The sequence below is a fragment of the Lissotriton vulgaris genome, chromosome 6, assembly GCF_964263255.1.
Source record: "Lissotriton vulgaris chromosome 6, aLisVul1.2, whole genome shotgun sequence".
NCBI lineage: Eukaryota > Metazoa > Chordata > Amphibia > Caudata > Salamandridae > Lissotriton > Lissotriton vulgaris.
This window is the reverse complement of record NC_141694.1, coordinates 1,716,222,872-1,716,367,050: the sequence shown is the minus strand read 5'-3', so window position 1 is coordinate 1,716,367,050 and position 144,179 is coordinate 1,716,222,872. Positions and strand designations below refer to the sequence as shown.

At 47.2% G+C, this 144,179-nt stretch overlaps 1 protein-coding gene across 1 annotated transcript; it reads right to left on the bottom strand.

Moving 5' to 3' along the window:
• Positions 1-47,755: 47,755 nt before the first annotated feature.
• On the bottom strand, positions 47,756-111,952 carry C6H1orf115 (chromosome 6 C1orf115 homolog). The gene is made up of 2 exons (XM_086927929.1): positions 111,519-111,952; positions 47,756-58,102 (listed from the first exon to the last, which is right to left on the bottom strand). Exons 1-2 carry the CDS (start codon positions 111,864-111,866, stop codon positions 57,983-57,985), a joined length of 468 nt encoding a protein of 155 aa, XP_086784055.1. The 5' UTR covers positions 111,867-111,952; the 3' UTR covers positions 47,756-57,982.
• Between the last annotated feature and the right edge of the window lie 32,227 nt (positions 111,953-144,179).

Genomic DNA, 144,179 nt, shown 5'->3' with positions numbered 1-144,179 from the left:
TTTTCGTCATTTTATATAGCGCAAACTTGACTTGAAGGTATCCAAGCGCTTTACATGAGCACCAGTTAGTTACACATGGACACGTAGGCACGAGGAGATTAAGTGATTTGCCCAGTGATTTGCAGTAACCATCTAATTTGAAATTTTGTGTATACTTGTGGTCCTGAGCTGGCATGGTTGGAGGGAGAGAAGAGGAGAAAACTCTTAAGATGGACATTGTTATTGTCATCCAATATCTGAGTGTCTTTGTGAGATGTAAATGAACTGTCAGAATGTATAGATATTTGGACCCTGCACTGAGCGAACTATAATATAGTCCTCCAAGTTGTCCAGTAATGTGTGACAGATCTCTTCAGTTTCTCTTTGCCTGTTCATTTGGTGATGTTCAGTTTTTGCTGTACAGTGCTGGTGATGGGCAACCCTGCTGGCAGTTATATCTTATGTGAGTTTAAGAGGTATGAGTTATGATTTGTTGCCGGCTGCTGCATATTATGGTTTTAGTATTATTGTGGGCCACAACTGTTATATATTGAAGTACAGAGGGGCATATTATCAAGGGGGTTTATCTCCGCTTTTTTGGCTTCAAAAGCCAAGAAAGCGGAGATAAAATTATCTCCCTATTACCTAGCTGTCGCTAACACCAGTTAGCGACAGCTAGTAGGAGATAGCGACCATCTTGGGCCCCGCTTTGCATGTCAGTGATATTTATCACTAATGACATGCAAAGTGGGCGTGCCAAGATGTTCGCGACTGGAAACAGTCGCTAACATCGCTATCTCCTATTACCAACTTTTGGAGATATTCGCGCTTAGCACGAATAACTCCAAAAGCTAACACCAGCCCCTGAGCAGTTCTTAGCCATGTTATCCAATGGTAGGTGGATAACATGGCTAAGAGCATTAGCTCGGTAATGCATGAATATCGCTGACTTTTCAGCGATATTCATGCATTTCGGCCGATTTTTATCGCTTAGGAGATAAACCTTGATAATAGCAAGGTTCCTAAGCGATAAAAATCGCCGCAGCTCGGCGATAAAAATATCGCCGCTAAACCAGCATAGCGATAATTATTGCTAGTTGTTGGTAATATGCCCCAGAATTATAGAATGCCATGGTGAGCCATAATTATTACAAAGAACAGTGGTCCCTATAACAAATATTTTGTAAGCAATGATCATACACTTAATAGATTGTATGTCTTCTGTCCATCCGGACAGGAATTTATTTTTTGATCAAAAGAGTAGTTTTTGGTTGTTAAAAATGTCAAGCGGGCACAGCCGTGACCTTCAACATATACAGGACAATAACAAAAGGAACAAAATGGAAAAAGCACAAAATATGTCTGTACACTTGTGTTTCAGTAGGACAGACGTTAAATGTTAAACCGCACCATTGCAATTATCCATGTTACATACACATTTTGCATATGGGGTTATGTGTCGACGTTTCGATGCCTTTCTTAGAATGTGGGCATCATCATCAGGACATTGGATGACATTATTGTTGTCTTAATCATTGAAAACGTAAAAATTGGCATGTATATGTTGAAGGTCACGGCTGTGCCCGCTTGACATTTTTAACAACCAAAAACTACTCTTTTGATCAAAAAATAAATTCCTGTCCGGATGGACAGAAGACATACAATCTATTAAGTGTATGATCATTGCTTACAAAATATTTGTTATAGGGACCACTGTTCTTTGTAATAATTAATGCCCAAGGTCCCTATGCTATACCTTAAGGGTTCCCTCGTTTGTTTGAAACATGGTGAGCCATAAGTCAGCTCTTTATTTCCTATCTGCAAATGGAATCAGTTTGCAGGTTGAATTGTGTGCAATTTGTCAGTTATAAGCTGAGGATTGCACTTGAGGTTGCACCTGTTTACTGGGCTTAGTTGCCAGGATGTGGGTGGTGCAGTTTTCTAGGAAATACCCACGTTTTCAACTGTCTTCTGAAGTATATATGCTCCCAATTTTTTCTAATACTGACTAGTAATGAGTTCCAGAGCTTGTTGGTTTGTTCTGAGAACGCAGTGCCTCCTACAGATTTTTTTTGGGTAAGGTGGTACGATACGTGGTGGAAGCCTGGAGCACAGTGTTCTGTCTGGTTTGTACTGCTTGAATTTAACTTGCAAGGATTGTGGCCCTTTTCCTTGGGAAGCTCTGTGGACCATGCAGAGTGCCCTGGACATTGCCTGAACATTACCCATCTAGCTATAGGTAGCAAATTGAGTGATTACAAGACTGGAGTCATGCATGGTGTTTGAAGGCAAAGAAGCCATGAACAAACATTCAGTCATTACGTGTGTTTCACGTGTGTACACAACCAATATGACCAATTTCAGTATGTGTGGTTTGTGTCGCCTTGCGTGCGCAAGAGTATTTTTAAATACGAACCTTGCAGATTATGATTTTGTAGGTATTATTTTCATTTGTCTCTGTGTTTCTTGATTTCCTTCCTTCCACATGTAACTTATTTTTGTACTATTCTGGCTTGCCCTAAATTTTCCAGCCTTGGAAAAGTCCAAGTCTCTCGGCTGCTACTGGGCGAAACACATGTTGGCTGAATTTGTGATATGCAACTGAAACATTAGCTATCAAGTTCTGAAACTTTCAATTAACAACTTATTCTGAAGGATCGGCAGCAGGTTCACAGCTCTGGCTGAATTTGTGATATACAATAGAAACAATTCTGCTTACCTAATGTATGAAACTTACAAACGTACAACTTGTAATGAAGAGCCTGTTACAAGTTCATGCTCTTTGAAATGATTTTATGTAATAAATATCAGGAAATACACCTGATTACTTGCTAATTTGGAAATACCCTTTCTACTTTGAGTGTGGTATAAGCATCTTCCCATCAGGGATCAAGGATAGGTCTGAATCCATGGTTACTCCTAGATTCTAATGCCTCAATGTTGTCAAAGAGGCTTCAAGGCCTTCTAGGCCGTCGGGTGATAGGCTGGTAGTTTTGTCATTGCCACGTGTCATAATCTCTGTCTTTGTGGTATTGAGCTTCGTATATTCATCATCCATGTGTTTATGGCAAGAAGGCAGTCACCAAGCTTTAAATTGTGGAGGTCTTCATGGCTATCCATTTTGAAAATGATTTGGGTGTCATCTGCATAGGTGAGGTTATGATTTAATCAGATTTGGTAAGGGGGTTATGTAGTGTTAAGTGTTAAAAGGTTGTGATTGTTACTGAAGCCAGCACTTGCTGCCTGGTTGGCAATTCAGGAGAATCCAGGAGGTCAATTAAGAATATTGGATTGCAGCTGTGTTCTCCTAGACCTGTACTTCTGGTATACTAAGTAGAAGCAATATAAAGGTACTGAATAACATGTTCAGCTTTTATAAACCCCTGGAATCTTCTTGAGGACAAAGGTATACATTTTAAAACACGAACCACTTATATAGCTTTTATAGCTAGCTGAACAATTCAATCCCAGCCAGGAAAGAGACTTGCTAAAAAACCTGACAGCTCATGGAAAGAGGCATGGATTACAAGGAATTGAACTTTAGTAGGACATTCCGGAACACCACAAGCCATGGAAATAGTCAAATAATTAAAAGTGAAACTCGTGTTTTACTAGAACTACGCAAAGTTTATTTTTCATCAAAAATGTTAATATATGCAAAATTGTCAAATGTATTTCCAAATATAATGAGTGTACTGAAATGGAAGCAGACATGAAATCTTTGCCCCATGTACCATTAGGGTAGGTTTTTATTCATCCAATATACAGCAATGCGTTTGAAGAACAATCAAACACTTGTGCAGAAAATGTACAAACAGCGGTTTCATTCATAGCATCATACGGTATTACAGACCAAAACGTAATACTGTCTGCTTCATAATTCTGGCGATTTTCACAGAGCGAAGCAAAAACAAAGGAGGTCCTTTCAGTCATAATTAAACACTATAGTAACAATGGCGAGGCTATAACACTTAGAATCATGTTATTTTTCATGGAAATCTATAATCCATTCACGACTTTTCATGATTACATTTCACATTTACAAATGTTCCATATCACCCACGATCCTTCCCCACCATTCGAAAAATCAAAGGTTTTCTGGCATCACAGTTTGCTCTGATGCAGGAAAATGTCCACCAAATGAGGTTTCTACTTCTCGGATATGTTTTTGAGAGCAGAAGTGTTATACTTTAGAGTTTCAATAGGGTATTATAAAGGAGGCCTATTTTCATTGAATGACTGGATACAATTAAAAAAAAATTTTTTTACTACGTTGCAAATCAGGGCAAATGTACATACATCAAGATTCATTATTGGCTGCGTCCGTATCAAAACTATAAAGCAGCAATACATGTTGTCACTTCCACATGTCATAAAAACAAACCCATACACATAACCCCTATCACCCACCACCCATATTATGGCAGCCCTATTACGGGGAGACATCCTCTGCGACAATTTTTGGCGGATCACAGATGTATCCCCTAAACTTGTTCCATGCCCGCCATACTTTTCCCCACTTTCGAGGACATCCGCGATGAATAAAAACTGCCTTTTCCACCCCAATCGCCTCATCCATATCTCTACACCATTTTTGGTGCGTAGGCAGTGCGTCCGACCCCCACAACATAGCAATTTTACGTTTCGCCATCATCATATCTAGCATAGCCCAATCTTGTTCTTGGTGGTTGAGGTCATTCGGCTCCAATACATTTAGCAGACATCGCCTCGGCTCGGTAGGATCGAAATTTCTATTGCCTGGGAAATAGTGTGCATTATTTTGACCCAATATGCCACAATGCGTGGACATTCCCAGATGGTGTGATAAAACGTGCCCTCCCCCGCAGCTGCGCAGGCAGTATTTGTGCGATGCCGTTCCTAATACATAGAGCGTTGTCCTAGTGTAATACATGCGGTGGAGCACTTTGAGTTGGACCAGCCGGAGCCTAGATGGTATCGCCGTCTCACAGGATGAGAACAGAGCTTCCTGCCATTCCCACTCATCAAAGTCGCTCACTTCCCGGGACCAGGTCTGTCTCAGCTTGGACGTTGGGTCTGGCAAGTTGTTGACGAGTTTACGGTACGTCAAGGACGTCGCCCTGTTCGTCATGTGTCTGTCAGAAGTCTATCTTCCAATGGGGTGGCCTCTTGTAGGGAAGTGCCCGGTGGTATGACTGTCTGGAGTGCATGTCGGATTTGGAAATATCTAAATTTCTCCTTCTGCGCCATGCCATACTGTGTTTGTAAATGTACAAAATCGACCATCGACCCCTTTTTCCAAAGATCACCCACTACAGAAAGACCAATATTGTCCCAATTTTGGAACCCTTTACTCCTGCGGAGGCAGGCCAGCTGTTGTGAGTCACACAGTGGTGTCATTTGTGTGATAGTCCCTGCACATTGTAATCGGGCATGCACTTGGTACCTGTTGGACCTAGATTACCCAAGCCTACATATGGTAGCTTGGCACAGTAGTGGTCTACAGCTAACTCAAGGCGTTGGCTAAGTACTTACAAGTCTCACCCACAATAACACAGTGATGAACCACTAAAATAAAGACACAACACCTCTGTTTGGAAAAATACCGTTACCTTTTATAAAAATAATATGGCTCTTTGGATTTTAAATCATACAGGTTACAACATCAATTTCTTTTAGGAGTAAACATTACACTTTCACTAGGGAAATGACTTTTCCCTCTTCCAGCTGTGGAAAAAGAGCAGTAAATCATATACTATTGTCAAGGATTCAGTAATACATAAAGATAACTCTTTGGATAATTAAGTGAATCTCCTAAGTTTCACACTATGCAGGGTTACTTTACATTAATGCACAATGACACCAATACTTCAATAATAAAACCTGCCAATACACTGGTTATGCTATCACATTCAGGGTTATGCTCTCTAATCCCTTATCTTCTATGGCACAGAATGAATTCCAAGGGAATTAGAATGGTCAAGGCACCTTATTTGTTTATAGACCTGTTAAGGTATCTGTTAACTTTTACCCCTTAGTGCCCAGCACTTCCCTTTTCACACCCCCTCTCTCCTTACTGTCTTGGTGGCAGATATGCCACAGTCCACAGGCCTTCAGATGACACCTGCCTCTTGGGCTCCCCCGACCAGCTGCTTTCCTGTGCTGGCGTGGGGAAAACCTTGCCGACTTCCTCAGCCCAAGCGCGCTTCCACCTGTCAGCGCTGGGCTAGGGGGCCTCGTTTTAGGCTCAGCGCGGTGATTTCCTGCTTCTGTGTGTCGCTAGGGGTTGAATGGGCGGTCTTCTGCTCAAGCGCTAGTTCCTCTCGTTAGCGCTCTTGAGTGGGGGATTACCGCCGCCGACGCGGCGCTCAGGGGAATCTTCCGGCGCCACCTCAGGCAACCCGATGGACGCGCTGATCTCTGGAGCATGCGCGTCACTCCTCGACGGCTCCGCCTCTCGAGACGCGCTGCTCCTCGGCGCCTGCGTGTTCCTCGCCGGACCTCGCCTCACAAGGAACGCTGCACCCCTGGGCCTGCTCGACCCTAGGCCCCTCCTGCTTTAAGTAGCGGTCGCGCTACTACCTTGCGCGGAAGCGTTTCCTGGCTCCCACCGACGCGCCCGGTGCCCCCGGGGTCCCGCAGACAGTTCACACAGCGCCGCTCCTCACACGCTGTCACTTCCCTCACTTGGCTCCAGGGAAGGTATCCTCCTGATCGGGCACTCGCTCCTCCGGATGCTACAGGCTCCACAGTTCCCCAACCACACCAAGGCGCTTCAAGGGGTCCACAACTGATTCGACACCCTGGTAGGTGCAGCGCTGGGCAGGGGATATGGGAATAAGTTTCAGAAGGAAGGACCTGTCAGTTTTTACGGGAATGCTGATTAAGAAGGGTCTTCCTTCTCATGTAGCTCGATGTCGTTATCAATAGTTGTTGTCTTGGGAGAGGGATTGGTCAAAGGCTGAAGGGGGAACAATCCTCTGAAGTAACTGTCAGCCTCAGTGACAAACTAGCTGCTCTCAGTGTGTCCACCTCCTCTCACCACTGCCTCACTCCTCTACTCTGGGGTCAGCACCAAATGGCTGCTGGTCACTGGCCTTATATAGGGTGGGCTGAGACCTGCAGAAGTCTCTAGTTAATTCCAGAAAGTTCCCTAATGTTATCCTATGGACCTGTCCTCCAGCAGTGTCCGTTATGGCAGTTGGTGGACACCATTTTAGGTCTCTGGAGATCCCTAAGGTTTCAAGGGGGTGACTAGGCCTCACAAGTGATGAGGGAAAAATGGCGTCATCGCCAAGGAACACCTAGCCCCCTGACAGCATTAAAAAACTCCTGATGGACACATGTAAAAATAAAAAATAGAAACTCTGGGAGGCTAAGGGGGACAAAAATAAATCATGGTGGTTAGAGTCTTCCCAGAAGCAGACAGGTCTAACACGCGTCCCCCCCAGCTGAAAGTGGGGAGAACTACCCAACCCCTTGGGAGTCCTCATCACTAAGGCGGAAATACCTGGATAGGCCGTCTGCGTTGGCATGGTCCGCCCCAGGTCGGTGTTCCACCCTGAAGTCCATTCCCTGTAGGGAGATGGACCACCTTAGCAACTTTGGATTCTCCCCCTTCATTTGCATCAGCCAACGAAGGGGGCGATGGTCAGTCTGAACTAGGAAGTGAGAACCAAACAGGTATGGTCGCAGCTTCTTCAGAGCCCAAACCACCGCAAAGGCTTCTCTCTCAATTGTACTCCACCTCCTTTCCCTGGGGAGTAGTCTCCTGGACTAGAAGACCACGGGTTGATCCAAGCCCTCATCATTTAGCTGCGATAACACTGCCCCAATGCCATGTTCTGACGCATCTGTTTGGACAATGAATTCTCTAGCAAAATCAGGGGCCTTGAGAATGGGAGCGGAACACAATGCTTGTTTCAAGGTCATGAAGGCTCGCTGGCAAGCCTCCGTCCAGACTACCCGTCGGGGTTGCTTCTTGAAAGTAAGCTCAGTGAGGGGGGCCACGATAGTGCCATACCCCTTCACGAAGCGACGGTAGTATCCAGTGAGGCCCAGGAAGGCTCGGACCTCTGTTTGAGTCTTGGGGGGCTCCCAGGCGATGATAGCCTCAATCTTTGCATGGAGGGGCTGCACCGTCCCTCTGCCCACCAAGTGACCTAGGTACACCACCGACCCCTGTCCGATCTGACACTTGCTGGCCTTGATTGTCAATCCAGCCTGTTGCAGGGCATGAAGAACAGCTTGCAAGTGCTGCAAATGGTCCTCCCAGCTGCTACTGAAGACAGCAATGTCGTCCAGGTATGCAGCAGAAAAAGCTTCCATTCCAGAAAGGACCCTGTTCACCAGCCGCTGAAAAGTGGCAGGGGCATTCTTGAGCCCAAAGGGCATCACACGAAATTGGTAGTGTCCCTCAGGTGTAGAGAAGGCTGACCTTTCTTTTGCCTCCTCGGTAAGGGAAATCTGCCAGTACCCTGAAGTTAGGTCAAAGGTACTTAAGTATTGAGCAGCTCCCAGCCGGTCAATAAGCTCATCCGCCCGTGGGATAGGATGTGCATCAGTTTTGGTCACTGAGTTCAAGCCTCGGTAGTCCACACAGAATCTCAATTCAGGTGTGGTGCCTGGTGGGGCAGCCTTTGGTACCAAAACCACCGGGCTAGACCAAGGGCTTCCAGAAGGTTCAATCACTCCCAGCTCCAGCATCTTGGCAACTTCACTCTTGATGTTGGCCTTCACCTTGTCCGACAGCCGGTAGATTTTAGACTTCACAGGTGGGCTGTCTCCTGTGTCCACGTCATGGGTACACAGGTGGGTCCTACCTGGGACAAGGGAGAACAGAGAAGAAAATTGCTCCAGGATCTGGCGGCAATCACTCTTCTGTTCAGGAGTTAGGGATGGCGAGAGAATTACTCCCTCCACCGACCCATCCTTTTCTTGGGACGAGAGAAGATCAGGGAGAGGTTCGCTTTCTTCTTCCTCTGCTCCATCGGTTACCATCATCAAGACAACCGCGGGCCTCTCATGATGTGGCTTGAGGCGATTGGCATGCAGCACCCTGTGGGGCTGCCTCGGGGCCTTAAGATCCACCAAGTAGGTGGACTTCCCCTTCTTTTCCAACACCTCAAAGGGGCCTGTCCCACGTCCTGGAGGGCATTTAGCTCTCCAGGTTCCATCACCCACACCTTCTGTCCAGGCTCCAGTTCCACGGGGTGAGCGTTGTGGTCATACCACTCTTTCATTACTGCTTGGCTGGCCTCCAAGTTGTCTGAAGCTTGCTTCCACAACTTAGCCATTTGGCTCCGGAAGGCCAGCATGTAGCTCACCACGTCCTGGGGAAGCTTTCTGGGAGTCCGTTCCCATCCGTCTTTCACCAGGCTGAGAGGTCCCCGTACAGGGTGCCCGTACAAAAGTTCAAAGGGGCTGAAGCCCACTCCCTTTTGTGGCACTTCCCTGTAAGAAAACAAGAGACAGGGTAGGAGGATGTCCCATTTCCTCCGCAGGCTCTCAGGTAGACTCCGGATCATACCTTTCAAGGTTTTGTTAAACCTTTCCACAAGACCATTGGTTTGTGGGTGATAAGGAGTGGTAAACCGATAGGTAACTCCGCACTCCTTCCACATAGCCCGCATGTATGCTGAAAGGAAGTTAGTCCCCCTGTCGGACACAACCTCCTTGGGGAAACCCACTCGGGTAAAGATCCCCATCAGGGCCCTTGCCACCACAGGTGCAGTAATGGTCCTCAGAGGTATTGCCTCTGGGTACCGTGTGGCATGATCCACCAAAACCAGTATGAACCGGTGACCAGCTGAAGTTGGTGGATCCAATGGCCCCACAATGTCGATGCCCACCCTCTCAAAGGGGGTGCTAACAACAGGTAGTGGTTCCAGGGGAGCTTTAAGCTTCACTCCTGTTTTCCCACTAGCTTGGCAGGACACACACGTCCGACAATATGTATCAGACGCCACTTTCATTCGAGGCCAGTAGAAGTGGGGGACAAGCCGGGCAAAGGTCTTGTCCTGTCCTAGATGTCCTGCCAATGGTATCTCATGAGCCAGTTCCAGTAGAAAGGCTCTAAAGCATTGAGGGACCACCAAGGCTCTGGCTGAACCGTGGCTAGGTGCCTTGGGCTCACTGTAGAGGAGTCCATCCTCCCAGTAAATCCGGTAGCTCCCTTCAATGTTTCCCGCTGCCTGGGCGTTGGCCTGTTGCCGCAGCCCCTCGAGAGTAGGACACTCTTTCTGAGCTTTGCAAAACTCTTCCCGGGAAGGACCTCCCTCCACATGCCATTCAGTAGGGATGGGTAGGTTCTCCAGGGAAGCAACACTCTCCCCTGTGGACTCCAGATCCACCTCCGCAGGTGGTCCAGCTGTCTCACGAGGTGGAGATGTCGAGGCAGGGTCCTTCTCCTCTCTGGCAGCCGGCTGGGCCATTGTTCCAGGCTCCAGCGTAAGCAAACTTCCCCTTCGGGCAGTCGCTGACCTTGTGCTGACACAAGTCCAGTCAGGGGGTCCCAGCATCGCAGAGTGAGTCTGGTACTCCACCCTCCTCCAAGCATTGTGCTCCATATCATTCCCTAACAGGCAGTCAACAGGCACGGCAGGGCTTACGGCAACTCGAAGTGGACCTGCAACCCCTCCCCACTCAAAGGGAACCTCAGCCACAGGGTAGTGGCCCAATCTGCCGTCAGCCATTACGGCGGGATGGAGTACATCTGGGATGACCTGCTCTGGAGACACCAGCTGACTCCTTACCATAGTCATGCTGGCTCCTGTGTCTCTCAGAGCCTCCCCTCTACGGCCATTGATGGTGACCCACTGCTCATACTTAATAGTATTGGAGGGCAGCTGGGTCTTGGGAACCATCTCCTTATCTCCCAGGGACACTAAGGTGACACCCGCCCGCTCCCCCCCATTAACCAAAGGCATCTCCTCCCCGAGCACTACACTAGTGATTCCCGGGGTTTTTCCTCCAGTGGGAGGGGGTGGTCTTTTTGGGCATCTCACATCTCCTTTATAGTGTCCCACACCACCACACTCAAAACAATGAACAACCCTTGGCTGCTGGCTTTGGCCAGGGGTAGGGTTGCGAGGGGGGTTACTCTTGGGGATGAATCCTCTGCCCCTTCCTTGCGAAGTATTTTGTGGCCCTTTGAGAACTCCCTCTTAGTTTCCCCTCCCTCTTTCTTCTGGGGGGCGCCCTGTCCTTGCTTCTGGGAATTCCCTCCAGTCCCCTTAGTCGACACCCGGGTACTAACCCAGATGTCCGCCTCCTCAGCAAGCTTCCTGGGGCTGGTCAGCTTGCTGTCCACCAGATGCTGTCTTAGTTCGGGAAGACACTTCTCGAGTAGGTGTTCCTTGAGTATGAGGTCATATAGTCCCTCATAGTCTCCTACTTCACTGCCTCTTACCCAACCCTCCAGGGCCTTCCCGGAGTAGTCCAAGAAATCTACCCAGTTTTGTGTGCCCAGCTTGTAGCTGCCCCGGAACTTTTGCCTATATTTCTCAGGGGTCAACCCAAACTTCTTGAGCAGCGCTGATTTCATAGCCGGATAGTAGGTCTGTTCACTCTGGTTAAGGGCCAACAAAGTATCCCTGCCAGTGGGGGGCATGTATTTGTATAACCCACCTCCCCAGTGGACTTCCAGAATTCCATGGGCCCTCAGCGAGACCTCGTAGGCGGCTAGCCATTTAGCAATGTCGTCACTGGGTACATAACAAGCCATAATGTCTTTTGGTAGGTACGGTCTAGGTTCCCTGGTGTTGGTTTGGTTATCGCTGCCACCATTCTCTGGTTTGGGGGTACGTAAATTCAGGGCTTGCAAATCCATCTCTTTGATGGTCCGCTCATGCTCCAACCTCTTTTCCTCCCTCACCATGTCCATCCTGGCTAGTTCTATTCTCATCCTCCTCTCCTCCCTCCTGTCTTCTAACTCGGCGTCGGTCAGGCCCCTCTCTGACACACTACTGCCCACTCTAGAAGGTGTTCTAGGACCTGTTACAAGGTTCTCCCCTCCCGCCTGGTACAGTGTTGCGGTCTCCAGGACAGTGTCCTTGTCACTCTCCTCAGGATCTACCTCCTCCCCGGAATGAGCCTCTACCCATGCCCGAATACTGGTCAGCAGCTCCACTTTTCTGGCGCCTTTCTTGAAAAACACCCCCTGCTGCTGACACCATTCCTTCAATTGGGTCACAGTATAATTGTCTAGCTCTTCCACATTTACCTCCATTCTTATTTGAAGTATAAAATGCTACACAGGAGAAATCCACAGAAGGACCTAAGGTCAACCTCCACCCACCGCCAGAAGTCAATTTAGAAAAACCAAAAATGTAAATTAGGAGGGCCGCAGGGAGAAAACTCCAGGTGGGGTCTCGTGGTTGGCACTGCGTTACTAATAAGTGAGTGTAAGTACAAATCCGCGATCCCACCGCTGAAACACCAATTATGTTGGACCTAGATTACCCAAGCCTACATATGGTAGCTTGGCACAGTAGTGGTCTACAGCTAACTCAAGGCGTTGGCTAAGTACTTACAAGTCTCACCCACAATAACACAGTGATGAACCACTAAAATAAAGACACAACACCTCTGTTTGGAAAAATACCGTTACCTTTTATAAAAATAATATGGCTCTTTGGATTTTAAATCATACAGGTTACAACATCAATTTCTTTTAGGAGTAAATATTACACTTTCACTAGGGAAATGACTTTTCCCTCTTCCAGCTGTGGAAAAAGAGCAGTAAATCATATACTATTGTCAAGGATTCAGTAATACATAAAGATAACTCTTTGGATAATTAAGTGAATCTCCTAAGTTTCACACTATGCAGGGTTACTTTACATTAATGCGCAATGACACCAATACTTCAATAATAAAACCTGCCAATACACTGGTTATGCTATCACATTCAGGGTTATGCTCTCTAATCCCTTATCTTCTATGGCACAGAATGAATTCCATGGGAATTAGAATGGTCAAGGCACCTTATTTGTTTATATACCTGTTAAGGTATCTGTTAACTTTTACCCCTTAGTGCCCAGCACTTCCCTTTTCACACCCCCTCTCTCCTTACTGTCTTGGTGGCAGATATGCCACAGTCCACAGGCCTTCAGATGACACCTGCCTCTTGGGCTCCCCCGACCAGCTGCTTTCCTGTGCTGGCGTGGGGAAAACCTTGCCGGCTTCCTCAGCCCAAGCGCGCTTCCACCTGTCAGCGCTGGGCTAGGGGGCCTCGTTTTAGGCTCAGCGCGGTGATTTCCTGCTTCTGTGTGTCGCTAGGGGTTGAATGGGCGGTCTTCTGCTCAAGCGCTAGTTCCTCTCGTTAGCGCTCTTGAGTGGGGGATTACCGCCGCCGACGCGGCGCTCAGGGGAATCTTCCGGCGCCACCTCAGGCAACCCGATGGACGCGCTGATCTCTGGAGCATGCGCGTCACTCCTCGACGGCTCCGCCCCTCGAGACGCGCTGCTCCTCGGCGCCTGCGTGTTCCTCGCCGGACCTCGCCTCACAAGGAACGCTGCACCCCTGGGCCTGCTCGACCCTAGGCCCCTCCTGCTTTAAGTAGCGGTCGCGCTACTACCTTGCGCGGAAGCGTTTCCTGGCTCCCACCGACGCGCCCGGTGCCCCCGGGGTCCCGCAGACAGTTCACACAGCGCCGCTCCTCACACGCTGTCACTTCCCTCACTTGGCTCCAGGGAAGGTATCCTCCTGATCGGGCACTCGCTCCTCCGGATGCTACAGGCTCCACAGTTCCCCAACCACACCAAGGCGCTTCAAGGGGTCCACAACTGATTCGACACCCTGGTAGGTGCAGCGCTGGGCAGGGGATATGGGAATAAGTTTCAGAAGGAAGGACCTGTCAGTTTTTACGGGAATGCTGATTAAGAAGGGTCTTCCTTCTCATGTAGCTCGATGTCGTTATCAATAGTTGTTGTCTTGAGAGAGGGATTGGTCAAAGGCTGAAGGGGGAACAATCCTCTGAAGTAACTGTCAGCCTCAGTGACAAACTAGCTGCTCTCAGTGTGTCCACCTCCTCTCACCACTGCCTCACTCCTCTACTCTGGGGTCAGCACCAAATGGCTGCTGGTCACTGGCCTTATATAGGGTGGCCTGAGACCTGCAGAAGTCTCTAGTTAATTCCAGAAAGTTCCCTAATGTTATCCTATGGACCTGTCCTCCAGCAGTGTCCGTTATGGCAGTTGGTGGACACCATTTTAGGTCTCTGGAGATCCCTAAGGTTTCAAGGGGGTGACTAGGCCTCACAAGTGATGAGGGAAAAATGGCGTCATCGCCAAGGAACACCTAGCCCCCTGACAGCATTAAAAAACTCCTGATGGACACATGTAAAAATAAAAAATAGAAACTCTGGGAGGCTAAGGGGGACAAAAATAAATCATGGTGGTTAGAGTCTTCCCAGAAGCAGACAGGTCTAACAGTACCAAATATAAATTGTGTGTTCCGTAGGGCCAAACAATCCCGGGGGTTTACGGCGCCTATATAGATTCACCATCAGTCCTTTCCCTTCCAAGTCCTGCCTGTCTGCATGATATATCGGCTCGTCCTGTGGGGCATGCAACCAATAGTTGATTATTTTTAGGTGCGCCGCCCAGTAGTACAGCTGTACGTTCGGAAGTGCTATCCCTCCATCGTACCAGCTGTGTACCAATTTGTCCTGGGCAATCCGTGCAGGCTTGTTTCCCCATAGTAAACTGGAAACTTCCGCCGCTATGGCTTTGAAGTAGGCCTGTGGGACTAAGAACGGTGTGTTTTCGAGAACATAGAGAAAACGTGGAAACGCCATTATTTTATAGAGTGCCGCCTTCCCCAACAGTGTGAGGGGGAGATTACACCACACCACCATAACGCGTTTGAATTGGTCTAATTGGGGCTTTAAATTTTTCGTATAGAACTCATTGAAGTCAGACGTTGCATGAATGCCCAGGTATTTAAAGGCTTTGTCAGTGACTGGCAGCGGACAGTCCGCAGGCAGCAGCGGCGGCGGACCAGCCAGCACGTAAAGGACGGATTTGGACCAATTTATCATGTACCCGGATACCCTACCGAATATCTCGCACACATTCAATAGCTCCAGGATGGATTTTCTAGGGGAGGTTAGGTACAGCAATACATCATCAGCATATATAGATATGCGATCTTCCCAGGTATCAGTCCAATGGAGTCCTCGAATAGAGGGCTCCCATCGAAGCCATGCCGCGAGCGGTTCTAATATCAGCGCGAACAACAGGGGGGACAATGGCCACCCCTACCGCGTACCCCGCGCAAGGAGAAATCCCTTGAAATGTGCCCATTGGCCGCTACATGCGCCATTGGGTTATTGTAAAACAAACGGATCCAGGCACAAAATTTAGGGCCAAAGCCCAGGTGCTGCAGCGCTGTGAACAAATACGGCCACTCCACTGAGGAACCGGAATTGTTTTCCGGTTAGGTAAAGCATATAATCGATTATTTAGAATTAGCATGATGTATCTAGATTACTTACCGTAAAGTACGCAAACACTAGCATACACCCGAATTGCAGTAACTTAAGGTTCTAACATACACTGCTTTGCACGTATACACTTGCTTGACTTGACCGACGCCATTTTGTGGCCTCGCTCGAAGCCCTACATTTAATTATTGCACCGAAGCTGTTCCCCTGAGCAATAGCCCAACTGTTGCAATACTGCTGTCTCAGCTCGTTAGGCCTGTCAAGGTTATAGGTAGCAGGAGGAGGCCCGATAGGCACATTCCGGGAGGGGTGCAAGGCGGTCTCTCTCGGAGTTAGCAGAAGGTAGTCACCCGTACGACCTTGCTAATCTAGGATGAGCTAAACCAAGAGCCCTTTGTCTCCTATATATGGTCTTTCCCTCTGCACCAACCTGTAGCAACTTGTATTTTTCCATCTTAGGTAACGGTTTCGAGAATGTATGTATGAATGTAATATATGTGATGTTCTGATAATGTGCCAGCAGTCTTCTTGGCGGACCTCGTGGCGTTAGGTCGCAAGGAGCTCCTCTGGCATAGTTTGTTTGTTATAATAAACGATTGGACTTTCTGCACTGCCAACCGACTGATTATTGGTAATGGGAATGGGATTGGTTGTGAATATAACTCTAATTGGGAGGTGGTAAATATTTTCCGGTACTTCAGTTGGCGACTCCGCCGGGACTCCGCGTTGGGATCGTCCCTCTGTAATCAGAAAAGAAGCGGGACATTAAAAGGGGTGATCTTGATCGGGGGGTTGAAGAATAGACCAAAAAGAATTCGGGGTCTTTTCCGTCCTCCCGTTCGCGAGAACCCCAGCTGCTAGTGGCCCCATGCCAGAGTCCTTCGGGTGTAACCCGAGAACCAGCCACGTTGGCCTTAGCAGGAGTTGGCAGTGAAGAACGTACAATCTGACCTGCGTGCACCAGGTGAGTGTCTTGTCTCGTTTTGTGTTGGATAAAGTTTTTGCAATTTTGGACTTGGAACTTGGCATTTGTTGACCTGTGGTCACGGAGAAACTCTGGAAATAGGGGGTCTGACGTGGCAACATTGAAATTGCACGTGCAGATGCCTCTGGTTTGGTCTGTGAGGGAAAACTAGAGATAGAGACTAGAAGCCTTTGTGGGAATTGCGGTTTTCACTCGGCCGGACTGCTCTCGGGAACGCCGGCAGTTGAGATTGGGTAGCACCCGGACAGATCTGGAGCGGCGCTTGAAAAAGCGGGCTTAGCCAGCATAGTTCGGGAGGTGAACCATGAATACTGTCGGATGGCCTGTAGGCCGGTTTGTGGTTTAGAAACCTGTGTAGCTATCTCTAGGCAGTCTAAAGACAAGACTGTTATAAGAAGATGTTTTACAGCTTTGAAGATTGGGAAGTATTCTCCTTAGGTGGAAGTCGACGGGCTCCACCTCTAGTTTGCAAATATCTGTGTTTCCGTGTGTTGATTTCAGATTTCAGATTTGTTATTTGATGAAAGAGTGACTTTGAATGAAAACATGGCCATGTGTATGAGAGTGATATGATTAATGATCATTGATGAACAATAATCCTTGATTCCTTTTTAGCTCAAATTAGGTAGAAAAGGGCAATGCCGTGCTTTAGTAAATTATGCTTTGGCTGCATTCACCGAGGGAGCATGAGGTTGGACGAAAGCCAGCCAGCCCCTTCGGAGGGAACACCCAGCCATGATATGTACTGCAAGCACGGGATAGGTCCCCTTCTTTTTAATACCTTATGGCATAAGTACACCAAAGATAATGTGGAACTACAGTGGCCGAAAACTGGGTCTTTTGACGAGAAAAAGATTCAGTATTTACAAGAGCTTCTCTTTGCTAAGCGCAGTAGACAGGCTATGTTTGACACCCTTAACAAATGGCAGAAAGAGACAAAGAGGAGACGCATTCGGTCCGAGAAACTTCTAAAAATACAGCAAGAGCAAACGGTAATTCAGAAAGCCATTGCACATGACAAGAATAAGACAGAGAAAAATATATAGTACGCGGATAGACAGTTCAGGTTGCAGGTGGATAAGAGTTATGTAACACGAACTGAGGCCGAAGATGAGATAGAGGATCTGTTAGATAAAAGACCTCCCCCACTGTATGCTCCACAGCGCATATAAACTGCGATACCCCTTCAAGTGGTGGCTGCGCCCCAAGCCTCCGCACCGGAGGAATGCAGGTCTCTCACCCTTCAGGGGAATGTCAGTGCCCCATCTACCTCAGTGAGAGACCTGGCCACCCTCGTCCCTGACCCCAGGCATACCCTGGAATCACCCCAGGCACTGTGAAGTGTCCCGAGCCCCGTGTGGACTTCCCAATAAGCCAGCACAACGCCCGGAGAATCGGGACAGACACCAAGAGGGGGACAGGGAGGTTTGGATGGTAAACGATTATTCACTAGATCATCTGTGGAGTATGGCGAAAAAGAAGCATTAGCAGATCAGGCCGCCCAATGGATGCGGAACGATATATATACTGTAGCCGACATATGGAGTACTCAAAAGGATCTAGAGCCGGTGATGCAGCAACATGCGTTGTATCAAATGTCCAATTGCCTCATAGGAGCTTGGGAAGTCAGCTTCCGAGATGGAAGAGCCCCTCAGATACTATATAACATCCGAGATTGGACCCATAAATTCAACATGGATCTACAGGAGGTATATAAGAACGTAGACACATTGGTTAAATATCGACGCAGGATGTTTTTAAAGAGCCCCATTTGGTCTTCTCAACATCCCATGCGAGAGGTACACACTATTTACCATCCCGTAATTTCCGAAGCACGCGATAATGCCCAGTAAGTAATACGGGCTCGAGTGGAAGCCCGGTTCCAGGAGCAATGGGTATACACTCTGTGGAAAAGAAGCGAAGTCCTTGCTCTGAAATCCGAACTACCTGACCCCCGTAAGAATCCCACCGCCTACTATAAGGAACTGACCGAGGCTGCGGCCTCTGCCGTAATGACCCTGGCAGATGTCGAGTTATTCTTTCGGTTACTAGTTCCCGTTGATATATGGCGGCAGGTACACGACACTGATCATGCTGAACTAGGGGGGACCTGGGAAGACTTGAGGGGTTGGGACCAAGATCGTAAACCAGGGGATAAGCCTAGGAATGATATAACTTCTCTGCCGGCTAAAATAATAGCATATATGCACACCTTAATACCTCTGCGAAAAGTTGACTGGGATCAGGGCCCAACTGGGAACAGAAACCGGCCCTGGCAAACTGCTCAGCTGACCCCCCCAGAGTTGAGGGGGAGTGCAGCCAAGCAGTTTGCAAGGGCCGGTTTCGGGCGATTTTGTTACTGGGGGCCGATATTGCCGACCCCCGGTAACAAAAACGGCCCCCCAGGGGGCAAAACCGGACCCCACCCTAGCGGCCCACCGGGGAAACGCCCGGTGCCCGCTATGGCCAGTCCGGCCCTGACTGGGATAAACTGACAGCTTGTAGACAGAAAAAGGATGAAAGTGTATCCGACTTCTTCACTAGATTCGAAGGAGTCTTCCTTGACTTTAGTATTAAATCTTTTTATTCAAAGCAAAAGAACCGACCCGTGCTTGTGAAGGCACCGGCCACACAGTCACCATGCAAAGCAACACCATAGCGAGCGCAGGTGACAATCCAGAAGCATTAAACACAGCAAGCCGCCTACAACCCAGTTGGGCCGGCCGCGTCAAAAGGCAATGAAGCAGGTCGAATGTTATAATCATCTGTGTAACAAAACCAAAACTCCCAACTACCCCCCCCTTCTCCCACCCCCACCCTCCTTCTTGTCCGCGGAGTAACTCAAGCAAAACCCCAGTCCGCCCTGCCGCTAGACCGGGGCAGCCGCCAAGCCGTCCTATACCTGAACTTTACGCATAGGAGCTTTGGCCTTGGGCTCAGTGAGTGGGGTGTCCGCGAGATGCAGCAATCTTGGGTATCGGGGGTAGCTTAGTTCCCTGAATTCCCCGGTGAGCAAAGTCAAGAATGGTCGCCAGAGGTCTGCGAACTCCTCACTTCTCCCCGCTGCTGTCAGGGACACTTTCTCCATCCCCAGGACTGTCCATAGTCTATGTAGCCAGCCAAGTTGTGCGGGGGGCTGTGGGTCTCTCCAACGGGCCACAATGTTCTACACTGCGGCCCCCAGAGCGATGGCAATCAACCTCCCTCTCATGGATTTCAGGGGATACATTAGCGCATTTGGTAAGCCCAGGAGTATATAGGCAGGGAACCTGGTGAGCTGGGTGTCTAGGTGCTCATCTACGAGATCTAGGATGGTGGACCAGTACTGTCGCAGCCGCTCACAACTCCATAGCAGGTGCTCAAGCGTTCCCCGCTCCCCACATCCCCTCCAACAGCGATCGCTTGCATGGGGATCCCACTGGTGGATTCGCGCTGGAGTATGGTACCAATATGTGGCCACTTTGGTCAGGGTCTCTGTGAGACCGGTGTGGTAGGCCGAATGCCTGGCCCTGTGGTATATCCCCTCCCATTCCTTGCACGAGAGCTGCCTTCCCAGGTCCTCCTCCCACCTAGCCTTCCCCGAGTTATAGGTGTATATATTAGATAGGAGCAAGTGTTGATATAGATCTGAAAGTAATTTCTTCTCGGCTGTGCGCGTGAGAAGCCATTTCTCATATGGCGTGAGGAAACGCTGCGCTCCCGGCCTAACGGAGGGGTGTAGGACCCAGTGCCGGACCTGCAAGTAGGGAAGTCGATCTGTCTCTGGTATCCCATACTCCTCCTTTACCTTCTGAAAGGAGAGAACACCCTCAAGGTTAAACATGTGGCCCGTCTCCCTACAGGGAGTGGTTCTCCATGTCTTAAAAAGCTGTGGGTCAAGACCCGATATAAAGTCGGGGTTCCCGAAAATTGGCGTCAGTGGGGAGGGGGACGAGGTGAGCTCTCTCCGGACGGCCACCTGATCCCACACCCCCATCACCGTACTTGTGATGTATGATGCGTAGAGGTTAAGTGGCCTGTGACGCCGCGGTAAAAAGGGTACGCCTTGGAGGGGTCGGCCAGCTACCGCTTGCTCTTGGAAGAGCCAATGTTTGCTGGACTCAAGTTGGTACCACTCCACCAGCGTACGCAGCTGCGCTGCTTGAAAGTACAGGGTGAGGTCCGGCAAGCCCACGCCTCCATGGGCCGGAGGAAGGGTTGCTATCTGCTGCCTAAAGCGGGGACGACGCCCGTTCCAGACATAATGCGCCAGATCTGCTTGCGTCCTCTGGAGCCATCCCGTCGGCGGGCGCAGGGGAAAGGTCTGAAAAATGTAGAGGACATGCGGCAAGAGGGTCATCTTAACCGCCGCAACACGGCCCAGCCAGGAAGGGGTGAGGCGATTCCATTTCCGCAGAGTCTCACTGATTTGTGTGCTCAGCCTGGCGTAGTTGGCTTCCGCCGTACCTTGCACCGTCGGTGCTAGTAAGACCCCTAGATATGGCACCGTGGAACTGGACCACTGCAGGTCAAACTCGGCTCTGGCATCCGCCAACACGTCGAGGGGCAGGGACACGTTGAGGGCGACAGACTTCTCCACATTGATTTTAAACCCCGAGGCCTGTGCAAAGGAGTGCAGCTCAACGAGGAGCGCCCGCAGAGATTGCATAGGATCCATTAGGGAAAGCAGGATGTTGTCCGCATACAAGCTGATCTTATGTGTGTCTCCCCCAAAGGGGATGCCTCTGATGCGATGGTGGTGTCTGACCCGCTGTGCTAACGGCTCCATGTAGAGCGCAAATAGGAGAGGGGAGAGCGGACAACCCTGCCTGGTCCCTCTGCCTATCAGGAAACGCGGCGAGGTTTGCCCATTGACTCGAACCGTCGCGGTAGGCTGTCTGTAACAGTTGAAGATCCGATTTCGGGTAGTCTCCCCAAAGCCGAATCTCTGGAGCGTCTGTTCTAGGTAGGGCCAGTGCACCCGGTCGAATGCCTTCTCGGCGTCTATGGTAAGAAGCATACAGCCTGGTCTTGTGCGTGATCCTGCCTCGATAAGGTGGAGGACGCGTCTGGTGTTATCGCCCGTTTGCCGCTGGGGGATAAAGCCGGCCTGGTCGGGTTCAACCAGTTGCTGCATGTAGGGCACAAACCGGCTTGCAATAATGCCGTGTACAGCTTAAGGTCTACGTTCAGTAGAGAGATCGGCCTGTAGGAGCCGCAGCGAGTGGGGTCTCTGCCTGCTTTGGGTATCACCGAAATTGCCGTCTCTAGCAGTTCGGGAGGAATAGCCCCGGCCTGGTGGAAAGTGTTGAAGAGATCCCACAGCAGGGGGGCTACTTGTTGATAGAACTTCTTATAAAAGGCCGCAGTGTAGCCATCCGGTCCTGGGGACTTCCCAAGCTTAAGGCGGGAAATCGCCGAGATGACTTCCTCCAGGCCTATGGGCCTATCGAGGAACTGTGATTGCGCCTCATTCAGTGATGGAAGGGTTGCCCCGTCCAGATAATCGCTGCCACTCTGTAGGTCCAGCCTATCTGCCTCATACAGGTTGGCGTAGAAGGTCCCAAATGCCGCCGCAATGGCAGCATCGTCGGTAATTGCCTCCCCTTGGGTGGATTGGATGGTGTTGATGTGCCGCTGCTGCCGTTGTTCCCGCAGTTTGCAAGGCAACAGTTTCCCGCAGCGGTCCCCACCAGTATAATAGTCGTGTTTCCGGCGTATTGCCGCGAACTCCGCAACATCCTGATCTATTGCAGCCAACATCTTCTGCTCCGTGCAGAGCTGGCGCCAGGCCCTAGCTGCCCCGGTACTCTGGTGCAGCTGTTCCAGCTCTGTTACGCGCTGTGTGAGGTCGGCCCTTTTCTGCGCGCGCTCCCTATTGTTGGCTGCGGCTAGTGAAATAAACTCACCACGGAGGACAGCTTTAAGCGTCGCCCATTAGGTAGCCTTGGTAGTGTCGTCGTACGTTGTGTGTGAGGAATTGGCTGATGGCTGCCTTGATTTACTCCACTGAGGAGGGGTTCTGCAGGAGGCCGTCTCGCAAGCACCAGTGACGTTGTGGGTTAGGTGTGTCGGGTACCAGAAAGGATGCCGATACCGGGGAGTGATCAGAGAGCGAGGCCGGGTGGATCTCAACCTCTTGCGCGTGCGTCGCTAGTTGGGTGGAGCACAGAAAGTAATCTAGTCGCGCATAAGACTTGCGGGCAGCTGAGTAGTGAGTGTAGGCTGTGGCGTGGGGATGATAGTGTCTCCACAGATCGACCAATCCCAGGTCTGCAAGGTGTGCGTGGCCCTCTGCTGACAATGCCCCTACCTGGCCAAATCTTTGGTTGGAGCGATCCGCCATGTTATGAAACACCAGGTTTAAGTCCCCCCCTAGGAGTAGGTGATGGTGCGTGTTAGCTGTGGCCGCCTCTAGCGCGGAGCGCAGGTATTTCTCTTGTCCCTCGTTGGGGGCATAAATGGAACCTATTAGTAGCGTCTGCCCCGCTACAAGGAAGCGGTGGACTAGCAGCCTGCCCTTCACTTCCGCCTCCTTCTGTAGCACCCGGCCCCTAAAGGATCTTGCCACGAGAATGGCCACCCCGGCAACTTTCTTGGACGTGGACGAGAAAAGCTGCTCCGGGAAGGAGAGGGACCGAAGCCTATGGTGGTCTTTGGACAGCAAGTGCGTTTCCTGCAGGAGGCAGATGTCGGCCTTCGAGTGCGCTAGGAAAGAGAGGATCGCCTTGCGCTTGTTGGGACTGTTGAGCCCCCTGACATTTAGGGAAAGAACAGTCAGTGGACGTGTCGTCTTACGCTTGATCTAGGGGCATGCTTATGTTTAGGGTGGGCCAAGGGCCTGCAAGGAGGACATAAAAGTTCAGTGGTGCATCTTAGCGACTGCGGACAAGAAGGCCCCTCCCCTCCCCCCCCATTCCCCCCCTCCTGAAAACTGTCCCTCCCTAGCCCCAACTGGAGAACTTATCAGCACCCATTCCGCCCTCCCCCCTCCCCCCAACCATACCCCCATATGAAATCACAAGAAACAAACCATAGTCCCGGCCCTGGTAGGCAATACAGGTCCGTAGAAGAGTCTCTGTGGGAAACGTGGCAGTGGTGGCCTCCCGTCGGCTCCCCGCCCCCCCAGTATTAAAGCGAAGTGTGATGGTCGACCCCCATCATGCTGTTCATGGAGCAACAGTGGTATCCCGCACCACTTCTTGGACGGCCGCAGCTTGTTCCTGGGCGATCGTCTCTGGATCTGGCTTCAGGCGCGCGCCACGTCTGCGACGCCTCTTGACCCTCTGCCAGCTGTCTTGGTTACTCTGCGTTAGCCTGTCCCGAGAGCCGTGTAGCGACCCCTCCTCCGAGTCCGCGGGCTCTGGCAGGTCGATGTTCAGCAGGGTGCAGGTGTCGCTGAGGGAGCGAAGCTGATGCAATTTCCCCTGCCAGTTGAATATGATCCGAAACTGGTGACCCCAGGAGTATGGCACCTCTTTCTCGCGTAAGAAGGTTGTTACTACCTTGAACTCGCGTCTCTTGTGCAGCGTGATGGCTGACAGGTCCTGAAACAGTGCAACGCCAACCCCTCTGAATTGCAGAGGTTGCTTCCGCCGGGCTTCCTGGAGGATCCGTTCTTTCACAGGGAAATCAGGTAGGTAGGCCAGTATGTCCGGTGGTGGGGCCGGGGCACGTCTCGGCGGTCCCACCCTGTGTGCATGGTCTATGCGAATGGGGAAGTTCTCCGACTCTCCCAACACCTCCCGAGAAAGATCCTGCAAGTATCCAGTGACACTATTCCCCTCGGCACCCTGTGGCGCATTCCTGACCCGTATATTATTCCTCCAAGAGCAGTTCTCCAGGTCTTCACCGTGAGCCTGCAGGCCCACCTGATGCTCCTGGAGACGGAGGACTTCCTGCTGTAAGTGTACCAGTTCTTCGCTACGGGCATGTCCGGCTTCCTCCACTGCGGCCACCCTCTTGCCCAAGCCGTCCATGTCTCGACGGAGTTCCCTTTGTTCCCCAGTAATGTCCTGCTTGAGAGTCTGGAAATCATCTCTGAGGGTGTTGAACAGCGACTCCAGGAAGGTGCGTGTAATGGGCGCCTCGCGCTCCTCCTGGTGTTGCCCCTCCGGGTTGGCCGGCGTGGAAGGGGGGTGTTTGAGCCTTCCCTCCCTTGGATGTGGGTTTGTTGAGCATGTCTGTAATGGTGCGGTTTGCTCTGCGGCTCTGGTTGGCCATGCTGCTTCCAGGTGCAAGGCTCGCGTCCCTCCCGAGCTCAAGGGGTCGCCTGCTCACGTCTGCCAGTGAGTGGCTCACCTCCACCTGCAGTGTCTCTGTGGCCCGCTAACCAGTCTTGTGGCCCCCACCTCTCATGCTCCTGCCCGTACTGCTTGCTTCGCCTGTTCCCACCAGCCTCCACAGCCCTGGCCCGGATTAGGCAGGCGCCCCTCTCACCTCCCGCCGGAGGCTCGATCTTTCTGCCCCCCGAGAAATGCGGCCCACTCCTCACATCAGCTCGGGGCATCCTTAGGGCTCTGCGGTGTGCCTCACCGGTGCGTCTCCTAGTAGTGCTGCGACTCCTCCAGCCACGATGGGGCACCGTGTCTCTCTGCTAAAGGTGCATGGGTGTCCGGCTGGCGAGCAGGCTGTGGGTCTGCGTCCCTCACCCCTGGGGGCGCCAACCTCTTCTCGTCTCGTCCAGCCCACCGCCGCTGCAGGCCCGGTCTCCACGCCCCCTTACAGTCACGAAAGCCTGCTGCAATATCGGGGCCACCACCTTACAGGCTTGTGTTCTGCTCGCTGGGGTGTCAGGGCCCGCAACTGGTTCCGCTACCTTATACCCAGCCGCCTAGGCCCGAAGCCGGGGCCTCGGCCGCGGTTCCTCACCGCCGGGTCTCTTCGCTGGGTCTCAAGGTCACGGCCCTAGCCACATACCACCGGACCTCAAGTCGCCTCGTTCCTGCTCCGGCTCCGCCGTCTCCAGATGTCTGCGCTGCGCCTCCCCCAGGGGCGCACGACCGCACCCCCAGTGGCGGCCTAGTTCCGTCCTCGCTGTGACGAGGGCCCCGGGCGTCACTCAGAAGATCTCCACTCCCTCGGGGTCAGCACTTGTCTCCGCTGGGCCTCACCCACACCGGCCAAGCTCCGCAGCCGCGCCACCCAGCGGGGCTCCGGCGCGGTCCACCTAGGCCCGAAGCCGGGGCCTCGATTGAGGTGGCCCGCCAGCTGGGGGACGGGCGGCCGCTGCTTCTCACCACCGCTGCCGCTTCAGAAAAATCGCACGGGGCAGGCCATTGATGGAGCCCGCCCGCCTCTCGCTGGGCTCGGTACCGACCCGTTCGGGTCCGCTGCAGGCCGCTCCGCCGTTTTCCACAGGACTGCTCCGCCTCCGGGGCCCGCCTCGCCAGCGGCAGTTCCCCGCCCCTGGCCGGAGCGCGGGCCGCTTCGTCCACTCCCGCAAGTTTGGGCCGGGAGGACGGTCACGCCGCTAGTGGTCACCAGTCCGCACCTCAGTGGGGGAAATCGCTGATGACTGGGGGTCGCTACCGCTATGTAAAGGCAATTTTGGGACTTGGGCCAGGGAGCCGAGGGAAACCACGCCCGATCAGCCCGCCATCTTGGCCACGCCCCCCTCTTCATTGACTTTAGTGGGCAAGATTTGGCCACGGAGGGTGGAATTAGGTTGTTTGTGAACAGGTTTGTAACAAACTTGTCCCCGGAAATTTCTGTGCGGTTACAGGCTGCAGAAAGTACCTGGACTACCTCCACCCCTTCCGTGATTTTGAGCATGGCTCAGTACTACGAACATAGAGAAAACGAAAGTAAGGATAATGTAGAGAAAAAGGCCAAAGACCTCCAAACTCGGGTGCTGCTTCAGCAAGTTGTCCGAGGACAAGGAGGGGGGAAAGGGGCCAGAGGGCCCATGTCCAGAGGAGCGGGCTCAGGCCGAGGCACGGGCGGGGCTCCGACGGTAGGAATAAACCAATGTTCATATTGTAGAGAGGAAGGACATTGGAAAGCGCAGTGTCCGTTGTTGCTTGCCCCGAACGGTGCAGTCCGGGGGTGGGGACGAGGACGAGGCGGCTCCGATCGGAGTGATATGCGCAGAGAGGAAGGATCAGGCAAGTCTGAATGAAATCATTTCGATGGTCACCAGGGCAGGCAATATTATCATGAGGATTATGCATATGAGGATCAGGATGCATATGCCCACGCATAGGACAGCCAGGGACAGAGTAGGAGCAAAGTGCTGATCCTGGTCAATCAACAGGGACCTTATGTAAAAGGAGAATTGATGGGGACTTCTGAGAATTTCCTAATTGACACAGGAGCAATGAATAGTTCAGTTGCTCGATCATTGGTTCCAGGGGCGGCTCTGTCCGGGCAAAATAATGTTTCCGTGGGATTCTCGGGAGTCCCGGTTGTCAGTCCCATCTCAAAACCCCTCCCCTTTACGATCGGTCCCGCCACTGTTGAAACAACTTTTCTGCTAACTTCGCATTGTGGGGAGAATTTGCTAGGCTTGGATATGTTGAAAAAGCATAATGCCAAAATACATTGCTCCGCTGATGGGGTTTATTTAACGATACAACCCTACACTGACTGCATGAAACAATGTTTTGCTAAAAACTAACCTCTTTCCCCTGAGTTTGGTGGCATTCCCGCGGCCTTATGGGCAACCGGGGATGCGGACGTGGGTAAGTTGGATATTCCCCCTGTTCATATTACGTAGAAAACTGGCGCGAAATTGCCACGCATCCCGCAGTATAAAATTGCACCAGTCGGTGAACTGGCTCTGCTGTCCATTATTCAAGATCTCATTGACAAAGGGGTGGTGGAAGAAACTGCTGCTAATATTTGTAATAGCCCGATTCTCCCGATTTTGAAAAATAATTCTGATTAAGGTACACAGGGACATGGGGATGCTTACCGTTTTGTGATTGATCTTAGCGCCGTTAATAAGATTGTTGTGCCACAGTATCCTGTGGTGACGGACATCACCACTATCCTCACGATGATTCCACCAACTGCCCAGTATTTTTCGGTCATAGACCTGAAGAATGCTTTCTTCAGTATCCCTATCCATCCCGATAGCAGGCAGATCTTCGGATTCTCGTTATCTGGCCGAAGCTTCCGCTTCTGTCGCGCACCTCAAGGCTATACTGAAAGTCCGGGCATCTATAGCCAAGCCCTTAAGGCCCTGTTGGACGACCTGGACTTGCCAGAAGGCAATGTACTGTTGCAATATGTGGCTGATCAGTTAATTGCTTTGGACACAGAAGAAGGCTGCAAGGCTGCCACTGTTAAATTGTTACACCATTTGGCAGCAAAAGGGAATAAGGTGTCCTTGTCTAAAATCCAATACTGTCGACAGGAGGTAACCTACCTAGGTCATCTACTGTCGAAGGAGGGTAGGCGACTAACTCCTGAACGTATTACTACCATCTCTAATATGTCTGTTCCTTGCACGCAGCGCGAAGTTCGTGCATTTCTTGGCATCACTTCCTTCTGTCGCCAATGGATACCTAACTTTTCACTACTCGCTAAACCTTTGTTGCATCTGACTACTAAGGACGTGCATGAACCCCTCCCCCGGACGGATGAATGTCAGCACTCTTTTGACTCTTTAAAAACTGCTTTATGTTCTGCTCCTGTCTTGGGCACTCCTGACTACCGTAAACCTTTTGTACTATATGTGCATGAGGTCGACGGTTGCTCACTCTCAGTGTTAACGCAGGAATTTGGTGGTAAGCAAAGACCTTGCGCTTATTTGTCAGCCACATTGGATAATGTCGCCAGAGCTCTTCCTAGCTGTCTGAGGGCCACAGCAGCTGTTGTGGTGGCCATCCGGCAGTCGGAAGGACTCGTTCTAAATTCCAATCTGACAGTGATGTTGCTGCATGCTGTGGACACATTGCTAAATAAAACAAAAACACAGCATCGCACAAGTGCACGCCTCACTGGGTATGAATTGAAATTGTTTGCACCACACATCACGATCACAAGATGTGCAACACTAAATCCAGCTACACTGCTACCACTCCCCCGGAGTGAAACTACCAATGATACACATGATTACATTTACCGTACCGAGGAAAAAACAAAAGGAAGGATTGACCTTACCGACATTCCTCTACCTGACCCTCAGGGGGAGTTATATGTGGATGGGTCCTGTTTTAAATTAGCAGATGGAACAGCAACAGCTGCATATGCAATTACGACTTTGAAGACAGTAGTCGAAACATTTTGAGTACCCCACCGGTCAGCCCAAGCTGCTGAACTAATGGCTTTACTACGAGCCTGTAAATTGAGTGAAGGACTCGAAGTTAACATCTATACAGACAGCCAATACGCCTACGACGTGGCCCATAGTTTTGGGCGGCTGTGGAAGGAGCGGGGTTTCCTTACTTCTCATGGACAGAAAATACAGAACGGCCCCCTGGTATTACGGTTGTTGGATGCCCTCACTCTGACCAAGAAATTAGTCATCATCAAATGCAGTGCACACAAGGCAATAGTGGACGAAGTGGGGGAAGGGAATGCTTTCGCAGATCAGGTGGCCAAACAGACAGCTCAATACCCAATGTCAGCTATGTTTGTGACGTCCTCCGCAAGATGGGTGGAGGAATCTGAATTGTTTGATAATACTATGGAAAGTGTGAGAGAATTACAGAAGGAAGCCACCCTGCAGAATTAGAGAGATGGGAAAAGGAAGTAGGGAGACTGGACGAGAACAATTGTTGGGTTGATCTGCCAGAAAAACAGAGGTGGTTACTACCCAATGCATTAGTACAGGCCATTGTAACTATGGCTCACGGCCCTGCCCACGTAGGAGCAAAAGGTATTTGTGGACTCCTGGACCCAGTATGGAATAACCCTAACATACAAAGGACAGCTGTCCGGTTGGTCCAATACTGCATGGTCTGTTTGCAACACAATCCCGGGAAGGGAGAAAATGTCCTGAGTGGGAACTTTGCACCTCCAACGTTACCTTTTGAAGTACTCCAGATGGATTACATCCACATGGAGCGTGGTAATAATTTGAAATATGTTTTGGTAGTAGTTTGTGCCTTTAGCAAATGGTTTGAGGCCTACCCTACCAAGGAGAATACTGCTCTGGCCACAGCAAAGGCCCTTCTCAAGGAGTTTGTGCCACGATTCGGTTTGCCCCGTTTGATCTGGTCAGACAATGGGGGGCATTTCCATGGGGCCCTTGTTAAGCATATTTGTGATGGCTTACAAATAAAGCAAAAGTTCCACGCTGCCCGACACCCACAATCAGCAGGGCTAGTGGAAAAATACAATGGGATATTAAAGCTCAAAATGGCTAAGATTCAGGAAAGCACAGGGTTGAAATGGCCTGACACCGTGCCCTTGGCCCTCATGTCACTATGGGTTACCCCACATTCTCGCTCCGGCCTTTCTCCTTACGAGATAACATTCGGCCGGCCCGCTAATTTATGGGGGGTGCCCAGACCACGATCCTTTTCTGATATAGAATATCCTGTGCTGATTGATTATCTGTATACCCTGACTAAAGATCTCCGTTCTATTCATCAGCAGGTAGAATCTGTACTGTAGCCTCTGCCAGAGGGCCCCGGACATCGACTACAACCCGGCCAGTGGGTTTTGGTGAAGAAGTTTGAACGAGACACCAGCTTGGTTCCAAGGTGGTCCAAGCCACGTCAGATCCTGCTCGCCACCCGGACGGCTGTAAAAGTGGACGGGAGAAAGCATTGGATACATGTCTCCCATCTGAAAAAGCTGCCGCTTCCACTTTCATATGATCAGCGACGCCCAGGGGGAATTCTGACACAGGAAACTGAGAGAGCTACTGCATTCGTACCCTTCTCCGACGCCTGCGAGACCGAACAAAGGCAAGAGGAGGGAGTGACGAGATCGGGTGAACCGGTCTCTGCTGAATCTGCAATTGCTTTAAACCCTGTTTTGAGTACCCGGCAAGCGAAAGTTCTAATGAGAAAAAGATACCTACAGTGCTATTTTCTGATCAGGAAGTTCCGGGTCATGTGCGATACAACCTGCGGCCGAGAAAACATCACAGTGCCTCAGACCCGACCACTAGAAGATAAGGAAAGACTCGATTGAATAGATAGGGTTTGCTAGTTTGCAGGTCTGAGGTACTGAGCAAGACACTGGACTGAACCCGTTGAGAGCTGGAACTTTGATCACTGTGCTCTGTTCAGAAAGAAAGACTGACTCCTGTGAACTGCCAGGTTGTATAACAGGATCATTCAGACCACAATTCTTTGTTTTCTTGAGATGAACGATAGGAGTCTGCCTGTGAGACTCTGACGGACACAGGGAGAAGAACCCTCTGGCAGAACGGACTGCTAGGCCCGAGTTTATTTTTGGACTTTTAGCTAGGAATGTACCCTTTTGGTCGTATTGTACTTGAAGAAGAATTTCCCATTGCACCTCGATACATGCCGTTCTATGAACCAATGTTTTCAACCTGGACCACGAGGGTCAAGGTAGCCTTTGTGTTGGTTATAACTGTTATAATAGCTATTTTCATGGGCTTATTCGTATATCTAGAGCATAAATACCCTTTGCAAACCTTTTTACCCTCTACTGTTGCACTGCCTGAGCATTTGATGTACACTTTAGCACCCCACAAAGAACGACATCGCCAGACCTATGCGAAAAATTTATTTGTGGAAATGCTTCATCAGACGCACAGTACTACCAACGCTACTGACTGCTGGGTTTGTGGGCTTCTGCCTTCTGTTGTGCACAATCATGATCTGTTCCTCTCACTACCCCTGTCCTATTTAGGGAATTGTGAAGCATGGTTCAAAATGTTTTCCGCCATGTATAATCATTATATAGAAAATAACAGACAGTACACCGAGAAAGATTATAATATGATTTTAGCATATATCGAAGCGCATCAGGGATTTGACCCAAAGGGTAATGGGGGACGGGGATCGTTAGACCCTCAGGCTTGTATGAACCTGTATATGAAGGTTAAGAATAGTACCTGGTTGCAGGATGAACTCTATGATTTTAACCATTTTAATGCTTCCCAATATTTCCAGCTTTTTGTTGATCAAAATGTTACAAGCGAACGCATTGTACCTATTCCTATTTTAAATACTTCCTCCGATTTCTGTGTACAGGGGATGGGGCATGTACCGGTTGGTGACAGTGTTTGTAATTATACCTATCGTATGAAGATACTTAGCAGTCCACCATTGTTGACGCCACCTAATGTGTATTTCGTATGCAGGGAAAATGCTTACACTTGGTTACCCCGTGGTTGGACTGGGCACTGCTATCTGTCCTTCCTGTACCCGCCTGTGTACATAGCACCATCCGACTATCATAGAACACACCAGCTACACTCAGCGAGAGCAGTACCCAATAGGCAACGTTGACAGCTCATGGCAACAGAAGTTGATCAGACCGACACCTCCTTGCAGCAGTTCACGGATTCTAGCAAAGGTTTGGTCCCATTCTGGGGACCTATATTTAATAGCAGAGAAATAAGAAGGTTGTCTAGAATAGTAGAAAATGTCATTAACATCCCAACTGATATCCTGGCCAATATTACTGTTGAGCTTCAGGCGACCAGACTCGTTGCGCTCCAAAACCGTATGGTTTTAGACGTTATCTTGGCTGATCGAGGCGGAGCATGCCGAGTGATTGGCAGCTCCTGCTGTGTATATATTCCAGACTCCGTCCCCACTGTTCATTTGGCTATTCAAAAGCTGCATCGAATAGCGGCTGAAATGCATACCGAAAATGGATCCTGGTCACTGTCCGGCTGGTTCTGGGGGCTCCTGGCAACCTGGGGATGGAAGGTGTTGTTAATATTGGGTGGGGCGGCCGGTGTCATTTTCACCTGTTGCGTCCTAATACAATGTGGTCCGGCTTGTTGCTCCTATTGCGCTTTCAGAGTAGCGACCAAGTGCGTCCCTGCTCCAGTTTCCACTAAGATTCAGATGCTCCAACAGGAGATTTGTGAATTAATGGCCATTGATGAGGAGGTTTTCCAAGATTAGCGTAACCTTTTCTTTAGCTACATCACGCTAAAAGGAGGGTTTGAGGAACCGGAATTGATTTCCGGTTAGGTAAAGCATATAATCGATTATTTAGAATTAGCATGATGTATCTAGATTACTTACCGTAAAGTACGCAAACACTAGCATACACCCGAATTGCAGTAACTTAGGGTTCTAACATACACTGCTTTGCACGTATACACTTGCTTGACTTGACCGACGCCATTTTGTGGCCTCGCTCGAAGCCCTACATTCAATTATTGCACCGAAGCCGTTCCCCTGAGAAATAGCCCAACTGTTGCAATACTGCTGTCTCAGCTCGTTAGGCCTGTCAAAGTTATAGGTAGCAGGAGGAGGCCCGATAGGCACATTCCGGGAGGGGTGCGGGCGGTCTCTCTCGGAGTTAGCAGACGGGAGTCACCCGTACGACCTTGCTAATCTAGGATGAGCTAAACCAAGAGCGCTTTGTCTCCCATATATGGACTTTCTCTCTGCACCAACCTGTACCAACTTGCATTTTTCCATCTTAGGTAACGGTTTCGAGAATGTAACTGTATATATGTGATGTTCTGATAATGTGCCAGCAGTCTTCTTGGCGGACCTCGTGGGGTTAGGTCGCAAGGAGCTCTTCTGAAAGAGTTTGTTTGTTATAATAAACGATTGGACCTTCTGCACTGCCAACCGACTGATTATTGGTAATGGGAATGGGATTGGTTGTGAATATAACTCTAATTGGGAGTTGGTAAATATTTTCCGGGACTTCACCACCGTATCAAACGCCATACTGGCGTCAAGTGAGAGGATGACCGTGTGTTCCTGAATGTAGGATCGCTAGCCAGTACTGCATGCAGCCGTCGTAAATTGAGTGCCTTGCTGCGTTGAGGCATGAATCCGGACTGATCAGGACTTATCAGAGACGAGAGATGGGGGGTCAGCCGCAACGCCAGTAGCTTGGCCAGTACCTTTGGCTCAGCGTTAATTAAGGAAATTAGGCGGTAAGAGCTACAATCCGCTGGTGGCTTGCCTGGTTTATGAATTGCTACACTCGTGGTCAGCCGTTGGTCACGTGGCAGCTCTTCAGCCTGAAGACTGTCTTGGAACATATTCAAAAGGAATGGTGCCGTCACCTGCGCGGTGTGCTTATATAGTTCGATTGGGAAGCCATTTGGACCCACTGCTTTACCGGACGCAAGGGAGCCAATGGCCATCTGTACTTCCTCGACCGAGAGGTCAGCTTCTAAAAGCAGTGCCGCCTCCGGTGTAAGCTTTGGCTTAGCAATATCTTTGATATATCCATGCGCTTCCTCAATCGTGAAAGTGGTGCGGGAGGCATATAACTTTTCAAAATGGTCAGCTAATGTGTCCACTATATCATTGGGGGCAGTCACCAGGGAGCCTGCGGGCGTATGCAATTTTCCTATCTGCTTTCTCCTTTTTATCTAGCCAGGCTAGCATTTTCCCCGCCTTATCTCCTAGTTCGTACACCCTGTGGCGCGTGGCTTGGAGTCTATCCGAGACCATGTCTCTCTGGTACGCCACAAACTCGCTTTGCTTCAGCCGCACTCTTTGTGCAGTGTGTGGCGTCGGACGACCTGCATGCTGAACTGTTGCCTTATCCATGTTGGCTTCTATATTATCGAGTTCAGCCCATTTTCCTCGCTTGTACCCCGTGATCGATGCTATAGCTTGCCCATATGTAACCACTTTATAGGCCTACCATAGAATTCTGGGGGAATCCACCGACCCCGTATTTTCTTGGAAGAAGTTTTTAGTAGTGTCTGTACTACCCTTCGACACCTCCGGTATATGTAAATAGCTAGGATGGATGGGGAATATACGGCGCCAAAGCCTCAGATGGTGCGTATAGGATAGCAGTATCGGCAAGTGATCGGATATACCACCTAGGGCGGATATCTACCTCATCTATTCCCCCCAGACCGTCCGCCGATACCAGGAAGTAGTCTATGCGTGTGAGACAATTGTGAACCCCGGAGTGGAAGGTGTATTGTCTAGTATTGGGGTGCCTATACCTCCAGGCGTCTGCAAGCCCCAAGGACTCTATAAGCCCAGTCATACGGCGACTACGCGGTGATGTCAGTTTTGTGGGGTGCCTATCTATTGTACTGTCCACTATATCATTAAAGTCGCCCCCAATCACCATCACCGCCTCCGGCAATGCAAGTAGGAATGCAGTAAGTGCAGAGTGTGCTGTGGTATGTAAGGATGGTGGGATGTACAAGGAGAATAAATTAAACAGCTTCCCTTCCCATTGGCAAGTGACTGCTGCAAATCGGCCCTGGTCATCTACCCTTGTCTGGTGTACTATGAGCGGGAAGTTCTTTTTTATAAGTATGCCCACACCTCTAGAACTGGAGGAGAACTCGGCGTGAGCCACCATTTTGCAACCCCATCTGTCCATGGCCTTGCAAGTGGATCCTGTTAGGTGCGTCTCCTGCAAGAGGGCCAACACAGGTGTGCATCGTTTTAAATATTGCAATACCAGACTCCTCTTTACCTTGTACCCCAACCCCCGCACATTCCAGGTCAGTACAGTCAATGGGGTCCCCGGGCCAGTTGAGTCAATTGACGGTTAGTGCCTTGTTGGGTTTGTGCAGACATATGCGACAAAAACAAGGCATAGCTTTGCAAAATACTATCCAGTCATACAAATTCAGTGCGTCCGCAGCCATTCGTTTCACCATGTGTGCCCTTAGAAACTGTGTCAACCAAACAGAAACAACAAAACATAAAACAATTTGAGTAACCCATCTTACCCTTCCCACCCCCCACCCTGCCTCCCTGCCAGACGGACTCAGAACTGCCCGCCACCCCAACTCAGCAGAGCGCTTAAACCCAGTCCCCATGAGCAGTACTTGCATGTAGGGGGAGAGAGGTCCGGAAGAATCTACATCATGCCCCTCCTCAAAGGCACTATTTACTTAAGGGTTTAATGTCTTTTGTAGCGATAGTGAGCTCTGGTATGTACCACAGTAGTAATCTTTAAGCCGGCTGCAAACTACATTACAGTCCCTCACTCTCCTGCTTCCTCTTGCTGCTGGTGGGTTCCTTCCACATCCTGTTCTCGGTCGCCGTGGTTGTCCTCTGTTCTTTGGAGCCTCCGACGTCTGTCAGGCCCGTCCGGCGCCCTCTACTCGTCGCCATCCCTCCAACCAGCCATGGGCCTCCTCGGGCGTCTCAAAAAATTGGGTTTTTCCATGCGCCACCACCCGAAGTCTTGCCGGGAAGAGCATGGAGTAAGGCAGTTCTCTGGCTCTCAATTCCTTCTTGACCTCAGTTAAACTCCTACGCCATGCCGACACCGCTGCTGCATAGTCCGGAAAGAAGGACACAGTTGAGTTTTAGATCTGTAATGGCGGCTCCACCCGTGCCATCTGTAATATAACAAACAAAACAGGTGATGGACCGAATGTGGATCAATGTCACACATTCAACCCAGTCAAAAGATCTGGGCCCAAATCCATCGTTTTTTTGCACTCCACACCACCCTGGGTTAGACAATGGCGATATGCAAAACAGCTCTGACCCTGTGCCCCATGGGAACAGTCCAGTCCGAACTACAAAAGCCATGTCCTTCCCAGAACGGAATCAAGCATCCGAGGACCGGACCGGTTTCGAGGTAACACCTCTCATCAGCCCGGCTAGCTTGACTCCAGTGGTGTGGAGTGCCTGGGACCCACGTCTGGGCATCCCCAGCACACTTATGGCGGCAATTGCAAACAAAACAGGTGATGGACCGAATGTGGATCAATGTCACACATTCAACCCAGTCAAAAGATCTGGGCCCAAATCCATCGTTTTTTTGCACACCACACCACCCTGGGTTAGACAATGGCGATATGCAAATCAGCTCTGACCCTGTGCCCCATGGGAACAGTCCAGTCCGAACTACAAAAGCCATGTCCTTCCCAGAACGGAATCAAGCATCCGAGGACCGAACCGGTTTCGAGGTAACACCTCTCATCAGCCCGGCTAGCTTGACTCCAGTGGTGTGGAGTGCCTGGGACCCACGTCTGGGCATCCCCAGCACACTTATGGCGGCAATTGCAAACAAAACAGGTGATGGACCGAATGTGGATCAATGTCACACATTCAACCCAGTCAAAAGATCTGGGCCCAAATCCATCGTTTTTTTGCACTCCATACCACCCTGGGTTAGACAATGGCGATATGCAAATCAGCTCTGACCCTGTGCCCCATGGGAACAGTCGAGTCCGAACTACAAAAGCCATGTCCTTCCCAGAACGGAATCAAGCATCCGAGGAGTGGACCGGTTTCGAGGTAACACCTCTCATCAGCCCGGCTAGCTTGACTCCAGTGGTGTGGAGTGCCTGGGACCCACGTCTGGGCATCCCCAGCACACTTATGGCGGCAATTGCAAACAAAACAGGTGATGGACCGAATGTGGATCAATGTCACACATTCAACCCAGTCAAAAGATCTTGGCCCAAATCCATCGTTTTTTTGCACTCCACACCACCCTGGGTTAGACAATGGCGATATGCAAATCAGCTCTGACCCTGTGCCCCATGGGAACAGTCCAGTCCGAACTACAAAAGCCATGTCCTTCCCAGAACGGAATCAAGCATCCGAGGACCGGACCGGTTTCGAGGTAACACCTCTCATCAGCCCGGCTAGCTTGACTCCAGTGGTGTGGAGTGCCTGGGACCCACGTCTGGGCATCCCCAGCACACTTATGGCGGCAATTGCAAACAAAACAGGTGATGGACCGAATGTGGATCAATGTCACACATTCAACCCAGTCAAAAGATCTGGGCCCAAATCCATCGTTTTTTTGCACTCCACACCACCCTGGGTTAGACAATGGCGATATGCAAATCAGCTCTGACCCTGTGCCCCATGGGAACAGTCCAGTCCGAACTACAAAAGCCATGTCCTTCCCAGACCGGAATCAAGCATCCGAGGACCGGACCGGTTTCGAGGTAACACCTCTCATCAGCCCGGCTAGCTTGACTCCAGTGGTGTGGAGTGCCTGGGACCCACGTCTGGGCATCCCCAGCACACTTATGGCGGCAATTGCAAACAAAACAGGTGATGGACCGAATGTGGATCAATGTCACACATTCAACCCAGTCAAAAGATCTGGGCCCAAATCCATCGTTTTTTGCACTCCACACCACCCTGGGTTAGACAATGGCGATATGCAAATCAGCTCTGACCCTGTGTCCCATGGGAACAGTCCAGTCCGAACTACAAAAGCCATGTCCTTCCCAGAACGGAATCAAGCATCCGAGGACCGGACCGGTTTCGAGGTAACACCTCTCATCAGCCCGGCTAGCTTGACTCCAGTGGTGTGGAGTGCCTGGGACCCACGTCTGGGCATCCCCAGCACACTTATGGCGGCAATTGCAAACAAAACAGGTGATGGACCGAATGTGGATCAATGTCACACATTCAACCCAGTCAAAAGATCTGGGCCCAAATCCATCGTTTTTTTGCACTCCACACCACCCTGGGTTAGACAATGGCGATATGCAAATCAGCTCTGACTCTGTGCCCCATGGGAACAGTCCAGTCCGAACTACAAAAGCCATGTCCTTCCCAGAACGGAATCAAGCATCCGAGGACCGGACCGGTTTCGAGGTAACACCTCTCATCAGCCCGGCTAGCTTGACTCCAGTGGTGTGGAGTGCCTGGGACCCACATCTGGGCATCACCAGAACACTTATGGCGGCAATTGCAAACAAAACAGGTGATGGACCGAATGTGGATCAATGTCACACATTCAACCCAGTCAAAAGATCTGGGCCCAAATCCATCGTTTTTTTGCACTCCACACCGCCCTGGGTTAGACAATGGCGATATGCAAATCAGCTCTGACCCTGTGCCCCATGGGAACAGTCGAGTCCGAACTACAAAAGCCATGTCCTTCCCTGAACGGAATCAAGCATCCGAGGACCGGACCGGTTTCGAGGTAACACCTCTCATCAGCCCGGCTAGCTTGACTCCAGTGGTGTGGAGTGCCTGGGACCCACGTCTGAGCATCCCCAGCGCACTTATGGCGGCAATTGCAAACAAAACAGGTGATGGACCGAATGTGGATCAATGTCACACATTCATCCCAAATCCATCGTTTTTTTGCACTCCACACCACCCTGGGTTAGACAATGGCGATATGCAAATCAGCTCTGACCCTGTGCCGCCATAAGTGCGCTGGGGATGCTCAGACGTGGGCCCCAGGCACTCCACACCACTGGAGTCAAGCTAGCCGGGCTGATGAGAGGTGTTACCTCGAAGCCGGTCCGGTCCTCGGATGCTTGATTCCGTTCTGGGAAGGACATGGCTTTTGTAGTTCGGACTGGACTGTTCCCATGGGGCACAGGGTCAGAGCTGATATGCATATCGCCATTGTCTAACCCAGGGTGGTGTGGAGTGCAAAAAAACGATGGATTTGGGCCCAGATCTTTGGACTGGGATGAATGTGTGACATTGATCCACATTCGGTCCATCACCTGTTTTGTTTGCAATTGCCGCCATAAGTGCGCTGGGGATGCTCAGACGTGGGTCCCAGGCACTCCACACCACTGGAGTCAAGCTAGCCGGGCTGATGAGAGGTGTTACCTCGAAACCGGTCCGGTCCTCGGATGCTTGATTCCGTTCTGGAAAGGACATGGCTTTTGTAGTTCGGACTGGACTGTTCCCATGGGGCACAGGGTCAGAGCTGATTTGCATATCGCCATTGTCTAACCCAGGGTGGTGTGGAGTGCAAAAAAACGATGGATTTGGGCCCAGATCTTTGGACTGGGATGAATGTGTGACATTGATCCACATTCGGTCCATCACCTGTTTTGTTTGCAATTGCTGCCATAAGTGCGCTGGGGATGCTCAGACGTGGGTCCCAGGCACTCCACACCACTGGAGTCAAGCTAGCCGGGCTGATGAGAGGTGTTACCTCGAAACCGGTCCGGTCCTCGGATGCTTGATTCCGTTCTGGGAAGGACATGGCTTTTGTAGTTCGGACTGGACTGTTCCCATGGGGCACAGGGTCAGAGCTGATTTGCATATCGCCATTGTCTAACCCAGGGTGGAGTGGAGTGCAAAAAAACGATGGATTTGGGCCCAGATCTTTGGACTGGGATGAATGTGTGACATTAATCCACATTCGGTCCATCACCTGTTTTGTTTGCATCTGTAATATAACGTCCTGATCCCGAAAGATAAAGATCCGAGCCAGGATTGGTCTGGGTGGGTCCCCGGGTCTGGGCTTGCCTCCCGGCACCCTGTGTGCCCTTTTAACCGAGAAGAAGGTGGAGAGTCCCCTGGGCTGAAGTTTGGTTTTATTAGGTCCTCAACGTATAGGTCCATTGCTGGGCCCCCTTTACTCTCCGGAACACCAGTGATCCTTACGTTATTGCGACGAGCGCGCCCTTCCTGGTCGTCCAGCTTCGCCGCCATTCGTTTGTTATCAATCTCAAGTTGCGACACCTTTTTTAGTAACGTGGAAGTGTCCTTTGTCAGAGATTGGGTTACTTGCTTGACCTCCGTTACCCTGGCGGTCATCTTCTGAAAATCAGCCCTCAGGAGACTGACATCTGTAGAAATAGACCCAACAGTTGTTTGAACACTAGTGAGGGCCTCCATGATGTCCTCAAGCGTCACTTTAGGAGCCCCGCTGCCGTTCGGGGCCTTGTCGTGGAGTCTTTACGCTGAGATAGTGGAGGGAAGTCTTTGTTGTATATGTATTTTTCCAGGCTACTGTGAGAGGTTGTACAAGGGCCCTGCCCCCCATCTTGTGCTTGGTGATGTACCCACCCCGATGATTGGATACAATTTTTTTACTTTTTTAAGTTTAGAAAAATCATTGAGTATCGCTCAAAAAAATTAATTGTGTTTTCTCAGCTACCTTTCACTATTTCTTGTCATGGCAGTCTAGGTATTTGGCAACCGCCAACATTCAACAGCAGCACTAACAGTAGGCTTCTGAGAAACACTTCAGGCAACATTACTTATTATTTCACAAACAAAGCACTGAAGAAGGTCACCATGTACATTGTGTGGAAGATCCCTGACATCCGGATTAGCAAGTCTTGAACAACTAAACGAATGGTATTTCCCTCTTTGAGCTGTAGATCTGACCTCTCCGTCCAGACAGAGGTGGGTTCACCTCCAGGGAAAGTCATATCTATTCAGGTGTCCTTCTGGACTAAATGTAATCTGAATTATTTATAAGGGTATGTTGATATTGTGTTTTGGCCCCTGTGTTTTATAATACTTGTGGGGCTATACCCCATTTCAAAATAGTATGTGGCCCCTTTTCACTTAAGTACTTGATGTGTCCTAAGTTATTGTATACATGTGGATCAACTACTCTGTGTACAGGTCACAAGAGAAGTGACTTATCGAGATTCCACATTCGTCTCCATTAGTCACTCCAGTATAGAAGCTCTCACTTGTCCCTCTCATTAATTTAATTAAAATGTTTTTTTTTAAACTTTACAGAAAGTGTTTCCCTGCTGCAAAAATAGGTTCAATCTGGGTTTTCATAGACACTTCGGAAATGGTTTCTTACTGGGACTCTGGGTAAGGTGTGTTGAGTCCCTATAATCCTGCATAAGCCAGCCATATTTTTATTACAGAATCTTGAGGTCTGGAGAATTTTATGGTCAGACAAGTACTAATGTCACTATAAAGTACGCAATTTGCTGGTGCCTTAGCAATGGCGCTTCTAATGCAAAAGTATTTTGTCCAAATGCCTTCACTAGCATCTGCTAATTCATTGTGAGACACATATGGACCTGCTGCTTGTAGTACGGATTCCAGAGTTTGGTTTTGATTTGGTAAGCCTCAGATATTTAAGTAAAAAACAGAAAAAAATATAACTCTTGTCGTGGCATTTAAATACGTCTTTTGATGAGACTCACATATTTGGGACTTTTAATAAGGCATTAATTTAACCAGATAGCTTTCTGAAAAGAAACACATTTTCAGAACTCTTCTGATGAGCAATTAAAAAATGTGGGCTCTTTTTGTCCGGTTACCTTTGGAACATGACAACCAACTGGACCAAGAACCCCATTTTGATGAGCAACCAAGTGCAGCAACCCCTCCAATCATTTCTCGGACCACTTGCCTCCTGCCCTGTTCAAGATTTTAAAAACATCTATACTACCATTATGGTAAAAAATTATAAACGCTTCCCTGACTCAAGGTGTCGTTCCGGACTGTCCTAAAATAGGACAGGTTACTTATATATTAAAGAAAGATGACGCCTCTCCATCTGATCCTAACAACTACCGTCCTATAACCAACATCCCCCCCTTGGCTAAATTATTTTAGAAATGTGTTCAAATTCAATTATGCAATCACATTGAGAACTTCAACCTCTTAGATTGTCACCAATATTGACTCCGAAGAGGGCACAGCACAGAATCTGCACTCACTCACATTTTGGATGATATTCTAACTATGCTTGACTATAACGAATCATTCCTTTTGATTCTTCTTGATCTGTCCTCTGCCTTCGATACGGTCAAGCACGACAACCTCTTGTCTCTACTGGAAAGAAGGATGGGCCTCTCAGGCACTGTGCTGCAATGGTTCTCCTCCTTCCTGAACAACAGATCTCAAAGATTCAAGATGAAGAATTCACTCTCGCAGCCTTCCATGGTCACACTTGGTGTGCCTCAGGGATCGTCCCTCTCGCCCATTCTTTTCAATCTCTTAATGGAGCCTCTGGCAAATGCATTGAAATCAGCAAACATTCTATATCACCTGTACGCGGATGACACCCAGTTATACCTGAAAATCACCTCACCAGATGACATCATTGTTCTTAACACTACGCTTCTGAACACGCAAAGCTGGCTCACTAACAACCACCTGATGCTGAACACCAACAAAAACTGAATTCATTCTCATCTCACCTCCAAACCACACCCCAAAGATAGACCTCTGGTTAAAACACCTAACCTCCTTTGACTGTGTCCCCCTCATCATAGACTCAGCAAAATCCCTAGGTGTCTCCATTGACAAATATTTGAATATGCAGTCGCACATATCTATTGCCACCAAGGGAGCTAATCACAAGATGAGTTTATTAAGGAAACACAAACCATTCCTCCTTCAGGCTGATGTAAAAATTGCAGTACAAGCTCTAGTACTACCTAGACTAGACAACGGAAGCACCACCCTCTCTGGTCTTCCTAAATACAGACTTGCTCCGCTGAGAGCAGCTCTGAATGCTGAGGCTAGACTGGTATCAGGAACTAAAAGAAACAGTCACATTTCACCAACCTTGAAAGCACTGGATTGGTTGCCTTATGAGGCAAGAATACACCTTAAAGTGGTATGCATGACGTATAAAGCAATTCACAACAATACACCTAGTTACCTGGGGCTAAAGTTGGAAAAATCTGGAGGCTGTAGACAACTACGAAGTGCGAGCACTTTCCTTCTGAAACCCCAATCCTTCCAGAAGAAGAGAACAGGCTGTAGAGCGTTCTCAGGGATTGCACCAAAGATTTGGAACTCACTACCACCACTTGTGCGTGGAATCACTTCCTTTACTATTTTCAGAAAGGAAGTAAAAAGACTACTAATGAACAAATTCATGTCCTAAGTTTAAGTATATGATGTATTTGAGTTTAAGATTTGCATCACAACCCTTGTTGCCCTATAATTGTATGCAGTTCAATACTAGCTGGATGTTGATACGCTTGATCATCCAAGTGTGTGTGTATGTGTGTATATATGTATATATATATGTATTTTTTTTTTTTTACAAACTGGGAAATTTGTTTTGTTGACTGTAGTCTACCTCATCCTTTAATATTCTTCTACTGTGAAGCACTCTGATACCCTCGTGGGTCACGTTCGCGCTATATAAAACTCTATAAATAATTAATTAAACAAACTTTTTCCGTTTGTGAAGGGCCGGATTTCTCAAATATTTGCCATTCTCTCACAGAGCATCTTAATTCAGGGCACGGATTAATTTGTGCCGTGGTTTGCTTATGGGGAAGGGGACTTCCAGTGGGCAGTGTCCACAATCCCCCTTCAAAACACTCTCTTGGCTAGGCCAACCTTCCGATCTTCTCCCCAGGCCCCGCCCATGTCATGCATTCATGGTGCGCTCTTTGTGCAGCACAACGTGGGACACTGTAGTGATAGTGGCGCGAGGAAGACTGAGTGCAGCCTAGAAGACCCGCCCTGCACGTGCCTCCGCAGACCTCGCTTTCATTAGCAGCCTGGCTTGTTCAGCCAGGGTGACAGCGCCTCTGTGGCGTCAGTTCTCGCACGTGCCACGCTGGCGCCATGTCCAGTGCGGTGATCCATGGACAGCGGATACTCATCGGGTCAAGCAAAGCAGGAGCCAAGCCCAGCGTTTCTCGCTGTCTTCTGTCTCACTCCTTCTCAATGTGCTGAGTACCTCGCTTCTTCCCTGCCCCCACCTCGCCATGTCAGAGGGGCCTGCAAGCAGCAACAAGAGCCGCCTCCCCCCGATACCCGGCGCGACCTATAACATGTGACCCCCCTCTTATCTCCACAGCCACCGAGACTCCCGGAGTGGACCCGAGTGGGGCAATACAGCTGTGACGAAGAAGACGAGATCGGGCCCTTTAACTGGATGGGAGGTCGTATGGAGGAGGAGGAGTCCCGATCTCCAATAAGTGTCAGCAGTGAGAATCCACAGGTGTGTTATTACACCGGAGGAGGGGACAGAGAGTGGCAGAGCAGAGAGGCGTGGAGCAGTGTGGAGATCGGAGCAACGAGAGCGGAAGAGAAGGAGAAGCAGGAGGCGGGTGAAGAGACCGAGGCGTGCGCACCCCAAGTACCATCTGAGACGGAGGTGCCGATAGGAGGAGGTGAAGACGAGGACGGGGGGAACACAGCGGAAAGGAGAATGCCAGGAGGCCAAATCTACACGTTGCCCAGCCGCACACCAGGAGGGGTGTGGCTATCCGAGGTGCGTACTCGTATCGTGGGCTGGGTGAAAAAGAAGGGCAGAAGCCTCCCCTAAACCGTCCTGTTCCCCGGGGATCCACCACCTTCACGTCCTGTGTACAGTTCTGCACTTACAGTTTCCCTCACTCCCCACCCCTTTCTACCGGTATATAGTTGGAAGTGTGGACTGATACTTTCCTCTTTGTGTTTCCCCCCTCGCCGGTGGAGCCTGGGTCATTACGGAGCCGAAGGTGAACAGCCGAAGGAGGAGCCCGATCCGAAGGAGGGAGGAGGGACTACTCCGAAAGACCCGACTAGAGAGAAGCCGATCACCGAGAAGAGGGGTCCCACGAAAGACCTGTACTGATTTGTTGTTTCAACAATTAAAACCTTCTAAAACCAAGACACGTCTCCTGCCCTTCCCTACCCCGCATGTTACAGTTACTCAGATGTCCAAGCCCTATTCCTAGCCGAGACGGCTCCAAATTACCACATTTGGGGGAACCCCCCCCTTCAGCGGTGAAGGTGAGAGATGAAAGGGAACAAAATTGCAAAGGAGAGAGGTGAAGGGAGAGTAGATAAAATAGAGCAGGATAGAAGGGAAGGAGGTGAGCCATTAAGATACATATGTGACTATTTCTGCAAGGCTTTCAATTAGAAAGGAAATGAAAAAAGGTCCCTATCCTACCTAGACTTGGAAACAGTACACACACTTAGAATGTATAAACCCATTAATATCATAACCACGTATCCAATAGATCACAGCAATAGGGAAAAAACTTCAAAAACAATTTAAAATAGTATTTGGGCAATTGTACAATTTATTCAATATAAAAATAATACATTCATAGTGCCATTAAAAACAGTTAAAAAATTGTGTCAATTCACAGAAATGTGTTACTCTTTAAAAAAATACAAAGTTGTCGACGCAGCGTTTCGGTTTTGTGATAACACCTTCATCAGGACAATGTTCTCTCAACAGAAAGGTATAAAAGCCTCAGTATTCAATTTGAGGAATTTATCCGGATCTTTGAGGTGATCTTCTTATCGTTAGGTGCATATCCATTCGATAGTTGGGGACGTCTAAATTCTGCACTGTCCTTGTAATATGTTTATGTTTTCTTGAGGTCAAGGGAGCCACCGTTTTGTGGTAGATATTAGACAGTCGCCCCAGGAGTATGGGACTGGCCCAAGAACACAGTGCGTGGCTGGATGCTTTGATACTTTCACCATCAAAACTTTATTCAAGGCGCGGTGACCTTCCAATTACTATTTTACACGAGCCGATTTAATCAATTTGTCAGGCTCTTCTTTTAGAAAAACGGCCTCCCTACTCCTCTTGTACCTCTGCGATTTGGCATAAGTAGGATAGGGACCTTTTTTCATTTCCATTCATTGCTCCTTGTCCCTAATTGGATTTCTAAGGAGACCTCCCGGCCTTTTGATGATTTCAATTAGAAAGCTTTTTGAGTAAGTCTTTGAGTTAAGCACTTATGTGACTGTGGCTCTTTGGATGAGGCAAACAGGTGACTGCGACTTTCTCGGTAAGGCACAGTGGAGCCCATATTCTCAGCCAGCGACCGAATCATATACACCCACGCCACCAAAATAACCTGGTCAGACCACTCGATCGTCCACTTCTACATCTCGAACAAGGCACCAGATGACCTTTGGACACACACCCTCAACACCCTCAACACCCTTTCTTCTAGACCCCTCCTTCAATCTCGAGGAAGCCATCAAAAACCTCAACACCTACATCACCAAATGTGTTGACAAAGTTGCACCCCTCAAACTCCACAAACCAGACTGACCCTCCAACCACACCACCAGGTTCACCCCTTAACTAAAATCTACAAAACGCACATGCAAATGGCTGGAAAGGATACTGCGCACCAGCAGAGCACCTTCCGACAGAGAAAATGTCAAACTAGCTCTCATCAATTACCACAAACTGAAAAACATCAAGAGGAACGCCCTCACCACCAGCCTCAAAGCCAGCTCCAACCACAGCAAAGAACTCTTATGCATCATCAAATAATTCTCCAACCCCATAGCTACACACAATTCCATGACCTCCTCCCAGGACCTCTGCGACTCTAGCAGAATTCTTCCACAGCAAAATCGCCACCATCTATGAACACTTCGACCCCCAACAACCACTGGCTGACATCGACGGACTGCCCACCATCATCATCCGCAACCTAGACACAATCACTGCATGAGACCCTCTCTCTACACAGACAGCTGCCACCATCATGAGCAATATCCACTCAGGAGCACCCAGAGATCTGTCTCCACCATATGTTCAACCGTGGGAACAACCCCATCAGCAAAGAACTCATTACCAGCCTTAACACTGCCATCACCTCTGCCATTCTCCCAGCAGGTTGGAAAAACACAGAGGTCAAACCGCTCCTAAAAAAAAACCTGCAGAACTCAAACCCTACCAGCCAATCTCCCTGCTGTCCTTTTCATCAAAATTCCTGGAGAAAGCAATTAACGCCCAACTCACCAATCACCTGGAAACCAACAAACTCCTGGATAAGGAACTCGTGATTGTGGCTCTCTGAGTAAGGAGTCATTGTGAGAGTGGCTGTTTGGGTAAGGGACCCATGTGACTGTGGCTGTTTGGGTAAGGGACCCATGTGACTGTGGCTGTTTGGGTAAGGGACCCATGTGACTGTGGCTCTCTGGGTAAGGAACCCATGTGACTGTGGCTCTTTGGGTAAGGAACCCATGTGACTGTGGCTCTTTGGGTAAGGAACCCATGTGACTGTGGCTCTCTGGGTAAGGAACCCATGTGACTGTGGCTCTCTGGGTAAGGAACCCATGTGACTGTGGCTCTTTGGGTAAGGAACTCATGTGACTGTGGCTCTTTGGGTAAGGAACCCATGTGACTGTGGCTCTTTGAGTAAGGAACCCATGTGACTCTGGCTAAGGAACCCATAGGACTGTGGCTCTTGGTTAGACCATTGTGTTTTGTATGTATAAGGTTTTTATGTGCTAAAATGTATATAAAAAGGACATTTTGTATATCTCTATATCAAAAAATTGATTAAAGATATGTGAAAGAATTGAGGATAACTTAGTGAGTTAGTACATTGCTTACAAGTTAGAATTGGGGACCAGGCTTCCACGCAGGGGAATAATATATTTTTTCCTCCTGCTGAAATAACTATTGTGTATCTATCCCCAGACATCATTCCCTTTTGTGTCAGCTCATGGAAAGAGGCATGGAACTACAAGTAATTGAACTTTAGTAGGACATTCCGGAATACTACAAGCCATGGAAATAGTCAAATAATTACAAGTGAAACTCATGTTTTACTAGAACTACACAAAGTTTATTTTTCATCAAAAATGTTTAAGATATGGAAAATTGTCAAATATATTTCCAAATGTAATGAGTGTACTGAAATGGAAGCAGAAATGAAATCTTTGACCCCATGTATCATTAGGGCAGGTTTTTATTCATCCAATATACAGCAATGCATTTGAAGAACAATCAAAAACCTGTGCAGAAAATATACAAACAGCGGTTTCATTAATAGCATCATACGTATTAAAGACCAAAACGTAATACTGTCTGCTTCACAATTCTGGCGATTTTCACTGAACGAAGCAAAAACAAAGAAGGTCCTTTCAGTCATAATTAAACACTCTAGTAACAAAGGTGGAGCTAAAACACTTAGAATCATGTTATTTTTCATGGAAATCTATTGTGCTCCATAATCTGTTCATGACTTTTCATGATTAAGTTTCACATTTATAAATGTCCCACATCACCCCCGATCCTTCCCCATAATTCGAAAAATCGAAGGTTTGCTGGCATCATAGTTTACTCCGATAAAGGAAGATATCTACTAAATGAGGTTTCTATTTCTCTGATATGTTTTTGAGAGCATAAGTGTTATATTTTGGAGTTTCAAAAGTGTCTTACAAAAGCCTATTTTCATTGAATGTCTGGTTACAATTTTTAAACTTTTTAATACTTAGAAAAATCTTCAAGTATTGTTCAAGAAAATGAATTGTGTTTTCTCAGCTACCTTCTAGCATCTCTTGTCTAGACACCCTCGGTATTAGGCAACCCCAACATTCAGCAGCAGCACTAACCGCAGGCTTCTGAGAAAAACTTCAGGCAACGTTACTTATTATTTTATAAACAAAGCACTGAAGATCACTACGTACATAGCGTGGTAGATTCCGGACATCCGGATTAGCAAGTCTTGAGCATCTAAACTAGTGGTACTTCTCTCTTGGAGCTGTAGTTCTGACCTCACCATCCTCACAAAGGTGGGTTCACCTTCAGGGAAAATCATATCTGTTCAGGTGTCCTTCTGGACTAAATGTAATCTGAATTATTTCCAAGGGTATGTTGATATTGTGTTATGGCCCCTGTGTTTTAATAATACTTGTGGGGCTATACCCCATTTCAAAATAGCTTGTTGCCTCTTTTCACTTAAGTATATGAAGTGGTCAAAGTTATTGTATACATGTGGATCAACTACTCTGTGAACAGGTCACAAGAAAAGTGACTTATCGAGATTCCATATTCGTCTCCATCAGTCACTCCAGTAACGTAGCTCTCACTTGCCCCTCACACTTTTATTAAAATATGTTTTTTAAAACTTTACAGAAAGTGTTCCCCTACTGCAAAAATAGGTTCCATTTGGGTTTTCATGGACATTTCTGAAATGCTTCCTCACAGGGACTCTGTTTGAATAAGATGTGTTGAGTCCACGCATGGGTAAGCCAAATCTTTATTACAGAATCTTGTTGCCAGGAGCATGTTATGTTCAGGCACTTGCTGAAAGAAACCCTGACATGTACTTGTGTCACCAAAATGCACACAATTTGCTGGTGCCTTAGCAATAGAGCTTCTGATACCAAAGTATTTTGACATAATGCCTTCAGTGGCATCTGCTAATCATTTGTGAGACACACATTGACCTGCTGCTCCTGGTACGGATTCCAGAGTTTGTTTTTGATTTGGTAAGCTTCAGCTCTCACTCGTGGCATGGCATTTAAATACGTCTTTTGATAAGATACTCAGATATCTGAGAATTTAATAAGGTAATTAATGTATCCGATAGCTTTCTGAAAAGATACTTTAAAGGACTATAAACTGGCGCGTCTTGCGCAGACAGTTAACACCTCAACTCTAACTTATGGATTTCTCGATTCCAAGTGTCATTACAAATTTGAGCAAGTGATAGACACTATGCAACTAGTATTAGCAAAAAAATTGTACCTGCAATTTAGGTATGGGACCCTCCCACTTAACGCTCGTACAAACAGGTGGGAAGGCGCAATAGCCCGCCCCTATCCTGGGTGCTCTGTGGAGGAAGAAGCTGTTATTCATGTAGTATTCTTTTGCCCGGCATATAAGACCCCCAGATCTAAGTGGGTGATCCAATTTTGCAGAAACCTGGGTATCAGAAACTATAGAGAATTTTACAGGATTTTAAAAACAGATACTGACCCGGTTATTGCGGTTGTGATATCCAAATTTCTATTTGCAATGTGGACCAAGAGAAGGTGTCTTCTTGATAGTGGTCTTGTGACTTTGTAACATTTGTATTCTTGTCCAGGGCAATGTGATACATAAGGTCAACTCACCTGGCACTTGTTGCCTATAAGGTGTAATATTTTAATTGGTTACAAGAGGCTGTTGGGTCTAGTCTTGTTTTTACATGTTTTTTAATTGGGTTTTAATAATCATAGGCTAAATTATATTTGTACGTTTTTTTAGATTTCCCATAATGTTGTACAATACTGGTTTAATGCCATCAAAAGGAGAAAAAAAACGCATATCTCTAGTGTATGGTATATCTTTGCATTTCCCATTGGATTGATTTCTTGATTTTATATTTGATTGTTAAAATTGCATTTTCTTTCATGCACTTTTATGGTTATATTAGCCGAAATAAAGTTATGATGACGAAAAGATACAAATATTCAGGACTGTTCTGGTGAGCAATTAGAAAATGTGGGCTCTTTTTGTCCCGTTACCTTTTGAACATGACGACCAACTGGACCACGAACCCCATTTTGATAAAGCAACCAAGTACAACAAACAGACCTTTTCCGTTTGTGAAGGGTCGGATTTCTCAAATATTTGCCATTCTCGCAAGGGCATTTAAGTTCAGGGCACTGGTTAATTTGTGAACAAGGGAACTTCCGGTGGGCGGCGGCCAACAATCGCCTTCTAAACATTTTCTTGGCTGGGGCAGCCTTCCGGTCTTTCCAGGACCCGCCCATGCCAGGCACGCTCTTTGCGCAGCATGACTGGGACACTGTAGTGAGAGTGGCGCGAGCAGGACGACGGCCCGCCCTGCACGTGCCTCCGCAGGCCTCCCTTCCATTAGCTTGGCTGGTTCTGCTGGGGTGGCAGCGCCGGTTCTCGCACGTGCACACGCCTGCGCACCGTTCAGTGCGGTGATCCATGGACAGTGGACACTGCCATCGGGTCAAGCAAAGCAGGAGCCAGGCCCAGCGTTTCTCACGGTCTACGTGACCTGCTGTCTCACTCCTCTGGGCTGGGGACCTCGCTTCTCCCCTGCCCCCACCCCGCTATGTCAGCCAGGCTGCAAGCAGCAGCCCGGAGAGTGTACACTGTACACATTCCTACCTACGTGTCTGAGAAGACGAGCCAGTGACTGAGCTCCTGTCAGGAGTGAGCCATCAGCAGCACGAGCCTCTCTCTCAGCATGTACACACAAGCCACCATCCCTTGCCCAGACCAGGCGTCTAATGCATATCCCTTTCCACCAATAAGTGGGCAGATTTACTCTTCATCTGTTTAAACAGGTGTGCCTTACATGACCCTCAAGAAAATTCCCTCATAAAAAGTCTGGGCCACAAAAGGATAACATGAATGACAAGCAGACATGTTATAGAGAGGAATTTGTGTTCACTTTTGCTGGTGATTTTAATAAGTGTAGCATTTCTAGACAACAGGAAACTGCACACTAGTTTATGCTCCTATATACGTTTTCAAATTGCTACTGATGCCGAGTACAGGCAGATCAGCAGTGAACTTGCAGAGTTTATCGAGGCCACTCAGCCCTGATGTTTCATTTTTTCTATGACCGATGCAGTTTAAGAGCCTTGGCGTCAGGACTTTATTTTACATTCTTATGGAGAGGGGGGAACTCATGTGGATATTTGCCCTCCCATTCCCAGGGAGCACGCTTGCAGAGAAGAAAAGCTTTCCTTCTTTGAGCCTCCACTAGATAATGTCCCCCTTAACCTTCATGTGAGGCTCTGAGGTCATCCCACCTGCTTGAGTCAATCCTTCAGGTTCCATGGGGTTCCTGGGAAAAATCCACAACCACTAGCACCAGTGTATTTGTAAATAATGCAGGTTTGAAGAAAGCACTAATATGTCTGCGTGCTATGGTTTGAACGGCCTATGTTTCTCAGATGTCCAAGCCCTATTCCTGCCCGAGACGGATCCAAATGACCACATTAGGGGACCACCCCATTCAGCAGTGAAGGCGAGAGATGAGAGGGAACAAAACTGCAAAGGAGAGAGGCGAATGGAGAGTAGAAAAAATAGAGCGGGGTAGAAGGGAAGGAGTCGAGCCATTCAGATATATATGTGACTATTTCTGCAAGGCTTTCAATTAGAAAGCTCTTTGAGTAAGTCTTTGAGTAAAGCACTTATGTGACTGTGGCTCTTGGGTGAGGCAATCATGTGACTGAGACTTTCTGGGTAAGGCACAGTGGACCCCATATTCTCAGCCAGCGGCCGAATCAGATACAACCACACCACCAAAATAACCTGGTCAGACCACTCGATCGTCCACTTCTACATCTCGAACAAGGCACCAGATGACCTTTGGATACACACCCTCAACACCCTTTCTTCCGGACCCCTACTCGAATTTCGAGGACGCCAAAAAAAACTTTAACACCTATCTCACCAAATGTGCCGACAAAGTTGCACCCCTCAAACACCCCAAACCAGACTAACCCTCCAACCACACCAGCTGGTTCACCCCTGAACTAAAATCTACAAAACACACCTGCAAATGGCTGGAAAGGATATTACACACCAGCAGAGCACCCTCTGACAGAGACAATTTTAAACTAGCTCTCAGCAATTACCACAAACTGAAAAACACCAAGAAGAACGCCCTCACCACCCGCCTTAAACCCAGCTCCAACCACAGCAAAGAACTCCTATGCATCATCAAATAATTCTCCAACCCCATAGCCACAAACAATTCTATGACCTCCTCCCAGGACCTCTGCGACTCTCGCAGAATTCTTCCACAGCAAAATCACCACCATCTATGAACACTTCGACCCTCAACTACCTCTGGTTGACATAGACGGACTGCCCACCATCATCATCTGCAACCTAGACACAATCACTGCATGAGACCCTCTCTCTACACAGACAGCTGCCACCATCATGAGCAATATCCACTCAGGAGCACCCAGAGATCCCTGCCCCCACCATATGTTCAACAGAGGGAACAACTCCCCCAGCAAAGAAATCACTACCAGCCTCAACACTTCCATCGCCTCTGCCATCCTCCCAGCAGGGTGGAAAACGCAGAGGTCAAACCGCTCCTATAAAAAAAACCTGCAGACCCAGATGAAATCAAAACCTACCAGCCAATCTCCCTGCTGTCCTTTTCATCAAAAGTCCTGGAGAAAGCAATTAACATCCAACTCACCAATCACCTGGAAACCAACAAACTCCTGGGGAAGGAACTCGTGATTGTGGCTCTCTGAGTAAGGAATCCTTGTGACAGTGGCTGTTTGGGTAAGGGACCCATGTGACTGTGGCTCTCTGGGTAAGGAACCCATGTGACTGTGGCTCTTTGGGTAAGGAACACATGTGACTGTGGCTCTTTGGGTAAGGAACGCATGTGACTGTGGCTCTCTGGGTAAGGAACGCATGTGACTGTGGCTCTCTGGGTAAGGAACCCATATGACTGTGGCTCTTTGGGTAAGGGACCCATGTGATAGTGGCTCTTTGGGTAAGGAACCCACGGGACTGTGGCTCTTTGGGTAAGGAACCCATGTGTGTGACTGTGGCTCTTTGAGTAAGGAAGCCAGGTGACAGTGGCTCTTTGGGTAAGGAACCCACGGGACTGTGGCTCTTTGGGCAAGGAACCCATGTGACTGTGGCTCGTTGGGTAAGGAAGCCAGGTGACTGTGGCTCCTTGAGTAAGGAAGCCAGGTGACTGTGGCTCTTTGAGTAAGGAAGCCAGGTGACTGTGGCTCTTTGAGTAAGGAAGCCAGGTGACTGTGGCTCTTTGGGTAAGGAACCTATGTGACTGTGACTCTCTGTGTAGGGAACCCATCTAACGGTGGCTCTTTGAGGAAGGAACCCATATAACGGTGGCTCTTTGAGGAAGGAACCCATGTGACGGTGGCTCTCTGGGCTAGGAACCCATTGGACTGTGGCTTTCTGGGTAAGGAAGCCATATGAGTGTGGCTCTCTGGGTAAGGAACCATGTGACTGTGGCTCTCTTGGTAAGGAACCCATGTGACTGTGGCTCTTTGGGAAAGGAACCCATGTGACTGTGGCTCTCTGGGTAAGGAACCCATGTGACTGTGGCTCTCTGGGTAAGGAACCCATGTGACTGTGGCTCTTTGGGAAAGGAACCCATGTGATGGTGGCTCTCTGGGCAAGGAACCCATTGGACTGTGGCTTTCTGGGTAAGGAAGCCATATGAGTGGCTCTCTGGGTAAGGAACCCATGTGACTGTGGCTCTTTGGGAAAGGAACCCATGTGACTGTGGCTCTCTGGGTAAGGAACCCATGTGACTGTGGCTCTCTGGGTAAGGAACCCATGTGACTGTGGCTCTTTGGGAAAGGAACCCATGGGACTGCGGCTCTCTGGGTAAGGAACCTATGGGACTGCGGCTCTTTGGGTAAGGAACCCATGTGACTCCCACCAGACTGTGGCTCTCTGGGTAAGGAACCCATGGGAATGTGGCTCTTTGCATAAAGAATCCTTGTGACTAACTTTTTGGGTAAGACACACTTGAACCTGTGGCTCTTTCAGTAATAATGTGGTTATTCTGAGCACTACTCTTATGCCTGGAAGTCCTTAATATCCAACGCAAATGGCTTATCAACACAATGAATACCTCACTCTTCACACTCTGATGCCATCAGCACATAGACCATAAGTCATATGGTTTATGTAAGAGGCACAGTGATAACATTACATCAGCGTATCCAGAACAAGTATGTCAATTTGAAAAGTCACGTAAAGTAGTTAGCACAATAGATTTTTACCCAGCCTGAAATAAAACAATATTAAAAGGGCAGTATGAGGAGTACGTTACTTGCATGTTCGTACACACAATCTTAGTAAATTACAATATAATGTTAGGCTCCTAATGTCAGCACATTTTAAAAGCTACGGTAACATGAACATTACCAATGGTGCTGATGTTGCAAATGGTGAAATGGCATCACCATAACAAGGGGCAACTACATGGACTTTTCAGTATCCGAGCGATGGGCCAGCAGGATCTGGCTACGGAAGTTCAGCCAAAAGGTCTAAACGGCAAAATATTATAAATGTATTATACGGCCAGGGAGAAAAGAGGCTGTTTTAGGACAGTCTCCTCATCTTCCTACAAAAGCAGTGTGACACCGTTATTGGATGTAGGGAAATGCCATATCTAGGCTTGGTAATCTTGACTCTCTCGCCTTGTAATGGATGATGGTGTCGGGACCTCAGAAGTGAGGGTGTAGTAGCCCAAGGCGAACACGCCCTCTGCCTCCTCGCTGTGCCCTCGCCTCCACAGCCCATCGACAGGCTAGGACAAAGGAGTGATCATAGAGGGGTTATCCAATGGGCAGCTGCCACGATGAAGCCAGCTATTGGTCCTCACTTGGCGACCCATTGTGCACTGCAAGGCGTGAGATACCCAGACCTGCCATCCCACACGGTGCCATCTTTACCAGCGCTGTACCACAAGGGTCCTCCAAACCAAGTGTGTTGTACAGCCTCACATTTGTGGAAGAGTGCAGATGGGACCACATCTCTGCCAGTGTCCATCAAGCATCTCTGACGTCCCTAGTGCAATTGTGCACCATCATTTGTACCAACCAGCTGATGAAACAAATGTGCGGGCTGGCTAGTGGAAACATTACATTTTGCACCAGTTAGTGAAGGCAAAGGGTATACATGCGAAAGGCAGTGCAAATGATGGTGCAAAATGTTAACTGGCTTCATGCAATATATGTAGTACGCTCCGTTTTGTTTCTTCCAAGAGCCCGTCTCTCCACGGTGTAATGTGGTTTACATTTCCACCTCGCAGCCAAACCCTTGAATCCCCTGAAGCTGGGCTCTCTCTGGAGGTCAGGCCACACTGGCAACCCAGGGGGAGTCCGTGCAGACTCCAGAAGAATCTCCGGTGCAAAAACACAAGGTGCTTGTGGGTACTTCCGGTGCACAAGGGAAGACCTATTTGTGTACTCTCGGTTTAGGCCATTTGATTGGATTGTTTGAGAGTTGTGGCGCAGGGGCCAGATAGGCCGACTCTTGAGCGTGGTGCTGGACGGTTCCATCCCTGGGGGCAGCTCAGCTCAGCATCATGTGACTCTGGGTAACAGCTTACTTTATCTCCCTGACGACCCCCCCCCCTCTCTTCCTCCCACGCCCCCCTTCCTGGATACAATTAGAGGCGATTCGCGCTTTACAAATGTTAGAATTATAATTATACACATTTTTTTCCAAATACTCGAAACAACTCTTCAGGGCACTCTGTCCATCTCGCGGGTCTGATGCAAAGTTGCCAGCGTGACCCCTACGCATCCTTGGGCTGCTCTCGTGACGCTCGTCACATCCGCCGATGACCAGGGCCGCTGCCCTTGGCTTCAATGGGCATCTTTCACCCGCCCCTTCCTTCGCCTCAGCGCGGGCCGAGCCGGATTAGAAGCATCAACGCAACTACACAAGGCGCATGGTGTCCGTCTCCTGGGGATACACGGGCATGCCAAAAGAACTATTCCAGAAGCTGCAAAGAAAACTAAAATCAATTCGACAGTCATTAAGAACTTAAGCGCCTTTAAATCAGTAAACAATATTCAGTCAGAGTAAGAAAGGACAAGCTACCAATAAAGTCTGAATTGGTGCTTCAGCTGGTCTGTAAAACACCGGAAGTATTCAACCCTCATTACACTTTATGATAAGAGTTTGTATGTAAAGACCATTTGAGGTCCGTGTGATGGAGACGTGCAGAGATGAAGACTGTAGCTAGCTGGGGATCACACAGGGAGTCCCCGAAGTGCCTGTACATGAGCCGGGATTGTCCTGGTCCTCGATCCGGTTAGTCAGCCGTGGAGGCTGTGATGCAGCAGGGACCCTCGGGGATTGAACCAGCTCTCATGGAGGAGCCTTGCTCAGCAAAGGGTTGCTTGAGATGCCAGTTTCATTTCTGTGAATGCCACAATCCTGCACACCAGGGGCTCCCACCAGCCCTCATACACCCCTGATGCCCATACCATGTAGTGCCGGTCACGGGCACTGGCCATGCAAGGAGATTCAGTTTGCGGATTCCAAGGACTGCTTTTTTTCCGACCATGTTCACTTATACCTTTCCAGTATTCGCCTTCATCCAAAGGTTAGACTTTCTGTAGAATCGTAAGCCTTAAATTACGCACCCCCTACAACAACTACCTTTGCAGTTGCTTCACACTTACTTCTCACCCTCTCCAACTTACGTTTAACTCGCTCTTCCTTCATTGCCTTTCAGTGCCATTTTTTAACAGTACATTTTCTTTAAAAGAATCCATAAAGAACCCAAACAAAGAACTCTGGTTGACAGAGCTGAGGGACCGGGCAACTGAACAGGCTGGCTGGGCTACAGACACATTCCCCTCTAGGCCACGGATGTAGGATCTTGCAAGGTCTGTAGGGTATCCGAGGGGGTTTGGGGAATATATCCCAGAAGCACTCCTACACCATAATACTCTAGTAGGGTACAACCCTACAAAATCCCTTAGGCCATACCTGAATCTGTGAGCAAAAAACCACTTCATGTTGACTCCAACCATGGCCCCCCTCATGTCAGGAGCTGGGGTTGTAGGTGATCAACCAAGCAGTGCACCTACGTCATTGCCTCCTGGTATGAATTTGTTGCACCCTCCCAAGCAGTTGTATTGATAAGCATGCTACATTAATGGGTCAATATTTTCTGTTGGGACATCTGTAACCTGGTCAAAACACAGAAGTCACCTCAGATAGTCTTGTGGCCTTCTCCATTTGTTGGCAGTCATACATGTATCTGTTCATGTGGAAATATTCTGGGTAAAGTACCATCCCTAATCAAAAGGTCCTTGTATCAGATTACATAAAATACCATACACGGCCAATGGCTCCTTGCATCCGAGCTCGTAAAATGCCGTCCATAACCAATGGTTCCTTGCATCAGAATACATAAACTACCATCCATAAGTAATGGTTCCTCGCATCAGAGTGCGTAAAATACCAACAATAACCATTGGTACGTCACATCAGAGTACGTAAACTTCCATTCATAACCAATGGTTCCGTGCAGGAAGACCTGCTTTCGCATTATGAAATGGTGGTCAAGATTGGCCATGGTTGGGTTGTTTTCTTGAAATATGTAGGACCACCTTACGGCATCATATCTTCTTGAAATGTTGATGACCACCCTACAGCAAGGTTTTCTTTAGCGGGGCGATGACACCACTACGTTAGGCACACCCCAAGGGGCGGTGTAGGCGTTTGCCATGCCCTGAAATCCAATCAGCAAAAAACGGCATCCGGCCTGGAGAGCCTTCCCAACATTCTGCGAATAAAAGAAAAAACACATCATGTACTTTGATGAATGATATTTTTAACCAGGTCATTGAAAGGACTTATCACAAATTAAGCAAGAAGGCACTTGGCATTCCATCCCTCAATTTAAAGCCACATACAATTCCTTTATTAAATACGTTTGTTTATGTTCGCACTACATAGTTAATAAAAAGCTTATTTCCACTAGTAAAAATACCTTCTTTTAATACAGTGCTTCATGTGCATTTTTTTCAATTTTTAAATGCAGTAAATGACAGATGTTATTACTACCCAATTTAATGGGACTTGATTTACAAACTTCAGGAGGAAAGGCAGAGTTGGTTTTGCTGGCATCCGATCACCTGAGCTGCATAGTACAGCAAATGAAAGAGGGGGTATATCAACCCACTCGTGCAACATTATCATTTTGTCAAATTATGGGTTAAAATGTAGGTAATTTGAATTGGATTTGAAATAAAATATACAACTTGGAGATGTGCCCTGGGGCAGCAATGTTCACCTAAACCTACCTGCACACACTTTTTGCACCCCACTAGGGCATTTTGTTATTCCAGAAGAGATTGCAGAAGCCTATGAACCCCTCCTAAAATATACATTACACTTGTGCACCGTGTGTTCTGGCGTGATCTACAGGCTGTACCAGCATCTGTAAATAAACGAATCCTTTGCTTTACTACGGAACAAAGTAGCTGTCTAGAGTCTCACAGATTGGCACTACATATCCGGTGGCGCACAGTCAATGCGCCCCCTCCATGGCATACTTTGAAGGAGGAGCACAGGGTTCCCATAGACTGCAGGTGGTACAGTCTGTCACTATACTTGCATGCGGCGGGAATCCCTGCCCCCCTATGAGAGGGAGGCCAAGTCCCCATCTGCAGTAAAAGACAGGCCGGAGCCTTCAACTAATGCACTGTGCACAAATGTTATGTTATGCAGCTTTACAGAGCGCACTATTATCCAGGTGGGTATCCTGGCCCTGGACAGGTGTGAGTCTAGCCGAACCTAGGGCCTAGTGGAACTACTCGAAAAGGGAGGTCTTTAGCTTTTTGCGAAATTCAAAAAGTGAGGACGAGGCCCTTGTGTGTAGTGGTTTTAGAAACAATGATGGGGAAGATTTGACCACCGGATCTGGTGTTCTCTATGCACGGGATGTGTGCATGCAGGAATCCGGACAAGCTGTGGTGTCTGGAAGGTTTGAGAAAGCAGAAGAGATTGTTGAGGTATTCTGGGCCAGTATTATGTAGTGCCTTGAAAGTGTGGGTAAAGGGTGTGAACTTTGCTTGTTTGTGTACAGGGAGCCAGTGGAGCTCCATCAGGTGTGGTGTGAAGCAAATGCGGCGTGGGAGGTTAAGAGTTTGGAATCGTCTGCAGCCTTCTGGTGATTTTTTTCTTTGATCGTAGAATAGAGGCAAGTTCACGTAGTCCAACTTGTTTGTGACCAGGGCGTACATGACTGATTTCTGGGAGCTGATTGGGAGTCATTTGAAAATCTTCCTTCGTATCTCCAAGGTATGGAATAATGAGGCGGTAAGGAAGGGCGTGGACTTGGGCGGTTACGTTGAGTTTGATGTTAATAATGATCCCAAGGTTCATGGCATGAGTGGGTGTCAGTCATAGCTCTGTTGGCCACTAGGCCAAGTCCCACTGTGAAGTGCTTTCCTTGAAGATCACGATTTTGGTCTGGTCAGTGTTCAGCTTTACAAACAGACAGAGTTAGAGGTCTTTTCCTTTTTGTAGGTCTCACACTGAAGACTTCTGCGATTTCTCAGTTGTTTTGAATACTTTATTAACCTCTTCGCCGCAGCGCAAATTAGGCCGCGGCGCGGTCAGGGTTAGGGGGTGGGTGTGGCGCTCTCTTACTCATGACTGCTCCACGCTGTCATGAGTCACTGGCGGCGTGTGCTCCAGACGGCGTTAAGTCGTCATGACCCCGCCCACTCACTATTTTCTCCTGCACAGGTGGGGAATTAGTGCGGCGGAGCATGGGCGGAGCCGCAGTTGACGACGGCTCCACACGCCGGCCTTGGCTCATGACGGCATGGAGCTGTTATGAGCATGGTATGGGTTAAGAATATTTTTGCAACAAATTAAGTTTATGATACACAGGACGATGGGCCAACACGTATTTCATGACTATTAATATTGCTTAATTAGGGCCAGAGCATAAATAGATGTCAATGTTCACGTCTGTTATTTAATCATTATTTATCATACATTAGTGCTGCCCCTTTCTTCAAATTTGCTTACACACACATTTAAATCTATTTTTTAATTTACCATTCCAAGATGGGCATTCACATCTTGGAAAGGTAAATTAAAAAACATACACACAAACGCGCCCACTGAACAGCAGCCACGTCATGATGCATGTGTCACTATCGTGACACGTGCCTGTGCATGCATCATGACACATGGTGGCCATCTTGGAATGGGTTTCCTTTAGTAGGCAACACAAACAAATATTGCCAGATGCGCATGTTTGTTCATGCATATATTGGCGTGCTAGTGCAAACAGGCATTGGCAAAGTCAGTAGTTTGGCTATTTAAATCTGAGACCTATTGGCTTTGCTACTGCTTATTATTTTATTGTTTTCTTTGCGTTTTTATGGTTTTGCTGGAACCAAACTAAACACATTTTACTGAATGTCCCCCTTGGCACCAGAGGCAGGATGACTTGCAGAGGAATTTCCTGAGCGACTTTCTTCTCAGACAGGCCGGCAGAGCTGCGGGAGTCAATCACATGGAGAGCAAAACAATGACTCCTTAGGGTATTGTCCTCCTTCTTTGAAAAAGCAAACAAAATGAACCGCTTTTTACTACCTCAAAAGTAGGAACTGAGCAATGTTTTGCAGCAGCTTTGGGATGACCTTGTAACAAATTTCTTGGTGCACAATGGGTGACATTTATCAGTCAAGTGCAATTTACCAACTTTAATTGCCAACTACCCTTTACAGTGCTTAATCGTTAAAAATGTGAAGTTCAGGGGTCTAAAGCGTTTCTTATGAACCTGCCACCACCACTACCAAATGCTACAGTTGATAAACATCAAGGCTCGTGATCCCACTAATTGCCTTTCTTCACCACCCTACTCCCCCTGCATTTACAGCTCAGTGTTGCAGGTTCTTTTTCTTCCCTGCTTACTCTCTTTGTCGCATTTTTCTGATCTTTCTCTTCCTTTGTCTTTCTCTGGGACAAAGGTGGATGTTGAAAAAATTATGGTTCCTAAAAACGAGTGTCGGTGCCGAGCACTGCAACCACCGGCACAAATTAAGTACTGCAGTACCCTCAAGCAATGACTTCACAATAAAAAAAATACACGAGTCCATCGAAGATACAATTTTCAACCTTTGTAATAACTTGCACTAATTTCAGACACTTTAGACCTCAGTCTGGCTTTACAGTTTCCTAAAACCAATTGGGATCTTTTTAAAAATATTTGTAAGGCAGCCAAAGCACTATTGAATCTTCGTTAAACAAACAAACTCCAGCTGAGGCGTTTGTCCGTTGTTAAACCATGTTCAAAGTTCCATGCCAAGAAAAGTCTTAACTAAGAAAAATTACAGGGCTGGATTGCCGCTTCCTCTGATGAAGACCCTCAAGGTAGCGTGTCAAGGCTTGGAATGAGGCTCATTCCAGCCGTTGCACGAGGCACCATGGAGGTAGCAACACAGATAGCACAGGCGACCTGCTTGGCACGAGCTTGGCCACATGCAAGGGCACTCACTATGATTTATGATAGGGGCTGTCTGGCGTTGGAGGCGGAACAAGTTCGATTGACAGATAAGTTTGGCTCGGAGAGGGGGGTATGAGTAACCAGGGTCCAGCTACCCTTCATAAAGGTTCAATCATATTTTAATCCTTGTGGACAACATTGAAACGTCCATCCAGAGAAGAGAACAAGCATCTGCAGTGCAATAGGTCTTGCATTTACGCGAGTTGGCATTGTAAATGACAATGATTTTTACTTATGTTTTGGGTTTTAAAACATAAATATAAGGCATTGTCATTTACAATGGCAAAAGCTTAAACTCTCACAAATGGGAGACCTATAGCAGTCCAAATGCTTGAAGGCATCGCTGAGTTGCCCCCTATTGTCTTCCATGGCCCCTGAAGAGCTCCCTGTTTGCTATGAGTCAAATAAACAAGCCGGTGTCACAACTGCACAAGAGAGACCCTCCTGCAGTAAGAGAAACTCATTAAAGAAAACAGTGCTTACAGACTAAAGAAGACGTACATGTAACAACCGAAGTAAAAGGGCCAATCATCAAGGGAGGAAACAAATGAAGACAAGGCGGTACTAAGGAGGGATAACAAGCCTAAAAACAAATCAGAAGCCAGCATTTAAGAAGGACAATGACACAAGCCAATGACAGATATGGGCGGAGAGTGGGAGGGGCTTCATAATCGATTACAGCATGCCTCGTAGAGCAGCGCATGCGCTGTCCAGGCTCGACCTAAAAAGGCCTGGTCTCTTCACCCAGTCTTGCATCATTAGCTATCACCAACAACAAGGATTCCAGAATGTTCCTTTGAGGATATCTGCTTATCTTTTGAGCCATATTGCAACATCATTTACGGATGGCCCCTACTTTCCCACACCCAAATAAAATCAGGGATTCGTTTTAAATTCTTAAAATTCTTTTTAATCTTGTAATCTTCACACAACAATGCACCTCTCCTCAACGCCGACCCACCTGTAAACTGACCCCCCCCCCCCCTTTAATCGTTCACTCCCAATCAGCCTTGCTCGTGTGTACACAGTAAGATTCTCGCGGCTGAAGCAGAGGCTGCTATGCAATCAAGAAATTTCCTGATAAACAGCATAGCTCAGCCTGAGTTAGCTAATCAGTAACAGAGGTAATCCGCCTGCATTCCTCAACTACTTCTGTTGCATTAAAAAAAAGACATATGCCAAAGATGGTCATAGAGAGGTGACCATAAACAGTTTTATATTAGTGAATAATTAAAAAATGTGGCATGCTTTGTAAGCTAGCGACTTTGGAACCAGGCGACCTGAGCTGGAATCTCAGCCTTGGCACTGGACTGAATTCATGTGATTCTGGGCAAATCACTGAATTGCCTCGTGCCTAAAAGTGTCAATATGTGAAATTCAATGGGTGTAATTTACAGATGTAAAACCATGCTTGATGTACACAATCATGTATTGTTTCCCAATAACCCCCATAATTTACCACGCGCTGTGCTCGAGCTAGTTTCCCGCTATATAAACAGTGCCAGCTTTAGGGCGGTGCGCCCAGTGCCATTGCACCGGGTGCCAAAGTCAAGGGAGCGCCCTCAGCATGACAGACTGAGCTGAGATAAGAACAGCCTGCAGAGATACAAGTGTGCGTGACATTTTTGGAGGATATTACAATGGCACTATAACTCTGGTAGTTAATGCATTTGAGGTAAAGATCTGTAATGTGTCTAGTCACAATTTTAACCCGCGCTATAGTAGCACAGAGGGTAAATGTTACTGCTGCAAAGCACAACATATGGCAGGCAGATCACATATTTGTCATTAGCTCAGTAGGTTATTGCTTTTGCCACAGAGATTCTTTAGTAACTTAGATAAGTAACAATCCTTCTAATAAAGCACTTTGAGCTGTGAACTGCACCAAAAGCTGCATGAAAACTGTAAGGCATAGGTTTAGAATCTTATTGTTTTCTCCCCTCAATATTTTGTTATTCTAAGGCTGCTAAAAAGGGTTCCTTTGGGTAGCAACACAATTTTATTAGCATAATACCCCACTCATCATGTTATGTTTGTGGGGTGGATTTACTAACACTTCATGCCTGGCTTGTATCACAAAGTGCGGCAAACCAGCTGCAAAGTGTTGTTTTGGGGCTTGCTTTCCGGCACAAATTCTAAATTGTGTTGGACAGTACCCTGAAGTAACACAAAGAAGCACAATGCCCTACTTTACGTGGAGGCATACCTTGGGTGGTACTTTGGCTTCTCCAAAAACTCACCCATGGATGTTGATGCTAATCCCTGCCTACTGACTTTAGTAGAAAGGGAATAGCAAAAACAAAATGACGACTGCTTGAGGCAGGCGTAAAGTTAACGAAAAGATGTATTTTCTCCAAACCTTTCGAACCTTGCATGTGTGCTGCACCATACAGCATACGTAGAAAGGGGTAAACTTAGTCAAACCATTTTGTGCTGGAAGGGAACCCTTCCAGTATCCAACCTATTCATGATCCAACTTCTGCACTTTACTGGTTGAGCAGTAGTGTTTTCTGCCTTCAGGTTTTTCTTTCTCTCTTCCTGGTGCTGTAAGAGAGGAAGCTGTTTTAGAACTTTACAAACATTATAAATATCTCTCATATGTCAGTGAAGGCCGGCAGGTTCTCATCTATGTGCGTTTAAATGCAAGTCTGTGTAGAGCGCTAGGTGTGCCCCGTCGTGTGCTGGTCAATTCCACGAATTTCATGTACCCAGGTACATGCAAAAAGAAAATGCCACCAGTACCATTAACCAAACTGTCTTCATATGACAGTAATGGCACATACCCATATGTTCCCTATACCCTAGTGAATGCAATGCTGTCCTAAGAAATGTCACATCATATGCTACTTAGTGTTATGTTCCCATGTATGTCGGCTAAACCAGCAATTTGTAGTTGTCCACTCAACACCCATGTCAGTAAGTGCTACCTTGTGCCAAGGCACACTCCTGCTATCTATAGGCATGCATGTTGGTGCAGGCATCCACAGACGTGCAGAAACACTCAAACACGAGCAAGTGCATGCATTCTCCCTCTCTATCTCTATCTCTGTTTCTCTCTCTCTCCAATCTCTCACTACCTCCAGCTCCACATGTTGAGCCTCTGCTCCAGTGCAGCTGGTGGAAGCAGGATAGGAGACAGGACACTGCTGCAGGCCCCTCAGGACAGCCCTGAACAGAAAAAGTGACGTTTGTGGGAGTGACAAGGGATAGCTATGTAAGAACAGGTTCCCAGGGCAGGCGTTTGCTTTGTTCTAACCAGTTCACGCTCTCTTTCCCCTTTTTCTGAAGGGAGAAAGTTGGACCCTGGAAGCAGCATGCAGCACACGGAGGAAAGTCACAGCCCCTGCCCTTCATACTGCACTTACAAGGACACTTCACCTGTGGACAAAGGGCAGGGAGTCGGCCCGCACTTTATCCAGTCATGCTTTAGCGGGGCCATTGGACTACCCACAGACATGGCGCTGCTCCATATGCCCCAATGAGCCAACAGCCATTGGTGGCCAAAGGAATCAACAAAACTGCATCCATTGTTCACTCGTTCATTCATACCTGGTCAGCCAGCTGATACTCTTCAAGGGTCCCAGGCCCACCGCCCCAAGCATCGCAGACTCACAGCAGGACTTTCACATATCAACTGCACTGCAGGATGTCTTGCAGCCCCAATGAAATTACATCTCTGGGCAAGGTACCAACTTATTTCACTATAGTACTAAAGATGTCTACTCTGAATGTATTCACCTTTGCAGTCTAGCACTCTTGAACCTTTGCGTTTGTCTGTATATAAAGTATATCTTGGTTGTACGTTCCACGTGGGGCTTAGTTTGTGCACGACTGTAAAGATAAACAAAATATTAGACCTCCAACCTCTTTTCAGGTCTTGCCTACAGACAGGTAAACTATGTGCTGAGAGCTATTCTCATCACCCACTATACACAAAGCCAGCTTTTGGACAGCCCCTTTCAGCGATTGGCTACTTTGATTTAGCTGGCTTTTGGTTGGCTTTGTGATTGGCTCACATAACTGTTCATCAGCGCTAGTATCCGCCCTCTGCATGTCGCTGATGTGAACACCCAAGACTTTGTACCTTCTCAGACACACATTCAGGCAGTCCTACCCCTCAAAAAACAGAAAATCAATCTGTGATTTGTAAAAGCATACAACCAAGGACCATAACACAAACAAATACATCTCCGAGGCACTTTGGAGAATCAAGGAAGGCCCCTTTATCTCAAAATTGGATTTAAGGGGCAATTGCCACTGAAAGAAGAAGCTTCGGTCTTGTGAAGTGTAATGGCAAGTTTACAGGTTGACAATAGGATCCCTCTAGTGAGCCTTCAACTCACCGGAGCTCGTTGGCACCACCTTCTGCAGTCCTACCTATACGTAGCAGTGTGGAAGTCTTATGGCCCTGCTCAATCTTCTGTGCAAGCTTATGGGGAAGGGCATGTTAGACCCAGCAGTTCCGGGCTGGCTAAGATGCAATAAAGCCAGTCAGAACCCACTGTTCCAAATAGGATGAGTACAATACACTTGTCAGATAACCCGTGCTCATCCTCTGGTAGCTTGGCACCGAGCAGTGAGGCTTATCCTCAGAGCTCGAATGGAAAGCGTTGGCACAACCCCCCTCCCAACACACTGCGTTCACCACAAAAAGATTCCACACCAAATGTATAAAAACACTTGTCTTTGTATTACACACACACTGAAATCAAAATGAGATACAAAGTGTATATACAGGCCATGACAGTTGGCACTAGCTGAAGGCCAGCAACGTCCAGGCAAAATCCACCAAGTGATAGTCCCCTTCTTGGAGCAGGACAAGCAACAAGCCACCACAAGTCTTCAGATAGTCCAGTTGCAGACCCTGCTGCCCTAATGATTCCTCATGCCAATGTCCCAGTACAGAATCATTGTAGCATGGTTCCAAATCCAAAAGTGTCTCTACTTCCAGAGGCCGAAGCCCCAGTAGTTATACCCACCATGGCCTTTGAAGAAACAAGCAGTTCAAAAGGCCACTTTAGAAATGCACAGGGCGTGTCTAAATTTTGCCATGTTTGTCTTCCTACCCAGGGAGGTTTGATCACAATCTTTTGTAGGGCCAGGATCCTGCCCCTTGGAATGCAGGTGCCAATTCCACCGCCATCCTAGAAAGGGCCTTCAGAGTCAGAGGTCTGCAGTTTCCTGTGAAACCCTAGTTTATGGCCCTCTATCCGGATTTCACAGATGTGGCTATCCCCCTAGCAGCCAATTGTGAATTAGGAGACAGGCCGCCAGGCACGCAGAGCCACACACATTGAAATGCCCACTTCCCAAAGTGACATTTCCATCACCGTAAAGTTGAACCCACCCCCACAACCGGAGAGGGTTCACCATTATGAACTCATTGATACCAAACATCATACTGTTGCTATGCTGCCTATAGGAAATAATGCTAGGCAGCCTTTCCCTACATCCCCTCGTTCTAATCCAATGAAAGAAGCAGGCCCCATTGAACCAAACAAAAACACCACCCAGTGTCAGTCACAACTCTTACGGGTAACACATAAACACACCTGCCCAACCTCTTTCCAACACCGCACCCCATCACCAGGGAGAACTCTGATATAGCAGGAGACATGCAGAACCTTGGCACACAGCTTTGTAAACGCCAGGTCTATTAACAGTAACCCGTGCACACAGGCCCCACAAGGGCAAACCTGTGGCACACTCACTGTGCTACCTCCGTGGATAGCACAAGTATGAACATACCGGTTAAATCGCTGATTAAGATGGTCTGGTCCTACTCCATGAAACACTTTGAAGGTGGTACAAAGGGGTTTCAATTGCACTTGTTGCCTTACCGGCAGCCAGTGAAGCTTTTTAATATCTTTTGTAACTGATTCGAATTTCAGCATGCCAGTAGGCAAGCTGGCTGCCGCACTTTGCAATAGTTGCAGTTTATTAATGTGTTGCTTTTGAATGTTCAGATAAAGGCTGTTGCAATAATCCAACTTTCATAAAATAAGGGATGTTTTCACGATGCGTTGGCTGTCCTCCGGTAGGAAAGGCATTATATTCCTAATCATTCTGAGGGACTGGTAGGTGGCTGATGCAACTGCATTTATCTGATCCCTAAAAGTCAACTTGTCAACAACTATTACTCTCAAATTCTCTTCTTTCCTAACAGCCTTTGGAAGGGTCCCTAATCCTTCCGGCCCCCATCCGGGGGCTCAGAAGTTGGCACTGTTTTCAAAGATGATGACCTCAGTTTTGCTTGAATTCAATTTCAAGCAGTTCTGTCTCATCCACATCTTAACTGATCCCATACAGTGATGAAACCTCTTGCCCTTCTCTGATTCCTGCCCTGGCAGCAGAGATACCACAATTTGCGTGTCATCCGCATATGAGGTTAAGTAAAAGCCAAATGATCTAATCAAAGGGGCCAAGGATGAGACATAATCATTAAAAAGAGTGGGACTAAGAGATGACCCCTGTGGCACCCCACATGGTAAAGAGAAAGTTTTAGAAGAGAATGTATCCCAGGCCACTATTTGGGTTCTGTCTGTCAGAAAGGATTACGTGGCCTCCAAGCCATGCCCTGAATGCCTCAGGCCAACAGACGATCCATCAAGAGATCATGATGGACCATATCAAAAGCAGCTGAGAGATCCAACGTAATTAGTGCTGCATTGCCTCCCTGATTCAGAGCCTCCCTGATTTCTTCGGTGAATTTGATAAGGGCTGACTCCGTACTGTGGCTTCCCCTAAAGCTACATTGAGTAGGATCTAAAATGTGATTTTCCTGTAGAAAACCACTAAGCTGCATATTCATGGATTTTTCTTCCAGTTTTGTCGGCAGTAGAAGCCGAGAAATCGGCCATAAATTATTAGGATCCTTCGGGTCTAAGTTATGTTTTTTCAGCAGTGGAAGAATCTATGCTTTCTTCCATGCTTTGGGGAAGTGCCCCGACTCAAACATGATAATAAATAAGGAGGTAAGGGTGGCTGCAATGGGTTCATGGGTTAGTTTGATCACAGCAGCTGGACATGGGTCAAGAGCCTGATTTGCTAGAGGAGAGTTGATCTATGTTATGTTTAAAGGACAACAGAGCAACATTTTCCAGAACAGGCTATGGGTCTGCACTTAGTGTAGCCCCTATACATAGGACCCCCATGTTACCCAAAGAGGATAGGCTAAAAGATGAAAAAATATGCTCTACCTTCTGTAAGAAGAATGTGTCAGTTTCCTCACATAGCGCTTGGCTGCTAGGAATTTTTGGTTGACAAGGGGAGGCTAATCTAGACACTGTCCTAAAAAGTTCTTTGGTTGAACATTTGCCCATCATAATTTGCATTGCAAGGAATGTTCTTTTTTTGATAAGTAAGAGCTTTTTATATACTGTGATGCTTTGTTTATATTGCTCTTTGTCTACTTCTTTGCATTCCCTTCTCCAATTGCGTTCTAAAAGCTTACAAATACGTTTTTGTTCTCTTCATTCCTCAGAGTACCACAGGGCTGTTTGCTGGGAGTATTTAGGATGTAATGTTTTTACTGAGGCCAAATTCCTGCAGGCTGCCTCCACCCACTCTGTGTAGCAGGTAGTAGCCTCCTCAATCTCCGCAGGCAATGGACCAGCGGTAGTGATAAGGTAGTTTTCTAACTCTGTTCCCTTAACTTTATTCCATGCTCTCAGCACAATCTGACTTTTAGAGACCTCACGATCATAGTGGCGGTCCGGTAGGACCAACTCAAATTGGATTGCTACATGGTCAGTCCAGACAAGTGGCAGCAAGCCAGTATAGGCTAGCTGCAGGCGGTTTGAAAACATTCCTTCCAGGGTGTGGCCTGCGGCATGGGTAGGCCCTTGCACAGGTTGAATTAAATAAGCACTACTCATAACATCCATCAGTGTAGCTGTGTCAGCATCGGTAGGTGCTTCTAAATAAAAATTTTAATCACCAAGAATGGTGAACAAATCAGAGGAAAGCCCACCCTCTAACAGGGTACCGACAGCGGTTAGAAACAGCCTGATTCATCATAATCCCGTTTTGCGAGCCCCTAATAGCGATTCATAGCGAATCGCTATTAAGGACTCGCAAAACGGGATTCATGTAGGAATATGCAAAAAAAATGCGATTCCTACTAATTCCTTATTTGCGATTAGCTAATTGCTAATCGCAAATAAGGAATAACTCCCCATTCATTCCTATGGGCCAAAAGGCCCATAGGAATGAATGGGGAGTATTCCTTATTTGCGATTAGCAATTAGCTAATCGCAAATAAGATAGCGATTGAAAGGGTGCCAGGGGCGTCCAAAGGACACCCTGTAGCACCCCTTAAATGCTAATATGAACAGGGGTTGCGCACACACATGTCCAAAGGACATGTGTGTGTGCAACATGCAACTCAGAAAAATGCTTTTAAAAGCATTTTTCTGAGTTATCGCTATTTACCACGAGGTTTGACCTCGTGGTAAATAGCGGCCCGAAATTGCGATTTCGCAATTTTTAAATGGATGATGAATTGCATTTAAGGAAACTCAAATAGAGATTCCTTAAATGTAATCCATCGCAAATTTGCGAAAACGCAATTACCGATTTTTGCATTTGGGATGATGAATCCCAAATGCAAAAATCCCACTCGCAAAGGGCCAGATTCTCAGAATCTGGCCCTTTGCGAGCCGAATTCTGCTTCATGAATTAGGCTAGGTCCTGGTGTTCTGTACAACAAAATGCCCTTAAAAGTATGATGGTGGGAAAGACGGAAGCAGAAGGAGAGTGCTTCCCATGCAGAAGTAGAAACTGTTTGAAAAGCAGCATTTGACGAGCTATGATAAATGATCATAAGCCCGCCCCCCTCTTGATGGACCTATTCTGCTTATGGGATAGAAACCCCAGTGGAGTGGTTTTGACCAAGTCGGGTCCTGAGGCATCATCTGTCCAAGATAAAAGCCAATTTTATTTTGCGAGCCTCCATTAATTCAGCTCATTCCGTACTGATCTGGCATTAGGAAGTAGACATCGCAATGGGTTAGCATGGGGCCTACCACAGTTTCTGGGGCCTGTGGGGCTTAATTGCCCGACAAACAATTTGAGGGCGACAGTCCTTACAATTGTGGCAAATATAAGAGGTTGGCTTAGGGATCTCATAAAAAGTTAAGCACATGCAAGCAGTGTCCTTACCTCCAGTGTTTAAAGCAAGTAGCTCGGCCCTGGAGTACCTTAAGGTAGATGGAGTGTCTGGCTTGGAAGATGCAGGGGGGCTGGCGCCAAGCGCGGATGGGCGCAGACGGGCTTATCTTTGGCCCACCTGCGGTGCACCCGCTGCACGGACGTGCTTCCGCAGTCTTGATATACACCCCCATTTAAGGACAATCAATCAGGTGGGCATGTCCTAGAGCGCAGAAGACGCTCGGCAAAGCAATTGGGCAAAAACTAAAAACTGGACTGCTTTTAACTAGGGTCCGTGTTTAGGAAAGACAAGGGAACCCAAAAGGTATGCCATAGGGACCTTGGGCAGTATCATGCTACAAAAAACAGTGGTCCCTACTCGTGGACGCAATGGTATACTGAGCTAATAATCACACACCTGATAAGTGTTATGTCTTTAATCCAGCCGGACAAGGAATTTATTTAACAATTTTCTTAATAAAACTGAATGAACACATTAATAACAAAGTGGGCAAAGCCGTGACCCACAACATTCAGACAAAACAACGAACAGAATGGTAAAAGGAGCAAAGCAAAAATATGTCAGTCCTGATGATGATGCCCCTCATTTAACTTAGGCATCGAAACGTCGTCGACCAAAAAACCCCCTTATGCAATATGACATTTAAAATATTGTGAAATGCAATGGTGTGGTTATAACAATCTCTGTCTGTAACACTGACTACAAGTACACAGACATATTTTTGCTTTGCTCCTTTTACCATTCTGTTCGTTGTTTTGTCTGAATGTTGTGGGCCACGGCTGTGCCCACTTGTTATTAATGTGTTCATTCAGTTTTATTAAGAAAATTGTTAAATAAATTCCTTGTCCGGCTGGACAAAAGACATAACACTTATCAGGTGTGTGATTATTAGCTTAGTATACCATTGTGTCCACGAGTAGGAATCACTGCTTTTTGGGGCATTAAACTAGGGTCCAGCAAGCCCGGACTCAGCGAGCAGGCTTCCCTGCTCTCTGGGTCTTACTGGTAAAACAAGATTAACTAAAACAAAAGTGAGTAAATGAAAACATAAAACAAGTTAAAAATATTGGAAGGCAAAGCTGTCCAATATGGTGCCCACGTAGTAGGAGCCAGGCACCTCCGAGGGCACAACGTGCTCATACAAGGGAATACAAGTTGTATTAGAGAGCAAGTCGCAACCTTCATCGATAGATTCAGCAGATCACTTGTATGTTGTTTTTAAATTTGACAAAATGATCTAGCTTGTGTCCAGTGCTGCTACTACTTGACCCACGTGTAAAACCGAATAGTAACCTATTTCATGGAAATGCCCAATTCGATTCACGTCATGCGGTGGAAAGGTCATTGTTTTTTTTAATTTTTAAATAGTGTCCAGGCAAAAGGTTGTTACCAAAGTTCACTGACAAGCAAGACAGAATAGCAAATGCAGCAGCAGGTTAAGCTTTTCTAACACAAGCAGACTTTAAAACTGGGTGTGTGAGTGATGAGTGAGTGAGGGATGAGTGTGTGAGTGATAAGTGTGAGTGTCTGAGTGATAAAAATGTGAATGTGTGCGTGATAAGAGTGTGAGTGTGTGCGTGATAAGAATGTGAGTGTGTGCGTGATAAGAGTGTGAGTGTATGAGTGATAAAAGTATGAGTGATAGGAGAGTGAGAGTGTGTGTGTGCGTGTGCGTGTGTCTCTTGTTCATTTGCTGCTGCCCTAGCGCACTGGAGTTAATTCTTGACTCATGTGAAGGGGAACCATGGCAGGTGGATGGAGGTGTTCCCATTGCAATGTGCAGTCTTTGGCATTCTGGAGGTAATTCTTGGCAGAAGGGGCAACCAAAGGAAAGTCTGGCCCTTTTATATCGAAGGTAATGTTTTATGGATGGCTGCACCCATGGAATAAGCGGGTTTCTGTGGCAATATTACGGTGCTGGCATATTGTCAGTAATTCTTGGTAAAGCGAGACCACTGGAATTATGCGATTCTGCATAATTATGGAATTTCTGTATTTGCCACATAAACCCATCTTTTTAATCCATAATCCATGTACATAATCTGCAGATTTTAACAAAAATTGTTTCTAGCTCACATTGATCAAAAGCTACTGAAAACAAAGCTACACATGTTTCTGGACAATGGAAGGCCCTTCCCAAAAGTTGACTGGTCATCATTCAGTTGCTTATTGCTATGTTTGGGTGTTAAATCAGTACAAATAGAGAAATCTTTTCCCAGACAGTGGCACAATGTGTAAAAATAACAAGGAATTAAAACGCGATCACAAAATGTGCTGGACTAAGCGGCTCAATTTGCTTTTTTTTGCAGCATAATTTAGTGAACCCTGACATATCATTTGGTCTTCCCCTGGCCTTAATTCCAGTGGTCATCCTAAAGCCCCCCCCTCCCCCCAATCATAATATGCTTACCCTGACATATTGGAGGAATTTTTTGACATGGAAGCTCATGGCAATCGTCTGGCTCTGAGACAGAGATAGTTCCTGGCGCATAAGATGAACCCATGCCAGATTCTGAATGAAATTGGGTCATCTCCTTGGCACGCCATGAAATTATTTCAAGGTGTGGTAGAGTGATAGTGTATTAATTGGTGCGCTCCCTTCTCTCCCCCCCCCCGTCTCATATGGTTTAGTCTGTATGGTCTAGAATGTTGGAATAGAATGTATTGTTTGAATTGTTGGGAGGTTGATCAAAGAGCTGAACTGCTGGCAGACATTTTTTATTTATACAATAAATCTTCGTGTTCAACTTGCACCCGAGACTACGGGGCCTGTTTTAACACACAGCCTGTGGCTTTTTAGAAAATGCATGGGAAAATACTGCTTTAAAATACATTATTTAAAAATCACAAATCCCAAAGTGTTGTGGAGTACTCCCCTCCTCCCCCCAAACCCATCTAGGAGTTCTGCTTACTCGCTTTGCGTGCTCATTGGTATTCTGGAAACATATTAAGCGCCACCACTTTCAGAGATCACCAGTCACTGCTGGTGAGTAGAAGTGCCAGAGAGCAGAGGAGGCTGAGGGTGCGCAGAGGGAGCAGGAACAGAGATTTGGAAATGAAATGAACTTCATTGTCCAGTCTTGAAGTGGGCAATATTATTTACGTTTCACAAGTGGTTAAGCCTTCCACACGCGTATCATACCTGCAATTCTCCTGAATTTCGATTTAAAACTATGTCGTGTGACCCTGGTCTCACCAATAATTGGTGAATCTGGCTCTCTGGTCTGCAGGAATCTGCGGGCACAGACTTTTACTTAAGGCTTTATTCTTTCCCCAAAATGTGCAGCGGCACCTCCTCCGCTAGGGTGAAGGAGCGTCGCACCACTGCTCTTCAGCAGTGCAAAAAAGTAAAAATAACACGATAATAACTTGAGGTTAGAATTTTATTTTTCATGCTGAGCCGCTTTTGGTCTTGGCTGTCATCACAGCCAGCAGGGGGTGGAGTGGTTGGTGCACTTAAGTGCGCACAACGGTTTGGCCGGCCGTATTGGGCTGGCCAAACAGTTATGTGCACTTAGCATGTTCTCCACCCAGCTGTACTGCACAGCCTGGGTGGAGAACATGCACAGGCTCCCACTCCCTGTCTGAGCGCTGAACCAGGCCGTTCAGACCAATCACGATGCTGCTGTCAAGGACAGCAGCGTCGTGATTGGTTTAGGGAAGCCTGCGTGCCTCCTGCTTCCGGGAAGAGAAGAGGAGGAGAGATGACAGAGGAGAGACGGCGGCAGTGCAGAGGTACATGCATTTTTAAAAATATATATTTTTCACCTCCCCCGTTCCATACCAGCCGCACCTGAAAGTGTGGCTTCCTGCTATGGCGCTGTCCAATAGAGTGAAGATGTCTGGCTGAAGTTGACATCGAATGAAACGCTCCATTGATGCTGAATGCATCTCCCCAATCATACACCGTCCCTCCACCCAGCTGACTGCCCTCTGTGCTGGCAGGTGACTCACACTCCCCCAGGGGCCGTATCGCGAAGAACTGCGCTGCCTCAGCTCAGAGCCCGGTCTAAAGTTCATACATGTGTTCTGGAATGTCTCCAAGTAACACACGAACTTTAGACAGAGCGTGTCAGAAGCAGAGAGGCAATCCCTGCTACTTCCGGCTTGTAATGTCATGCTCACACTCGGAGACATTCGGAGTTATATGTATGGAATGTAAACACCTAAAATGCATAAACAAGCACGGTCAATGCCAAAAGGTCTGGGTTTAGAAGAATGTTGTATTGTAGTATGAAGCATTACAAGTAAATGGAATGGGAATGAATATGTATTTGTGTGGAAGCAAAGAACTCTAGAAATATATTGGTGTACGTTAAAAGGCCAAGTGACTGTTGCACCGCCAAGCCAGACCTAAAAATCCATGTAGGTGAATGACTACCCTCTTCTGCACTGTCCTGCTGCCAGTGAAAACCAACAAAAATGATCTACTTGACTAAGACACTTTAATAGCATTCCAATGTCATGTGGGTGCCCCTGAAAGTTAAGTTTAAGCAGCTGGATATATAAACAAAATGATCACATCTGCGTGGAAGGGAAGCACTTTTTTTGTGGAGCACACAACGTCTTCCCAATCAAAGCATGTACTTCGGACTCTCAACATGTGGGTGCAGTCAAAGCCGCTCTCTAGTAATGCTCACATAATTGTCTGATGATAGCTGTGGGGTCAAGGCAGACCATAGAAACGGGCGGTTGGCTCTGCGCTCAGCCAGCGCAGTAGATCACAATATAAAGTCCCATGGATCTTCACAACGCCCAACAGCATCACCCACATTTGACTTAGGATCTGCTTGGTGCAAAGCATTGTGGATGGGCAAAATACAGTCACACCCTCATCTATCTTTTGAGCAAGTTTATCATGTGTGTCAGGACACACAACCTCACGGTGAGTCCTCTCCACCTCATGAACATGTGTTAAGTGGCTAGCTTTAGTTTAAATGAACTCTCAGGCTACGCAAATTCTCAACGGAGGTTAGCGGTTGTTGGGTAGGTCGAAAGTAGTTACTTCCGAAGGAGAGTTGGGCGTTTTTATGATCCAGCCTTGCTACTTAATGCCTATTTTTAAAAATACATCTGAGGTATCAACAGTTTCCTGGCGGAGGACAACCAGGAGCAGTACTGGTTGAGACGCGTAATGACTGACGAGCACGGAGGTAAAGGCAGGTGCACCGACACACTGCAGGTCCAGCAGAAGGGGAGGACATTTCTGCCACAAACGCAGTGGCAGACCAACTGCCACCTGGGGCAGACCCTAAGTTTACCACCCGGCGCAGGTAAGAGCGGGGGAGGGGTGTGCTCTGCGGGCGACGGATGGCTTGTTCTTCGGGAGTTGGTGGTAGCTGACAGACACGACTTGCTCACCTCCGCCGCCCCCTAAAACAGTGCCGCCTGGGGGTGACCGCCCCCCACTTCGCCCCTCCACAAATGCTGTGCTCAACATGGGTGTAACTACCATTTGTGCAGTAGGTACAGTGGCCCTGGGGCCCATTGAACCTTGATAATTGCTGTATTCACTAATCAAACAGCATTCCAAAGGGCCCCTTTTCTTGCACCAGCACCCACATCATCTTTGCAACTTCAACCAAATTCGTCAAAAATTCCAACATTCCTGTACATGTATTACTATGAATTTATAATGTTATTACATCATTCAAAGAATCATAATAATTCACACAGCACAGCAAAAAATGTCTTTCTTCAATAAGGCTAATTTTTTGTGAGAAAGTGAAAAATCATCCCTACACTAGTGCTCGAGATACGAGTGAGGCCTAGCACGAAAATGTATTGGTAAAGGAAATAAACAATATTTTGTACAATTTCTCTCATAAATCCCTAATACCAGTCCCTTCTTTGGAAAATATGGAGTATGATGGTTTATATTTTTGAGAAAAAGTCCCTTCTTTGGAAAATATGGAGTATGATGGGTTATATTTTTGAGAAAAAGATGCTATTAAGATTATTGTAATTAGTACATATAGAAATTAGCGTGTGCACAATCAAGTCAATATTGATTTATAGCAGAGACGTGTGCTTGTGTATGGAAATATTGTGACTATGCATAGCACCAGGTAAATGGGAACTTTCACCTCCAGCGCAGGTCAGTGGGCCCTGGGAGAAGAGGTTGTGGTGTTTGGAGGCATTTATTTTATTTTTATTTAATGCGATTTTATATAGCGCAAACATTACCCGAAGGTGTCAGAGCGCTTTACATAAGAACCAGTTGCGATACATAAGGACGTGCACGTGCTTGTGAGACAGATTCACCATTGTCTTGGATTCCATACCTGGGTATAATGTATGTTCCGAGTCAGTGAGTTTTAATATAAATTAAGTTCTGTCGTTTGGCAGGTGCCCATGGGGGCTGTGGCACTTGGCTGCCAACAACGTGGCAGAATATTGAAAGGCATTTAGTGTGAGCACACACTGGCAGCAGTGTGGCCAGGACCAGGGAACACTTATTTTGCTTCACTTAAGTGTGACTTGGGCTGTAGTCGAATTCTTAGTTTAGAAGAGACATTTGATGGATGCAGGAAGTGGTCCTGCTCCACACCCACCCAACCTTTTCGAAAGTTTTGTGCTGTTACCCACAAAGTGAAATCCTGGCGCTGAAACACTACAACTGCCCTGGGAGAACTGAGGTGAAGAGCTACTGATTAAACAGCCAAGTTTTACCTTTCTTTTTTTATTGTTCATTTTATATTTTTTCATAAAATAAGTTTCTGTATTTTTATTTTTCCATTTCTTTTTTTTTAACATAGACTCAGCAGCTCCCAAGTGCTACGAGGCAGTACATTTCTCTTTTTTTGCGCTGCTGTGCACTTTCTGTTTTACCTTTAGTTTACAGTTCTAAAACCCAGAGTAGAAGTTAAATTAAAATTGCCAATAAGACTTCCTGTGGGTCTTGACACGTGCAAGCGACAGCGGTCACCTTGAAATGGCTTTTCTTGATTTTAAATTTGTGTTCCAAGATGGTAGCCCTTGTGTCTGCATTGACTTTGGCAATGTTTATTGTGCTTATAATGTCAGACGGAAATAAGGTTTTAGTAAAAATAAAGAAAAGCACATAACGCTAGTGTTAACTGTCAACAAAGTAGCAATAGGTCAGAGCCTGTGAGGTAAAGTGGTGCACATGACTCCAAAAACAGCACCCGGTTTAAAAGGTTACAATCCTTATTGTAACATGCCCAGTAGGATTGGTGATAGGCAGGTATCCGGTAACCCTACACAAACTCCCTCAGTCCCCTCTCGTGGAATCTTCTCTTCATATACCTGCAGCTCGCACCTTTCAGCTCCATGACCTGCGAGGAAGGGGATTACCACAGATGTATTTACTGAGAAGCGAAACAAAGGCAAATAGATCCACAACTCCCAAGAGCATTTGCAAGAAACCCCAAAGCATATCCTAGGCAAGCATTTTCTATGCAATAGGTCTCGCATTTGCCAGAGTTTAAGCTATTAGTATTGTAACTGACAATGCCTTTTATTTATCTGTTTTGATTATTACCACATAAATAAAAGGCATTGTCATTTACAATGCCAATAGTTCAAACTCTTGTAAATGTGAGACCTATTTAATTTCAAAGAAGCGGCCGTCATTGTCCCAGGCTGCTTGGAAAGTGAAAGCGCGCATGGTGCGCTGAATGTTGCTGGAAAGCATGTTGTGACTGCAGTAGGAGAAACTCATTAAAGTAGATAGTGCTTACAGACTAAAAAAGACATACCGTGTAACAACCGAAGTAAAAGGGCCAATCCTCATGTGAGGTTACAAATAAAGACATGGTGGTACTAAGGAGGGACTAACAAGCCTATGAACAAATCAGAAGCCAGCATTTACAAGGGACAATGACACAAGCCAATGGAAAAAGTGGGCGGAGCTTCAAGTCCATACTTTAATACAGCCTTGCAGAGCAGCACATGCGCTGCCCAGGCTCAACCTAAAAATCCATAAATGCAGCAGGGTGCACTTTTAGATTTAGTTGCATCATCTCTATCTTGTCCATGTAGTTGGTCCCTTTCGGTGTGACCCATGACAGGTGACTTTGGTGGTTAGAAACAAGTGCCTATCAGAAACAGAGGAGCCCCTGTAATTAAGTCAGCAGAATGAGCACTCATCTAAACCTCATGCAGGTCTTAGCCTCGGTGCCAGCAAGGGGGTTTTGCTGAGTGGCTACTAGCTAAAACATATCTAGGTTAATACAGGCTTGTGTTCAGAACTGGCTGGCTGCCACATTCAGCTGGACCATGCAGTATCGGTGAATTCCCGCGGCCGGGTGATGAATTCTAAGAGCTGTCCTGAGGTAGATGGGCTGGCACTGCCCCGCCACCCTCCTTCCATGGACTGACCACCCCTGTAACTAAGGGAAATTACCACCAGTGCATGTGGCTGAGTTTAGGGTGACTCGACCTAGGTGTAACTGAAGTCAGAAATGCTTTTCCAGGGTGGAAAAGGAAAAGGTTAAACCCTACATATTTTGTAAGGCTGTAAGGGAAGTAGTTTGTGCGGCCCGCATGGCGGAAATGTGTATATATATTCTTTCCTTCACAGAATGAGTGGAGAAAAAATGATTATTTTACAAATACATGGCTACTCAAAGTGGAATTTTCCACTATGCTGAAAATCTCACAGAGTTTGAATTTGATGTCAGTGTGTTTGAATGCGCCTCGAGTCTCGTCCTTGAGTACATTCAAATAGTTCTGACTGGGCCTGGTAGTTTTCCACGTCTGTGGTTATCTTGGCCCAGAGGGATATTTCTTTTCAGGCAATTTTACCTGGTGGGGCAAGTTCACATCAGCGTTGGCCACGCGTACGTAGGCTTCGAGGATCCTCCTCGAGTCCTCTTCAGTTGGTGTAACTGTTTGGAGCTTGATGGGCTCCGCTAAATACCACAAGGGGATGCAAGGTGGCGCAAAACCTGGAGAAGCTGTCACTCAAGGTCCACTACTTCACTCCACACATCACAACAACGATCAGAGCCCAACTCTGGTCCTCACACACTAAATAAAAAACTTCACAGTTAGGCCACTCTAGAAAGCCGCCCTCTTCCTCCCCAAGAGCACCCATGGAGTAGCATGCTAGCCTCTGCCCATGTGTGTCGGTGACTTGCCAGGGGTATGAAGCGCTGTATGAATGCAAATAGTAAACAATACAAATCCGGACTGTAGTATTGAAGAGAATCGAGTCCTATTAGTTTCTTTTAATTCTTGCCCATATTTTTGTTGTAACTTTTATTTACCATTGTTGGTTACAGCAACAAGTAAAAGGAATAGCTCGATTCACCACTCTCGTGATTATATATTATCGAAAAAGTATGCACATTTTAAATCTAAATCTAGACTTTTGTACATTTCCAGAGGGCCCACTCAGTTTGCTGAGTCCGGAAGCCCATTGCCGACAGTCCCCGTGCAGTCTAGCAGCCAGGCAACCCGCCTTTCTTCATTTCAGAGCAGAGTACCCAAGGCTTCCAGGAATGTCCTTGGGCAGGAGTGTGTGAGAGACAGCTTGCTTTCCCCTGCAGCACATTCGTAACAATGAAACTGAACCTCTTCTGCTCGAAGCAGTTTCACCACTCCCAAAACCAAACACCCAAAATGTACCACGGATGGAGTTACAGTAGCAGGGTACCCCTAATTAGAATATTCACCCTGCTCCATGACTACTCTGGGACTAAATGCAATTCTATTCCAGTCAAACCATGTTTGTGGATTGTACTGTGGCAGTGAGCAGACGCGCTTAGACACATGGACCCTGTACATGACTCCATTGCCTTCTGGCTAGGTTCATGCTGTAGAAATACCATATAAACACATTGGGCATGTGCACTGAGGAAGTGGAAGGTTTTCTGACGAGAATGAAAAAGAAGCACACCCGCCACGTCAAGAGCGCACACCCCTCCATAAGAGTCTGTCCTGGAGCTCCATTTCTCACCATCACAACCACACAACAGGCGCTCATCGCCAGCTTAGGCACTGACTAGAGAGTGTCCCACAGGGGTCGGTATTCATCATGGTACCCAGTATGAATGAATGAATGAATATTGAATCTGTAAAGCGCAAGCTTAGCCCAAGTGCGTCAAGGGGCTGACTGCAGAGCATCAGTGTGCGGTAAGAGAGGGAACATGCTCAAACTGGCGTATCTAGGAAAAGCCAGGTCTTTAAGGCTTTACAAAAAAGCGGAAGGGACACCCGACTAGAAAGTTCATCTGGGAGGGAATTCCACAATTTGGGCGCAGGCGTAGAGAAGGCTCAGCCATCCCATTTAGCCTTCTTAAACCTAGGAACTGTCAATACGTTTTTTTCCGAGGACTGGAGCGGCCTGCTAGGAACATAATGATGGACAATCGACTTGTTGCCCTCCGAGCCAGAGCCATAATAGGCTTCATGAGTCAGGCATAGGGTTTTACAAAGGATCCTACGGTCCATCGGCAGCCAGCGCAATAGCTTCATCGAGGCCATGACTGAGTGATATCTAGGAAGGTTCAATACCAGTCTGGCCGCAGCATTCTGCACCATTTGCAGGCGACGCAGAAGGCCTTTAGTGTTGCCCAGATAGAGGGCATTACAATAGTCCAATATGGACGTGACTAAGGCAATGACGGCCTGCTTGCGTGCTTCGAAGGAGAGATAGTGAGAGATTTTTCTAAGGATCTTAATGATCCAGAAACAGGTGGAGACAGTCCTATTGACCTTGAAGGTCAAGAGAGAGAGAATTGTCCACAATGACCCCTAAGTTCTTCCCATGAGGTACTGGACAGGGACAAACACCAAGTGTGGCCGGCCACCAGTCACTGGACCAGATTTCCCGTTTACTCCCAAAAATCAGCACCTCGGTCTTCTCTCCATTCAGTTTCAAAAAATTCTCCACCATCCAAGAGGAGACTGCCTCCATACAACTCCTAAAATTGAAGGCAGAGTCTGTTACACTATGTGAAATAGAGACCATTATTTGGGTGTCGTCCGCATAGGACAACACCTCGTACACCTCATACCAGCATGTGATGTTTATGAAATGTGATAATCATTGCTCATTACCAGCCAATCCCTCCAAATTGGGCATAATGTGGTTTGTGGTAATTTACACACCAAAGCCAGCATGTCCTGGTAATTCCCAAGGGCATTTTTCACTTGTTAAATTTTGATCGGATTGACCTGCTGAAATTTGAAAAGGGAAATCTCTGGGGATGCAAAGTTTATTTTGCACAGTAACATCCAGGAGCGGTAAACTCTACAACTCTTGTAATTGCAAATACTGCACTAAATGGTATGTGCGTTGGGCTCAGAAAACACCAGGGCACTCATAAGGAAGTCACAAGAGTAAGGGAGGTATGACGCCACTGATCCTTTTGGATTTGTCAGCAGCATTCGACAAAGTGGACCATGGCCTCCTACTACGTCGCCGTCAAGAAATAGGTATTGCTGACACCGCCCTACGATTGTTTAACTCATTTATTTCTAACCGTGAACAATTTGTGGAGATGGATGGTCTGAGCTCTCAGAGTTTTAATCTTCCATGTGGGGTCCCACAGGGCTCTTCTCTCAACCAGACTCTTTTTCATTTATATGTAGTTCCCCTGGCCAGGCTTATCAAATCCTTCAGTATTGCCATGGTGTCATACGCCGATGATACTCCGATTATAGTATCCATCTCAGAGGACTCTCGCAGCACTATTTACAACGTTCATGCCTGTATCGGACAGGCGAGTACATGGATGTCTTAAGCTGAACTCCAATAAAACGGAGGTTCTTCTTTCTGGCAGAGAAATCTCCCATTGGTCCTCAGACTGGTGACCTAGTAAACTTGGCCCTCTCCCCACTGCCGTCCCCAAGGCAAGGAACCTGGATTTCATCTTTGACACCACTCGCTCATTGTACCACCATGTGAATGCAGTCACATCAGCCATCTGGTACACCTTGAAGATGCTGAGGAAAATCTTCTGTTTTATACCACCTGATCTACAGAAAACAGTGGTCTCAGCACTAGTACAGTCAAGGCTGGACTACTGCAATGCCCTTTTGATTGTAATTAATAAAGCCCTCCTCGTCAAGATACAAGTTCTGCAGAATTCAGCCACACACCTGCAATTTAAATTACCTAAATATGCTTCTGCAAAGGCGGCCCTTAATTCACTTCACTGGATCCCGGTGGAAAAAAGGATTACGTTCAAGGCTCTCTGCATTGCTTTTAGGGTGTTGCACAATAGGAGTCTGCATATCTGATTGACCACTTTCGTTGGTATATTCCTCCCTGAATGCTGCGGTTCTCTTCCCATCGGCTTGTGGAAGTTCTCAAGGCACGTCTATCTCACTGGGTGAAAAAAGCTTCTTATACATTACCACCAGATTGTTGTACCAATTGCCACTCTCACTGAAAAATGTATCAGGCCTGATATCCTTTAGGAAGGGACTGAAGACCTGGCTTTTTTAGGCCTAAAGATAAGCACTGATTAGTTCTCTTTTTCTCTAATTCCCCATGGCTGGTAGGAGGGTTAGTGTTAGTGCCTAGACGCCTCTGGGTATTAGTGCGCTATTAAACATATATATAAATAAAATATCCGTCCTGGTGCAGTTTGTTTCACCACCACCACCACCACCACCACCACATCCAGTGGTGCACATCACCACCTAAGAATCTATCCTGGCAAATTTTGTTTCACTGTCGCCACTACATCTAACTGCACACCTCGCAGCCTAAGAATCTATCGTGGTGCAGCTTGTTTCACTATCACCACCCTATCCAGCAGCATGCCGCGCCACCTAAAAATCTGTCCTGGCACAGCTTGTTTCACTATTAGGACAACATCCAACAGTGAACACCGCTGCCTAAAAATCTATCATGGTCCAGCTTGTTTCACCACCACACCCAACAGCGTGCTTCACCTCCTATGAATCTATCCTGGCGCATCTTGTTTCGCCATGACCACTATAGCATCCTACCTGCCAGATACTCATCAATAACTACGCCACATATGGAGAGTAATTGTACATGTCTTTATTCTGTTGCAATGGCGTCACTAGGGGATGCGGGGGTGCGGACCACACCAGGTGATACCATCACATGGGGTGACACCCCATGGTCCGTGTCGACAATCTTGGCAGATGGCCGGGTAAGGTTCGACAGACAGTAATATTATTTTGAATTTTGGTGTCACTTGACACCAAAATGCAAAATAATATTATTGTCTGTCAAACCTTACCCGGCCAAGAATATTTGCTATTTAGGCTACGACATTGGTGTTAATTGGTAGGTAATGTTAATGCCTCAGTGCACAGAGTGCAGCACACAGCGCAGCCTCGAACAGAGGCGAGCTGCGAACCGGACTGAGGCACTTTAAGACCCTTGTCACTCTCAGAGCAGTGAGAGGAAAGTGCACTATGAATGAGGGCTCTGCAGATGTGTCCGAAGAAAGCAGGCATCCATACTGCAAGCTATGGGTGACTTTGTAAGAACTCTTTGGATAACTAACAACGTAAAGATGCATATGTGAAAATGCATGTGTCTGAGCGGTGTGTGTAGCGCCCCACTTCCGGCATGCTCATTCATGATGCGAATCAGGATAGAGGTTCATTGTGAGAACCACCTCAGTATCCCAGTTGTGACTGTTTTTTTAGAGCTCTCTTGATCTCACAGGGGTGGGATATTAGGGCATGGCGTATCAGCGTTGAGGTGCAATACGATAACCCTGCAAAGGTGCGTGCATTGGATTGGAATCTGAAATTTCCAGCACCTTGTGAATAATGTTGCTGTGTAAGTACTAAACTATGCAGTGTGTACGACAGATCTTGATGTACATAACATGAACTCTGTTGATTGCTCAGTGGTGTTCTTTTCCTGCATGTGGTATATCATAATACATATGTATTATGAGAGCTTTGCAAATATCTCATTATGGGCTTGTCCATGTGTGATGAAAGCCAAAATAAAGGGGCATTCTGAATGTATTTTATGAATTAAGTGAAAATTACAACTTGTAATCCAATCATGGACGAGTTGGGGGTGATACCATGAGTTACCCGCACTGGGTGACACCAAACCTAGTGACGCCACTGTTCTGTTGTGTGTAGTCAGAACTCCACATTCTAAGCCTGCCTTCAACGTATCCCTCAATTGCTTATGTCACAGGCCTGCAGTGTACAGTGGAAAACAAAAGAGTTTCTGTGTTCTTCATTTACAAGACACTACCTCTCCCACTTTGTGAAATAACAAGTTACAACTTTTCAAAATAGAGAAATAAATCAATAAACACACCAATGATCATAGATATATATGCAATAATAATTCTTCAATTAATCGCTGTGGTGTCTGAATCACACGTCCCAATCAGGTCATTGGAAACTGGGAGCTGGTAGTCAAAGTGTCAGTTATTGGCACAGGTGAGGTGGAATCATCAGCAGACACAGAGTCATCAACAATTTGTTTGGACTCTGTCACTACATTGACATTGATGTTTGGTGAGTGATTAGCCGCATGTCAAAAGTGAGAGGAATCTCTTGTAAGGGACTTACCAGGATGCTGAGCGGTCACCATGTGTCCTTTGGTGTTAGTCATAGTAAATAGTTTAGCCTCAAAAGGAGCATCCGAATTTCTTTATCTGGGTTGTCGGGCAAGCACTAGATCTCTTCTTGTAAAGGTGACATCTTTTACATGACATTGTTTGCCAGCATTTATTTTCATCTTTTGTAAAACAGGACTATTCTTCAACAATGACTAGAAGATGTCGTCCATTCTCAGGAGGACCAAAAAAAACAACAGCAATTCTCTCCCAAGCATGATGTGACAATTCTGACATGTTCAAAGGGTGCTAAATAACTTGAGATGAAAGACCATTGCATACATGATAGGCCTTTAACTCTTTTTTCGACCACTTCATTAAGATGAGGAAGCCAGACTATCGTGGAGAGCTCTTTTTGTGGAAACTATTCCTCAATGTCACTCAAGGGCAAAGTCGATCACCTGTTGTCATAGACTCTTTGTAATAATAATTTGTGTACTTCGCAGAATGAGACCTTCTTGAGTCACTGATTTGTCACAGGCTTTTAGTGGTATATACCCCGATGTCTCCGGACTTTGGCTGTCAGTTGTACTGTGCAAGGATGGTGCCTAACCAGACTGGGCTACAGTCAACTAGAGTCAACTACAATCTCTTTATGAAGTTTGGAATCAAAGGAGGCCATTTCAGTATCATTCTTGATGGCTTGATTGATTTTTTGGAAACTCTTCTCAGATTTATGTGACCAATGAAATGACACATTATTTTTCGCCAGTTCACGTAATGGTGCAACCCTAGCAATGAATCATATGTCTCTGGAACAGTAACTACCCATTCCAAGGTATGATTGTAACATAGAATTGTCCAGTGGGTAATTTGCAGCAGATAACACTTGCACTTTAGCTGTATCAAGTTTCATACCCCCATCTGAAAACACATGGCCAAAGAATCTCAAGCTTTTCTTGTGGAATTCACATTTGGCAGCATTCACAGTTAAACCTGCATCATTCAGCATACAATATTCTTGCATGTCATGTTCTTTCTGAGTGGCTTTGAAAACCAATATACCATCACTATAGTTAAATAAATGCTTTTACTACAGGCTGTATTATACATCAAATGACGTCTTGGAAAAGTTCTGCAGCAGAGGATACACCAAAACTCAATCGCTTATAGCGAAACAGACCAGTATGCTTAGAAAAGGTTGTAATGTACCTGGATTGTATTTCCAATTGGTGATATCCTTTATTTGAGAAAAGAGAAGAATTTTGCACCATTGAATTGTGTTAATCCGATCAGCAATGCGCGGACCTGGAGGTGTTTCTCACTCAATCCTCTTGTTGGCTGGACGCATGTCAATGCATATGCCTAGAGATTCATGACTTCCCGTCTATCGACTTTAAGGTAGGCCCTTTGTCCTTCACTTTTTGTAAGCTTGGCATGTGTGGCCCGTCAAGGAACACACAAAGGTTTTAGTATTCATTCTCCCCCGCTTTTCTTACAGAATACTGAGACCGCGGATGCGGATCTTTTTCTGACGTGCAGCCACAGCAATATACGAGGACTCTTCGGAAGTCCTTTTGGATTGGTTTGGAGGTAGGCTCAAGGCTATTCTTGCCCGATGCATGCGTATGAATGGAAACCACATATGCGGATACTAAGTAGCTTTTTTCTACTATTTTTCAGAATATAGAGGCCGCGGATGCGGCTCGTTTTTCTGACGTGCAGCGACCGTAAAACACGAAGGCTCCTTGAAATCTCATCTGGATTGGCTTGAAGGTAGGCTTTAGACTAATCTTGCATCAATGCAGTTTTAATAATGGTAGGCCACATATGCGGATACTAGGTTTCATTTTCCCAATATCTTTCAGAATACAGAGAACGCAGCTTGTGGTGTCTCTCTGGCATGCGGCTACACTGAACCGCCTGAACACGTGAATTTGGCTAAGCGTGCTAACTCCCACATTCTTGTCCTTAAGTTACCTTAACCAATCCTCCTTTTTAATTGACTTATTTGATTTTTTAAGGATACTGATGACCGTGAAGGCATCGATCCTCAGCCATTCCAACACCCTGGAGAATATATTGAGCTCCGTTCCAAGTGAGTGATTCTTCACGATGGACCACTTTGGATTAATTGCACCATTGTGGTAGGTGAATTTAACCATAATTTCACCTTGTTGTTGTTCATAGATCACCCTTCGTTCTCCTCTCCAATTTGGAGCCTTTTGGCCCAATGCCCATGGTAATTAGTACTGTATACTTTAGCGCTTAAAGTGCGGTTTTAAATTAGGTTTTTGTATATTATATATTTATCTCACCTCCTTTTTCGCAGAATCAATTGCCCCGTCTCACTCCCTTTGTCCTGATGAAGACCCCGCTTTAAGGTCCTACGTGTACCTAACCTGCTACTTCGGGGTGGAAACGTCGACAGATACCACCCTGAACCAGCTTGCGCTTCCAACATTGAGAATATTAATATATGTGTTGACAGCATGGTATTCTGACATTTTCATGGAGCATTGATTGCCTTAATGTTTAAACTGTCTCTCCGCTTTAAGCCAGACTAATGTGTGTTTTTATACTTTGTGATGCATTGATTGTCTCTTGCACAAATGACCAATTCTGCACATCCCTTCTCTCACATAACACTCCCACCCACCCTTCCCGCTCCTGGGGCACTATTACAACCGTATGATTGCAAATGATATGACATATACAGTTAAAAACACATTGTGATTAAATAACTGTGTGGTAATTCTGTTTCTCATATGTATGTTTATTCTAAATAATGTGTGTTTTATTAATGTATCAATGTCTACAGGGACCCCTCCTTCTCTATGTACCATTTAGTACCCAGGTCCCTGTGGCTTAATTGGGTAAAAAAATACCTTTTTGTAACAAATGCATATGCCTACAGCATCTTCACTGTCTACTTTAGGCATACCTACAACGGGAGAAACCCATGAGGTCGTACCAGTGGAGCGGCCAACTATGTTGTGTTTAAGCAAAAAATTAAGTTCCTTTTCAATAGCTTCTTGCAAGTGAAATGCAATTTGTATGTGTCTTTGAGCAACAGGACGAACATCCTCATTTATATGTAACTTTACTTTCATTGTTTTGCGTTTTCCTAACCCATGAAATAATGATTTGATGAGTATTCATATTGTAGTTTGCGGATATCAGTCCCATATCAACAGCAGTGTTAAAACTGAGCAAACAGGCACTTGAAGCCATCCATCAAGTACATGGATGGGTGCTTGTACCACTGTTTTCTTATGTTTTATCATGGCTACAAATGAACCTTGACTTTTTAAAGGCGTTGAGGCAGCCCATGTGTAGACTTTAGTTTTTGACTGCATAAGTTGTGGTAATGGAGACAATTCTTGATACTTCTCCTCATGCATGATATTTATCAACGTGCTGCTGTCAATTATGAATGGTATCGAACACTTAAGGGTAATCTTCGGAAAATGTTTGAATGTCTTGGGTGCTTTTTCACATTTATTTTTCTTCACATTCAACTAGTTCCATGTGTGCATGCCTTTTTTAAGTCCATTTTGATAGTGCACAATTGTCATTTTCACTTGAAACTGATACTGAGGAACACTTTGTCAATGATTTAGATGACATTTGACTTAGGTGTGGATTTGCCGCAGTTGGTGGGACCTCCCCTCAACCACGGTTGACCTGGAGCCTCCTATATCTGCCCTCCTGCCCAGGAATTGACTCATTTGAAAGTTGCCAACCTTGCTTGTTCAATACGGACACCTTCTACTGAGGGGCTCACTGTCATGCCACAGCACCACTCTCCTTTTCCCAGGCTTTCTCTTGTGCCATTTACCCGTTCCCCATTGCTAGCTTACTGGAAGAATGGGGATCATTTGGTGCTGAGGTGCCATCGTGCAGCCGGCATTCCCCTTTGCCTTTTTACACTGGGCACTCAGCCAGGTTTTGGCTACAGCCCCTCAAGGCCTACTCTGCTGGCCGGGCCTAAAGATAACTCTGCCAGTTGGTGGAGTGAGTGAGATTGTGTCTGTGGTAGCTGGGTGTGAAAGCAATGATTAATTATATATTTGATGGGTGAGATTAGAGAAGAATACCAAAATGTTGTGCACCTTATCTGGAAGCATGTGCTCTTGGGTGCCTTTCTAGCCAATAAATTGCTACTTTGGGCTCTGTTGGATGTATGTTCAGAGTTCTGTATTGGTGAGTTCTTATGTAGAAAGGTGTGTGCCATGTGTTGTTGGGCATTGCTGTAGTAAGCTTGGTGATATCCAAGCACATGGTATATAGTTTGTGATGTGCTGGATATGCGAGTACTGTTAAATCCAACATGCTATTGTTATATTCAAGGCCACTGGAACAATGCAACAAGAGATGACCAAATTATGTGGCAGGCTTAACTAAATTATGTGGCAAGAAAAGAACAATTATGTGGAGCAATGCAGCAATTTTTTAAAGAGTATTATGTCATTATTTTATAGTTTTTCCACGTTACCACTGTTCGAGCCTCCATTTCAACAGCTGAACACTGTAACTCGTTGTGAACCAAAAGTCAGTCTTAATTTCGGAAACATCCCAAACGGGCGGTACACGATGGTCATGGTAGATGGACACACGAAATACTCCATATTTGAGCTAACAGAAACAACAGCCTTCTCCAATGTTGAGCCCCTTCCGGAAAAGACCTTTTCCCTCTTTCGCATACCTAGACAAGATAGGGATGGACAATGGACCACAATTCCAAGGAGCCACATTCCAAGACCGGCAGGTGGCATCGCAGTGGCCTCAAGCCAATGGAGACGTTGAGCGCTTTATGCACGCTCTAAACAAGACATTACGCATAGCAGTCCTGGAAGAGCTGGACCAAATACCAGTCTCCACAGATTCCTGAAGGATTAGCGGAGCATCCCTCACTGCACTAGCCAAAACTTTCCATTGGTGCTGATTTCAAGGGAGAGTGACAAGGCACAATGCCCAGTTGTTCCGGATTGAGGCAACCAGAGTATGACACGACCAGTCAGTACGCAGGCATAGAGAAAATGAACTAAAGCCAAGGCAAGCCAGAGACGAAGGGCCCGCATCCAGCATCTACTCCTAGGGGACCGAGTGCTGATACAGGATCAATGCCCAGAGTGGAAATGCAGCACACCCTATGAAAAAGGGCTGTAGTTCATCACCGCACAATGGCGGCTGCCAACTGCGGAAGCGAGACAGCAACCAGGAATGTATCCTGATTTGAAAGAGTAACAGCCCCGCCAAGAAGAGGACAGTCAGGCACAAGGGAAGACACAGCCCCAGAACTGGGTCACTGTTACACCCCACAGCCCCATGGGAAGCCCAGTCATTGCAGTTTCCCCTAGCGTTAGCCAAGAGCAGCGATCTATTATTGACACGCGCGCAACCAGAAATCCAGAGAGACACGACAACACATGGAGACACCGGTACAACCTGAGACCTAATCCGAATCCTAGGTAGAGACTTGAAGACTATATGTGTGTCACTCAGCACCATCGTCTTTGATGCTAAGACGAGAGCAACGTTGGGGGGGATGTAATGAGCCACCCGAATGGAATGCGGCTGGCTAACTCAATGACGAGGCACGCACCTGCACGGAAAAGGAGTGGCAACAGGGTATAAATAAAGAAGAGTAAAACCACTCGTGTCTGATCCCATAACGCCAACACTGTGTGCGTGTGGTCCTTTACTGCCCCCCTGATCCATGTGGCCTATCTTCGTTGGAGCCTTGCAACTGGCACACCACAGGTAGCAAGTAGAAGCCAAAAATCTGCAGGGCAAGAGAAGCAGGGTAATGCACTGTTCAGTCAAATGGGCCTACTGGCCTCGTGGTGGAGGTTTAACAAATCACAGGGTCACGTACACTGCTTGCAGTGCCAGCACGTGACTGCCTAAACAAGCCACGCCCATGCGCTTTTATTGCACTGCGCGCGGAACGCCGGACTCAACCAAAACCCACACGTATGCGGGTGAGACACAGCAAGACCACCCCACAACGTGTGACGAGGTGGTACAGTAGAGGTAACAGGAGTCAAGGAATAAGAATTATGTTTGATATCTGAGGAATAGTAGTGTGTGGTTAGTCTGACAATGAACTGTAAATGTACATGGTTGTTCCGTTTTGCAAACAATGCGGCTAGAATACCCCACAATCGGTCTCATCTCTCGCACCCCTTCTTGAAGGGTGGTGTGTACCAGGGTTGGATTGAAAATCGGCCCGGGCAGGCTGAAAAAAAGTGGCCCACATTTGCATATTGCCTTGCAAAACACTACTTCAGCAAAATGTTATTAAAAAAAGTGTTGGGGGGTAAAAAACTGCACGGATTAGTTTACACTGATGAGGCCACTTTTGCCCAGGCCCCCTGCCTCACTCAGTATACATATATTAATGGGCAGGCCTAGGGAGAGAAAGGGACTGACACCTCTGCCATTGATAAGAGGGAGATAATGGACACCCATTTACCTCCAGAAAGGCCACTTAGGCACCCACTGGGCCGCTGGTGGCATCGAACAATGTAGAACCGCCAAAATCGGCCCCCAGGCAGCTCAAAAAAGCAGCCCACAACTCGAACTGGACACCGGCCCCTCGGGCATTGCCCGAGTGCCCTCGTTACCAATCCGAGGCTGGTGTGTACCCGGGTCGGTGCACTGGTTAACAGGGCAAGCCTAATGTGGTATGCAACAGGTGCCGCTGGCGGGGGAGCCGGGAGGACCAGACGGATGCTTCGGGCCACAGGAATCATTAATGCAGGCCTGAGATGAAAGGACGCCGCTGCTTAACCCTTCACGCACCAGTCCGAATCCGGACCGACTGTGGAGACTGCTAGGGTTTCCTCTGAGCTGCCAGACGCTTTGTATTAAATTAAAGTATGGAGCCTCTTACTCGTAACGACTTGTAAATCAAAAACTTAGGGCGGTGGGAGTCCTTTACATTTGATTACCTTTAAATTTTAATGGTAATGATTATTGATCACAAAAGTTAAGCGAGCAATACCCTCTCATCACCATTTGGAAAGTCACCTGCTTACTTTGGAAGGTATGAGCTATGCAAATGAGGGATTACAATGCAAACGGTTGGTGTCCTTTGAAAAAGAGTGCAAGCGAAAGGGGTGCACAAGGTCACACACCTATGAACAAGGTTTCGGATCCCTGAGGCAATCACTTCAGAATGCCACTGAAGAACCCAGCTTTAAAGAATCGAGACTTGGAGCAAAGATGCTGGGGTTGTAAACGTTTCCTGTCTCCTATGCCACAGGTGGATTTTCTGCACCTTGCGAAGTCACAAATGTCACAATATAATTAAAACTATTAAAACATGTTTAATGCTCAAGATTACAGAAATTCTCTCCCTCCTAATCTCGGAATTCATTGTAAGTCTAATGCCTACTCAGCCTCGCATCGGATGACAACAAGAGACGGACTGTACAGCGGCCCACAGTCCCTGTTCTGCAGTGGCATCCTCAGTGGAGTGACGCAAAATGATGGGCCCCATGCAGAATGTGGGGAGGGCTCCCCAAGTCTCCAAATATTCATTGACCTTAGGCTGAATGAGGTCCTCTTGAGGGGTAGGGGACCCCCTAGACGTTTGCCACCCCCCTGCCACAGGGGTCTGTGTGTGTCAGGTGTGGGTAACGAGTGTTCACAGCGGCGGCCGCCAGGCTGTGGAACCCCCTCTCAGAACACATCAGGAGCTTAAAGTCATACCTGATTTTTCGTAAGTAGGTGAAAACCCGTGGTGGTTTCTCCTCGAGGGCGTTTGGGCTCCGCCCCTGTTACCATGCTCAAATTCAAATTTAAAACCTGTTTTGTAATGCAGTAAATAACAGTAAATACATAATAAAGTCAGTCCGAGTTTCTTTATCAATGGCAGCCGCGTAAAGCGCTGTGCCAGTGAGTGGCCGTTCATTGCGGCGGCTGGCTGAGGCTACTCACGTGACTCTCCCTTGCCATGCATGCTCCCCCTTGCGGTCCCAAAACTCCCAAAAAAGCCTAAGTGTTTGCTGGGCCGACAACCTCACAGCCCTGAAGGCTGTGATGACATCAGCTCGGCAAAGACCTAGCTTCAGGGCCCAATCTCCACCCCCTGATGGCTTGGAGGTAAAGTTAGCCCCGGGCGTTTTATGTCCATGCCTGGTATCGCTAACCCCCATGTCAATTAGAGAGTGGAGAGCGTTCTCAACTCTTTACAGGGCATGGTGGGACCCACCCTGTGATGAGTTGGAAAAGGGGTGTGGCTATTGCAGGCAGGAAGCCGAGGATATGAGTCTGCCCAGACTCGACCCTTCCCGCGCGTGTCCTACAGTCTGGAACATTCTGAAAGGAAGGAGGATCCGGTCGGAGTGCAAGGAGACGGCACTGCAGTAGCAGTTGGATTGATTGATTCATCACGGCCCTGCCCAGGTAAGGCCCAGGCGCACATTTTTGAAGTTAATTAACTTGCTATTGCTAACTACTTGCTGCAGAGCACTGTGCAGTGCACACACCCATACCAGTCTGCCTGCCATTATTACACACATTAACAAGTGGGCCCGCGCATCTGATATTCTTTTTTGGTTTTGGTAATGGCTGCTGCAAGGTCGCAAGGTTGCAAAGCATTTATAGTGTGGAGAATAGTAGATGACGATGCCATATGTGTTCCTAACTTTACGGTGCTACTGGTATAACTTGTTTTTACTTTCATGTAGGCCCCAATCCTGCATGATTATTGCCTTAATCTTCGTGTGAGCCCTTTGAGCCCGGTCTGATAGGTACCACTTTGTGCATGCAGTATCAGCTCTGAACGGACCCCTTTCTTTTCTGCCCGCTGCATATGCAGGACTCTGTAATCTCCCCATGAGTCCTGTCCATTTTTTTTTTTTTGTTTGTAAGGCCCAAACCGAGCAAATTGCAGTCTGCGCCCGCCCTGTAAAGAGCTGTTCACTTCCCAGCCAGTACTGCTTCCCGCAGCAGTGTGTTTATAGGACATGTGCATTACGTTGTATTATGCTACTTTGAACCTACCTTTGCTAGTCTGCATACAATACGTTTGTGCTCTGCATTACTCCGTTCAACGTTGAATAGATTGCTTGTAAACTGAACAGTGCTGAATACAGTATTTTCTCGGCGAGGTGTATAATGTTGGCTAATTTTTGCAATTGTATGTTGTCCTTTAAAAAGCACCTGCTACCGCGTTCCTGGCCTCCAGCAATTATCGGGCATCAATTAAAATTTCAAAAAAACTCAGGGGATTAATGTCTTCCTGGAAAGAGATGGATCTTTGTCTAGTGGACGTTATGACTCATCCAAAGGTAGCGCAGTGGGTTTGAATGACTGCTGCTAAGAATGTGTACCATGCAGCTAAAGTTCATGTAATGTAAATAGGTCAGTGAGTTACTGCTTCTGTAGGAGAGCTCCTTTTGTTACTTGTCGTTTGTAAGTCTAAATCGTAATAAAGAACATTGTGCTATTAACTGCTATCAAACAGCTGTGTGTATACTGCAAGCATTATGTTAGAGCAATATGTTTTTTTTGCCCAGTCTTTAATTATCCTAATCTTGTCAAAGGGGTTCAGTTGGGTAGAAAACAATTCTTGTTCTCAAAGAAAACCCCTAACAATGTGTGAAAGGTCCGCGGTCCCTACCTCGTTGGAAGCGCAGAGTAGGTGGGGAAGCCACACCCCCACCCCGGGAGGAACATCGTCCCATTGTCACCGGGCTCCCTCTCTTCGCCCACAGGATCCGCAAACCTCCGAAGACCCGGAACCAGAACAGGATACCGGAAACAGAACTCCCGCCGACGACCCGGAAACCAACCAGACCGGAACCGGAAGTACAACCACGGCAGTCAGCCGGGACACTAGAAAAGACGGCAGGAGCGAGGAGACAGTGTTCAGCCCAGCGGACTCGTGGCAGGAGACAGCGAACGGCGCGGAACCCCCGACGGAGAGAGGAAGGAAGGAGGAGAGCGGAGAGGAGGCGGAGATCGGAGAAGAGAACGAGGAAGAAGACCTGTGGACGGAGGATTGGTGGCGACCTCCGGAGGTGGCGGGAGAGCGGCCGTAACTCGGATGAGAGTTACGGCGGGGCACGTGAGTACACTCTATCCTTCTCTGTGTTTCCCTAGTGTAAATATTGTACCTAACTGTAACTGTAAGATATTGTATATAGAGCCCCCACGAGCACTCCGCACCCGTCTTAGTACTTAGAAGTATCATCACGAGCACTGTATTCATAGTCCCCACACTTATCCCGAACACTCCCATCACAAACCCCTCCTGCTTGCCGAGTGATCTTATCCTTACCTATCCTTCCCTCCTTCCCCCACGTTTATTACCTGGCCATTCACTTACCGGTGACGGTGGTAGTACTCAGCAGTCCTTACTGGACGGGACTAACCCCTATACTCTCTCTTACTTATCTCCGAGGAGACCCATCGACCGGCCATAACCTGACGACAACAGCCCAGCAGCGGACCACATCCAGGATATCCACATACCCTCGAGATTCCCTCCCGGCTGGGAGCTTCTTGGCTGAACTATTCTTCCCTACGAACTCTTTATTCCGGACTTTGTATTCAGTTTCCATCAATAAATCCTTGACCATAGCTCACTACATCCGGCCTCCCCGCTTGTTATTCCGGCCCGCCCAGCCCACAGTCTCACAGGTGGTGTCAGAAGTGGGATCAGCCGGAAGCATGGAGGCCGCCGTCAAGCAGCTAGCTGAGAGCCAAGAGCAGCTTGGCAAGATGATGGAACGCTTCCTGAAAACTGCCGAAGATGATCGTGGACAACTCCATGACGTCCTTAAGGGACAGGGGACCGCTCAGGATCAAGCCCTTGAAAAACTAACTACTGTCATGGGGCAACCAAGACCCACAACCTCCTTACCCTCCGTAGTTCTCCAGAAATATGTCTCGGGTGAAGACCCCGATTATTTCTTTACCAACTTTGAGCGTCTGGCTCAAGCAGCAGCATGGCCTGAAGATCGCTGGGGCCACTATCTAGGTCCCCTCTTGACTGGTGAACTGCAGGCGGCATATCCGCAGGCCAATATCCAGGGTCAGACTCCCTACCAGGACATAAAAACATGTATTCTCGAGAGGCTGGGAATAGACGACGAAACCTACAGGGTACGTCTGAGACAGGCAAAAGAGGGGCCCCAAGAAACGCCCCGGGCTCTCGCATTCCGAATACAGGACTTGGCAAACAGGTGGTTGAAACCCGCCACAGCCACCAAAGACCAGATTCTCGCAAAAATATATCTGGAACAGTATCTGGCCTCCCTACACCCGGCCACACAAAAATGGGTGAGACAACACGCCCGCCTGACTCTGGACAGTGCAGTGGAGATAGCCAGTGCTTATAGCAGAGCCCAAGAGTCGCAACGGGTCCGAGAGGAACCACATCCACGAATTCCTCATGGAAGCCACACTCGTCCCCAAAGACCCCCACCGACGGCCAGAAAACCAGATCCTACTCCCTTGATGCCCTACCCGTCATGCCTCGTCCCACCCCACCTGGTCCTCAGTGCTATCACTGCGGAGGGTATGGCCACATAGCTCGGGTGTGTCCCCAAAAAGAGGAACCGATGGACATTGGAATGGCCCGAAATTACGTTTGCCTGACTAACGAAGTAACCCCTCCGCCGTTCCGATGTCCCGTGAGAGTCGAGGGACACCGGATGATGGCATTGGCCGACACGGGGTGTAGACATAGCGTTCTCCGACCCCAGGAACTACCCCACCCCATTGGGCCCCTGACCGGAACAGTAGCGATCAAGTGTGTCCACGGAGACACTCGGAGTTACCCGACAGCTCAAGTGCGGGTACAACAACAGGCAGATGGAGGCAGAATGTTAACCGTCGGGTTGGTCCCTAACCTTCCTGAACAAGTCATACTAGGAAGCGACTACAGTGGTCTTCCCCACCTCCTGAAAGACACTACGGACTCCCTAAAGAGGTGGTGGGCAGAGGCCCCGTTTCCCCAGGATTCCCCCGCAGCCGAATCACCCTCAAAACCAGAGAAGTCCAAGAAACAAAAGAAGAGGGAGAAAAGGACCTTTACTGGCGCTTATCCGGCTCAGGTCGAGGCCCATCCCTGGGAAACCGACCGCGAATTCAGAGCCACCCAGCAAGAAGACCCCGTACTGCAGGAAGCCTGGAATCGTGCCCTGGACAATGAGGATCCACTACACGTAGGTCCTTACTTTTTTCGAAAAAATGGTCTCCTATATAGGAAAGGTGGACCACAGCTACCGGCCCAGTTGGTTATCCCAGGATTGTTTCGGGACAAAGTCCTATATCTGGCCCACAGTCACTTGCTAGGTGGCCACTTCAGTGACGAAAAGACTTGCCACACCATCTTAGAAAAATTCTACTGGCCGGGCGTACACGGTCAAATAAAGCAGTACTGTAGGGAGTGCCCAGTCTGCCAAAAAAACAGTCGTTACCGGCCCCCTCGAGTCCCGCTCCAGCCCCTTCCCCTTATTGATGTGCCTTTTTCCCGAGTTGGGATGGACCTGATAGGACCCATGTTGCCCTCTAGAACGGGGTGTAGATACGCCCTAGTATTGGTAGATTATGCCACCCGGTTCCCAGAGGCCGTCCCGTTGAAACAACCCACTACCCAAAATATCGCCAAGGCTCTAATCTCCATTTTTAGTAGAGTAGGGTTTCCTAGGGAGATCTTAACAGATCAAGGCACGCCTTTTGTGTCCTCCCTCATGCGGCAAGTCTGTGCCCATCTAGGCGTTAAACAGATACGAACCTCGGCGTATCACCCCCAGACCGATGGGTTGGTAGAGCGCTATAACGCCACCCTAAAGACCACGCTAAAAAAACTGTTAGGCCTTGAGAGTAAAAGGTGGGAGGAGATGCTTCCTCTAGCTCTTTTCGCGATCCGGTGTAAGGTGCAAAGTAGCACCGGGTATTCCCCCTATGAATTATTGTATGGCCGAGCCCCCAGGACACTACTGGACATGGCCCGTGAGGCCTGGGAAGCTGAACCCGACCGAACCCGGCCCCTCCCGGAATATGTGGATAATCTTCGAACCCATTTAACACAAATCCGAGAAATAGTGAGACAAAACATGGTAGCCGCACAGGTCTCTCAGACACACCAGTACAACAAGGGAACCAAGGCCCGTACATTTAACGCTGGAGACCTGGTATTGTTGCTTCTACCCTCCTCCGACCATTAACTATTGGGACAATGGCAGGGGCCCTTTCCTATCCTAAGGCAGGTGACCCCTGTGACCTACGAGCTTGATATTGATGCCACCAGAGGGGTCACCCAAATATATCATGTTAACCTATTGAAGAAATGGGTGGGACCCCTCCCTGTAATGACAACCAATCCCTCTCTACCCTTTGAGAGCTGTATCGATCCTGACCTCCCGGAAAAGAACAAACAGAACCTGAGACAGGTCTTGTCCTCTGTACAAACAGTTTTTTCCTCCATGCCCGGGCACTCCACCATTGTGGAACACGCCATTCACACTGAAGCAGGGAAAACAGTGCGACAGAGACCCTATCGGATCCCGGAAGCGCGAAGGGCGGTCATAAAGGAAGAAACGACCCAGATGTTAAGGATGGGTATAATCGAACCCTCCTGCAGCAGTTGGAATTCCCCAATCGTTCTCGTTCCTAAACCTGATGGTTCTACTCGTTTCTGTATAGACTTCCGGGAGGTGAATAAAATCTCTGCCTTTGATTCATACCCCCTACCTCGAGTGGACGAGATGGTGGAGCGTATCGGCAAAGCCAAGTACATCAGTACCCTAGACTTGTGCAAAGGGTACTGGCAGATCCCTTTAAAAGCGGAGGACAGACCGAAAACGGCCTTCTCAACCCCTGAGGGTCTGTTCCAGTTCAGGGTAATGCCCTTCGGGCTCCACGGGGCCCCGGCTACCTTCCAAAGGGCCATGAACCTGGTCTTACGACCCCATACCAGCTATGCCGGGGCCTACCTCGATGACATAGTCATTCATAGTGACAGCTGGGAACAACACCTTCAACACGTGCAAGCGGTAGTACAATCCCTGGGTAAACACGGTTTTACCATCAACCCGGCCAAAACCACCTTGGCGGCCCAAAGTGTGAAGTATCTGGGGTATCTATTGGGTGAGGGGGTCATTCGCCCTCAACACAATAAAATACAGGCTATTCACTCCATACCCTTCCCTCATACCAAGAAGGAACTCCGAGCATTCCTCGGGTTGCTGGGGTATTACCGGAGGTTTATCCCCAACTTTTCCCAAATGGCCGCCCCCTTGACCGACCTATTGAGAAAAGCCTCCAGAACCGAAGAGAAGTTGCAGCAGCCCTCTCCCCAATTGCTGAAAGCCTTCGACCTCCTTAAACAGTCCCTATTGTCTGAACCTGTGTTAGTCAGTCCTGACTATTCCCGTCCCTTTATCCTGCAAACAGACGCCTCCGATCAGGGTTTGGGGGCTGTCCTGTCCCAACAAGATGAAAGAGGGGTCGAAAGACCGATACTGTACCTCAGCCGAAAACTCTTTCCGCGAGAACAAAATTATGCTGTGGTAGAAAAAGAGGCTCTAGCGATTAAATGGGCAGTAGACAGTCTCCGATACTATCTGGAGGGTCGGGAGTTCCTCCTGTATACGGACCATGCCCCACTGGAATGGATGTCCCGGAACCGCGGCCACAACGACAGGGTACTCAGGTGGTTCCTGTCCCTACAACCCTTTCGGTTCAAGACACTACACCGAAAGGGACTAGATCAAGGCAATGCAGATTACCTCTCACGTTATCCCACTACTGATACCCCTACTAGTAGGACAGCTAGGGAAAGGGGATGTGAAAGGTCCGCGGTCCCTACCTCGTTGGAAGCGCAGAGTAGGTGGGGAAGCCACACCCCCACCCCGGGAGGAACATCGTCCCATTGTCACCGGGCTCCCTCTCTTCGCCCACAGGATCCGCAAACCTCCGAAGACCCGGAACCAGAACAGGATACCGGAAACAGAACTCCCGCCGACGACCCGGAAACCAACCAGACCGGAACCGGAAGTACAACCACGGCAGTCAGCCGGGACACTAGAAAAGACGGCAGGAGCGAGGAGACAGTGTTCAGCCCAGCGGACTCGTGGCAGGAGACAGCGAACGGCGCGGAACCCCCGACGGAGAGAGGAAGGAAGGAGGAGAGCGGAGAGGAGGCGGAGATCGGAGAAGAGAACGAGGAAGAAGACCTGTGGACGGAGGATTGGTGGCGACCTCCGGAGGTGGCGGGAGAGCGGCCGTAACTCGGATGAGAGTTACGGCGGGGCACGTGAGTACACTCTATCCTTCTCCGTGTTTCCCTAGTGTAAATATTGTACCTAACTGTAACTGTAAGATATTGTATATAGAGCCCCCACGAGCACTCCGCACCCGTCTTAGTACTTAGAAGTATCATCACGAGCACTGTATTCATAGTCCCCACACTTATCCCGAACACTCCCATCACAAACCCCTCCTGCTTGCCGAGTGATCTTATCCTTACCTATCCTTCCCTCCTTCCCCCACGTTCATTACCTGGCCATTCACTTACCGGTGACGGTGGTAGTACTCAGCAGTCCTTACTGGACGGGACTAACCCCTATACTCTCTCTTACTTATCTCCGAGGAGACCCATCGACCGGCCATAACCTGACGACAACAGCCCAGCAGCGGACCACATCCAGGATATCCACATACCCTAGAGATTCCCTCCCGGCTGGGAGCTTCTTGGCTGAACTATTCTTCCCTACGAACTCTTTATTCCGGACTTTGTATTCAGTTTCCATCAATAAATCCTTGACCATAGCTCACTACATCCGGCCTCCCCGCTTGTTATTCCGGCCCGCCCAGCCCACAGTCTCACACAATGGTGTTACATTTTAAATTCAGAATGTGTGCTTTTCCAGAATATGGACTCTTAAATTATATTGCCTACCAGTATCATTAACATGTCATGGAACTGATGATAGTTTGAGGGGAGGCCTGTTTCTGTTTAGCATAGTGGCTTCCGAAAGTCTTAAAAATGCACCATTTCCCCACTCATTTTTGGAAAATTTCTCAGGGGAGAACCCCCCTGAACCCTCCTTAGGTCATTTGGGCTTACTCGCTACGCTCGCTTGCCGCGGTGTGCTCCACCACTAATTTTATGCCGCACCACTTTCAAATGTCACCAGCCGCCACTGGTGAAAACGTGGTTATTTGCGAACTAATACACCCTCAAAGTAGTTGGATAGTTGGGGTTCTCTCTACTTTGGGTCCTCACCTTTCACGCAGTTTCCTCTGTTTTAACGCTTTAATGCATTCTGGTGTAATACGCTCTAGAAATTCTACAATTAAAATTATGCGATGCGCTTCAAGCTCCGTTCACCACCTAGGTCATAAAGTGCTCAAATCTCATGTTTTCCAAAACCCTTCTGTGTACTCCCCTACATCAGAGGTCTTCAAACTTATTTGCTCTGAGCCCCCTAAGTAACATATTTTGAAATTGGGCTACGTGTTGCCCCCTCTCTGCGGCAGGGGTGCCCTCTGCCCTGATGTTAACATAGAAAATGAGACCCCGTGCCCCTTTTGTAGAGTAATTTAAATATAGTAGAGTACCTCTAGGACGTTAAATTCTCAATGTTATTTCAACAGGAGAGAAAGGCTTATCCCTACTGGAAAGTTCCACTAACGAACTCGATTCCTCATACTGTTTCTAGTGTGTGGATCAACAAGCAAATCATCAATTGGTTTATTTGTTAAATAATCGATATATACTCCAAACATCCATTTACATATGGTTTTTACTCCATACTTAATTAATTTTTTCTTTTGATTTTGGTAAATAAACTTCAAATATGGTACATATTTTTGTCTTTTGCATATCAATAAAACAATACAAAACAAAGTGCAGAGACTATATACAGTGCATGAATCAAAAAACGTTTATACATTGACCACAAGTCTTACTACTTGTTACTCCTGTACCGGGATGTTTCCTACTTATCCTCGATACTGTATCTATACTTGGTCTGTGAAAGTGGAATAAAGGTCAGAGGACGCTTTTGGGTATCGTAATGGCGATTAAACCACTGGTAATTAGTTCACCGATCAATTTCTTAACATTCTTTTTTTCAAAAGTTCAAGCGGTACTCTTGGCCTTGTGCAATGTGGGGAATTAGGTGAAGAGTATGCCGACGCGTTTCGACCTTCGTGTTTGGACCTGGATACTAAAAGAAGTTCTTCCTCAGGGCTGGTGTATTTTCAATTTGTAGGATACTGTTACTGGTTGTAAGCCTTCAGTTAAAGAAGCTTTGGAATATCTCTCAGACTTTGAGGTAGTGTTTCTGCTGTTACCTTTCTTTCAAGGTTGTTCTGTGTTGGTAATTTGTCAGAACTTCAATGCTTCCCTTGCTTGTGTTTTTTTCTTTGGGTCTCTGGGAGTTTATGTTACTGTCATCAATCATTCTGCGACCATTCTTTCTGCATTCTAGCGTTTTCGGGCTCTGGCGTTTGATTTTCCTTCTTAGGCTTCCGCGTTGATCACGTGTTTGATTTTAGCCAATCCCTTTTATAGAGTAAGACAGTCAGAATTGTGATGCAGTGCGCCTCACACTCATGGGCACCAGTGCCTATGCACCTATTTCACTAATGATAGCTCTTGCCTTGCAAAGAGGGCAGTCTCAGTTGTTTGTTAAAAACAAGTCCCCTCTCTCTTCATCCACCTCCCTGCTGTCTCTCTGAGGACCAGCTAAGGTATCTCATCTACTTCAGTTTCCTCTTCTTTGGGCCACTGGTCCAAGACCCAAAGCAAACTTGGCACAGCAGAGGTGCACTGTGGGAGGGCCCTAACGCAAGCAAGGAAATGAGGCTTAGTTAGCCCCTCACAGCACTGGGCCCCGGCTGCACTGCAAATACAGAACCAATGAAGCCTGAAGCCTTGCGAAGCAGGCCCTCTCCTCGACCAGTTCCACTGCTCCATCACTCCTAGGCCTGAGGCCAGGCGGGCAACTAGAGCCAAATTTCAGGGGGGGGCTGAAAAATATTTTGGGGGGAGCTAATTCTTCCAACCATAGACAGAGTGGCTGTAAGAAGGGGTGAGTAAATGGTTTTTTAAAGACCTGTTAAGTACTCGGGTGCGGCTGCAATGAGATGCTCGCCAGCCCACGAACCTGTCTCCGCCCGGGCTGACACACACGATGGGGGGGGGGGGCTGAAGCCCCGTGAGCCCAATGGGTGTTGCGCGCCTGCCTGAGGCCCAAAGCAGGCTACCTTCTCCTTTGTGTAAAAGAAATAAAAAAAAGAAGGAACATTTCCCACATTTCACCCCTTGATGCTTGGCCTTGTTCCTTGCACAGCAAAGGTAACCTGGGCCCTAATACAAACAAGGAAAATGGACCCCTGTGACCTGGCTAATACTACAGCCATCATTTCAAACCAATGGCCTCTGTGCCACTGCACCTGCTGCACTTATGACAATGATTGCCCTTTAAAAAATACCCACCTTCCTCGGGCATCAGTTGTCTCTGTCCATTTGTGAATGAATAAATGAGCCGCCACATAACATCCCCTCCCCTGGGCTGTCTCTTTGAAGCTATGCATAACTCTTGCTCTTTTCTGCTTTCTTCTATTTCCAGGAGGCCCCAGGGGTCCAGACCATCCGGGCTCTGGGTCTGAGTGCACCTCGCTGGTTCTCCCTTCCATCATCCCCTGCGAGTGGGTTTGCCAGGGCTGCGTTTGTTTCTTCAGTCCGACCCTGTACATTAGAGCTGTGATTGGAAGATTTCCCACTGGCCTAATTACTTTACTGTTTATGGTCAACCATTCCAGGGGCAAAAGCTGCACATTCCAGGCAAACTGACAGGAATGCTGCTGAGCACCTCGTAAAGCAAAACAACCAGCTCTGCCGGTCAGTGAATACACTACCGGGTCGAACAGAAGGGGAGACCGGAAAGAGTCCGGAAAGAGTCCAGATCTCAGAAGGAACCTTCAGCGTCAAATGTGGGGGGAGTAGGAGCGGAGGGCGTTACAAAACCCCCCAAAGAAAGATGGCAGCGAGCATAAGATAGTTCGAAGGCAGAGATGTAAAGCCCAGAGATACGTGTCACAGAAAAGGCTGTAAGGCGTCACGAGCAATTTTCTGCAGATAAGCAGAAAGAAAGGAAAAGTGGCCTCCTGTCGGTTCGGTGTGTTTTTTCCACTCAGTGTGGAGGAATGTGGCCGCAACCTGCCCAGCAGCTGATCCTGCGACAGCCCTGTGACTGAGCAGCGCCGTGTACTACAGGCGCGATGTAAAAAGAGTGTTTACAGGTGGAAGGAAGTCAGACTTACACCTAGGACAAGTCACAAATTACACAAGCACTCGTGCTAAGCGCTGGTGCTGTATATGTTGCGTGATTATACACGTACAAAAGTGCAATGTTAAGAATTAAATGCTGGTGCCAAGCACCAGCAAACACTGTCACACATTAAACCCTGGTTTACACCAGTGGGTGTGCCCACGGGTGAGTAAATAGAGTGGTCAGGGGAGGTCTATGCGACTGTGAACCCCCACTACGTCGGCACTAAGTGGGATTCACAAACATCTGTCAAAGTAGTTCTGGCTTTTTCTCTACACATATAAGTTAAGCTTCCAAGATCCAAATGTGGTGAGAGTGGAACAATGCACCAACTTGAGTGTCAATTACAAGGTGAGTAGGGCAAGGGAACCCTCAAGAAAAAGGGCTACCAAAGAGTATCACGTTATAAAAAACAATGTGAAATTCTTCTTATTTCCTACCTATACTAAAATATACTATATGAAGTGGGTGTATAGAATTCTGGTCATGATTCGACTCTATTCTGCTGTTAACAGGAGGGCATCTTGGCACTGAAAATAGATGTTTATTGTTACCAAACCATTCATCGATCTCAGAAGGATGCAAGTCTGGGTGGACCAGTCAGGATTTGAACCTGTGACCAGGAGGTCGAATACAAGCCCTTACAGTGGAGCATTCGCCCACTGAGCCACAAGAGGGGCTTAAGAAAGACTGATTTAGAAAGTCAACTGCAGAAGCTCGGAAAAGACTGATGAAAATGTGACTTTATGGGCCACCTTTCATAAGATCCCACCGCAACTTTAATTCATAGGATGAAACTTTGTTCTGTATGCCGTGCCATTCCTGGTGCCCTGTACAAACTAGAGCACCAGGTTGTGGAGGGAAATTTACCCGGACTGGTGTGCTCCAAGTATTTTCCTTTCTTGATTATCCCTATACTTTTAACTACACTATGTACAGCACTCTGCTTCTCTGGTTCAGCTATAGAAAACTGCAAATGTATAAATATATAGAGGGTAGGGGAAGAAAGGCGAGCATTAGGTTTATAAGCGAATTTCATTTCCTGAAGCTGCTTGACACCACAATGGGTCAGTTCAGTATACAAGCACAGATGGCAAGATGACTCGGGGACCTCTCCAGTGGTCTACAAGCCACGAATTGCCATCCCAGCAGGGCCTACTCAGCCTTCTATCCTTCCGAGGACCGTTAACCGCAGACAACTTAATGCCTGGAAGAGACAGAAGGGCTACATAAAATGCATGTTATAACAACAAGTGCGAGGCTAACGCGAAGCAGTCAGAGTAAGTATAAATTATAGCTAGGTGTGCCCTAGTCTAATTTTGAAAGATATACCCTTTTGTGGCTCGGCGGCACGTGTGGTCAAAGACGAGAATAGCGCACGGGTGTTTTTGATCTCCACCCTGCACTCTGCAAGTCACAAATGAGGCTTTTAGCTAAATGCTGGCCAGGCACTCTACAGTGACCAGAAGGTAATACGTTCAAAGCCCATCAAGGCAGACTCAGTCTTCCATCCTCCCGCAATCGTTTGTGTAATCGGAATATCTGTTATTTAAAGCACTTAGAAACCACATACGTACCGTATTAAGCGCTATATAGAAACTAAATATTAGTGTGTAGACAACAGCCCCATTTTCTTGTTTGATATAGAGCTGTGATGTAGCCATTTGCATTTTCCCCGAAGAGATCCTGTTTGATTTTACAAGGAAGGCTGCTCAGGTCCGGGTTTCTGGCACCCTTGAGGATGTTTGTTTTTTCGTCTTATTTTGAGACGATCGCCATTGTTACAAGCTATTTCCTTTTTATCCTCGCGGGAATCGACGGGAAGGGCTGGTCGGATTTTGTAAAATCAACACAGGGCCTACGTGATGAAAATAAGAATTAAAAAAAACGCGCCGTAATACAATACCTATTGGGGACTCGGGTACTGCAGCTTACGGTGTTATTTGTTCTATATTTTAGGTACATAGAAATGATTCCAGTTCCTCACAAACAACTGAATTTCCTCCACATCAGTACAAAGCTCAAAAGGCGATGCGGTAGATGGGCAGAGACAGTGCACAGTGTTAAGACTGGTTTGTTTAGTCATGGGGCCGATCAAGTCACTGCTGTTTTTAGACCATATTTAGAAGGAGCCCTCACGTAAGAGGAACATAATCCCTGTTTCCGCATCACGAAAAGTCGGAAGCAATAAAGGTACCTGAATGTCTCTTTGGTTAATGATGCACAATTAGCAACATTCATTGGATGCCCCTTTATGCTATTTCTGGCAATCCTGTCAGATTCCCTAATTATCTTTAAAGGGGCAAGTGAGTGAATGACGTCACAACCAGTCCTTAAAACCCAAGCAGGCGCCATCAAACAACGCATCACTCTAGAATGGCCATTGCTGGTGATTGATAGAGACGCAGGACTAGGGAAAAGACGTCATTCCTATTCAGTGGATGGTTCTTTTAACTTCATCCTGCCACTCATAAGCCAAAGGCCAGCTTTGCATCCTGGCACTCAGCCGGTACCATTAGGACAAGATACCAAGGCAGCTGCCTGTACTGCTCATTTCTATGGACACGTAAGATTCCCCACAACCCACCCCTTCTCTCTCTTTCTACCTCATGTGTCCACTTGGTAAGTGCTGTGTGGCAGCCCAAGCACAAGGAGTCTGTTCCCTATTGGTCGGTGAACCAAGGCAGAACATAGTGTCTGTTCCCTATTGGTCGGCGAACCAAGGCAGCACATGGCGTCTGTCCCCTACTGGTGGGCGAACCAAGGCAGCACAGGGTGTCTGTTCCCTATTGGTGGGCGAACCAAGGCAGCACATGGTGTCTGTCCCCTACGGGTGGGCGAACTAAGGCAGCACAAAGTGTCTGTTCCCTATTGGTGAGCGAACCAAGGCAGCACAAGGAGTCTGTGCTCTATTGGTGGGCGAACCAAGGCAGCACAAGGTGTCTGTCCCTATTGGTGGGCGAACCAAGGCAGCACAAGGAGTCTGTTCCCTATTGGTGGGCGAACCAAGGTAGCACAAGTTGTCTGTTTCCTACTGGTGGGCGAACCAAGGCAGCACAAGGAGTCTGTTCCCTATTGGTCGGCGAACCAAGGCAGAACATGGTGTCTGTTCCCTATTGGTCGGCGAACCAAGGCAGCACATGGTGTCTGTCCCCTACTGGTGGGCGAACCAAGGCAGCACAAGGTGTCTGTTCCCTATTGGTGGGCGAACTAAAGCAGCACATGGTGTCTGTCCCCTACTGGTGGGCGAACCAAGGCAGCACAAGATGTCTGTTCCCTACTAGTGGGCGAACCAAGGCAGCACAAGGTGTCTGTTCCCTATTAGTGGGCAAACCAAGGCAGCACAAGGAGTCTGTGCTCTATTGGTGGGCGAACCAAGGCAGCACAAGGTGTCTGTCCCTATTGGTGGGTGAACCAAGGCAGCACAAGGAGTCTGTTCCCTATTGGTCAGTGAACCAAGCCAGCATATGGTGTCTGTTCCCTACTGGTGGGCGAACCAAGGCAGCACAAGGAGTCTGTTCCCTACTGGTGGACAAACCAAGGCAGCACAAGGTGTCTGTTCCCTACTGGTGGGCGAAACCAAGGCACCACATGGTGTCTCTTCCCTACTGGTGGGCGAACCAAGGCAGCACAAGGTGGCTGTTCCCCATTAGTGGGCGAACCAAGGCAGCATAAGGTGTCTGTTCCCCCTTGATGGGCAACCCAAGGCAGCATAAGGTGTCTGTTCCCCATTGGTGGGCGAACCAAAGCAGCATAAGGTGTCTGTTCCCCATTGGTGGGCGAACCAAGGCAGCATAAGGTGTCTGTTCCCCATTGGTGGGCGAACCAAGGTAGCACATGGTGTCTGTTCCCTATTGGTGGGCGAACCAAGGCAGCACAAGGAGTCTGTTCCCTACTGGTGGGCGAACCAAGGCAGCACAAGGTTTCTGTTCCCCATTGGTGGGCGAACCAAGGCAGCACAAGGTGTCTGTTCCCTACTGGTGGGCGAACCAAGGCAGCACATGGTGTCTGTTCCCTACCAGTGGGCGAACCAAGGCAGCACATGGTGTCTGTTCCCCATTGGTGGGCGAACCAAGGCAGCACAAGGTGTCTGTTCCCTACTGGTGGGCGAACCAAGGCAGCATACGGTGTCTGTTCCCTATTGGTGGGCGAACCAAGGCAGCACAAGGAGTCTGTTCCCTATTGGTGGGCGAACAAAGGCAGCATAAGGTGTCTGTTCCCTACTGGTGGGCGAACCAAGGCAGCACAAGGTGTCTGTTCCCCATTAGTGGGCGAACGAAGGCAGCATAAGGTGTCTGTTCCCTATTGGTGGGCGAACCAAGGCAGCATACGGTGTCTGTTCCCCATTGGTGGGCGAACCAAGGCAGCACATGCTGTCTGTTCCCTACTGGTGGACAAACCAAGGCAGCACAAGTTGTCTGTTCTCTATTGGTGGGCGAACCAAGGCAGCATACGGTGTCTGTTCCCCATTGGTGGGCGAACCAAGGCAGCACATGCTGTCTGTTCCCTACTGGTGGGCGAACCAAGGCAGCATACGGTGTCTGTTCCCTATTGGTGGGCGAACCAAGGCAGCACAAGGAGTCTGTTCCCTATTGGTGGGCGAACAAAGGCAGCATAAGGTGTCTGTTCCCTACTGGTGGGCGAACCAAGGCAGCACAAGGTGTCTGTTCCCCATTAGTGGGCGAACGAAGGCAGCATAAGGTGTCTGTTCCCTATTGGTGGGCGAACCAAGGCAGCATACGGTGTCTGTTCCCCATTGGTGGGCGAACCAAGGCAGCATACGGTGTCTGTTCCCCATTGGTGGGCGAACCAAGGCAGCACATGCTGTCTGTTCCCTACTGGTGGACAAACCAAGGCAGCACAAGTTGTCTGTTCTCTATTGCTGGGCGAACCAAGTTATGCCGATCCTGGCTCTGGCCAAAGCCGTGGGCCATACGCGGCTCTGAGGCGCAGCTGGAAGGTGCGTCACAGACGAGCCAGGGCACTGCCCTCTCGCCAGCTCCGTTATGCAGCTTGATAAATGCAAGAAAACCAGCAGGGCCCCTCATACTGCAGGCGAGATGCTGCAGTATGCGGGAGCAGGAGAAATGTGAAACGTGTATCTTTTCGTCTCGGAGTAAAGCGCTTCAACGCCCCGTCAGAGGTGGTAAGCGCTTTATAAATGCAATTAAAGTACTAAGTATCCTCAACTAAAAATATAAGAGGAAGGTGAACATATGTCTGGCAGACATCGACGGGCTTGCGTTGGCCTATCGCAGGCTTTAGCCCTTGGGGCAAGGGTGACCCTGGGTGGGCTTTCCCCCAGGACTGATGGCTTGCCCTCCTCGGCTTCCACACACCTCAGTCCCCCTCCTCGGGGCTGAGTGGGCTGATCACACCAGGAAACTCAACTTTCTGTTCAGGTTGTCGGTCAAGTCTCACTCCAACCACGGCCCTTGGGTCTGGAGAGGTCACGCGGCGTGACACACCCCACGGTCCCACAGGCTGCCATGGCAACCATCAAGAAATGCATAGGAAGGGTTTATTAGATTTGCGAATGGTGTGCTTATTACCATTCAAAACTCACAGGGAGGGATATTAACTAACACCGACCACTGACCACCGGTCCTCAGAGCTGTGCTGGAGCCGACTTCTAAGGTCGGGTCTGCAGTTTGCTATAATCCTAGATTTGACACAAGTTACAATTCTCCCTTGTCTTTAGCCCTGAAACGTCAGAGCTTGTGGTCTCCTGTTACACAGTTCTCAGATGATAATGCACAACGTTCCTTTGCACCTACACCCGCCCGACAAGGAGTACCGTAACCCCCGGACTTTTCTTTCATTTTCATTTAATATACTTAAGTATATATAATACACTTGCTCTTCTGCTTGATCAACCAAACCCTTCTTATTTCAGACAGTTTATAGTTTTTCTTTTCACTGACAAATTGTTTAGTTATGTCTAATTCTTTGCATAATTGTTTTTACTATATTGTTCCATATTCTTATGTGTTACTATGTTTTTAATAAACTCACTTTTAAATTTAAGACCGGGGTGACCCTGATGTGACTTCCACAAACTTCGAAGTCAACATTGTGGAAACCAGTTGACTATAGCACCGTTTCCAGTACTAGGCTTTCATTCAACAAATCAGTGCATTCTGGGAACTGTAGTCTTGGTTCATCTCCAACTAACACACATGAAAACATGCAAGAAACCTCATGCCGGGAAATATGGGTCTTACTAACCTGGAATCATCTGATAATGATCGGCAATCTCGATTATTTTCTACTTGCATAACGTACTAATTCTTTGCAAATTTGTCGTTTTGCCAGAGCCAACATAAATGCCAGCTGCCATTAACTGAATGCAATGGAACAACTACGGAGGGACGAGCTGCAGGGAGCGTTAGGTGGACCTGTGAATCTGAATAGGTGCCAATCTGTGCAGTATATGGAAGATCGTCCAGAATGGCTTGCAATGTGTTATTTTTGGTTTTACTATTAAAAATGCACTAACCATTCATGATGAAAGTTAACAGGTAGTAAAATACTAGTTGCATTTTGCCCCAAAGATCTCTCTGCACACTTTAGTTTCGGTAATATTAGCAACTCCTATTTACAGCGCTTAGAAGCGGCGCGAAGCGCTGCATAAAACAAGCTCTTGTTGCAGGTGGATGTTTCTGCAGTCACGGGCTGTGCGTTGCATTTCGGGGGGCTCTTACCCTTGCATACTTCTTCGCCTTCTGCTTCCTGCGGCTCTTCTTCTCCCCTTTACTCTCTCGCTCGCCCCCTCCTTCCTCCAGGGGCTCGTACTTGTCCGGGAGGGGGGCGAGGTGCACCTTTTTGGAGCAGCGCTTCTTCTTGTCTTTGCGTCCACCCCCCGGCTCCTTCTTGGGTGCGGGGGTCCTGGCAGGGCTCCGGGCGGGGGTCGAGGTGGCGGCTGTGCCCACCTCCACCTGCGGGGTCTGGGCGCTGCCTGGGGGGAGCTCCTCGGGCACGAAGGAGACCTTGTCCTCGCCCGGCCGCAGGCGGGGGTACTTGGCCTTCCTCTTCCACTTCTTCTGCCTCATTTTCGGGGCTCGTCGCCCTGTCGCTCCCTCTGGGTCGCGCTGTCAGGGTCTGTGTGTGTGATCAGCTGTGCGCTGCGGGACCTGTACTCTGCCCTGCCCTCCCTGAGCCCGGGCAGGGCTGATGGGAGGAGCCTGATCCCTGGCCGCGGCAGGCGGGACTGCAGGGGGAGGAAATCCACAAAAGTTCACTACAAAAGTCAACAAACACCAGAAGCACCCCCGACTTCAAACACACATGCGGCTCTGGGCTGACAAGATTACATTGTTCTGAGCCTCCCACCCGCTGATGCACTGTCTGCTTCTGGGGTACAGGCTGGTTTATTTATCCAGGTGGTTACCCCCACCCCTCACACACACACACACACACTTTTTTGAAAGGTATAATATTATTATTTTTTTAATCTGGCATTAGTTTCCAAGTTTTACGTTGTTGGTTAATTCTGGAGCTCCGATTGGATTGGACGTTTAGGGGGAAGTAAACAACTAACAAAGTTGGTAAACAGCGCTCTTCCCGTTGGAAGAAACTCCCAGACGTGGTAGGTCGAGGGGATACACAAACCGCAAAATGCACAAACTACCTTTGACTCCATTTAATCCCTTCCTGTCTGTCTGGGAGCAGTTCTAGACGGGTTGAGCCCGGGGTCCTTTCCACCGCTACACGCAGTGCTCTACGTCACCTGCCTGCTTTGTGTTGATGAGGGAGAAGTGTAGAGAAGCGCTTAGTAAAGGTACCATGGCCCCAACACAAGCAAGGAGAATTCCCCCCTAACCCTGGCTGGGTACAAAAAAAGGAAGATAATTGAGGTGCAATGAGCCCGGTGCCACTGCACTTGCTGCACTGTTGATAGCTACGCCCTGCGCGAGAAGTGGATAAGTCCCGGTGATGTAGTTTATCGAGCTCTGTTCTTTCTTGATTAACAGCTGTACAAACGTAGTACTGTATTGCGTCGCATGTGTAGCGTTTACTCCCCCTGTCTGGGGCGCTGAAGTGCATGCCTACATGTGTAGTTCGCTGCAAAGTGTAGGTAAGGTGTGTGGTTGGAAGTGTGTTGTCATTGTTTTGATCCTGTGTGGAAAGTGTTTCCACGTCACGAGTGAAGACAACCAAGGCGTGGTTATTGTGTTATGGGACGCAGCGCTTAGCAGTGGGATGGGTGAAGAAGTGTGAGAGACAAAAGCGTAGTTTATGGTTTTCAGTGAGCTGGTGGCTTGAACCGCTCCACAGATTCCTTTGTTATTTCTTATGACAGAAAGCAAGGAGTCATTGGGAGTCTACGTACAAGTTCACAACAGAATGTTTTTCATATTACGTGCTTGTGTGGAAAAATATAAATATATACTTCAGTTTGGTAACGTAACACTCAAATTAGTACATTTCAACGTAGTATTGGTATAGAATGTAATAGAAAAGGCCTACAAATCTTACAGACAGTGAAGTTGCCAACACATGTTCCGCACAGTAAAGACAGCATCTTCAGGGCTGGAAACAAAAAATAAAGATAAAATAAATTACAATTGTGATTTAGTAGCCACAGAATTGCATGATATTACAAAAGTCTTGATTAACTACTCAGCGGTGCAGTCTCACATATCACTAGACCCTAATTTCTTAGTTTATTTCTACAAAAATTGTTTATAAGGCCTACCAGGTACTTCTCTCAGACTGAAGCTCTCCTGTCCCCAAAAACCCCAAAACACAAATATTTTTTTTCTAAATACCCCAAAAATGAAAATATCATAAAAGTAAATATTTTTTCTGTCATAAGAATGACTAGTTTTTAATCAAGAATTTTGTAATAAAATGCACTTCTGTGGATGTTAAAACATAACTGTAATTTCTTTTATATATATTTTTTTCTTTCCAGCCCTGAAGAAAGGGTATTTAATTCGTGAAACACGTCTTGGCAACTAAAGTGTCTGTATGATTTTATGCCTTTTGTATTACAGTCTATATCAATAGTAATTATATTGTTATAATTTCTTTCTATGTTACGTTACCGAACTGAGGAACTGTATGTTTATATTGTTCAATGCAATCACGTAATCTAAAAAACATTCTGTTGTACTGTGAATTTGTACGTAGACTCCCCACGACTCCTGTTTTTTGGGCTTAAAATATGTGCCAGAAAGGATAACCGACAGTGGGTGAGCGAGCAGGGCTGTGGACTCAGATTATCCAGTGTTTGTTTCTTACAATCATTGTCCACTTAGCTGGTTACTGCAGTGTATTTTCCATTCTGATATATTGTTTGTGGTGCTAAGCAGGCATAGGCTGGAGGGAGAAATGGTGGCGATAACTGCTGGGATGGACTGATTATTGGCTCCATGGTGCAAACCGGGCTTGGAGGGCGCCAGCCTTTCGACACAGAAGTGGGGCCATTTGGGTTGCCTGCTGTAGTCAATGATTCTAAGCTGCTGACAGGCATAAAGAGGAACAAAATATCAGCTTTTGGTTTCTGTTTCAGGCAGAGCATTGTTGTGTGTTTGTAGGGTAATTAACCCCTTCGCAGCTAGGCCTCCCCCCTCTGCTAAGCCTTTATTTGGCTATTTGGGGTAGTTCGTACTTAGGCCCCTGTAACTTTTTGACCACATAAGGTATCCACGCCAAATTTGCCTCCTTTTCTTCCAACATCATGGGGATTCTAAAGGTACCCAGGGTTTGTGGATTCCCCTGGAGGGGACGGAGAAATTAGCCAAAATACAGCGAAATTAATTTTTGTTTGTTAAAAATGGGGAAAAAGTGCTGCAAATGAAAGAATCTGGGATTTTCCCTGCAAATGGTATCAAGCAAGGGTTTGTGGGGTTCAAATCACCATTTCCCAGCTTTTAGGGAAAGACAGACTTTTGTCAGAAAACCAACATTTTTTACAGTTTTGGCATTTTTCTGGGGCATAGCCTATTTTTGCTATTTTTTGTGCTTTCAACCTCCATCCAATTAAGGGTAGAAATGGGTATGAAAGGAATAATGGATCCTGGAAAGCTATACATTTTAGACAACATTCTGAATTTAGCAAGTGGTCATTTGTGTTGATCCTTCAAGGTTTGTTTGTAGAAACTAACAGTTCAATATAGAAAAAATTGAAAATTACTTGAAAAAAAAAACCTTCTGTGTCAACGTTTTCAACTGTAACTATTTCGAATTCTGACAGCTCTTTGAAAGCAATATACCGTTACATCCCCTGGACCTTACTGATTATGGAGTTATATAGGACTTGTAGGTTCACCAAGAACCCAACGAACCCAGAGCCAAAAACTGAGCAGCGACTTGCAATGGTTTTTAGGTCGAGCGTAGCGATGGACCTCTTGTATACTTTAGTATACTTGAATATGGGGACACAAATCGGAGGCGCGCATTTTCCGTCTGGATTTGGCCTCGTGAGCACGCTTTTGCTGTGAATGTGTGCGAGCGCGACTCTGCCATGCACCTTGGAAACCGAAACCTAAGAGCCGCGCGACATGAGCTGTCTACGGTAGAAGCTCACGCACGCGGCTCTTAGGTTTCGTTTTGACTTGTTCTCTCATTGTTGCATCCTTCTCCTTGCTGGAAGGAGGCATTTGATGGACCCTCCTTGTTTTTTCCGCGCTAGCTTACGAGCCCTGTGACTGAGGTCGATGCTGCCTAATGGGCCTTTCCTGCAGGGACGGCTTTGATTGTCCCGCTGCTGTAGAGTTTTGCGGTGGAGACTTTCTCGAGCAGGCGAGGGACCCTAAACATGCAGAGGAGATTCCACCGCCTACCGGCAGGTAGGGGCACTGATACCAGGCAGGTCAGGGCAGATTCAGTGTGTCGTTGTGAACGCTTAAGTATTGGTGATTATTTCCCAGTGGCTCATTCTCTCCGCTGGCTGCTTGGCCTGCGTGTGGTGTGTGACACTCTGACACGCTACCACACCTTCCCCCGCCACATTAGCTTGCCTTGTTTCTCAGGGGATTCCGAACATGGTGCGGCATTACTCTCCTCTTCTCCAAGGGCTCAGTATGCACGACGGGCAACCTCTTTACTGCCAAGCGGGGGCTACCGGAGGCCCCGCAGGGTCACACCGCGGGTCGCTGCAAACGAGGCAGAGGGAGCGGTGCTTGAGTACCTGTTGCTGCCTGTCTTTTCAATGTGCAGGTAGGGTGTCAGCAGGCGAGGGCGGCCGGCCGGAGCGCTTCAGGCCGGGTCTTGCTAGGAGGCTGCGGGGATCGCAGGGGATGCCGGTGCTGGCACTCATGTGCTTCATGATTTTTCGCGCGCCTCGTGGTGTGCAGGGTCCTGGGTTTCCGTGTTGGCGGTAAGTTTCCCTTAGCACCGGATGGCAGGGTGATGCAGGCGGTGTCTGTCTGGGCTTGCCGGGCTGGTGCTGGCTTAGTCTTCCTGCTGGCAGAGAGCTTTGCTCACAGTGTATGCCGGCTGAAAAGCACCACTCACCAGACCATTCACCATTGTCTGTCAGGCAGGTGAACAGCATGCCTCATCTCTGGGAGCCAGCCTTCAGTGATCATCAGCTCCCCCCGATAGCCCTCCTGCCCTTGCAGACTCGCCCTCCTATTTCCCCCGACTAGTGGCCGTCGATAGCACAGCTTGTGTGGGAAATGATAGAAACGGTCTAGTCCTTCACGTTAAGGAATTTTGGTGGCTCATTCCAGCAGGCCCGCGTAAAGCTGCCAATTTACGGAAAGGCTTTGGGTACCTCTGTGGGTGAGAGCGCGAGCTGAGGGGTTATTGAAACGCTACACAACACTTTCCTTTCACATTCTATGGTGACACGCCTGGCTTACCGCTAAAGCCACAGTGTAAACCCTGTGAAGAGTGAACCTGCTATCCCCACGTCTGGGGAATTAAAGGCAAAGTACAACAAGCAGTGGCAAAGCCAATAGGTCTCACCTACGTGAGGATTTGGCTTTTTGATGCTTGTGGCTAGGTTGTCCAGCAGCAGAGCTGCTGTGCAGCACCAGCATGGCTAAAAATTAAAAAGAACTATGGCACGAACAATGATCGCTGCATCATAGCACTTTTAAGGTTGAAATCTACCATACAGTGCAGCTGTCTAGTTTGGTAACGACATCTTGCGCACACACACACAACCCCCCCCCACACACCCACACAACCCACACCACACAAACCCCCACACACACAACCACAACCCCACACACACACACACACAACCCCACACCACACAACCCCCACACCATACAGCCCCCCACACCACACAACCCCCCACACACACAACCCCCCACACACACCCCCACACACACAACCACACACCCACAAAAAAACCCACACTCTGAACCCCACACACCCCCACAGCCCCCCCCACACACAACCACACACATACCCACACCCACATACACACACCCACACACAACCCCATACACACAACCCCCCACACACAGCCACATACACACACAACCCGACACACACACAACCACACACCAGGATAGCAAAGCATAGCATAGTAAAAGAAAACATAGTATAGCATAACAAAACACAACAAAACATAGCTAGACATAACAAAACAAAGCATAGCATAACAAAACACAACAAAACATAGCATCACAAAACATAGCATCACAAAACATAGCATAACAAAGCATAGCATATCAAAACATAGCATAACATAACAAAACATAGCATAACATAACAAAACATAGCATATCATAACAAAACACAACAAAACATGGCATAACAAAACAACAAAAAATAGCTAGGCATAACAAAACATAGCATAACAAAACAAAGCACCGCATAGCATAACAAAACACAACATTGTTTCACAAAACATAGCATAACAAAGCACAGCATAACAAAACAAAACATAGCATAACAAAATACAACAAAACATAGCATAGCATAACAAAACATGGCATAGCAAAGCATAGTATAACAAAACAACATATAGCATAGCAATACATAGCATAGTATAACAAAACACAACAAAACATAGCATTGCATAACTAATCATAGCATAACAAAACATAGCATAGAAAAAACAAAGCACAGCATAATAAAAGACAACAAAACAACATAGCATAACAAAACATAGCATAGCATAACAAAACACAACGAAGCATAGCATAACAAAACAGCATAACAAAGCAGGATAGCAAAACATAGCATAGCATACAGCATCACTCAGGGGCACCACAGCATCACTCAGAGGCACCACAGCATCACTCAGGGGCACCACAGCATCACTCGGGGGCACCACAGCATCACTCGGGCGCACCACAGCATCACTCGGGGCACCACAGCATCACTCGGGGGCACCACAGCATCACTCGGGCGCACCACAGCATCACTCTGGGGCACCACAGCATCACTCTGGGGCACCACAGCATCACTCTGGGGCACCACAGCATCACTCTGGGGCACCACAGCATCACTCTGGGGCACCACAGCATCACTCGGGGGCACCACAGCATCACTCGGGGGCACCACAGCATCACTATGCGCTACCACAGCATCACTCGTTCGCTACCACAACATCACTCAGCGCCACCACAGCATCAATCTGTGCAACCATTCAACAACAACTGGTTCAAATATGTTCTCTCAATGTTTCAAGCTTTATTACAAATGTCACAAAAAGGTGTTAATATTTCACTTCTGTTCTTGGATTTTCGTCACAATAAAATACACTGAACATAATCTTCACAAGTTATCTACAAAAGTTTAAGCTATTGCCATTATAAATTACAATAACTTTTATTTAAGTATTAATTATTCAAAAAAATTAAAAGCCATTGTTATTTGTAATATCAATACATGTAAGTCACATAAATACAACACATATTGCATTACAAATGCTATAGGTGTCACATTTGCGAAAGTTATAACTATTGGCATTGTAAATGACAAAGCTATTTCGCTATTTTCAAAACCAACACATAAATAAAACATTTGTCATTTACAATACCAATAGCTCAAACTTTCCAAATGCGAGACCTATTGCATTGAACAAAACATGGCATAACAAAACAACAAAAAATAGCTAGGCATAACAAAACATAGCATAGCAAAACAAAGCACCGCATAGCATAACAAAACACAACATTGTTTCACAAAACATAGCATAACAAAGCACAGCATAACAAAATACAACAAAACATAGCATAACAAAATACAACAAAACATAGCATAACAAAACATAGCATAGCAAAGCATAGTATAAAAAAAAAAACATATAGCATAGCAAAAAATAGCATAGTATAACAAAACACAACAAAACATAGCATTGCATAACTAATCATAGCATAACAAAACATAGCATAGAAAAAACAAAGCACAGCATAATAAAACACAACAAAACAACATAGCATAACAAAACATAGCATAGCATAACAAAACACAACGAAGCATAGCATAACAAAACAGCATAACAAAGCAGGATAGCAAAACATAGCATAGCATACATCATCACTCAGGGGCACCACAGCATCACTCAGAGGCACCACAGCATCACTCAGAGGCACCACAGCATCACTCAGAGGCACCACAGCATCACTCAGGGGCACCACAGCATCACTCGGGTGCACCACAGCATCACTCGGGGCACCACAGCATCACTCGGGGGCACCACAGCATCACTCGGGCGCACCACAGCATCACTCTGGGGCACCACAGCATCACTCTGGGGCACCACAGCATCACTCTGGGGCACCACAGCATCACTCTGGGCGCACCACAGCATCACTCTGGCGCACCACAGCATCACTCTGGGGCACCACAGCATCACTCTGGGGCACCACAGCATCACTCTGGGGCACCACAGCATCACTCGGGGGCACCACAGCATCACTCGGGGGCACCACAGCATCACTCGGGGGCACCACAGCATCACTCTAGGGCACCACAACATCACTATGCGCTACCACAGCATCACTCGTTCGCTACCACAACATCACTCAGCGCCACCACAGCATCAATCTGTGCAACCATTCAACAACAACTGGTTCAAATATGTTCTCTCAATGTTTCAAGCTTTATTACAAATGTCACAAAAAGGTGTTAATATTTCACTTCTGTTCTTGGATTTTCGTCACAATAAAATACACTGAACATAATCTTCACAAGTTATCTACAAAAGTTTAAGCTATTGCCATTATAAATTACAATAACTTTTATTTAAGTATTAATTATTTAAAAAAATAAAAGCCATTGTTATTTGTAATATCAATACATGTAAGTCACATAAATACAACACATATTGCATTACAAATGCTATAGGTGTCAAATTTGCGAAAGTTATAACTATTGGCATTGTAAATGACAAAGCTATTTCGCTATTTTCAAAACCAACACATAAATAAAACATTTGTCATTTACAATACCAATAGCTCAAACTTTCCAAATGCGAGACCTATTGCATTGCAAATGCTTGTTTATTATGTACCAGGTAGATAGCAAATATTCTGGGAAAATGAATACATGGAAAAATCAGTATGAAAGACACTTATGTATTCCTGAAATGGGAACAAAATATAGAGTTTAGAAACAGTAGATATTGGCACATTTCCTTAATTGGGAATACTCATACTAGCATAAGAATTAATGGTCATTTTTCAAATTGACTTCTTTTTTACACATTGTCTTTCATTTGAAGGCAGAAATGCATCGAAAGTCAATAGGTAATAACAGTTGCTTTGCAAATCTGAAATACCCTACGTCGCTTGATAAAAATGGCACCTTACTTGTGTGGGTAGGCATAGTGCCCACAACAGGAAACTGCTCAAAACGCAACGGGAACACACCACATTTTCACAATGAAAAATTACCCTTTTTTTGCAAAGTGCCTAGCAGTAGTTTTTAACCCTAGCTCTGCTGGGATCTAATGAAACCTAGGAAACCTATACATTTTTTAAACCTAGACACACAGTGGAATCCAGAATGGGGTGACTTGACTGGCCCTCACCAGGTTCTGTTACCCAGAACCCCTTGCAAAACAAAAAAGATTGTCAAAAAATAATTTTTTCCTCACATTTCGGTGGTGGAAAGTTCTGAAATCTGGGTGGATCCACACTTTTCCAACCACCCGCGTCCCCCAAAGTCTTCCGAGAAAAATGGTACCTCACTTGTGTGGGTAGGCCTAATTTCCGTGACAGGAACCTGCTCAAAACGCAACGTGGACACACCACAATTTCACAGTGAAAAATGACCCTTTTTTGACAAAGTGCCTAGCTGTAGTTTTTGAACCCTAGCTCTGCCGGCACCTAGGGAAACCTAGAAAACCTATACATATTTGAATACTAGACAGCCAGGGGAATCCAGAATTCACAAATTTCCACACATCCCGCGTTTCCCAAAGTCTTCAGAGAAAAATTGTACCTCACTTGCGTGGTTGGGTGGGTCAAGGAACCGCAACAGGCAAGGGCCCAAAACCTATTGAGGACTCATCAAAATTACCTGTCACAAACCAACCTGGTTTTGCAAGGGTGGTCCCATGAGTTTTTGGCCCGGGGCTCAGCAGCCATCAAGGGAAACCTACCAAACCTCCGCATTTCTGGAAACTAGTCACTCTGGGGAGTCCAGCGAGGTATGGCTTGCGTGGGTCCCCCAACATTCCCCTACCCTGAATCCCCTGCAAACCGCAAATTTAGCTGAAAAAACACTTTTTTTTCTCAAATTTCTGTGTTGGAAAGTTCTGGAATCTGCGTGGATCCACAAATTTCCTCCTACCCACCATTCCCCAGGTCTCCCAATAAAAATGGTACCTTGCTCGCGTGGTTGGGTCAAGGACCCGCGACAGGCAAGGGCTCAAAATCTATTGAGGCGACATCAAAATTACCTATCACAAACCAACCTGATTTTGCAAGGGGGTCCCATGAGTTTTTGGCCCAGGGCTCGGCGGCCATCTAGGGAAACCTACCAAATCCACACATTTCTGGAAACTAGACACCCGGGGGAGTCCAGCGAGGTATGGCTTGCGTGGGTCCCCCAACATTCTCCTACCCAAAATCCCCTGCAAACCGCAAATTTTGCTGAAAAAAATCACTTTTTTCTCAAATTTCTGTGTGGGATGAGGTTCCGTGAATTCTGAACCCGTTTTTATAAAGGTCATGGTTTCGTTACGAATTTGATAGTAGCGAACCGTAACTAGTGAGTGCGGCAAGTACGAGTGTTTTCGCCATGTTAGACCGATGGATTCACTACGTATTTAGGGATTTCGTTCTGAACCCTCTGGTTCCATTTTGTGCATGGCAGCCATTTTGTGGTTGCCCTCACATAGGCCGATGATTACGGCCGAACGAGTCTTTAGTACACGTACACGTTAACTGACTTCTGAATGACCTGAGTGAACTGACCCCGTTGCCTGAAGCTAACCTTGTTAAGCCAGTTCCTTGTCCGGTAGTTGATCGAGATTAAGGATCAAAGAACAGGACATTGTTGAGTTTATTGCACACGCACACACACCTTATCCTACTTCTCATCTGTTTCTGTTCCTTCTTTTATGGCCTATTTATGGTATGAGCTGTGGTCTTTTTATTGTGGGTTTGTCCGGCCTGTTCGAGAAAGAATGTTGGGCTTTCCCGTGTAATTGATGGTGGGCTGGACAACTGAAAAGTGGGGTTGTCGTCTTGTGATACCTTTTGTAATGATGCTCATGATTGGACAAATTGTAACTAGTGGGTGTTTGTCCGGAATATGATTTTTAGCATAAAAGACGATGTCTCGCAATACGAAAATTGAGCAGTCTCTGACAAACCTACCCGTGTTGTACTTCGTAGACTTCTGTTCCTGGTTGCAGCCAATAAATTTGATCTCTGACGTCACCGAGAAGTATCCCGTGTCTCTGTATTCTAAGACAGGTGAACCCGAAGACTTTGAGCGTGCCCCTGGCGCCGCTAGGTTCTAAAACCAGGTTCTTCAGGGACAGTTCTGGAATCTGCGTGGATACACACATTTCCTCCCACCCACCGTTCTCCCAGGTCTCTCAATAAAAATAGTACCTCACTTGTGTGAGTAGGCATAGTGGCTGCAACCGGAAATAGCCCTAATCGCACTGAGGAGACTTCAAAATTACCTACAACAAAACTACCTGGTTTTGGCCCCCGGCTTGGCAGCCATCTTGGGAAAGTACCAAACCCAAAACATTTCTGAAAACTAGACTTCCTGGGGAGTCCAATGAGGTATGGTTTGCGTGGATCCCCCAATGTTTTCCTACCCAGAATGCCATGCAAACCTCAAATTTAGCAGAAAAAAACACATTTCCACATATTTGTGTGTGGAATCACTGTGCCGGCACAAATGTCCTACTCCACAGCGTTCCCCTGAGTCTCCCAAATAAAATTATACCTCACTTGTGTGGGTGAGGCAAGAGCCTGTGACTGGGAAGAGCCCAACACATAGGGAATAAGGATATAGCACCAAGAATTCTAAGCGCTAATTTTTTTAAAAAAAATGTTTTTTGCCAATTCTGCATTGGACAATGGGAGAACATGTCCAGTTGTTCAGTTTAGAAGGTAGGACAATTTATCCACAGCAATGGTGGAGTAATTTTTTCATATAAATTCACCATGACTGATCTTATTTCTTCACTCGATTTCCAGTAGTTCATTGAATTATTTCCCTGGCCCTTTCTGGAAAGGCTTAGCGGCATTTGTTGGATTGCTGTTCTTAGCAGTACTTGGCCCCTTAATGTTTGTTGGCTGTATTTAGGATTTCTTCCCTTTGTTACTATTATTCGCGATTACTTTCTGACTTCTTATAACTTTCAAGTTGGTAAGTAAGAGTCCTTTGTCCCATCATTTGTTTTTCATTTCGGCAGAGGAATTTCGAATCATTTACTTTTCTATGGCTATTTTAGACGGAGGTGCATCTATGACACTGTCCTGATGAAAACACTATCGAATTAACAATGATGGGATTAAAAAACTGACATATTGAACATTCTGGACTGCTTTTCCGTTAAATTATGGTTTATTTGGTGGAATAAGGAAATAAACACTCTCCCGATTAACCGCATCGCTGCGGCGGTTATTTTTCCCCTACGCGGCTTTTTTCTAAAAGCCGCGTAAGATGACGAGCTCAGCTCGTCATCTGCACACGCCCCCCGTGGCTGATGACGAGCTGAGCTTGTCATCAGCATCGAAGGGGTTAACTCTTACATCGCTTATGCAGCCAGTTCTATTTTGATTGCACTTGAGCGTTTTTGATCATTTACATCAAATTTGTTTACAACTCACGAGCACAGCGCTGCCACATCACACTATTATGTTTGAGAGCACCTCTTGTTATATGGTTTTAGATGTATATCATTGCTGGTACAACTATTTGTGATAAAATTGCTTATCGCCATTAGAATCCTGAACTCTATGTCTGTTTGCCTACAGGAAAGAAAATGTGTTTTCACCTCCATATACCGTCTTAATTTAAATTATCTAAAAGAACCATTGGACTTTTACACTGATTACCATACCCAAGTTCTAAAAAAATACAAGGTCGCCCCTTAGTTTTATAACTATGAAACTGCAAGTTCATAGAATCAATGAATTACTTGGTTGAAAAAATCCTGCATGCGGTCTTTTGGGAGGACAGTAGCACATTTTTAAACTCTTCCTCACAGTGACCAAGAGGGCTAGTGCACCTGCGGCACTGTGTAGGATGTACCAAAAAATAATTTTTTGTGCTGCATCCATCCTCTTCCTCTCTCTATCACTAGAGCCTGACATTTCATGAGCCGACACATGTCGTTTCTGATCGCTGACACCATCACAAAGTCATGTTGATGGTCCATTTGTAGAAAAACAGAGTCTTGCTCTGTGGATCCGTACATAGCCATGGAGTTACTGCTTTTGTCATGACTAATGTCAGAAATGTTTCCTTCGCTGTTTTTACTCATCCTGGTATCAAGGGACTAGGCAAAGCTCTTGGATGAAGATCTGACTGTCATGTGAGGAGCCTCCTTTGGGATGCTGAGGGTAAGAAATATACCTTTTCTGCGTGGTGGCCCCAGATTTGTAGCCTTTTCCTGAACCCTATGGGGCAGATTTACAACAACTGGCGCATCCCCAGGGATGCGCCAGTTATTGTGCACCGCAGCTCCACCACCCATGGTGCGCCGCATTTACAATGTGGCGCACCATGGGGCAAAAACGGCACAGATGCGTGACTCATCTGTGCCATAAAGGTGGCGCATTGCTGGAGTTGAGTCGCAAGTGCGACGCAGCTCCAGCAAGGCTCTGGGGTGCCCTATCTGTCCAATGCTGCGTCAAGCCTTACGCCTGCCTCAAGCAGGCGCAGGGTTTTGACGCAGCATTGGCCTAAAAGTGACTGAGTGAAATCTTGTAGATTTCACTCAGCCACTTTTGCGAGGCGCACCTGCCCCGGAACGCCCACCCTGCGCCGGAACACCCACATGTGGCACAGGGCTTTACAACGTGACGCATCTGCCTAGATGCGTCACGTTGTAAATGGGTCGCAGGGATGCCACGTGTACGCCGCCGTTGCGTGACGCAAACGTGGCGCAAGTCCAACATAAATCTGCCCCTATGTTTTTGCTGGCTTTAGAACTCTGTGCACAATCCCCCTGCTAACCAGTGGTGAAGTGCCTGTGCTCCCCCTTTCAAAACATGGTCGAATTAGCATGCTCCTAATTGTATATTTAACTTGATTGTAAGCCCCTAGTACATGGTACAAAATATACCAGAGTCTGGAAGTTAACCCCTTGGACGCTGATGACGGAACCGCTCCGTCATCAGCTGCGGGTGCGCTGTGCTGATGACGGAGCGGTTCCGTCATGGCCCGCTCGGCCCGCCTGCGCGAATTTCGCGCCTGCGCTGGACGTTCTATTGAGCGGACGGGCCATGACGGAACCGCTCCGTCATAAGCACAGCGCAACCGACGCTGGTGACTGAGCGGTTCCGTCACCAGAATGCGGCCGCCACGCGGCCGCCCTGCCCCCTTAGCACTGCGGCGGAATAGCCGCTGCAGTGAAGGGGTTAAATACCACTAGCGGGACTGCAGCACCTATTGTACCATCCACTACAGTGCCAGTGCAAACATGACTTCAGACCTACCATTGTAGCCTGATTTTAGCAGTATAAATACTGTAATTCGACCCATCGAAATAAACACTTTTGACAGGTCATACATAACCTCGCGTTTAAATATTAATAAATCACTCCAATGTAGGCCTGGTAGCCCACAGGCAAGGGTGCCTGGTATTTAAAAGTAGGACATGTAGTAATGTAATGTTAACATCTTTACACAGTTTTTGTCTGGTCACTGTAGTACTTTATATGTATAACTAATTTTCATGGGAATTGTACTGCATGTTAAAAATGAAGAAGTGTTATGTTTAAACCTACTCCAAGACCCGAATAATGGGCACGCCCTGGTACCGCTGTAATCGGCTGAGATGGTAGTCCGATATGCATGATGATCCTTTATCATTTTTCTCAATGCTTTATGACTAAATGAGATCACATGTTCTTCGACAACTGTGCAATCCTAAATAAAAACTATTCACACAAAAAAAACCTTACATTGAGTAGCATCCAGAAGCTATTTTCACTGTAGGAGCCATAGCTGTCCTATGTAGAAAATAAGAGTACAAATTAAAAGTGGCCCCCATGCCCCTGTGCTCCCACCCCATCCCCCTGGAGCTGCAGTCTTTCTGGGAGCTCACAGGAGGTGCATACCCACAATCAAAGTCACAAGTTCAGGCCAACTGTGAAGGAGTGTCAACCAGATACATGGATCAAGTTAGCTGAGCAAAGTACCTTAAATCCTGGTTGCGGAACATTGCAAGAGCCCATATGGAGGATGCGTAGTGCAGCAGCAGTTCAGATGGGTTGCAGGCTATGATGCATCAAGAATGCATTGGCAGTTAGGAGGAGGTGAGGGGCTGCGATGCAAGGTCCTACATCATAGAAGCATCGCATAATAGCAGTTCCGAAGAGCTGCAGGGTCCTGTTCCGGGGATGCAGGGCTATGATGCAATTCATCAGTTCTGCTTGGACCACAGCTGGGCTGGCAGAGTACCTTCAGGAACACTTGCAAGGGTACAGAAATGGTGTAACTCATAGCAGGCATAGTCCAGGTGCTGTGTTCAAGGTGGCTGGAGCCTTTTCTGTGCCTGAGGCTCTGATGAGGAGGCCAGCCAACTTACCCTTGGAGTCACTCTGGTGGCCCTGGGTTCAAGGCGCAGGTCTAGTCCTTCTCAATCAGGCAGCAGGACATTAAATTAGCAGTCCTTCTTGCATCAGAGCACCATAGAAGTCCTTCCGAATCTTTCACAGGTCCAGAGGTGCACTCAAGAGATGGGTCTGAGGGTCCAATATTTATACCTGGTGGCGGCTTTGAAGTAGGAGAAAGTTTTTTATATATATGTATATTTTTTATTATTAAATTTGTAATGCGCTAAGCTACCCAATAAGGGTTTCCCGGCGCCCGGACGAGGACTAGTAGTAATACCTGGCCTTAGATGAAATGTTATTGATCAAATAACCATGTTTTAAGGTTTTTCCGGAAGCGTATGTAATTGGTTTCTGTACGAATGGTAGTTGGGAGTGTATTCCAAATGTGCGGGCCAAGGTAGGAAAATGATCTCCCTCTCATTCTTGAGAGCTTAGCACTGGGTATACAGAACTTTTCTGCGGTTTCAGACCTAAGATGACGGTTAGGTACATACGGACGCGCAAATGCTTGGAGGTATTTAGGCGCCGTACCTGCTTTTATTTTGAACATATGGCTCAGGGCTTTGAACTTGATATGGTTCTCCACCCTGAGCCAATGAAGGTCGCGTAAGTATCTAGAGAAGCTGGAGGTTTTGGGTACCCTACAGAGCAATCTGGCAGCAGAGTTTTGAACTAACTGCAGTCTGCGGACCACTGTCTTATTAGATCCAAGGTAGAGGATGTTGTTGTAGTCAAGTCTTGAGGTGATAAGAGCATTGACTACGGTCTTTTGAGTGGAATCAGGCAACATCCATAAAATCTTTCTCAGCCATTTAAGAATTGTAAAACATAGTGTACCTACTTTGACCGTTTGTTGGTGCATGGAGAGGGTGTTATCCACGGTAACGCCAAGATTTCGGACGTGACTGGTAGGTTCCGGGAGGTTTCCACCCGCAGAGGTGCTTGGAATTTCCTGTTTCCCTGCCCAAGCCCCAGCTTGTCTCCGGGCACAAAATACTACTGTCAAATCCTTTGTGAGTGTATGCAAACAGAGGCTATATGATGTGCTAATGTGGTAAGTGACAGCTCTACCCCCTATCATGTCATAGATGGCCCATCCTGCCAACACCCATTTCTCCTTTGTCTCACTGTCTGGAAGCAATACACAAAGCACATCTGCAAGCTACGCCTAGTCATGTGACCCTGGATACTGGCTGCAGGTGCCAAATGGTTAGGACAAGAAAATGCCAACTTACTAAAAGTTTCAGAAAAGGGGGTGGTGATGGACAGAGTATCTGAATTAAACAGAACACTCATACCCAGTCAACAGATCAGGGCTTAATCCATCACCGTTTTTTAGCTCACTACACCATCCCAGCTCAGAACCTGGCTACATGCAAATTAGTCTGTCCCTGGCCCAGTGCATCATGGGAACAGGGCAGACCAAACTACCAAGCCAATTCTTATACTGGGAAGGAAACAAGCTTCCGGGGACCGGTTTCTGGCATTACAGCCGTCTTCGGCCCGGCTTGCTTGAATCCTGATGGTGCAATGAGCAAGGGACTCACATCTGAGTATACCCTTCCACGCTTATGGTGGACAAAACGATTCAGAAAAAGGGGTGGTGATGGACAGAGTATCTGAATTAAACAGAACACTCATACCCAGTCAACAGATATGGGCTTGATCCATCACCGTTTTTTAACTCACTGCACCATCCCAGCTCAGAACCTGGCTACATGCAAATTAGTCTGTCCCTTGCCCAGTGCATCATGGGAACAGGGCAGACCAAACTACCAAGCCAATTCTTATACTGGGAAGGAAACAAGCTTCCGGGGACCGGTTTCTGGCATTACAGCCGTCTTCGGCCCGGCTTGCTTGAATCCTGATGGTGCAATGAGCAAGGGACTCACATCTGAGTATACCCTTCCACGCTTATGGTGGACAAAACGATTCAGAAAAGGGGGTGGTGATGGACAGAGTATCTGAATTAAACAGAACACTCATACCCAGTCAACAGATCAGGGCTTGATCCAGCACCGTTTTTTAGCTCACTGCACCATCCCAGCTCAGAACCTGGCTACATGCAAATTAGTCTGTCCCTGGCCCAGTGCATCATGGGAACAGGGCAGACCAAACTACCAAGCCAATTCTTATACTGGGAAGGAAACAAGCTTCCGGGGACCGGTTTCTGGCATTACAGCCGTCTTCGGCCCGGCTTGCTTGAATCCTGATGGTGCAATGAGCAAGGGACTCACATCTGAGTATACCCTTCCACGCTTATGGTGGACAAAACGGTTCAGAAAAGGGGGTGGTGATGGACAGAGTACCTAAATTAAACAGAACACTCATACCCAGTCAACAGATCAGGGCTTGATCCATCACAGTTTTTTAGCTCACTGCACCATCCCAGCTCAGAACCTGGCTACATGCAAATTAGTCTGTCCCTTGCCCAGTGCATCATGGGAACAGGGCAGACCAAACTACCAAGCCAATTCTTATACTGGGAAGGAAACAAGCTTCCGGGGACCGGTTTCTGGCATTACAGCCGTCTTCGGCCCGGCTTGCTTGAATCCTGATGGTGCAATGAGCAAGGGACTCACATCTGAGTATACCCTTCCACGCTTATGGTGGACAAAACGATTCAGAAAAGGGGGTGGTGATGGACAGAGTATCTGAATTAAACAGAACACTCATACCCAGTCAACAGACTGAAACCCTTAGCACCTGGTCTCTTGTCCGGATCAACACTTTTTGCAAGGTATCACCAAGACGTTATCACTTTATTTTTATTCTATATTATTTTCACCTTATGGTGATTTGACCCTTTTCACTCTCCTTACTCGGAGGATTCATCTCATTTAACTACTATACTGGCCTATCTCCAACACTCTTCATTTCAATGCACAACTTTGGGTGCAAATCCTAATAGCCGAGCAGTATTTTTACTGCATGTTGTTGTGTTTTCAATTTCCAGTGGCGACATTGAATGAGAAGACTTCACCCTCTAACGCTTTCCCCTGACGAAGGGTTCCACGTAACCCGAAATGCATTGGGATGGATGAAATAAGAATGTTATGTATTTCTTAAGTGCTCAAACGCATTGTTGACTGGATATTATTTTGACAATTGATACGAACAGTTTGCAGACATATATATGCTAATAATGTTTTTGAGTTGTGATTTGTAAGATGCGATAACAGTAAAACATATGTGATGAAACATATAATTGTTGGCTTCAGAGCTTTTCATAAGAATTTTAAACTGTCATTGATAACTCTGATTTAGACATTTTTGTCTTTGAGCTGTGCATTCCCCTAACTGTGGGTTCTCCCACAGCCTGTTTTGCTGTTCTAACATGGGGAATTAGGGTCATTTCCCCACCGGGAATCGCACGCACATTCTTTACAAACCCACTAAATATTTCATAAGAAATTAGGAACCCACTAACAGTCTACATATAGGTGTGCACCTGCACCCCCCTATCAGTGTTCTTATATCGGACCCACTCTTAGCAGGGTAGCACCCACAAAATTTTCTCAAAATGTCTTGGAAAGATATAGCGGACATAACCACAAATCAAGCCGCCACTAAAGCATATACTACAGAGGAAGCAGAGTCAATATATTCACTCATAAGAGAAGCACGCGATGTTGGTGCCTCCACAGGAAATATTTCACAACAACTGAAACAACTTGAATACTTGCTCAAGAAAGAAATAAATCAGCGCCTCCACGCCACTACTCTCATTGAGTATCACAAAGTCAAAAGAATTCCTAGAGGTCTACGAATAGCCTTAAAACCTATGCTATTTAAATTTAACAAAGATTTCATGTCACGCTGGTATGCCATATTGAACAAATGTTCGCTTGACCTGATACTTCTCATCATAGAAGAAATCTCTACTATCCTTGTTGAGTTGTCGAAAGACATAGACAAACTGAAGGATGATCTTTCACAAAAAATGGATTCTGATGATTGGGATAAGGTATTGGAAAACATTAATACCAATCTAGACAAACATGCAAAAGAAGTGCACGAACGGAAGACCAGGAAGTTCCGCAGGGACACCATAGATTATAAACTGGATGAGGTTTACTCATGGGCAGAAACCTATGCCCAGAAACGTTTCTTTAAAAAACCCAACTCTAATTCTTCTGAGGAAAGTCTGGTACCTGATCAAGATCTCACGGTTCAACGTCCGAAACCACCCTCCACCACATCCCAGATTTCAACAACAGAAGGGGAACCATCAACATCCAGCAATCAACAATCTTTTTTAGAGAGTGGCCCACCGACCAAGGGACCTCCAGCCAAAACAACACCACAACCAGAACCCGCAACAGAAGGGGACAAAACAAAAAAAGCACCCGAAACAGGAAGACCACAAAGGACGGTGAAGAAACCGAATCCCTAGTGATGAATATCTCTTCCAGAACTCTGAATCCAGTGGAACTAAACACCTTGAACAAAGGCATTTCTTTTGTGCCCACATACTCATCCAATGAATTGGAAACTGAGACTGCAATGTTCAGATTTATGCGCAAATTACGCTTGAGGTGGTTTTTTTCAACCTTGTCCAATGTTGAAGATCAAAGTCCAGAATCCAGGAAATTCCGTCCTAAGAGTAAATTTATGGCTCCTATCACCCATAAATCACTTGACACCTTCGAACATCTGGTCAAGAAGGACCTTGCAAAAATCCAATACACCAAACCCTCTCATTCCAACTTGACTGCAAAGGAACAAAAAACCTTAGGATCTCTCAGAAGAGACAAGTCCATTACTTTTCAACCAGCTGACAAGGGCGGCGCCCTTGTAGTACTAGATACCACATTCTACAACCAAAGTGTGGACACTCACTTGGCTGACACTGATACTTACTTGACATTGGATAAAGATCCCACGGATGATCTATTGACTGTATTGACTACTATAGTCACAAAAGCTGTAGAGGCAGGTACCATAGATACACCTACTGGCAAATTTCTTGTAAACTTAACACCAAAAATCCCACATATATACATGCTTCCGAAGATGCATAAGGATTCTTTGAGACCACCCTTCAGGCCCATAGTAGCAGGGTGCAACTCGATACATGAAGCCATTGGGTATTTCGTGGACTATCACCTCCAGCCATTAGTTCAAACTTGGGACACGTACATACGTGACACCACAGACTGCCTTACGAAACTACAAGCCATTGAACACAAAGTGAACCAAGACACTCTACTATGCACGATAGACGTCGTGGCTCTGTATACATCCATAGCACATGACCAAGGCCTAGAAGCAGTGGAATGGAGGTTGCTGACCTCATCCAAACCACCAGAATTATCAATATTCCTTCTTGAACTACTCCATTTCTCATTATATCACAGTTATTTTCTTTGGCAAAATCAATTCTACTTACAGAAGACGGGAACATCTATGGGCTTTCCCGGAGCCCCTTCGTATGCAAACACCTATATGGCTCATTTCGAAAACCAGCACATGCTCACCAACCCCATCTGGATCAACAATGCAATAGCCATCTTTCGCTACATCGATGACATTCTGGTCATATGGAATGGTCAAAAGAGTACATTGGAGGATTCCATTAAGACCTTAAACCTGCACAATCCGAGAATCCAATTCACCTACGATATTCAAGAAAACAAGATACACTTCCTGGATATAGAAATTCAAAAAACAGCCACAGGCTTGAGTACATCAGTCTACACTAAACCCACAGACGTGAACAGTGCATTACACTTCACTAGTGCACACCCTATTTCTCTTAAGAAACATCTTCCAATCTCCCAGTTCATGCGTATAAAGAGAATCACCTCGGAGAACCAAGAATGTACCCACAAAATCCAAGAACAAAAATGTAGATATCAAACAAGAGGATATCCAGTAGAAATACTTGATCAAGCTGCAGCACAGGTTGAAAAGAAACCAAGGAAGGACTTGTTACAAACCACAGTAAGAACGCCATCCCGCAGAGAGGTATTTGTACTGAAACACTCCACACAAGCTCCTCGCATAAAAAACATTATCAAGAAAAGATGGGAAATCATTGAAAATGAACCAGACTTTCAAGGTATCTTCTTAGATTCTCCTTTATTTGCACACCAAAGAGCGAAGAATCTTCGTGAACTTTTGAAACCACAAGAAGACAAACCCATAGGAGGTTACAAGGGAATGACTAAATGTTACAACTGTGGACAGTGTAGCAATGTAATCACAGGTGACACTTTCATGCATCCACAAACGGGCACCAAACTAAAACTTCATCACACGTCGAATTGCAACACTGAAGAAGTGATATACGCAATCAAATGCCCATGTGGCCTAGTGTACGTGGGCAGAACAAGCAGAAAGATAAAAACTCGCATTATAGAGCATAAAAGCCGGATTCGGAACAAGAACACTACATCCCCACTGGCAACACACTGGGAGACATCGGGTCACACCATACCCCAATTACGATTTACCATACTAGAAAGAGTCAAAAAGGTGTCAGGCACTGACATCCACACATCATTAGCTCGTAGGGAAACACATTGGATAAAAACACTGAGAACGATAGCCCTAAATGGGCTCAATGACCATTATGAGATGCTGTGTTTTTTATAAAGTAGCCCTTACAGCTCTATATTGTACAGGATCTGCACCCACTTCTTATTTTGTTTTCCACTTTGATTGCCTGTTCACAAATGTTTTATTCTTCTTTTTCTTTCATAGAAAATATGTCTTTCTCTAAAATTACTCTCGTTTTAGATTCTGTTTTTATTTATCTTTTTCAACACCACACATCACATATTGTGTTCGTTTCACCCCTTACATTTCATTTTCATAATTGTCTCTATCTTTTCTACACTTGATCCTTCGTTTCGTTTCCTGATCCTTGGGGACACTGCTCCATTCCGTTTTCCACATCGTTGTTCACATTCGGGTTTATTTTCACGCACTGTAGACCTCCCACTGCCTTCTGTATAGAACCTCCCCGGTCGCGCATTGCACTCTGGATTATCTCCCAATCATCGCGTTCGAAGAAGCTCACGGTCTGAGAACTCAGGAAACCTCCGGTATGTTTATTCCGCTCCTTATTCTTTTGTAGACGCTATGTCTATAGCAAAAACATCGATAATTGGAGGAGTCTAACTTCGCTCCCCATGTTTATCTTTATAGCATAGTGACCCGCAGCCGAGCCACACAGAGGGATTTCCTTCTCTCCATTATTCCGGATTAGTAGCACTCTTGCCAGTGCTCACTTAATTACATTTCCGGTAAGCGAGCACAATAATGTCACGTTTCATTCACGGTTCCTGCTCTCTCTACTGCCACAGGACAGTCTCCATTATAATACATTATTGCATCATTGTATTTACAGACAGTAGTGCTCCGCACTGAAACCCTTAGCACCTGGTCTCTTGTCCGGATCAACACTTTTTGCAAGGTATCACCAAGACGTTATCACTTTATTTTTATTCTATATTATTTTCACCTTATGGTGATTTGACCCTTTTCACTCTCCTTACTCGGAGGATTCATCTCATTTAACTACTATACTGGCCTATCTCCAACACTCTTCATTTCAATGCACAACTTTGGGTGCAAATCCTAATAGCCGAGCAGTATTTTTACTGCATGTTGTTGTGTTTTCAATTTCCAGTGGCGACATTGAATGAGAAGACTTCACCCTCTAACGCTTTCCCCTGACGAAGGGTTCCACGTAACCCGAAATGCATTGGGATGGATGAAATAAGAATGTTATGTATTTCTTAAGTGCTCAAACGCATTGTTGACTGGATATTATTTTGACAATTGATACGAACAGTTTGCAGACATATATATGCTAATAATGTTTTTGAGTTGTGATTTGTAAGATGCGATAACAGTAAAACATATGTGATGAAACATATAATTGTTGGCTTCAGAGCTTTTCATAAGAATTTTAAACTGTCATTGATAACTCTGATTTAGACATTTTTGTCTTTGAGCTGTGCATTCCCCTAACTGTGGGTTCTCCCACAGCCTGTTTTGCTGTTCTAACATGGGGAATTAGGGTCATTTCCCCACCGGGAATCGCACGCACATTCTTTACAAACCCACTAAATATTTCATAAGAAATTAGGAACCCACTAACAGTCTACATATAGGTGTGCACCTGCACCCCCCTATCAGAGCCGAAGGCCACCATGATTCGTCCCAGGCAGAGGGGGATGATCCTAGGATGAGCACCTCCGTTTTGTCTGAGTTAAGTTTTAGGCGGCTGGTTTTCATCCATTCGGCAACTTCTTTCATACCTTCGTGAAGATTGGTTTTGGCGGAGTTAGGGTCTTTGGTGAGGGAAAGGATCAGCTGGGTGTCGTCAGCGTAGGAGATGATGTTAAGGTTGTGTTGACGCACGATGGATGCGAGTGGACTCATGTAAACGTTGAAGAGGGTGGGACTGAGTGATGATCCTTGTGGTACACCGCAAATGACTTTGGTAGCCTCTGATTTGAATGGGGGAAGTCGTACTCTATGGTTCTTCCGGCGAGGAAGGAGACGATCCAGTCCAACGCTTTTCCTTGTATTCCGATATTGGTGAGGCGTTGTATGAGGGTGCTATGACAGACTGTGTCGAAGGCGGTGGAGAGGTCGAGTAGAATGAGGGCTACTGTTTCTGCGTTGTCCAGTAGTGTTCGGATGTCGTCTGTGGCTGCGATGAGGGCGGTTTCGGTGCTGTGTTTGGCTCGAAAGCCGTTCTGTGAGGGATCGAGGGAGTTGTTGGCTTCGAGGAAGGTGGCGAGTTGGCTATTGACGGCTTTCTCGATTACTTTTGCCGAGAAAGGGAGGAGGGATCTTGGGCGGTAGTTTTTGAGTTCAGAGGGGTCTGCTGTGGGTTTCTTCAGGAGGGCGCTGACTTCGGCATGTTTCCAGCTTTCTGGGAAGGTAGCAGAGTTGAAGGAACAGTTGATAACATCACGGAGGTGGGGTGCGATGATGGTCTGCTTTGTTGAAGATGTGGTGGGGACATGGGTCGGTTGGCGAGCCAGAGTGGATGGAATTCATAAGGCGGATGGTGTCTTCGGTGGTAATTGGGTTCCAGGCGTTGAGATTGTTGGAGGGCGGTATAGGTTCTGAGGGGGGTGGGTAGGATTGTTCGTTGGTATTGTTTTCGAAGCTGTTATGTATGTTGGCAATTTTGTTGTAGAAGAAAGAAGATAACGAATCGCAGAGGTCTTGGGAGGGGGTGATGTTGTTTGAGGCTGAGGTGGGGTTGGTAAATTCTTTGACAATATTGAATAGTTCCTTGCTGTTATGGGCATTGTTGTCGAGTCGATTCTTGAGAGCTGATTTCTTGGTGGATCGAATCAGCTGGTGGTGTTTGCGGGTGGCTGCCTTGAAGGTGGTCATGTTGTCGGTGGTTGGGTTTTTTCTCCAAGTTTTCTCGAGAGTACGGCAAAGTTTCTTGGATTTTTTAAGGTCATCGTTGAACCAGGGGGCCTTTTTGCTGTCTTGTTTGGTGTGATGGTTTTTCAAGGGTGCTAATTCGTCAGCGCTGTGAGTGATCCATTGTTTGAATTTGATGGCAGCTTGGTTAGGGTCAGATGAGAGGGCGGGTGGGTTTTGGTTGAGCGATGTAAGGAGTTGGTCGGTGGTGATTTTGTTCCATTTTCTTCGGGGAATAGATTGTGGGGGGTTGTGGGTCGAGGTGGTTTTGTAGCTGAAGTGAACACAACTGTGGTCCGTCCAATGGAGAGCTGTGGTGCGATCGAAGGAGATATGTTTGCTGGAAGTGAAGATTGGGTCTAGAGTATGTCCGGCTATGTGGGTGGGGGTGTCGACAAGTTGTTTGAGTCCAAGATTGGCTAAGTTATCCAGTAGGGTGGTGGTGTTGCTGTCGTTATTCTTTTCCATGTGGAAGTTGAGGTCTCCTAGTAGGATGTAGTTCTCGGAGGCGAGGGCATGTGGACTGATGAAGTCAGTGATGTCCTCGCTGAATTGTTTACGTGTTCCTGGAGGCCTGTAGATGAGGGTGCCTCTGAGTGTGGTTCTGGGGTCAGTGTGGACCTGGAAGTGGAGTTGTGAAGGTTAGCGTCGGAGCTGGTCGTGATTTTGACGGTGTTTTTATGGACGATGGCGATGCCTCCTCCTGTTTGGACGGGGCGGTCTTTACGGATGATCTTGTAATTGTCCGGGATGGCTATGGCGATGTCGGGTGTTGATGATGCATTCATCCATGTTTCAGTGAGGAAGGCAACGTCTGGTGATATAACTTCAAGTAGATTCCAGAGTTCGGTGGCGTGTCTGTGGACCGAGCGGGTGTTCAGCAGGATGCACTTCAGGTGGTTAGGGTCGGAGCTGTGTTTGGGGTTAGTGGTTGTGGTAAGGGTCTTGACGCTGGTGAATTTGCAGGAGTGGCATGCGAAGGGCCCATGAGTACGTCCTGGGGCAGCTTCGAAGCATTGGGGAGTACGTCCGGGGTTAAGGGCTAGGAGGGTGGCTGCATCATACTTGATGCGGCCAGAGTGCGGTCTGCGGGGGCCAGGGGGTCTGGCACTGGGCGCGGTCCAGGCGCGGACGGGCGTAGATGGGCTTACCTTTGGCGCACCTTCGGCGCGGCCGCAGCGCGTGGACGCTGCACGTAGGTCCATCTGTCCTAAATGGAGAGTGGAGCGGGCGGAGCGTGGGAGGGGCAGCTGGGAGGCGGGAGCGAGGTGGAGGGAGGGTCTGGGACAACAAACAAAATGGCAGCAACAATAACAAATGCTGCAAGGCCGGGCGAGATTGGGGCACAAAGCAGTTACAATAATGGAGCGCTATGGGGGTGAAATTATGCAGCAGTGGCTAGCGGTAGGAAGCGCTGTGGCAAAGTTAAAGCGCTACGATATTTGGCTGCCGACGATAAGAAATGCACACAGCAGCAAGTATTACACGAGCAAGCAGTCGAGACAAAGTGCACTCGGCAGTAAGTATTTAACAAGAGATACAAAGCCCAATCAGTGCGCGACTTAACAGCAGTATGCACTCAGCAATGGTTATCTAACAGTGATACAATGCCCAAGCAGTGCGCGATTAAGCAGCAGTATGCACTCCGCAATGGTTATCTAAACAATGATACAATGCCCAACAGTGCGTAAATAGAGAGCAGTGGCTAGCGGTTGGAAGAGCACCTGTGAGAATTAAAGCGCTACGATACCAGTCGGGGAGGAGGGGAGGGGAGCGACCGCTTCTGCCGAGGACAGGACGGTCATTCATTTCGTAATACTGCATACCTGACCCTCATTGCGCTAAGCATACTCATTGTGAAATATAATTGTGGTGTTTACAAATACATACCAATGTAAAACAATTGTAAAATATATCTACCCAACTCGGACCACCCTTTCTTTGTACTCACTGGTTAGAGGCGGCAGACCCGAGAGCAGAGGATGCCCCGGGACCAGGGTTCAATTCCCGATGCGGCAGGGTCGTGGACCAGGGTCAGCGGACTCGATAATTCTCATCTCGGTGCCTACTCTAACCAGGGATCACACTCGGCAACTCTGGGCATTAGCTTGCCTCATCTCCACAACGGCCCCCCACATACGCTGGGGATGCCTGGTTTCACCTTGGAGATACCCAGTAGGGACCATCTCACAGGGAAAGCCAGGACGGGTTCCCAGCGGTCTACTGCGCAGAGATACTCCTTCAGGAGTCGATTCTAGCGCATTACAAACCCACAATTAATTAATTAATTAATCCTCTGGCACAGCAGTCTTTCTGCCCCCATGGGTATGAAATGAGGAAGTTTACCCAAATGTGCCCAAAACCCACAAAATACCAGGGAATTTGTATTTATGAGTGGGAGTGTACCCACAATCATGAGCCCGTGCACACACCCACCACTACAACAGTCTTTCTGGCCATTGGGTACTTACTGTAGGTCTCCTTATTTAAAGCGCCGGGACACTCTTTTTAAGTAGCCGTGCGCAATACAAAAATAAATATAACATAACATAACATAACTCCCCCATCTGCAAAAGAAAACATTAAACAAAATAAGGTGGGTGGCCTGCCCCCCTCCCCCCTAACAGGATTACCTAGGCTTTCTGCCGCAGGGGCAGAATTTCTCCTCGACACCAGGAATAAAATAGGCCCAAAGAAAAGAATGGGTCGGACACCCCACCCAGGCATTGCACCCTGCCCCCAAGCCAGAATGTGTGCAACAGTCTTTCTGCCTCCGGTGGGTAATTGTGAGAAGGGTTTACCCATTCTGCCCCAAAGTGGTGAGAGAACCCACTAGATCCCAGAAAAAGAAAGGGTGGGGTTGGATGGCAAACCCACACCTGATGCGGAGCCTCCACCCCAGAGTACAACAGTCTTTCTGTACCCCTGATGCAGATTGGGGGGGTTACTCATAGTTTACCCTATAGGACGAGGGGGGCAGAATGCCACAAAGAAAATAAACTACAAAAAAAAGGGGTCGGGCGCCCCACGCTGGTGTTGTGTTGTGCCACTACACCAGAAAGAGCACAACAGTCTTTCTGCCTCCTTGGTAGGTTGATTGGGGGTTTACCTCCCCCCAGTCACTACCTCCAGAGAGAGAATATACATTACCTCAATTGTGTGGCTTGGCCTAGCCAGTTGCATTATGAAAGTTGAGGGGGCCCCCGGAGCTCTCAGGCCTGAGTACTGTGCTGAGGGGGCCCCCCTGCAGTTCGGTGGCCCCCGCACTGCGGGCTGTAGGGGCCTTTGTTAAGCCCCTGTGAGGCAGGGAGTCTGGATGGGAGTGAGTGAAGTGAGCGAGGTAGGGAGCCTGGATGTGGAGTGAGTGAGCGAGGCAGGGAGTCTGGATGTGGAGTGAGTGAGTGAGGCAGGGAGCTTGGATGTGGAGTGAGTGAGGCAGGGAGTGGTTCAGGAAATTGATGAGGAAGTGAGGTAGCGTGTATTGTGAAACCCTATAAATCTATTGCCTCTCTGATACGTCAACTAGAAGTAAATCATGAACCCTCTGCCTTGTCTTACCTCACTGATGCTTTTCCAGCACCTCTTCCTCACTTCAGTTGTAATCATTGTTTTAAATTAAAACATCTCAGTTGAATGACTACTGGAGAAGTTAGGCAGAAAACAAACAATTGCAGATCACTTGGTTTTGGGTAACGTCGCGGCTAGAAGTAATTACGTTTGCAAATGTTCTTAGATCTGAAAGCATGCTTATTACAGCTATAGGCGGATGTTCCATACAATGCATTGTGCTACCCATTATAGAGCGCCCAGCAGCATATACATATCCAACACTTTGCTTAGAAGCATCCAGATGCACGGCTTGCCATCTTGGAATGGTTCTTGTAACAAAGAGCATTCCAAGATGGCTGTCGATGCATGCAAAAGCGTTGTGATGCACTGGCAGGTATTTTGCCATTTTAAAAACTTTAATTTTCTATTCCATGGCAGCTGACTTCCATTTAAAATGGTGAATTAAAAATAAAAGGTATCCATACAATGCTGCATAAAGGGAAAAAAGCAAGCCTCCTAGGGGAAACATCCTTAACAACGTGGGCATTACCCCCCGCTGCTATGACGACGCTGCCTTTACAACACAAGTCGTTACGACGACTTGCGCTGGAGGGCGCTATTGGATAGGGAATAGTTCATTTTCTATTCCAACACCTTACCTACTGTAACGTGGGCTGGAGTTGGAATAGAAAATTAAACTATTCCACTATCCAGTTGTAACGACTTGCGTTGTAAAACCAGTGTTGTAACGGCACGCGGTGTAAAAGCCCGCGTTGTAATGCCGTACGTCCGCCTCCTAGTGACAGTTCCGCTGCTAAGCCCTCACCAAAGCAATATTCTTTTTTTTAAATGAGATGTATGGGAAAGGGTGAGGTGGGGTAACAGGAGTTGGGGGAACGGGAAGTTCCTCAAGAGAGTTAGGGTGCAAGGATGTGAGGAAAAGGAGCGGATCGGAGAGTGAGAGCGAATAAAGACAGACACCTCCATGGAGTGCTGAAACACCAATGAAAATGTAAGTGGTAGAAAGGTAAAACTCTTCAATCAGTAAGAAACACAGTAAAGATGAAATGATCCAGGGAAGGGACAAATGAAAGACCTGGGTGAAAATCCACAAATTAAGAGTCACCGAAGTGAGACAGACAAGAAAGCCATCCGGTTATAAGCTGGGTTCTGACCCAAGGTCCATTCAATGTATTTTGTTAATTGCGTTGTAGCCAACCTCCTAGACAAAAAACAGCTAAAGCTGTCTGTAAGCGAGACCTAAAGAACACTTTGTCACAGAGTGTGCCTTCAGGTGCACTGACGATGAACACTGGCATTGTTTGCCAAGTTATTGTTGGATGCAAGGCACGGCCTTCTTTCTCTTTCTGTTTAAGTTAGGAATTCAATTATTTATTTATTTATTTATTTTTTAAACTTGTAAGGCGCAACAGCTACCCAAAAAGGGTTTCCCGGCACCGAGACACAGCACAGAAGAGTGACATGGGGTTCGCAGGGTTGTTTTTGTTATTGTTCGAACAACCAGGTTTTGATGTTTTTTCTGAACCTAGCGTAGTTTTCCTCCTTGCGAATATAGGGAGAGAGTGCGTTCCAAAGAGTTGGTCCTAGGTATGAAAAGGATCTGCCTCCCATTCTTGAGAGTTTGAACCTAGGCACACAAAAGTTGGCTGCTGATTGTGACCGTAGGTTACGTTTGGGATTGTAGGGATGGCCTAATGCAAGTAGGTATTTTGGTGCAGTGCCCTCTTTTATCCTGAACATATAGCTCAGGGCTTTAAATCTGTTCCGATTTTCTACCCTGAGCCAATGCAGGTCACGTAAGTGATTAGAGACCCTGACGGTTTTAGGAATTTGTTGTATTCTCTGCACTTATGTTTTACTGTACCTCTTTAAGTCCTACATTCTATTTTCCCTGATGTCATCTCCCACTGTGTTCTGCTCAGTCAGTTAGCTCCCTGCTTTCTGATGGGAACACCAGTTGTTCTCTGTGGTGCTTAATAAATACCCATTAAGCCTTTTATATGTCTCTCAACTTCATTTACAACACATGGCGACGATGAGCAAGGAGAGCTGAACAACCACAGAGGGAGGAGAACTCCACTGGTGAAAAGAACCACGCAAGTTTGCTGGAAAAGAGGAACCCAGCATTTCAAGACAAGAGGACGCTTTTCAAGTTAAGAGGAACTGAGAACAAGGAACAGAAAAGTCCTTACAACTTTAATTAAAAAACGGGAGGAAACACTACACTTAAAGACAATAAAAGAAGTCTGTTAATTTCCCAAACAACTGGTGAGTTTGAAAGAATATTCGCCTGCTTATACCTTGGATTGAAATTGAACTGTGATCTTGTGTGTTTTGGGACTGTGGAAAGCGTAGTTCCTGTAGAAGAAACCAAGTGTGTTGCTAAACAGAGTAAACCATTTCAGTGATGGTGTGCATCCTTCGTAACTCTTGGATTTAAATGAAATTTAAACTTGTCGTTTTGGAAATTGAAGAGAGCGCAACTCGTACTGAAGAAGCGGAGTTATTGAATTTGTGTGCTTTAATTGTACCATGACTGCATGACTGTTCGCATCTTTCAAAGTTGACCGGCATCACCGGTACAAACGGAGACACTTTAAACATTGCGCAGCATTTTTTAAACCTTGATCGAGCAGAGAAACACGAGCTCACTCACCGTGGAATCCGAATGGAGTCATTGATGCTTCTAATGGCCAGCGTCTAGAAGGAAGCATTAGGCAGCGAAAGGAAACAAGCGTCACAAGCGGCAGTGACGTAGCGGCAGTGACGGAGTGACGCAACGTAGCGTAAGTAGCGGCCATTTTGGAGGTTTACATGGTAACTAAGCAACGAACACCGAACAACGCGGAGAACAAACATCATAGCAGCTAAGAAAGGACGCTTTCTGTGGCAGATTTCCTTTAAGACGAGTGACTGCAAATATCTAAGAAGGCGATTCAAACGGTGAGGAAATTAGTTGGAAATCGAAATAGTTTTTTTTTTTTTAAAGGCTCAAAGCTAACAAAATTGACAAGTTCCCTCTGACACAAGCCATATTACTAGACTATATAGTCTAGAATTTATGACATTGAGTTGTATAACTTACTGTGAACATTTACATGGAATAATATGGTGATATATTGAACAGTAAGATTGAGGGAAATATACAATTTTTGTTTGTAGTTGCGCATGTGGATGAGTACATGTATCAATAAGAACTGATCACCTCTGTGTTGAGGAAAGTAGTACCCTTACTATTTTCATTTGGAAAATAAGCAATTAATTGAAAGACTGCAATTTTAAAGAATTTTGAAATGGAGAATCTTAACGTCATTGTACCTCCTATGTTTCTACAAACTACTGGAGATCCACCCATCGAGTGGGATGAATGGATAGACATTTTCGAGAATTATATTGAAGCACTTGATGGGAAGGATTTCAGTGCAACTAGGAAAAAAGCTCTCTTGTTAAGCGCATTATGCAAGGAAGGTCAACATTCTTTTAAATATCTTCCGGTTGGAGTAAACCAAGATGGAAGGGCAATAACCAATGTGTACACAGAAGCTAAGGCTCGTATGAAAAAGCAATATGCAAAGGAAGTAAACATCGTTATGGCGAGACACAAATTTTACACCCAACCCCAAAGGAATGAGGAATCAGTGGACCAATTTGTGGCCAGGTTACGTGAGCTGTCAATTAAATGTAATTTTGGCGAAATAAGGGACGAAGTGATACGAGATCAGCTGATAGTACAATGCCGTAATAAAAAGATGCAGGAAAAACTGTGGGCTGCAAAAAATCCTACCTTGCAAATGGCCATTGACATAGCGAAAGTAGTTGAAGAATCGAATGCATGTATGCGAGAGATGGAAAGAAAAGATAATGCAAAGGAAAATGTACAAGGGAATGGAGTTTCTTGTGTCGAAAATGATGAAGTTGCTGCTGTGAGCAGGAAAAGTGTAGATCTGGGAGAGAAGAGTCAAAAGAGATTTAACAGTGGGTTCTCAAGCTATGACAAGAATAGATTTCAAGGAAGGATGTGCAGTAGGTGTGGGAGTACTTTCCATAGTTCGGATTTCAGGAGATGTTTTGCCATTGATAAGATGTGTAGGAAGTGTGGGAGGAAAGGACATTTTGCAAAGATGTGTAGGGGTGCAAACGCTGATAAAGTGGCAGTTGTCGAAAACAGAGAAGAAGTGAGAGACATTATTAGTGTTGAGGGTGCCAACAAAATATTGT

What these genes read in the sequence shown, in the direction of transcription:
- C6H1orf115 (XM_086927929.1), bottom strand. Translation starts at nt 111,866, where the DNA reads ATGAGGCAGAAGAAGTGGAAGAGGAAGGCCAAGTACCCCCGCCTGCGG. An exon ending in AGGCGAAGAAGTATGCAAGG is followed by an intron (nt 58,103 to 111,518) that starts GTAAGAGCCCCC and finishes TTTTATTCGCAG; the next exon opens with AATGTTGGGAAGGCTCTCCA.